We start from the raw sequence: 132,794 nt of genomic DNA, 5'->3' as shown, positions 1-132,794 counted from the left end.
GAATTTCCTTCCCTTTTAGGGTCAAATAATATTCCATTGTATATGTAGACCACAGTTTGTCTATCCATTTACCCATCGATATACATTTGGGTTGCTTGCTGTGAACATGGGTGTACAAATATCTCCTCAGGAAGCTGCTTTCAATTCTTTTGGGTGTATTCTCAGCAGTGGAATTGCTGGATCATATGGTGGTTCTATTTTTAATTTTTTCGAGGAACCACATACAGTTTTCCAGAGTGGCCACACCATTTTCCATCCCCACCTGCAGTGCATGAGGGCTGCCTTTTCTCCACATTCTCGTCAACACTTGTTACTTTCCATATGTTTGTTTTTTTAATAACAGCCATCATGATGGGTATGAAGTGGTTTTAATCTGCATTTCCCTAATGACTAGAGATGTTGAACATCTTTTCATGTGTTTATTAGCCATTCATATGTCTTCTTTGGAGAAATATCTATTCAAGTCCTTTGTCCATTTTTTAATCAGGTTGTTTGGTTGTTGTGGTTAAGTTGTGGGAGTTCTTTTTTTTTTTTTAAAGCGAGAGTAGGAACTCTCTTTTTTTTTTAAATTTTATTTATTTTATTTATTTATGGCTGTGTTGGGTCTTCGTTTCTGTGCGAGGGCTTTCTCTAGTTGTGGCAAGCGGGGACCGCTCTTCATCGCGGTGCGCGGGCCTCTCGCTGTCGCGGCCTCTCTTGTTGCGGAGCACAGGCTCCAGACGCGCAGGCTCAGTAATTGTGGCTCACGGGCCCAGTAGCTCTGTGGCATGTGGGATCTTCCCAGACCAGGGCTCGAACCCGTGTCCCCTGTATTGGCAGGCAGATTCTCAACCACTGCGCCACCAGGGAAGCCCGGGAGTTCTTTATATATTCTGGGTATTAATCCCTTATCAGACATATGATTTGCACATATTTTCTCCCATTCTGTGGGTTGCCTTTTCATTCTGTTGATGGTGCCCTTTAATGCGCAAAAGTTTTTCATTTCAATCAAGTCTAGTCTAGTTTATCTCCTGTTTCTTTTGTTGCCTACACTGTAGGTGTCATAGCCAAGAAATGATTGCCAAATCCAATGTCATAAACCTTTTCCCCAATGTTTTTCTGCAAGAGTTTTATAGCTGCTGAGGCTTTTTTTTTTTCAGTTTTTTTAAAAAATTTAATTAATTAATTAATTAATTAATTTTTGGCTGCGTTGGGTCTTTGTTGCTGTGCGCAGGCTTTCTCTAGTTGCGGCGAGCGGGGGCTACTCTTCATTGCGGTGTGTGGGCTTCTCATTGTGGTGGCTTCTTTTATTGTGGAGCACGGGCTCTAGGTGCACGGGCCTCAGTAGTTGTGGCACACGGGCTTCAGTAGCTGTGGCTCGCGGGCTCTAAAGCCCATGCTCAGTAGTTGTGGTGCATGGGCTTAGTTGCTCCGCGGCATGTGGGATCTTCCCAGACCAGGGCCAGAACCCGTGTCCCCTGCATTGGGAGGCGGATTCTTAACCACTGCGCCACCAGGGAAGCCCGCTGCTGGGGCTTTTTAAAAATACAAGTTCCAAGTCTCATGCCTGGCCTACCTCTTCTACCTCAGGAAGCCGTATTTTTCTGACGCTTCTCAGTGTTTTGGGGGCTAGTCTGTCTTCCCATAAAGTTAACAAATCTTCATAGTAACCCCGACAGCATCTTTCAGCTTTGATTTGGGTGGGCACAGTACCAGGGGGGCTTATTCCACTCCAAATAGCATAAGATTACAAGAAAGCGTTTAAGTATTCATCTGAAATCTGCTTCACTTCTGCCTATTGATTCAAATGTTGTCATCTGAGAAAAACAGACTAGGTGGAAGTCTTCATCCAAACATTTCAACATGTTCTTAATGATGATTCAGACAGTCTCTTCTCTACAAAAGAAAGAGTCCCCAACTCATTTCAGTACTTCCTGAAATGACCCAGTTTTCCAGATCCCACCTGTCCTCGTTACCCTCCTCTGGAAGCTCTCAGGTTGTCAACGATCCTCTTAAAATTTGGCACCTGGACTGATCTGCCCGGTCCTGGCAGGGTGACATCCAGAGCCCGACCCTGTGGCCAACATCGGCTTGGCTGCCGGCTGTCCTAGGTGGCAGCTCAGGACATTTTTACCTCCTGAAAAGAGAAAAGGAATTTGTTTTTTCTAAAAATAGGAAGGTCTGGAATTTAATCTAAAGAAGGAGATGAGTTCCACAGCCATCTGCACACGCCTAGCCCCCAGTGTTGGGGTGGGAGGTGGGGAGGCTGCACCTACAGAGGTGAGTGTGGGCTCCGGCGGGTGGGCGTGCATACAGGGCTGCGTGTGCCCTCCAGCCCCTCCCTCCTTTGACTTGGACGTGCCTCTCACTGCCTCCACTTCCGCCTGTGTAAGTGGTGGTCTGGGTGGGCAGGAACCCCAGCCGTGTCCCCAGCGGTGCTGCTGTCACACCCTCCCGGGGGCGTCCTTCACCTGGTGCAGAGTAGTCTCTGCAGCCCTGGCAGGACCGCTGTCGGGCGACCTCGACCAAGGGCCGCAGGGCTTTAGACAGAGCCCTGCGGGTGTGCCGGGGGACAGCGGGTCTCCATCGTCGGGTGGTCCCTGCTCCGCGTGGCGGCTGGCTGCTCCTGTCCTGTCCCTCTTCGTCCCCTCCTTCCCCAGCCTGTCCTCTTAAACCGTGCTCAGGAGCTCGGGAACAGATGGGATTCGTTTCCTCCTTGGTGCTGAAGTGTCCTGACGTTGAAAAATGTCAAATAAAATAAACTGTAGGCCCCGGTCTCCTCCCAGGCTGGCTTTTTGCTCCCAGAGGCAGGAGCCCAAGCCTTAAAGAAACACTCCCGCCTTGCTGAGTGGCCTGGGCCTGGGCAGCCCCCTCCTGAGAAGGAACGTCACTCACTGGGCTCCAGGTGGCTGATCCCAAGATGCCAAACCCCACCCCATTTAGGGACAGAATCCTCCTGCGAGGAGCACTGGGTTTGTAGGGTTTGTACAGAGAGAGGAGGACTCTGGAATGTGAGTGGGCAGGGAAAGAGTCTTCCTCCCCTGCCCCTGTCTCCTCTGTTTCCTGGCAGGCATTCCACCCCGTGGGCGGCTGGACCAGGCCGGGCTTTTGCCCGTGGAACACAAGGATTGGGGCAGAGGGGTAGGGGGCCATCCTGGGGAGGACCCGGCATTCAAGTTCAGGAAGGAATCGGTTCCTGCCCTTGAAGGGCTTCACATCTAAAAGGGAGGAGGATGCCTGCTGTATCCATAGCAGCAGCAGAAGTGAGGTGTAGTTGATGCAGACAGTGGCTGTTGCCTCTTTGGGGGTAACATCTAACGATGACCTGCAGCTTCATGCACGTGGCCTCGGCTGCCCTTCTCTGGGTGCAGGGGAAGGAGCATCTGAGCATCCGGGGCTCCCTCCTGAGCCCCCCTCTAGCTCGCTGTGTGGCACTAAGCAAGTCCCCAGCCCCTCTGAGTCTCAGTTTGCTCATTTGTAAAAAGGTCATCATTTGTGCCTTGGGAGGATCAAGTGGAAAAGAGTAAGAGTGCTCTAAAAAGTATGAGGAACTGTCGGTTTGAAATATTTATTCTGGTTTCAACTTACGGTTCTGTTCATTTAACTGATGGCCTCTGTCTTAATTAGGGGCTGTTAGAGTATCCACATAAGATTTCTTCAACTTGACAGATGAGTTCACAGAGTTTGGGCTTTGACTCTGTTGAGGGGGGTGATCTTGTTTTGCTTTTTTACAGCGTCTTGATGTTCTTTCTGTCCTGTGGTGCAGAGTTAAATGAACCGGCCTTTGCGCACAGGCTTGCCAACATGGCATGCCAGGACTGGCGGGGTTGCAGAGTGGTGTGGAGTACAGCTCACGGCTAGACAGAGCCCTGGCTCTTCACCTGAGCTCTGTGTGTCACTGTGGGTGCCTGCTCTCCCTCTGCCTGAGTTCCCTTGTCTAGAAAAAGCAGAGAGTGGTGGTACCCTAGTCTGTAAGGCTGGTGCGAGCACCGAATTAGTGAACATGTTTACTTTGTATATAAGAAGTGTTAGATGTTAGCCCTTTGGTGACTGACGGTAGCAAGCTGGTGGCCCTAAGCTGTCACACGCACCTTCTGAAAGATAAGACAGTATTTGGAAAAGTGCGTGTTAACCTTCATGCTTGAACGTGATGTTTCTGAGCCTCACTGGGAGGGTGACAAACTAAGTGGTTTACCAAGCAGGATGGCGGCGTCCTGACCCACTTCTGCCTGTTCATGCAGTGCTATCGTGTGGCAAAGGGTGCCCCTGTGTGGCTTGGAGACCCCCGGCCACGGGTCCAGCATGTGGCTGTGCAGTGTAGCCAAACTAATTGCACACAGGACCGCACAAGTGACCATGGTTCCTTTCCCGCCGTGACTAACGGGGCTGCCTGTACCTCACTCACACACGTGTGTTGTACATGAAGTGTGTCCTGGGATGGAGTCCCCAGAAGCAGACCTCGAGACGAGGATTTGTGTGCAAGTGGTTTATTTGGGAGGTGATTCCAGAAAGCACTGATGGGGGTGGGGAAGTGGGTCGGGGAGAGAAGGAAGCCAGTGCAGGATGCGTTCCGTGCGGGTCACTGTTGAGGTCAGCTGGGCTTGGGGGTTCTGGGGGATTATATGCCCACCCAGAGGGCCAGGAAGCCTGGATATTTATCTTTCGACTCCCAGTCGTTATTGGCTGAGGGCGGCTCCCAGGGGCATTGCATCCTGGTGTTTTCTCCTGCTCCACACAGGCTGGGAGTCACAGGTGCCTGCAGAGCGGCTGTGTCTGTGTTTACGGAAACAGTAACTGCAGAGGGGACATAGGTGGGATACAAGGGGCATCAATTATAAAGAGGGAAGATGGGAAGGGAGGAGGCCGTGGAGTCAGATTCCTGGTCTGTTGGGAGGGAGGGGTGGCTTCGGAGAGCCAATGGCTGTCGAAACACCCTTAACTCCTAAAACAGAATAGTGAAAGCATTGCTGAGAGTGTGTGGGGTTAATCGGGATCACAGGGTCTGTTCAAACCCAACAGGGTCACTGGAAGGTTGGAGTAAGCCAGGTATTCCAGAGGCGCAGCTGGATGTGTGCTGGTTGCCAAGGCAACGGATGCAGGCAGAGGAGGGGCCCCTCTGGTGTGTCCTAGTAACCTACAATTGAGCTGCCGGGTTTTCCCCGAGTTTGATGATATACAAGCTGGTTGACAGTCAAGACGGATAAGGGCTGCGGAAGCCGTTGAGACGGGTCTGGCACTTCCCCACCAGTCCTGCCCGCCCGCCTGCCTGTCCACTTGTCTCTTCTCCGTCATCATCGGCCTTCTCCTTTCCCTGCACACCTTATGTTCTGGGATGAGCCAGCTGGGCTCGTGGAGTGCTGGAAATTCCATGCAATCTGATATTACAGGAAGAGCCCAAGTTTGGAGTGGGCTCAGATCCCAGCTCTGAGGCTTTGGGGAGGCTGTGTGTCCATTCTGGCGAGGCTGGTCAAACGGGAATAGGGTCGTCGTGAGGATGTTATGGAGTATATTGTAATAACGTGCTAGGTATACAGCAGGTGCTTAGCAAATGTTACCTCCCTCCCTTTTCTCGGTCGGCGCCTAGAAAACCAATGCTCTGAAGGTCTGAAGGCCGTCTGCAGAGGGGGACTTTCCCAGCTGGGGGGTTGGGGGGTGATACCTAGTCGCTCACTTGTCCGTGCCCGGTTCCTCCCGCCACCCCTGCTGGAAGTCTCCCCAAATTCACCCCATTGCAGTGTGACTGCTACCGGACTCGGGGTCGTCCTGGAACTTGTGTGTATAATTTGTGCTGTAGTAACTTGTGCTTTTATAATTCTCTAACAATTGCACGGCACATGTGGTTTACAAAACACTTATGTGGCACTGTCTTATTTAATCTTAACAGGTCTGTGAATCAGGTATTCTTTTCCCCAGTTTACAAGCGAGGAGAGTGGAACTCGGCTTCACTGGCTGGCCGGGAGCTCATAACTTAAAAGCGGCAGCACGGGAGCAGAGCCAGGCGTCTCCGACACCTGCCCTCCCCACGCCCTCCCCATCCCGTGCTCACTCCAGCTCGCTCGCTGCCTCCATTTGTGTGTAGCATGTGTGCCCCTATGCTTGGGGGCGGGGGTCACAGGCCTTACTGCCGCTGCAGAAGGAGCTCCCCTCAGCACCCAGCAGGCCATGCTGTTGGAGGCCCGCTCTCCGAAGGCCCCTAAGTGACTGTTCGGTCCTCAAGGATAGGGTCCTGCTTTGCAGCCCACAGAGCAGCCACAGCCGGGAGCTCGGGGCAAGGGCAGGAGGAGCAACGCGCGCCCCATGAATACAGGCTCTGTTGACTGTGGCTCAAAGGCTGAGCTGTCCCAGGATGCTCGCGAGGGCCAGCTCTGGCCTCTGGGCTATCACGTGTCTCTGGCCAGGCAGCAAAGGACCATTCACTGTGGCTGAAGAAAGGCCAGCAGGCCAGGCTGGGCACCCACCCGCTGAGCTGTGCACGGGCTGCCCCAGAGAGGCTGCGGGACTGAGTTGCTATTGCCCGTACGCTGGGGCCGTGATGGAGCTAGCACAGGCAGATGCATTAAGGTCTGGCTTTGGAAAGCAGGCAGAGCGAGTCAGGCCCTGAGAGGCTGCAGGCAGGCGCTATGGTAGAGGCAGACCAGGGCTCACGGATCCGCAGGTCAGGGTCACGGAGAGACGGGTGGACAAGCCGATGCCGGGGCTGGTGCGGGCGGTAAACAGAGCCAGTGCGCGGGACGTGCTGCCAAGGGGGGGGGGCGGGGAGAGCCACCCAGACACATGTGTGACGGGCGGGATACAAAGAGGCTGTGTGCACACCGGCTTCCCTGGCAGAGGGCAGGGCGTGCGCCAGCCAGCCAGGCCGGAGAGCGTCCGAGAGGCGGAGGGACCAGTGTCTCACCAGCCCGCCTGCTCTGCCCGCCTCGGCCGGCTCGTATTAGGAGGGGTCCAGGGAGTTCCCTGGTGGTCCAGTGGGGAAGATTCTGCGCTCCCAGTGCAGGAGGCACGGGTTCGATCCCTGGTCGGGGAACTAGACCCCCCCATGCATTCCGCAGCTAAGAGTCAGCATGCCACAACTAAGACCCGGCGCAGCCAAATAAGTAAATAAATATTAGGAGGGGTCTGCCCTGTGCCCTGTCCCTTCCCCTTCCCTCTTGTGGGGCGTCTCCAGCCAGACCCGGGGACACATCTCCACCGTGGCTGCTGCCCTCTGCTCCTGACCGCTCAGCCCCGTCCAGCCCCTTTCCTGTCCCCTCTTCTCACTGGCCACCCCTCTCAGTCTCTCAGCCTCCTCTTCCTCGTCTGGCTTCTGTCTCGGCCCCTGTGGGTCTGATGACAAGGGGCAGTTCAGGAGCGATGCCGTCTCCGTGGACAGAGCCCGGCGGTGGCACTTCCGGCAGCAGGGGCTCCCAGGACGCAGCTTTCTGCCACATATCATTAGAGGAGGAGGCAGAGCTATCACCTGCCCATCACCGTCGCCCTCTAAGCGGCAAGCCCCTGCAGCTGCCCTATGCCTGTGCTCACCTTTCCTCGCACGGTCCCCGTGTGAGGTCCTGCCCTTCCCAGCTCCGAGCGCTCGCCCCTGGGGTCTGGGTGGCAGCAGCCGTCCCGTCCCTTGTGGCTCCTCAAGTCCCTGTGCTTAGTTTCCTGTTCTTGAGAGACAGGCCGGCACCATCGATGGGGCACTCCAGAGTCCAACTGCCCCGGATTTATCCTCGGTTTGCCGCTATTGCCTGCATGACCCTGGATAAGTGACTTAGCCTCACCGTGTGAAAGGAAAGGGGATGACAGTGCCCACGCCATGCTGCTTATTCACATGGTCAGTAAGTACTTCTAGACACCTGCTGTACAGACACTTGGGGGTCCAGCAGGAGAAAAAGTCATCATTCTTAAACTCATATACAAAAGAGAGAAGGCAGACAAGTCAACAGGTAAATACGTGGTAGATCAGGTGGTGCTGTGCTCCATAAAGGAAGATGAAGCAGGCTGAGGGACAGAGTGGTGGGCGGGGGCTGTTGGGGAGCGTGGTCAGGGAACACTCTCCAGTAATTGATGCCCAGAAGAGCATGTGCAAAGACCCTGGGGCAAGAATGGGCACGTGTTCAGGGAAATGCAGGGAGGTCCGTGTGGCTGAAGCAGAATAAACAAGACAGATGGTGATCAGAAATGAGGTCAGGGTGTAGCCAGGGGCCAGGTAGTACAGGTGAGGGGCAGCTACAGGCAGCTTCCAGGCAGAGGAGCAATGAGATCTGACGCGTGTTGCAAAGGGTGTGCCTGGCTGCTGTGAGGGGGCAGCGAAAGGAAGCTGCTGGGATCGTCTGGGCGTCTGGGTGGGGCGGGGTGGGGCGGGAGGCAGAGATTGGAGCTCCAGCTCAGGAACAGGGAACCTGGGTCAGCGGGCGCTTCGGCCAACCTGAAATCACTGCGCTGCCCTCGGGGGTCTCACACTCATACACACACTCACACACACACTCGCGTCTGCCCAGGGGCAGCTAAGGGTCCAGCAGGCCCTGTGGAGGGCGGGCAGCCTCCTGCTGTCTCCATTCCCACCGCCCCATCTGTCCTGCGCTCTCAGAACCACACAGAGACGCTGAGGTTTGGGAGGATGTGAAACAGTTGCCCACTGTGTGCGATCTGGCGGGACGCCGCCTCTCCCAGCTGCGGGGTGGCAGGGAAGGCAGGCCTCCTCAGAGGTTGTGTAAATATTTGGGAAGCAGGCGCACAGCTGGGAGTGGGACCCCCTCCTCCAGCTGGCTCGTTTGCTGCCCCAGGGACATCTCAGCAGGACCTGGGGCTGGGCTTTGGGACACCCCACCACGCATGCATCTGCCCTCCAGGCCCGACCCACACTCTCCCACCCACCCTCCACCTTTCCCTCTCTCCCACCCACCCCCCACCTTTCCCTCAGAGCCCAGGCTGCCCTGGGGAGGGAGTTGGAAAGAAGTGGCAGCACCGCCCTGGAGTCAGGCGGCCTGGGTCTGCAGAAGGGCTGCCCTTCCTCAGCCCACCTTCCCTCCCCATGAACACCTGGGCGCCGAGCCAGAGGAGCTCTAAGGCTGTTCTGGCTCTGACATTCCAGATCTCCAGCCATGAGAAGTGCGTCTGTGCGGGGCTCAGGCACAGCCCTGATGGGTCCAGAGCGGAGAGAGCTCGCCAGGGTCACGCACAGGGAGCCCTTGAAGGCCCGGGCCTCCCTGAGAGGCCAAGAAGTCCACCGGGGATCCGACAGCCCCTGGCCTGGGACCCACGTCGTCACGGCTCCCATGCCTGTGGCCAGAATACCTAAGGCCACGCTCTCAGCCTTCCTGAGCCTGAATGTCCTAAAGCAAGTGGAGAGTGGACCAACACCTGCCTCACCCTAGATCACTAGGTTGTCTGAGAATGAAATCCTATTTTATGATGTGAACGTGCTACCCAGAGGCCGGGAATGATTTTTATAGGTTTCTTCTATCAAGGTCACAACAGATGATCCCCCAGAATTCAGTGGGGTCATCGGGGGACCCGGGGGTAGGTTTGTAAAAGCTGGGATTAGAGATGTGGTGAGGTCATTCCCCACGGACAGTGTGAGGCCCCACCAGTGTGGACACCGGCCAACTCACCGCCCCCTGCCCCCCCCGCATTCTGGTCTGATTCTCTCTCATCACCCCTCTCTGTGTGGTGAAATGCTCTTTGTTCTGTCTGCCCAGATGCTACCAGCTCGGTGCATGCGGCCAGGACACTCAGGAGTCTCCGGGCCCAGCTTCCCCCGTGGGCCGAGGGGGCTCGTCTGCTGGCCGAGACTTGTGCAGGGGCAGAGGCTTTCCTACCTAAGGGAGGGAACAGCCTCGTAACTGAGGGGAAAGAGGGGAGTAGGCATCGGTCCAGAGACAGAGCCTGCCCTGGTACCTAGTCTTCCGAGGGGTCTCACTTCCCCGGCTCAGCAGGAATCAGGGGTGCGGTCAGGCCCCAGACAGGTGAAACGGGAACTCAGACCACATGGCACTTCCTGGCAAGTCTTTCTCTTCCTTTCTTGCCTCTAATCAGCCTCGTCTGCCTTGAGACTGTTGTTAGGGAGACGACCAGGGCCTCCCACAGTCTCCTCAGATGTCTCTGTTGGAAACGGAACACTGGTCCAGAGCCCTGGGGACTGAGATCCAAGGTGTGTGTGGCGAGGGGTAGGGGAGGGAATCAGGCTGAGAGATGCATGCGTGTTACTCTGGGCCCCACCCTGTGCTTTGGACATTTCCTGGCCTCCCTGTGCCTCAGTTTCCCCCTTGTAAAGAGCCACTCTGCTGGGCCTGGCACAGGGGACACACACGATCTTGGCTCCCGAGGGCTCTGTGAAGAGGAGCACAGAGGAGGCTGTCTGAGATGGCCGGGCCTTTTTCCTCTCTGGCTGGGTTTTCTTTCTGGAAAAGAGCCTACCTCTCAGCTCCCTCTCAGCAGGTGTCTCCCCCTTCACCCTGCCGCAGGCTACAACTCTGCAGCCTGGGACCCAGAAAGTAGAGCTCAGTCACCCCTGTGTGCCCCTCCCTGTGGTCAAAACAGCTGGGCCACCGCCCCCCATACTTGGCCACACCCCCGTGATGGGCGAGGTCGGGGCTGCTGACCCGAGAGGCTGAGGTTTCCTGTCTTCACAGAAGCTCCCACACGGCCCTGCTGTCCAGTTACCCACACGTGCCTTGACCTGGTGGCTGAGAAGAGCAGGTGCTAATTTGCATGCTATTTATTTAAGGAGCAGAGTCTCCAGCGACCCTGTCCTTACCCTGTGGAAGCCTCTACCAAGCAGGAGAGTGGGTCCCAAGGTGGAGGAAGGTAGGGTCTCCGTGCAGCCCAGCTTCCTCCTTGAGAAGGAAAGAGGAACTTACAGAGGGAAACCTCAGACTCTTTTGGGTTCTGACAGGAACCAGTTCCAAGGAGGAGGGGGTTTACAGATCCTCCAGCCCAGAATCCTCTCAGCAGGGGACTCAGAAATCTGGGACCCCTCCCCTGGGCTGCGCTGCTGGCTGACTTGCTCTCTTTCTGGCCAGGTCCCCCATCGCTGTTGGGGGTGAAATGCAGGGAGGGGAGGGCTGCAGGGAGGGTGGGCGGCGGCTGGGTGTGACGCGGGGGGGGGGGGGAGGTGCACAGCTCAGCAGGGCTGTGAAGGCGCGTCATGGTGTGTGTGTGTGGCTGGCGGGGGGGAGGGGGGAGCGGACGTCTCAGTTCCCTGCACAAAAGTCTCTAGTCCTCCGAGTAAACCCCTGTGCCTTACCCCCTTCAGGCCTCCCCTCCCTCCCTCCAGGCTCTGCCCAGAAAGCCACAAAGGAGGAAACCTGATGGAAAGCGCACAGCTAGATCTAGAGAAAAACATCCCCTGCTGGTGACATTCCTCTGGCTGAGACAAAGTCATTTTACCCGGGATTCCATGCTGGCTGAGGCTAAAGAGAATCCCTCACGGTGCACGTCCCATGTAAGCTGTTCCCCAGATGACCCAGGCGGGCCCCAGCACAGAGAATCCATCCCGCTCACCCTCCATTTAGGCTGGTGGTGAGGATGGGGTGCAGGGAAGTTACAGAAGAGCCCGGGTGGGGCCTGGCCGGGGCCGTGAGGTGGGAGGTGCTGCTGCAGAGCCTGCCTCGCTCGGATTCCCCCCAGAGCTGCTCAGCCTGGACCCCGGTGCACCTTTCCTGAATCTCACCACCCAAACCACTCAGAGAGAGGAAAGGGAATGGAAATCGATTCCCCCCCATGCTAGGGGGTCGCCTGACGGCTCGGTGCTGGGATCACTGCAGCTCTTTACTCCCCTTTGGGCTGAAAGCATATCTGGAAAACTTGGCCGCAGTATATGCACCCCCAGAAACAGACCTCTCCCCAATTCAGACTGTTCAGGGATCCGGGACAGAGCGCCCTCTGAGAGGTCTCCCACCCTCCAGAGCGGCGGTTCACCCCTTAGAGCTGCAGCCCCAGGTCGGTGGCCCTGGGCACTCAGAGGACTAGAGCCAGGCGGGCTCTTAGGGAGAAGGGCCATCCTCGGGACTCAGAGCAGCGTCCACACCTCCCTGAAGGCGGGGAGTGCGGAGGGGCTCTGCAGAAGTGTGACTCTCCTCTGCCTTAACAAGCGGGCCGCCGAAGTTCGGAGATGAGAGGCCTAGGGGAACACGCTGGTCTGGGTCTCCGCGTGGGGCTGTCACACCCGCTGCCCAAGCCCAGAGATACTGCTGCTCTGTGGTTCAACATCATCGCAGCTCAGGCCTTTGGGCCTTTAAAAAAATACCATCGCTGGCGTTGTTTCTGTTGCTTTAAGAAATTGCGGATGTAATCTGTCCATATCTAAGACACAGTCTTTCCCCTTTGCCCGGGTCACTTTGGGGTTGGGAGCGACCTTACACACTCAGCCCCTCCCAGGAGCAGGGATGGTCTGGAAGAAGGTGGGGGCAGCAGTGCAGCCCCCGTGCAGCCCCTTCCTCCGCAACAGGGAGGTTAAGTTACCAGGAATTCCCTGAGGGGAGAGGCGCTCTGTGGGAGAGCCCTCCCACTGATCCCACTTTTTTTCTTACTCTGCACTAAAATCTTTACATCTTGGGATCCTTTTCTTCCTGATCAGTCAACTGAAAATGCCTCCTAGATGCAGGCACAGACCTTTGCGTGGTGTGACCTGTTCTTTCTCCCCACAATCAGCCCCAACGTGCACGCCTCCCTGCCCACCCCCCCGCTGGAGGAAGGTTAGCCCCGCCCCCGTCAGTGGTCAGCACTTTTCAGGAGGTCGCCCACCCTGTAAGGAGGACAGCTCCTGAGCAGCCTCTGGCTCTTGCACCCCGTCTGCCCTTCACCCCTCGGCACCCCCCGCCGACCTTGTTGCAGGCGCTGTACTGCTCCCGGGCTCTTGGTCTGATTTAAAAGCCTGGAAAGGGTCCAGGAGGGAGCTGGGAGGAAGCCCTCCGGGGAGGGTCCAGCTTCCCCGACCCGTGCCCACCAGCGCACGCGGGCCCCCTGTCCCCAGAGACCTGGGATGCCCACACGCGTCTGCCCGCGTAGCCCGAGGAAGAGCCCGGGTCGACCCGCGGCGGGGGGTGGGGGGGTGGTGGCCCGCAGCCGGCGTCGGGTTGGGGGCGGGGGGGGGATGTGGCCCGCAGCCGGCGCCCTGGGGGGGTTAACCCGCAGCCGGCGTCGGGGAGGGGGGGAGGGGGATGTGACCCGCAGCCTGCGTCCGGGTCTAGACCCGCAGCCGCCCGGCGGAGACCGAGGCCCCGGCCGCCGCGCACCTCCCGGCCCCCGGGCCCCGGAACGGCCGCGCCGCGGCGGCTCTTTGTCTACCTGCTCCGGGCGTTAAAGGGCCCGCTCGCAGTCGGGGCTCGGGACCCGAGGCGGCGACGGGAAGTGGGGCTCTGTCGCTTTAAGTGCAGCTGGAGCGGTGAGTCAGGCGGGCGGGGGGAGGAGGGAGCGAGGGGCGAGGGCTGGTCCCGGGTCTCCGGCCGTCCGCGTGGCCGCGCTCAGACCTCCGCGGGTCGGCCGGGCGGGCGCGGCGTCGGCGCGGGGTTCCCGGCGGCCGAGGGCCGCTGCGCCGGGAGGATGTTGCATCTGCCCCTGCCCAGGGCGGGAAGGACGAGTTTCTCCCGCAGGTAAGCGTCCCGCCGCGCGCCGGCCCTTCGCTGCCGCAGCCTTGCGGGGGTGGGGTGGCGTCCGCACGCAGGAGGGTCTTGGCCGCCCTAGAGTCGCGGACCTAGAGGACGGCAGCGCCACCTGAGCCTCTGACTCCCGAGCGTTTGGCCTGTTGGCCTTGGGGTTGGAGGTCGGGGTGCGGAGGGGTCTCGGGAGGGGGAGGAAAGCAGGGCGCGTGCGGTCCCCGGGGACCGGGACGGACCTGGGACAATAGCACGACTGGACAGAACTTCCCTGGTTCCCTGCAGTGCGGTGGGGCCGGGGGTCTTGGGGACCTGGGGAGTGGAAGGCGAGAGGGCTTCGACCCCAGCCGGGTTCCTCCAGCCCCGGAAGCTCTGGGGGTCTTTTGGGGTGAAGGGAGGTGGTGGAGGTGTAGGCTGAGACCTGAGTGGGCGCCGGGCTGAATTTATGACGCCGCAGCCGACTGGATCCCTCAGAGAAGAGTGAAGCCCGGGACCCTGCTCTGGGAGGGGATGAGAGCCGGCTGATGGGGGAACAGACAGCGGCCCTGTAAGGTGAGGGTCGGGCACTCAGGCTCCCCACTAAGGGGCAGTGACTATGACCGTGGCCAGCCCTGGGACCCCGCCAGCCGACTTAGGAACCACGCTTCCAGGAGAGGATTAGGGAATTCCAGCCACCTGAGGAAGAGGGCTGCTGCTGTCTGGCGTTTCTGGGAGCTTCCCACCCCGGTGTGCACCCTCCCTCCCCTCAGCCTCCCTTCTGACCTGTGGGGCTGAGGAAGCTGGGGACTGGGGAGTTGAATGGGAGGCCGGATGCCCCTTGCCGTGACCGCTCCACCCCCCAGCCCCTAGACCCCTGACTCGCACCGTTTGCTCCTCCTCCCCCGAGGTTCCTCGGAGGGAACTCATTGCAGTTCTGCCCACGCAGGCTCAGGGTCAGAGCAGACCAGTGGGTAAGGCCTGGTGAAGGGGGGGGCATCCCCAGCACCTGGAGCCCCTCGGAAGCCTGTCCTGCTGGCCTCCAACTTGGGACCCTTGGAGTCACTTTGCTAAGCTGACTGGTGGGGCTGGGGGTGTTGTAAGAGGAACCAATTCATGAACAGAGAATATTCTAGAGAACAGAGGTCTATTCAGGGACCTGTGGGAATTCCTGTTTCTGGTGGGATCCCGGGCGGAGTCCTGAGTCCCTGGCCCTGGAGAAGGCAGAGGGGAGGGTGCCTTCCTAACCTCTCCTACCCCCCACTTCCACCACTGCCACCCCAGCTCAGAACCCACTCCGGATCCACACGGGGTGTGTCTGAGGACCGTTATAGTTGCACTGGTTCTACTATTAAGTTCTCCCCCCAGCGCCCCCCAGCCCCACGGCAGAAGAGGTGAAAATCTCTTAGTTGATCCCGGCGCCCTTCCCTGAACGCACCACGCCTTTCTTCCTCCACCAGCCCTTGCTAGGTGACCCCATCACGCCTTGACATGGAATCCTCCCTGCTCCCTTCCTCTGCTACACCCCACCCCACCCCAGGAGACCCAGGCTGTGTACAGTGAGCTCAGCATCCGGTCCTGAATCCACAGCCGTTGGGTACTCACTCACCTAGCTTCTTACCAGAATCCGACTTCTGGGCAGGTGTGCCAGGTGTGCCCTAGCCTGAGGACAGAGCAGGTCGAGTTACACCTACTCAGCCTGCCAGCTGCCTGCTGGGGTATGGCTGGGTTGGGCCTGTGGTTTCCTTTTCACGAAAGCCCAAAACTTTCAGGGGGATTGTAGTTAGTAGGCAGAGAGAGAGGGGATGTCATAAACTGGAGGTCAGACCGAGAATTGCCAGAGTTCAAATGTAAACGTTAACTGCCCTGGCTCTCATCCACGGAGGGAGGGCTTAGCCCAAGCCTTCACTCTGGGGACAGCTCAGAACCTAACTTGTAAATGATGTTTGATTGGGGCCAACCGGGATCAAACAGACGCTTTCCCTGCAGGCTCAGGTCCCCCGCACTCTGCAGGAGACAGCTGGGGAGTGAGGTCTCAGGGTGAATGGCTTAATTGGCCCTCCAGTATCTCCAGGACCAGCTTTTGATGAGCTGAGCTGTGATCAGCCATGGGCCTTTCCTCCCCAGATGCCTGGGGTTATTGCATCTATGGGGGAGGCGGTTTCCATTGGTGACATTCTCGCACATCTCAAGTGTTAGGGTCTGTCCTGGAGACCCCTGTCTTCTCCTGCCCCAGCAAACCCCGTCCTCAGTGTCTCCCAAGCAGGAAACCTGGAGTGCAGGCATCTGTCCCATTCAGCCCTCCTGGACTCCCTCCTGTGAAAGGCCCTGAGCTAGAGCCTGGGGACCCTTGGGAATGGGACCTGCTCACAGAGACCCTGGAGCAGAGGGTGTGGACCTGGCACAGAACCAGCCCCTGTGAGGGGACAGAACGCCTCGGGACAGCAGAGCCAGTGGCTGCTTCTGGTTAGAGGGTTTTACAGAGCTAGGCTTGCATGCCAAGGGCAGGCTGCACTTGCTGGCTGGACCTCTCCCTGCAGAGCCCTGCCCTCTGATTGGGAGGCAGGAGGAGAGAGGGCAGAGGAAGTCTGGGTGTGGCGGCAGCCTGTGCCCACATCTGAGCCAGTCACTTCTAACCACTATAACAAGACGCTCCAGGCAACGCCTGTGCCGAGGGCTTTGTAAACACTTGCTTGTTTAATCCCACAGCAAGCACAGGATGTGCATTTTACTGTCATCCCATTTCACAGATGAAGAAACTGAGCCACAGGGCGGTTCAGTGAACCTACTTGAGATCCCAGTGGTGGGATCTGCCTGACTCTAAAGTCAACCTTTAAACCCTGCCCCAAGGAACCTGTTCTCACTGACACTAATCTGGGCCCAGGGGGTGCTCCACGCTGAAACCGCAGAAGCTGCGGGTAGTAGCAGCCTCACAGAGGTCGAGTGAGAGCTGCCCTGACCGCTGGTGGGTGTCGTGGGAAGAGCCCTGGACTCAGAGTCCACCAACCCGATCCGGACTCTGGCTCCACTGCTGATTCACTTCGTGACCTTAGTTGCTTGGCTTCTTGTCTCAGTTTCCTTCTCGAGCTCCTGACCCGTCCGCCTCGTGGGACGTGGGAATGACAGTGAGATGATGTGACAAGCAGAGTGCTTTCAACACCTGAGCCTTCCCGGGTGATATCGCACAGCCAAGGTCCCTCCCAGGCAGCAGGGCTCCCTCCTCGATTCTCCAGGCCGCTCTTTTCCTCAGCATCCTTCCCTGCCATCTTGCTAGGACCCTAACGAAGGTGCCCATCAGTGTAATAGACTAAACAGGTCTCGGCTTAGAATATATCTTGGATTTTTATGTAAATTCTTAATTGTTCATCTTCAGATTTCTATTCAGTCCGAGTTCTCTGCTAACTAGGATAGCATATTTATACATCCTATTCTTTTTTTTTTTTTTTTTTTTTAAACAATTGGTTTTTTTTTGTTTTTTTTTTTTTTAAATTTTATTTATTTATTTATGGCTGTGTTGGGTCTTCGTTTCTGTGCGAGGGCTTTCTCTAGTCGCGGCAAGTGGGGGCCACTCTTCATCGCGGTGCGCGGGCCTCTCACTATCGCGGCCTCTCTTGTTGCAGAGCACAGGCTCCAGACGCGCAGGCTCAGTAATTGTGGCTCACGGGCCTAGTTGCTCCGCGGCATGTGGGATCTTCCCAGACCAGGGCTCGAACCCGTGTCCCCTGCATTGGCAGGCAGATTCTCAACCACTGCGCCACCAGGGAAGCCCCTATACATCCTATTCTTGATGGCAAACTTGAAAAAAACTTAATCATTAAAAAAACCCAGCCGTTATTTATTCAGCCTTTACTGTGTGATAACTTTGGGCCCGCCACCGTGCTGGGTGCTGGAGGAACAGTGGACCCCTGAGGAGCTCACATCTATTCATTTATTTAACAAAGTGTCATGAGTGCCCCCCAGATGCAGGCACAGTGCTGGGAACAGGGGACACAGTGGTGCACAGCCCCTGCCATCAGGGAGCTTGGAGTCTTACAGTGAAAACAGACTAACAAAAGCAGCAGACACATACATACGGTATTTGGAATCGTGAGACACGTGAGAAGCAATCATGCAGGAGGAAGCAGTCTGTGTAGGAGCCGGGGAGGCGTGTCACTGTGGTACCTGCTCATACGTGCGGTAGCTGGAAGCAGGCAAGGCAGGAGGGCTTCATGGAGAAGGTGGCATTTTCCTTGAGTCTTGAAGGTAAAGTAAGAGTTTTCCAGAGGAACATGAGCTCCTTTGAGAAGAGAGGGAGGAGCGTTCCTCGGTAGAGCGGTTCTGTGTCATCTTCCAGCTTCTCTGCCCAGACCCGCCATCACCGGGGTACCTCCCATCACACAGACTCCTGGTCTGAGATGGAATCCTCTGAGACAGACAACTGTATACATTCTCACCTGTTCAGCCCCACCAGGAATCTTGCCTGAAAACCTTTGATCCGATAGCACAACTGGCTTGTTTCCTCTGGACCTGGATCCAGTGTCATCTCACATTAAGTTCATGGCCAGAGTAACAGACTGCCCTCGCCCTTGCCCTTAAAGCAGAGTCAAATAATGCTACCCGGGCTTCCCTGGTGGCGCAGTGGTTGAGAATCTGCCTGCTAATGCAGGAGACACGGGTTCGAGCCCTGGTCTGGGAAGATCCCACATGCCGCAGAGCGGCTGGGCCCATGAGCCACGGCTGCTGAGCCTGCGCGTCTGGAGCCTGTGCCCCGCGACGGGAGGGGCCGCGATAGTGAAAGGCCCGCGCACCGCGATGAAGAGCGGTCCCCGCACCGCGATGAAGAGTGGCCCCCACTTGCCGCAACTGGAGAAAGCCCTCGCACGAACCAAAGACCCAGCACAGCCAAAAATAAATAAATAAATAAATAAATAAATAAATAAAAATTAAAGTGTGATTGTTTTAAAAAAAATAAATAAATAATGCTACCCCCATGGAGAATGCATAGCTTGTGAGAATTCATCCTTGGCCTAACTGTCTTGGGATGCCTCAGGAATTTCCCAGAAAGAGTAAATTCCTGGACATTCCTGGCCATGTGAAGCCTCTATTGAAGACTGACACATCGTTGGGGGGAAAGTGTTGAGAAGGAAGGGACATCATGACCCCTTCACCCCCCTACCACCCCACCCCCGCCGTGCACGTGTGCACACGCATGGCAGCCCAGCCGCTGGTCCTGTTAGCACAGTCAGGAGATGGTCGGTGTGACCTGTGTGCTGACAGAGGGTGGAGCAAATGTGAGTTGCCTCATAAGCTAGTTTTCCTCCTTACTGTGTTGCTACCGGGGCCATTTGAGTAGCAGGTAGGTTATTCAAAAGAGGAGATCGGAGGGAAGCCGTGTACCTGCCTTCCCTGCTGGGTGTCAAGCTGGGTGTTGTCTTTTTACCTTGTTTACTCCGAACGATGATCTTGAAAGGCTGGTGGTGACGTGACCATTTGGGGGCTGTGGGTGTGTTTCGGGGAGGGCAGTGCCTGTCCCAGGTCACAGACGGTAAGTAGTGAAGCAGAAATTCGTACACAGCCTTCCTAGCTCCTCTGCCCGTCCCACTCTGGGCTGGATGTCGGGCTAAGGGGCTCGGTGCTTTCGGTAAGCTCGAGAACACTGGGGGTCCCTCAGGGACGGTCGCTTTCTGTAAACAAGAGCTGCTGATATATCAGCTTCTCCAACCTCCAGGGAAGCTGCTTTCCAACTTACCTATTTATGCTTTTCCCCCATTGTCGTTCATAACATGACGGTGGTTTTGTCCAATCACAGATTCCTGGGGGCAGGGACTCTTATGCAAGCGATGCAGATATGGAATTAATAATGGTCTCTTGATGATGGCAACAAATAGCCAACAGGGTCCCATCAAGACGGCTTATATAGCAGGTCAGATGTGGATACACCGTATGTTTTAAACTTTTATTTTATTGAAGTATAGTTGATTTACAATGTTGTATTAATTTCTGCTGTACAGCAAAGTGATTCAGTTATACATATATACATTTTTTAAAATTTATTTATTTATATATGGCTGTGTTGGGTCTTCGTTTCTGTGCGAGGGCTTTCTCTAGTTGCGGCAAGCGGGGGCCACTCTTCATCGCGGTGCGCGGGCCTTTCACCATCGCGGCCTCTCCTGTTGCGGAGCACAGGCTCCAGACGCGCAGGCTCAGTAGTTGTGGCTCACGGGCCTAGTCGCTCCGCGGCATATGGGATCTTCCCAGACCAGGGCTCGAACCCGTGTCCCCTGCATTGGCAGGCAGACTCTCAACCACTGCGCCACCAGGGAAGCCCTATATACATTCTTTTTCATATTTTTTTCCATTATGGTTTATCACAGGATATTGAATATAGTTCTGAAGGGTGGGTAGGGGAGGGATGGATTGGGAGTTTGGGATTAGCAGATATACCATATTTATCCTGTGCCTTGTCACGCTAGCTCTTTAGGGTCAAACGGCTACGTAAAATAAACGCAAATCAATTCTCCACCAGCACGTACTGATTAATTGCCTACTGTGTGCCAAGAATCGTTCTGATCACTGCAAGGGGAACAACAGACAACTTATTTCAATCCACATGGTGGTACGATTAACTCGTAACAGAGTGGGTTGTTGGCTTCTGACACTAGGAATAACAGTAGCTGGAAATAGGAAGCAAGCAAGTCAGAAACAGAAGAGATTTACACCCAGGTCAGGGAGCAGCAGTTAGGAGGGCAGTGAGTGTGGCGAAGTCACGGAAAGTTCAAATGCAGACTGCAAGGACATTTGGGGGAAGGATTTCAGTTATGAAGGAAGAGGGAGGGGGCCCTGGGCCCAAGAGGCACCTTGGAAAGACTTCACGGGGCAGGGGGATCAGTGGGGGACGTGGGAAAAGATTGGAACCAGGGCGCATCCCCCGCCATCTCTGATGTCCAGCCAGGCCCGTTCTTGAGGCTGTGTGGGCAGGTGTCCGGTGCATGCATGCTCATGCAGGGGTGTGTGTACTCGTGTGTGTGCGTGCGTGCATGAAAATGTTGTTTTTCAGCTTGGAGCATTCTCCCACGGCTTATTTGAAATTCTTCTATAAGGCTATACCAGACGACCAGGTTTTGATCCTGGTGACCTGCCAACTGTGTGATTTTAAGACTAGGTTTTTAACAGCTTTAAAACAGGAGTAGTATTTCTGCCAGTGGGTAGAATTATGGCTCAGAGGCCCAAAAGGAAAACAAATCCTTGGGATTTATTCTTGGGTGTCCTGGGTTTCTGGAGTTTGAGCCCCTGTACACAGGGACTGAGGCGTACATCCTGGAACCGATTCCTCAATTCTCTCTGAAGGGAGGCTGAAAAGCATGGTTGGTTCATCAGATCTGGGAACGGAGGAAAGAGCTCCCGACCGAAATCCTTGTTTACGTCGAGGTGTCTTTCCACATTCTGGATATCTGTGCCATTTCTTCCTATTTACTCTGTTAAGTATGTGTTCCATTCCCATAATTTGTACTGGTTCTCCCATTTAAGCTTCTCTCTCATAAACTCTAGGCAAATATCCTTGTAATTTCCAGGCCCGGGTTCCCAACCCAGATTTCCATACCTGCTGCTCCTGAGAGCTTCTCTTTGGGGCGTTGCTTTTCCAGAACTCACCTCCCACAGCAGCCCCTCGGGGGTGGGCCCCTCATACATGGGCTTCGCGCTTAACAACTTTGCCTTTCAGGCTCGCATCGAGCTGCTCTTGGGGAAGACTTCTGAATCACCTTTTCCTGCAAAGGTGGCTCCTCTGAACGAGGAAAACCCATAAAGGCCACTATTCTTAGTGCTATAATGCATTTTAGAATTACCTTCAAAGTACAATGAGCTATATGTTAATTGATTAGTTTCCCTCCGTTTTCCTCGGCCCACTGTTAACGGGTCCAGCTCTTTTTTTTTTTTTTTTTTTTTTTTTTTTACATGGATGACCACAACAAAAGCAACAATGATTGCAATTACCAAACATGAAACACACTTATACTATGTCATAATATTGACATTCAGTCCAGTAATCCTCCACTGTAACAGCTCCTTTACTTTGCAGTGAAAATTGATTTGTATATTCTTTTCCTCTGAGTCCTTGTGGGATTTTTTTTTTTAAATTCAGACAGAAAGTCACAAAAATTATACTCATCCTCATCAGTTCACTCAGTCCCATGTAATTAATTTCTTTTTTTTTTTCATCTTGATCTTTTGTTAGCAGTTTTATGAGTTCATCCGTTTTTCATTAGAGTTCTGAAAATGCTTATTCATTCAGTTCAGCAGTACAGTCAGTTACCAGAAACCTGTACTTGTCAGAGTCTTTTCCATGAATTTCTTGAAGATGAAACTCTTTTATAGGAACATATTTGCAAAATCATCAGAGTACACCCAGAACTGTCTGTAAATGACAAAAGACTTAAAAATGACCATGGTTAAAGATTTGATGAAAGTTCATAATAATGCAGTTGACAAGAAAATTAGTTATTTCTGAGATATACATTTTAAAGTAATAACTAGGATTATTACTTATAACATTATACCAGAACATATAAGATTTTTAGACGTTTCCTGTAATGTCTGAAACATTTATATTAACATATTTCCATACATATTTCCATACAAATACAAATATAAGATTTTTAGAAATTTCATGTAATGTCTGAAACATTTATATTAACATATTTCCATACATATTTCCATACAAATACAAATATAAGATTTTTAGAAATTTCATGTAATGTCTGAAACATTTATATTAACATATTTCCATACATATTTCCATACAAATACAAATATAAGATTTTTAGAAATTTCATGTAATGTCTGAAACATTTATATTAACATATTTCCATACATATTTCCATACAAATACAAGATTTTTAGAAATTTCTTGTAATGTCTGAAACATTTATATTAACATATTTCCATACATATTTCCATACAAATACAAGATTTTTAGAAATTTCATGTAATGTCTGAAACATTTATATTAACATATTTCCATACATATTTCCATACAAATACAAATATAAGATTTTTAGAAATTTCATGTAATGTCTGAAACATTTATATTAACATATTTCCATACAAATAACCCAATGAAAGTTTAGTATTAGTTGTTTTGTTTGTTTTTTTATACTGCAGGTTCTTATTAGGCATCAGTTTTATACACATCAGTGTATACATGTCAATCCCAATCGCCCAATTCAGCACATCACCATCCCCACCTCATCGCAGTTTTCCCCCCTTGGTGTCCATATGTCCATTCTCTACATCTGTGTCTCAACTTCTGCCCTGCAAACTGGCTCATCTGTACCATTTTTCTACGTTCCACATACATGCATTAACATACGATATTTGTTTTTCTCTTTCTGACTTACTTCACTCTGTATGACAGTCTCTAGATCCATCCACTTCTCAACAAATGACTCAATTTCGTTCCTTTTTATGGCTGAATAATATTCCATCGTATATATGTACCACATCTTCTTTATCCATTCGTCTGTTGATGGGCATTTAGGTTGCTTCCATGACCTGGCTATTGTAAATAGTGCTGCAATGAACATTCGGGTGCACGTGTCTTTTTGAATTACGGTTTTCTCTGGGTATATGCCCAGTAGTGGGATTGCTGGGTCATATGGTAATTCTATTTTTAGTTTTTTAAGGAACCTCCATATTGTTCTCCATAGTGGCTGTATCAATTTACATTCCCACCAACAGTGCAAGAGGGTTCCCTTTTCTCCACACCCTCTCCAGCATTTGTTGTTTGTAGATTTTCTGATGATGCCCATTCTAACAGGAGTGAGGTGATACCTCATTGTAGTTTTGATTTGCATTTCTCTACTAATTAGTGATGTTGAGCATCTTTTCATGTGCTTCGTGGCCGTCTGTATGTCTTCTTTGGAGACATGTCTATTTAGGTCTTCTGCCCATTTTTGGATTGGGGTGTTTGTTTCTTTGATATTGAGCTGAATGAGCTGTTTATATATTTTGGAGATTAATCCTTTGTCCGTTGATTCATTTGCAAATATTTTCTCCCATTCTGAGGGTTGTCTTTTCGTCTTGTTTATGGTTTCCTTTGCTGTGCAAAAGCTTTGAAGTTTCATTAGGTCCCACTTGTTTATTTTTGTTTTTATTTCCATTACTCTAGGAGGTGGATCAAAAAAGATCTTGCTGTGATTTATGTCAAAGAGTGTTCTTCCTATGTTTTCCTCTAAGAGTTTTATAGTGTCCAGTCTTATATTTAGGTCTCTAATCCATTTTGAGTTTATTTTTGTGTATGGTGTTAGGGAGTATTCTAATTTCATTCTTTTACATGTGGCTGTCCAGTTTTCCCAGCACCACTTATTGAAGAGACTGTCTTTTCTCCATTGTATATCTTTGCCTCCTTTGTCATAGATTAGTTGACCATAGGTGCGTGGGTTAATCTCTGGGCTTTCTATCTTGTTCCATTGATCTATGTTTCTGTTTTTGTGCCAGTACCATATTGTCTTGATTACTGTAGCTTTGTAGTATAGTCTGAAGTCAGGGAGTCTGATTCCTCCAGCTCCATTTTTTTGCCTCAAGACTGCTTTGGCTATTCGGGGTCTTTTGTGTCTCCATACAAATTTTAAGATGATTTGTTCTAGCTCCGTAAAAAATGCCATTGGTAATTTGATAGGGATTGCATTGAATCTGTAGATTGCTTTGGGTAGTATACTCATTTTCACAATGTTGATTCTTCCAATCCAAGAACATGGTATATCTCTCCATCTGTTGGTATCATCTTTAATTTCTTTCATCAGTGTCTTATAGTTTTCTGCATACAGGTCTTTTGTCTCCCTAGGTAGGTTTATTCCTAGGTATTTTATTCTTTTTGTTGCAATGGTAAATGGGAGTGTTTCCATAATTTCTCTTTCAGATTTTTCATCATTAGTGTATAGGAATGCAAGAGATTTCTGTGCATTAATTTTGTAACCTGCAACTTTACCATATTCATTAATTAGCTCTAGCAGTTTTCTGGTGGCAGTTTTAGGATTCTCTATGTATAGTATCATGTCATCCGCAAACAGTGACAGTTTTACTTCTTCTTTTCCAATTTGTATTCCTTTTATTTCTTTTTCTTCTCTGATTGCCGTGGCTAGGACTTCCAGAACTATGTTGAATAATAGTGGTGAGAGTGGACATCCTTGTCTCGTTCCTGATCTTAGAGGAAATGCTTTCAGTTTTTCACCATTGAGAATGATGTTTGCTGTGGGTTTGTCATATATGGCCTTTATTATGTTGAGGTAGGTTCCCTCTATGCCCACTTTCTGGAGAGTTTTTATCATAAATGGGTGTTGAATTTTGTCAAAAGCTTTTTCTGCATCTATTGAGATGATCATATGGTTTTTATTCTTCAATTTGTTAATATGGTGTATCACATTGATTGATTTGCGTATATTGAAGAATCCTTGCATCCCTGGGATAAATCCCACTTGATCGTGGTGTATGATCCTTTTAATGTGTTGTTGGATTCTGTTTGCTAGTATTTTGTTGAGGATTTTTGCATCTATATTCATCAGTGATATTGGTCTGTAATTTTCTTTTTTTGTAGTGTCTTTGTCTGGTTTTGGTATCAGGGTGATGGTGGCCTCATAGAATGAGTTTGGGAGAGTTCCTTCCTCTGCAATTTTTTGGAAGAGTTTGAGAAGGATGGGTGTTAGCTCTTCTCTAAATGTTTGATAGAATTCACCTGTGAAGCCATCTGGTCCTGGACTTTTGTTTGTTGGAAGATTTTTAATCACAGTTTCAATTTCATTACTTGTGATTGGTCTGTTGATATTTTCTGTTTCTTCCTGATTCAGTCTTGGAAGGTTATACCTTTCTAAGAATTTGTCCATTTCTTCCAGGTTGTCCATTTTATTGGCATAAAGTTGCTTGTAGTAGTCTCTTAGGATGTTTTGTATTTCTGCGGTGTCTGTTGTAACTTCTCCTTTTTCCTTTCTGATTTTATTGATTTGAGTCCTCTCCCTCTTTTTCTTGATGAGTCTGGCTAATGGCTTATCAATTTTGTTTATCTTCTCAAAGAACCAACTTTTAGTTTTATTGATCTTTGCTATTGTTTTCTTTGTTTCTATTTCATTTATTTCTGCTCTGATCTTTATGATTTCTTTCCTTCTGCTAACTTTGGGTTTTGTTTGTTCTTCTTTCTCTAGTTTCTTTAGGTGTAAAGTTAGATTGTTTACTTGAGAGTTTTCTTGTTTCTTTAGGTAGGCTTGTATAGCTATAAACTTCCCTCTTAGAACCGCTTTTGCTGCATCCCATAGGTTTTGGGTCGTCGTGTTTTCATTGTCATTTGTCTCTAGGTATTTTTTTATTTCCTGTTTGATTCCTTCAGTGATCTCTTGGTTATTTAGTAACGTATTGTTTAGCCTCCATGTGTTTGTCTTTTTTACGTTTTTTTCCCTGTAATTCATTTCTAATCTCATAGCGTTGTGGTCAGAAAAGATGCTTGATATGATTTCAATTTTCTTAAATTTACTGAGGCTTGATTTGTGACCCAAGATGTGATCTATCCTGGAGAATGTTCCGTGTGCACTTGAGAAGAACGTGTAATCTGCCGTTCTTGGATGGAATGTCCTATATATATCAATTAAATCTATCTGGTCTATTGTGTCATTTAAAGCTTCTGTTTCCTTATTTATTTTCATTTTGGATGATCTGTCCATTGGTGTAAGTGAGGTGTTAAAGTCCCCCACTATGATTGTGTTACTGTCGATTTCCTCTTTTATAGCTGTTAGCAGTTGCCTTATGTATTGAGGTGCTCCTATGTTGGGTGCATATATATTTATAATTGTTATATCTTCTTCTTGGATTGATCCCTGGATCATTATGTAGTGTCCTTCCTTGTCTCTTGTAACATTCTTTATTTTAAAGTCTATTTTATCTGATATGAGTATAGCTACTCCAGCTTTCTTTTGATTTCCATTTGCATGGAATATCTTTTTCCATCCCCTCACTTTCAGTCTGTATGTGTCCCTAGGTCTGAAGTGGGTCTCTTGTAGACAGCATATATATGGGTCTTGTTTTTGTATCCATTCAGCCAGTCTATGTCTTTTGGTTGGGGCATTTAATCCATTCACGTTTAAGGTAATTATCGATATGTATGTTCCTATGACCATTTTCTTAATTGTTTTGGGTTTGTTTTTGTAGGTCCTATTCTTCTCTTGTGTTTCCCACTTAGAGAAGTTCCTTTAGCATTTGTTGTAGAGCTGGTTTGGTGGTGCTGAATTCTCTTAGCTTTTGCTTGTCTGTAAAGCTTTTGATTTCTCCATCAAATCTAAATGAGATCCTTGCTGGGTAGAGTAATCTTGGTTGTAGGTTCTTCCCTTTCATCACTTTAAGTATTTCATGCCACTCCCTTCTGGCTTGCAGAGTTTCTGCTGAGAAATCAGCTGTTAACCTTATGGGGGTTCCCTTGTATGTTATTTGTCGTTTTTCCCTTGCTGCTTTCAATAATTTTTCTTTGTCTTTAATTTTTGCCACTTTGATTACTATGTGTCTCGGCGTGTTTCTCCTTGGGTTTATTCTGTATGGGACTCTCTGCGCTTCCTGGACTTGGGTGGCTATTTCCTTTCCCATGTTAGGGAAGTTTTCGATTATAATCTCTTCAAATATTTTCTCTGGTCCTTTCTCTCTCTCTTCTCCTTCTGGGACCCCTATAATGCGAATGTTGTTGCGTTCAATGTTGTCCCAGAGGTCTCTTAGGCTGTCTTCATTTCTTTTTATTCTTTTTTCTTTAGTCTGTTCCGCAGCAGTGAATTCCACCATTCTGTCTTCCAGGTCACTTATCCGTTCTTCTGCCTCAGTTATTCTGCTATTGATTCCTTCTAGTGTAGTTTTCATTTCAGTTATTGTATTGGTCATCTCTGTTTGTTTGTTCTTTAATTCTTCTAGGTCTTTGTTAATCATTTCTTGCATCTTCTCAATCTTTGCCTCCATTCTTATTCCGAGGTCCTGGATCATCTTCACTATCATTATTCTGAATTCTTTTTCTGGAAGGTTGCCTATCTCCACTTCATTTAGTTGTTTTTCTGGGGTTTTTTCTTGTTCCTTCATCTGGTACATAGCCCTCTGCCTTTTCATCTTCTCTGTCTTTCTGTAACTGTGGTTTTTGGTCCACAGGCTGCAGGATTGTAGTTTTTCTTGCTTCTGTTGTCTGCCCTCTGGTGGTTGAGGCTATCTAAGAGGCTTGATGGGAGGCTCTGGTGGTGGGTAGAGCTGACTGTTGCTGTGGCGGTCAGAGCTCAGTAAAACCTTAATCCACTTGACTGTTGATGGGTGGGGCTGGGTTCCCTCCCTGTTGCTGTGGCGATCAGAGCCCAGTAAAACCTTAATCCACTTGACTGTTGATGGGTGGGGCTGGGTTCCCTCCCTGTTGGTTGTTTTGCCTGAGGCAACCCAACACTGGAGCCTACCCGTGCTCTTTGGTGGGGTTAATGGCAGACTCTGGGAGGGCTCACGCCAAGGAGAACTTCCCAGGACCTCTGCTGCCAGTGTCCTTATCCCCACGGTGAAACAGAGCCACCACTCGCCTCTGCAGGAGACCCCCCAACACCAGCAGGTACGTCTGGTTCAGTCTCCCCCAGGGTCACTGCTCCTTCCCCTGGGTCCCGATGCACACATTACTTTGTGTGTGCCCTCCAAGAGTGGGGTCTCTGTTTCCCCCAGTCCTGTCACAGTCCTGCAATCAATTCCCACTAGACTTCAAAGTCTGATTCTCTAGGAATTCCTCCTCCCGTTGCCGGACCCCCAGGTTGGGAAGCCTGAGGTGGGGCTCAGAACCTTCACTCCAGTGGGTGGACTTCTGTGGTATAAGTGTTCGCCAGTCTGTGAGTCACCCACCCAGCAGTTATGGGATTTGATTTTACTCTGATTGCGCCCCTCCTACCGTCTCACTGTGGCTTCTCCTCTGTCCTTGGACGTGGGGTGTCCTCCTTGGTGAAGTCCAGGGTCTTCCTGTCAATGATTGTCCAGCAGCCAGTTGTGATTCTGGTGCTCTCGCAAGAGGGAGTGAGAGCACGTCCTTCTACTCCGCCATCTTGGTTCGGGGCCAGCTCTTATAAATTAACTGTGAAGGAGGGGATATATATAATAAGACCAGTCTTCTCCTGTGCGCTATAGAAATTGCTTTCATCCTCCGTAGATGCACCTCGTATCTGCATTATCTTTCAAGTGCTTTTGTCCTAGAGGCTGTATGGAAAGCCCAGGCAAAGCTGTGGTCCCGGAGGATGGGGGGTGTATAGAAAGGGAGACGAATCTAGGCCCCTAGACTTCGGTGACCTCAGCAGGGACCCTCAGAGCCTCCACCGATCCGCCCGCCCAGGCCTCAGAACCAGCGGGGGGAGGACCAGTCCCTCCTCGCTCCCAGAAACCCTTGCGGGGGGAGGAGAGCATCGCTTGCTCAGGAGCCTTCCTGCTCTCGAGAAACCACGTCTGGGAATTTGCACAGAGCAGTTCGTGGTGGGAGCAGCTCTGATCCCCAGAGAGTCCAAAGCCCCTTGGGAGAAGCCTTGCTGCTCCTGCAGGACCCCCGGGCTCGGTGACGGTCTGCTCTGGCGAGCCCCCGGCCACTCCATGTCTCTTACAAAGTCGAAGCAGGACTCTCTAAGTCACCACGATTCTACCAGTAAAATAATGCTGTCGTGTGCTGTGAGCCCAGAGATGCAGAAATGACCTGAATTTTGATTTCTGTCATCCCCACCTCTGGTCTTCACGTTCAGCAAAGAAATCCAGAGGCAAAACAAGGGGGAATATTTGGGAAGCAGGGAAGGTCAGAACCTTCCTGAAGTGGTTCTGGGCACCAGACATGGCAGGGCCCTGCCCCTGACTTGCTCCTGTGCCCCCTGCCCCCGTGCCCTCCTCCACCTGGCATGTCGAAGGCCTACAGAGAGTTGTTTGTTCCCAAACCTGTTTGTGCCCGTTGAAATCGTGTCATCTAATTATTACATAAGTTGATGAAGTGTGAGTGTAAAAAGAAAGTTGTTTCTATAAAAACTGCATCACTGAAACTTCCCTGGTGGCCCAGTGGTTAAAAATCCACCTGCCAATGCAGAGGGTGTGGGTTCGATCCTTGGTCCGGGAACTCGGATCCCACGTGCCGCGACTACTGAGCCTGCACGTCACAACTAGAGAGAAGCCCGCATGCTGCAACTAAGACCCGACGCAGCCAAATAAATAAATATTAAAAATAAAAAAACTACATCACTGAAGGCTTTAGGGGGCTTGAAAAGGCAAATTGTTAGGAAAACGGTGGTGGAACTGGGGGTAGGACTTGAAAGGTTAGGGGGAGAAGATTGCTCTGTGCCCTGAGAATCTCGCCCCACTTCAAAGACTGATGCAGGATGGCCTCCTGCGTGTGGGTCCGGCCGTGAGGAGCGGGGGTGGAAAACACACGTGTGTCGGGAAAGCCCTGCCGGTTCTGGGACCTTGACCAGCACTGAGCTTCGCTGGCGCCCTTCTGGGGAGTCTTCTGTAACAAGGCTGAGTCTGCGAGGATTTTACCGGAGCGAGCCCTCAGGAAGGTGGGGAGGGGCCTTCCCTGGACGTCCTGCAGTGCAGAAGAACGCCCACCCGCCAGGGCCTGGGTGACCCGTGCGTTGGCAGGGGGGCCGCCAGAGCAGCCCTCTGGTTCCCTGCCTTATACATGGGGGCTTCTGCTAAAGATGTCAGCAGAAAGCTTTCCTCTCCTTAAAAGGGGGCTTGCAGACTACCAGCTTCGTTCTTTTCTGTCTCTCTTCCTTCAGATCCGTGTGAGACGGAGCTGAGCTCGCCCCACGTGAGGCCCGGGGCGTGTATCTTGGGTGCCCAAGTCACCTCGTCTGTCCGTTCGTTTTCAGCTCCTTCCGGTGGTGACTGATGCACTTTATATTTACTCAGACCTAACGGTTGTCACCTCCAAGGGGGACCCCATTAGGGCTTTGTTCTTCCAGGTCTCTGAAAGGCAGGCGGGACTTTGGGCACAGCCCCCTCGGGACAGCAGCGGAGTTGCAGTGGCTCTGGATCTGTCCTGCATCGGATAAGAATGGAAGAAATAACAGGATGTTTTCATTCCCATCTGTTGCCTGAAGGCTCCTTCCCCAGAAATAAAACCAGTTGGATTTTGATTAACTTTCTCTTCTTTTAATTTCGGTCTTCCTTCTTTGGACTTCTTTAAGGATTATGCCAGAAGCCCCAGACTGATCAGAAAGCCTCAGAACAGAGATTCCAACTTATAGTTGCCCAAGAAAAGCATGTTAATACCCCAAGTAATTTCCTAGCTGGTCATTTCCTGTGTTCTCAAGATTGTTATTTTTTCCTAAGATAGGTATCTGTAGGTAACAAAAACTGTTCTCCCTCTTGACCTTGGGGAGGTGATGTGACAGGAGACACCATGAGGGAAGCATTAGCGGAGGGGCCGGGGGGAAAAGGCTAAGTGTACGACCTGTATGTAGCCAGTCTTGGGGTACGTTTTCGATGCTGAAGTGAAGAGATGAAGCGCCGGAAATCTAATATTGACTTTGCCACTGATTTGTTCCGGGACCCAGGGCGAAACTCCCAGCCTTAGTTTCCCCTTCTTTGAAGGAAAACTAGGGCCACCGCAGTGGAGAGGCACACGTGAGATGGTTCGGAGAGAATGGAATGTCTGGGTGGAGAGTGATGGGTTCAGGATTTGCTACAGAATGATGGCAATCCACTCTCAAGGGGTGTTGGAAGCAATGACCAGTTCCCAAAGTGGCTGGGGACGTATGTTTGCAAAGCACTACAGATACTTCACTACCTGATCTGTAAAAACTGCATAGGACATCTGCCTCTCAAAACTGTTTGCTATCTCTGGCATTTGCAGGTGAGGGTTTGAGAAGTTTAAATCTTTTCCGTTCCCTGTTAGTTTTTCCTCCATTCATCCTTCATCCTTAAGCGGGCAGAATGTCATGCCTGGGGCAGGGAATGAGTGTCCCTTTACCGTGCCTGAACACCTGTGTGTAGTTTGTTTCTCTGGTCTAAGATCTTTGCTTCATCTCCTTATCGGTTGAGAATTAAGATTCCTTTTCTTTTCATTCTTTTTGTTCAAGGCTTTGTAGTAGGTGAGAGATGGGCTTACTTTCACATACACAGAAAACTCACCCATAAAAACGCGGCTCTTTCCCATGCACTAGCTGGGCTTTCCTCTGATGCTGACCTTTGACCCCCACGCACAATGTGGTATTCAGCCGTCCTGCTCTCTGAAGTGAAAATCTTCAGAGCCCTCAACAAAGATATTTCACCGAGAGTAAGCAGTCCGTGAACTAAATGGCTCCCGATAAGAAGGCGGTTAATTTGGCGATAAAGATGAAGGCAAGAGGTCTATAAAAATTACAATGCCCACCGAGGCCAGATTACTGATCCCCCCATGGTGGGAGTGACAGCTCAGTCTTCCTTAAGACCTAGATTAAAGAGACAAGTAAAGTTTTTAGTCAGTGGGGTTTCTTAATGCTGGGATTTCTTTGGATAAACCTGCCCAGTGTTCCTTGGTAGGATTGGTAAGAGTGGAGAATCTTAGTGGGGGGAGCTATGTGGAAATCCAGAGGGCCTCTCGGGAGCACTTCTTCTGAAATCCTGAACAAGTGCTCCTATTCTCTGGTTTTCAAGGACGTAAGCATTTATAGGCTGGTTGGCAAGAAAGAAGACTTCATAAACAACATGGGATCCCAGACATCACCTTAGACAAAGCGCAGAGAAGGTAACAGATTATAGCATTGCCTTTTTTTTTTCCCGTCTTGCTCTCTGGAAATGTAAGGAAAGACTGAGACTGAGGAACAGGCCTTGGGTGTTTAATTGTAAGGTTGGTTGACGAGAGGGAGACAGAACGGCGAGGTAGGGAAAAGTCAGGGTTCGGTTTACACCAAAAATCATTTCCCAGGGCTGTGTTCAGAACCCGTGTCTGCCAGTTGTGTGCGGACATCCAGATTTCCATGGTGTGAGGAAACTTCTTTTGCTGCATCTACCTCACAGCAGTAGCTTGCAGATTTTTCCCCCATGAAGCTTTATTTTTGGAAACCACTGTAATTCACATGTTGGGACCTATTATTAACTGCTCATTTTATGCTGTTATTGGAAATCTTTATATCAGGAAAGAATGTATGGGTTGTTTTGAGGGGAAGGGAGGCTCGAATTAAAAGTTACCTTACCTAGCATCTCAGGTCTGGGGTCTGAGAACAGATTGGAAACCCATATCCCCCCAAGCAAAGAAAGCTCTCTTGGTTGTCTGCCCATGACTGTCTTCCCGAATGAAGGGCTCTAACGGATCTACGAGGTGGCTGTTTCGAGGCAGAAGATCATGTAAACACTTGTAAAATTGTCTCTTTGGGACCCACGGCGGTGTAAGTACCGCAGTCCACCCTCCAGGACAGCGTTGATGAGGAACTACACGGCGTGTTTCATAAATGGAGAGAGAAGCAATCGCACCATGTTACATTTCAGCCCATAACTGGATGGTTGGAGAAGGCCCCTGTTTAATTAAATTCCAGCACGTGGTGTCTGACAGGACGACTTGGCCTTACACTTGACCACCGGCTGGGATTGGAGAGAAACGCCCTCCACGAGCCCCTGCACACTGGCGTCAGCTCAGATGCTGTGCGTTCTTGGCAGGAAAGGGTCTCCCGCAGCCATGGCGGGGCTCCCACCTCAGGAGCTCTCAGGAGACCTCAAAGAGCTCAGCACGCAACGTCCCTGCAAATTCTGCCTCTGGCTTTCATTTTTAAGCTGTTCTGGGCAGGCTCCACATAGGACGGCTTTTCGGAAACATGAGGGACTACATAAGTGTTGGCCTCTGGTGGGTTAGCGTAGGGGATTGTTGTTGTGAAACCAACGACCCTCCCAGCTGCAGGAACCCAGGTAAGTGAGCGCCCAAGGGACACAGCCGGAAGGGAGCAGGAAGGAAGACAGACAGAAGCCAGGCAGCTGGAAGGAAGAGTGCAGGAAGGGCGGGCACAGACCTTCCCGCGAGTGGACCAATTGGCAGCTCCCGCGCCGCTGACGGACAAGGCAGGACGGGGTGGGCGGGGCGCCCGCGGTGGGCGGGGCGCTAGTGGACCCTCAGGCCGGCCTGGTCGTGGAGGGGAGGGCGTGACTGTGTCCCGGGGACATGTGGCCGTGGGAAGACCTTGCTGACCCCCGGTTAGGGGCCCGTCACCCCCGCCCCAGGGCCGTGAAGGCCCTGGCGGAGGCAGGTGTCGCCACAGTGTCCACCGGGCCTCGCCCAGCATCCTGGCCCTCGCTATCAGGGGCGTTTGAGTTTTACCCATTGTCCCGAAGAGCCCTTTGCAAAGCGCCGTCCAGGAGGTTGGACTTCACACTCGAGCCGCGTGGGTCCCGATGAATCCCCACGAGGGGAAGGTGGTGGACCGGGGTCCACAGAGCCCCCCCACCCAGGCCAAGGCACCTGAGTCGTCTCCAGCTGCCCGGCACCCTCCCACCACTCTGCGGCGGACCCGCAGGGGCACATTGTCCGCTGGCCTTTGCAAAGGGCGGGAGCCGGTGTAAGCACGTGGGAGGGCCTGTCGGGTTGGCCGCCCTGCCTTCCTGGCGCTTAAGCCCTCATCCAGTTACCGAGAAGCAAGACCCTTCTCAGGAACGTCGTGTTTGGGCTTTCAGGCCTTCTGAGGTTTAGGACTAACCCTATTCTTCACGATTCTCGATCCCAAACCTCAGTAACTTGAGGTGCGGTGTAAAAGCGGTGGAGCAGACACAGATTATTACTGACCCAGAGACCAGCTCTTTGTGCAAAGGGCCCCTGGAGGCCTGTAAGTGATCTCGCCCTCCAGCGGAGCACCATTTGGAAAGCTGCCAAATAACACACTGCAGAGTGACGCCAGACGGTTCCCTAGAGATCCAAGCAGATGCCTGATTTAGTTCTGCTAGTCTGTGACTACCCCCAACTAGAGTGGTCTCTCATGATGGGAGTATTTATAGTCTATACAGTGGTTAAAGGCAGGTCTTAACAGTCAGACAGATCTTGACATTAAACGGAGGCTGTGGGACCATGGGCAGGCGTGCAACTCTACTTGTCTTACGTTTCTCCTCTCTTATGCGTAAAATGGAAGTAATATCTAACTCCAGGCTGATATGAAGATTAAATGAGGTTGTACCTCTATGTAAGTGCCCAGCACAGTGCTTAGACACATATTTAAATACTGGACACACGGTAACTATTGTTTTCGTAACCTGGTGACGTTCACAAAGAAAAATAAGATTAGAATATATGCTTGGATCAGCACAAGTCTGGCATCTCCACTGGAAGATAATGTAAAAGGCGTGCCCTTCTGGCAAAAGCAGGTGCCATGGATCCGTTTAAAAGGCAGCGTCTTAAAGATGCCTTTTAATAGTGAGCATTTCAGAATCACTGTTTGGATTTCCACACTGCATTAGGCGGTGGAAAAGTGGAGAAACTGCTGTGATTTGAGCGAGCTTATAGACAGACAACCAAATGAGTGAGCTTGGTAATTTCTCTGACTCCACAGACTGAAGGGAACCATCACCTGGCTCCAGCGTTTCTGATGTTGGGGGTGGTATGACCTTCATTAGCATCACTTAAGGGTGTCTTCCGGAAAGGCTTGAGTCTTCAGTAGAGCTGCACACGTTGCTTTGGTCAAGTGCAGGGCGTTGCCACGTGTGTGTCCAGCAGTGTAGAGTCCTGTTGGTCGTGTCTGACCAGGTGGGTGCAAATCACGGCTCCCGTTGGGTCAGACCCCAGCTGCCTGCTGGTTAAGTGAACAGCAACTTTGCACAAAGCAGCCTCAGCCAACTTACACTCGGATTGCTTTGCTACAACAGAAACCTTTACTCTTAAAACCACACAGCTTAACAAATGTTCAGTTATGAAGTGTGCCCTTAAATTCTCCTACCTTAGCACAGTGGTTGAGAATCTGCCTGCTAATGCAGGGGACACGGGTTCGAGCCCTGGTCTGGGAAGATCCCACATCCCACATGCCAGGGAGCAACCGGGCCCGTGAGCCACAACTACTGAGCCTGCTCGTCTGGAGCCTGTGCTCCACAACAAGAGAGGCCGCGACAGTGAGAGGCCCACGCACCGCGATGAAGAGTGGCCCCCGTTTGCCGCAACTAGAGAAAGCCCTCGCACAGAAACGAAGACCCAACACAGCCATAAATAAATAAATTAATTAATTAATTAAAAAAAAATTCTCCTACCTTCTCACGACCATTTGTTTTGAAAGAATATCAGGGTGCCAACGGCGGCATCAGATAAGCTTGCCCAGTAAGAAATTGAAAAGCCTCCCTGGCAATACACTGACGCTCCTTTGAGGCCTCAGCTTCTGATTCTTTGCGGAGAGAAAACTTATCACCCTGGACTCCTACACCTATGGCCACTGCCATTCTATATGATCGACATTTTTAGATTGGAATTTAAATGAGGATACGACATAAAGAGGAATTACAGCTGTTACGGGAATGAAGAAATCCAGCCGAAGTCACTAAACTCAAAACTCCAAAGGGACCTAAGTAGGCCGTATCAAAATTTTCTGGAACCTGGAAACCAGCTTCATCTTGTATCTTATTTATGACTCTCCACCCAGCCCGGGATGTTTCTTTTTCTTTATATTCAGTGAAGGTACAACGGTTTTTGTGCGACCCTGCAGCTGACTTGCATTAGAGTAACCGTCCTCGTCCAAGGTTGTTGGCTGAACTTCTCCCCAGGGATCTCAGGAGGGTGTGAGCTCCTGCAAGAGGTGCTTGCATTCTGCTATGGATTGCTTTCTCAGTGTTATTCGTGGAAAGGAAAACAAATTAAGGATTCGGATGACATTCCCTGTGTGTGCACTGCAGGTGTCGTGCTGTCACGAACTTTGCGTTTATCCTGAGCTGATCCTCTTGGTGGACGTAAAGGGCACTTGGGTCTCTGACCGCGTGTTGCCAGGATGGGGGTGGGGTGAGGGGGCCAGCGTGCCGGCAGGCAGGCTGACGCTGGGAAGGACGTTTCTCTTTAGGTCTTAGGATTTGGAATGTGTGTTTGTCTCTGTTTTGCTGGCTTTCCCTTTGAACGTTCCTTGTTTTGTTTGTCTTTGGTGGATTACACGTGGACAGCATTAGGATAATTACAGACAGGAAACTTGGGTGGCGCGTTGCCCTCTGTTTTGAGTCAGGATTTTTGACTGGACCAGGAGTCTCAGCGAATAGAAAAAAGACGATTGTCTCAGTTTATGTAGAAACACTAGGAAGAAGTTGGAAAGTGGACTTTTAGTTTTAACAGAGTAAGAGAGAAAAAAGGTGATAACGGAATGCCAGGGACTCTGGGGTGAGAAGACTGAATGTGATACAAAGAATTCAGCAGAGGGGAGTGGTGTATTCAAAGGGAAGGCCTGGCAGCGGTGGGGTTTGTGGCGGAAGCCTCGTCCCGCCAAGAGAGTAGCTTACAGGCTGGGGGTGTTTACTGCCAGCTCAGCATCTCACACCAGCAGTCTGGCCCAGACCCTCCGGAGCCGCCAGAAACTGCTCAGAGAGTGCAGCTCCTTAGCCCGGAGTGTGGACCGGGGCCCGCTTCCCATCCCCTTTCACCTCTTCGGAGGCCCGCTGTATGCTCCCAGGGTAGTCTGCCATCTGAAGATGAACATCAGGACCTCTTTGTTGCCGTGACCATGACAGAAACGCCAGGGCGTAGGCACTCCGCTTGACTCCTTCCATCCTGTCCCTGGGGCAGGCTCTGTGCTTCTCACTGAAAAAGGCTTTCGCTTCTGTCAACTGTGCATAAATCATTCTGAGAGCTACAAATATGTTTGATTCCCATCCTACTTTAAGGCATTGCCCGATTGCAGTGGGGGATTGGCAGTGAGGGGCAAGCAATCCTAGCGCTTCCTTTTTCTCCTTCTCTTTTCCCCTCCCTCCCCAGCCCCCAACCTTTTATTTTCCTGAGTCAAGAGGAGCCAGTAATATTGCTGGGAGAAAAATCGTGTTTTGACTTGTAAACTGAGCAGCTTAGATCAGAAAGGCACGAAAAGGGGATAAAAGCAGAGGTCTTTCTTAGTCCAGAGTTGCTTTTTGGTCCGAGACTTGTCAGTTGAGGAACTGTTATTTTCCTTTTCGCTTTAGTTTGGTCTAGCCCAGCGGTCAGCAAACTTTGGCCTTCTGGGCCGTACCTGGTCCACCGCCTGTTTTTGTTTGGCCCACAAAGCAAAGAATGGTTTTCACATTTTTTAGTGAGTGGGGGAAGAATTAAAAGAAGAAGAATATTTTGTGACACATGAAAATTATATGAAACTCAAATTTCATTGTCCATTTAAATAAAGCCACATCCATTCATTTACGTGTTGTCTCTGGCTGCCTTCCTGCTACAAGGGCAGAGGGGAGTGGCTGCAACAGAACGTGTGGCCATCAAAGGCTAACGTAGTAACTGTCTGGTTCTTTACAGGGAAAATTTGTCCAGCCCTGCTCTAGGCACTTAACCTGAACCTGTCCTGCTTTTCAGAGTATCGTCAATCGTCTCTTAATTCCTGATTGGTTTAAAGAAAATGCAAAGGTGCAAACACTGCTGTGTTGTGTCCTTTCTATCAGCCGGGGATTTGGGAATTGGGTGACAGACCCCTGAGGAAGAGTAGGTGGGAAGCGGGGAGGAAGCAGGAAGTATCTTCCGAAATGTTAAACCAAACAGCATTTTCACCCCTTTCCAGAAATCTACAGAACGGGACGTCTGTGTTGGTTTAGGAAGAGAAGGGAATGTTGGTTCCAAACAGCACCCTATTGACTGTTCTTAGAGCCTCTTTCTGATGGAAACTCAAATCAGGATCACTTTTCACCAGTTGACACCTTAATTTTGTGACTTTTTAGTTCTTGTCAGGATTTTCTTTGCCCAAGGTAAGAATCAGAATTACCTTCCCAGATGTTCGACTTCCCAAACATTTCACTTTGTAGGTGTGGAATGACCTATTTACACCTGGGGAAATTGAGGCCAAGACAAGCAGGCGAATTCAAGTCTGGGAGTTAAGCGCAGTGGGGACATTCCAGAGTCTGCCCCCAAGGGCTGCCCTTCATCCCTTCTGAGGTGAATTGAATGGCATCCCGTAGGATTTTCCCTTTTCTTCAGATTCCCAGTTATTTTTGACTCTGTGAAGGATTTACATTTCCTCACTTGGAAACGTCTGAAAAAGAGAAAGTTGCCCTTTTTTTTCATTCCTGCCCCTGTGAAAGTAGGAGAGGAGGGGGAAGGCTTGGGGCAGGCGAAAAGGGAAATCTCTGAAACAGGAGAGAACTCAAACAACCTTCGGCCAGCCGAGTCAGCATTCTCACCCGCAGTTGGTCCTCATTAGGGAGACTCCCGTTAAACAGCTCGACTTTCTGCTCTGCTTTCCAGTGCTGGGCCCTGCCAGCTGACACGGCAAAGCTTAAAAACCCACACCTCGGAAACGGTCTCTCATTACCCCCTGTCTTCTCACTTCTCTTGTCTCGCCCACCACCCTGCAATTACCCTTTCCCACATTAAGATCCCAATAAAATATATTGATTCCTCTAATCCAGTTGCATCCATTTTGTCCCACAAAGTGCTAGCCAAGCTGTTTGCAGGACTGAATAGTTACGTAGCGTGTCATTAGGGGAGCACACGTAGAGCCTGGTTTCATCGTAAAAAGATGGCATTTCTCCAGGATTGTACCCCTGCCAAGTCAAGGCAGCAATGATCATTCCTTCCACTCTGCTTGCCTCCTTGCTTTTCTCAACCCGTAGCTTCTACTGAGCCCGGCTGATGGATTTGGGTATTTTATTTCAGCTGTAATGACCTGCGGTATCACGATCAAAAACCTCATGTTAGTAAATCCCTGAATGGAAAACTGCCTGAATCATGGAGGTGGTCAGGGTCCAGTGTTTTAATGTATAAATAAAAAATAAGCTAATTATACCCAAATACCAAAGGCTGGGTGGCTTAAACAATAGAAATTAATTCTCTCACAGTCCTGGAGGCTAAAATTCCAAGATCGAGGTGCCGTCAGGGTTGGTTCCTGGTCAGACCTGTCTTCTGGCTTCTCTCCGTGTCCTCCCGTGGAGAGAAAGAGCTCGGGTGTCTCCTCCTCTTCTCAGGACACCAGTCCTATTGGATTAGGGCCCCACCCCTTTGACCTCATTTAACCTTGATTACCTCCCTAAAGGTCCTATCTCCAAATATAATCACTGGGGGTTATGGCCTCAAAATAAGGATCTGGGGGGACACATTTCAGTCTATAACGATGGTCTAAGTGTGAGAAACTGTCTTAACCTTAGGGCAGAGATTAAATGCCAGAACCAAGAAGGCAATGCTTGAAGCAGGGTGTTAGAAGCCAAGATGATAATTTAAAAAAATTTTTTTCTGGGTCATAGACATTTGAGAATTCAAAGGTATGATCAGACAACAGAACATTGCACATATGCCTAGAATTTTGTATATTAACTACAGGAGCACCCAGTTCTCCAGAACAATTAAGTACTCCAAGCTAGCAGGCTGACTCTCTCTAAATCATTCTTTTGCCGCTGCTGAGATGGCATCTCTTCAGATTCAGACACAGGCTTTAGCTTGACTGAACGGGGTTCTGCTGAGGACGGGCCTGTGATCCCACTGCCCCACTGAAAACACGTCGACCTTCTAGGAGAGGAGAGTGGCTACACTGGCCGTGTTGACAGTGGTTGACTTGGCAAGGAAGGGGTGAGGGGAACCGCAACTGGGACCCAGTGGATAGAAGTCCCCTCCCAGTAAAGCACAGGAGGAGCCATTCCACATTCTCGGTGGCAGAGCAGCCTGTGTGTATTTACACCAGACCCTGTCTAGATGGCACGGGGAACTTTGGCCCTCACTGAGTGACTTAACAGACAAGGGCAACAGTGGAAATGGGTGATTTCACAATTTGGTAGGATGATCAAGGTACAGTAGGGCATGGGGTCTAATTTTCTCGGCTTTCACTTGAGCTGGGTTTGATCTCCAGGAAATATTTTCTGAGTTTGTGATGCTTCTCTTTGTAATCTTCCCTGCTGGGTCTGAGTAAGAATTCATCACTGAAGTGTTGCACCAGATCTCCTAGAGTGATGGGCTCCTAAACGGTGGTGCGTGTTTTCTCTCATTTTTCGTCTGTGCCTGTAGTGCCGGGTAATCCGTCTGTAGAGATTAAATCTGAATTTTACGGTCCCCAGCCATCATCATTCACAAAGTTAGCCTCAGCATTCGAGAGTGGAACAGAATTCCTCAGATCTGTGACTCAAACTGGAGTTCAGGAAGTGTCTTTAACAGGTTGCTGAAACCATCAGTTTTCATAGGGACTGGGGTAGAGGTATGAGCTAAACTGCCAAAATATCAAGGGGGCCAAATAAATTTCCCTAATCGTGCACATCCTCCAGTTTCCTATCAGACCCTGGTTACCTGGTGCTGTAGAGTTCCTTCTGCCTGGTGATCTTTACCCTTAAGGCTCGGCAGACCGTTAGCTCAAGACGTTTACATTGGCTTCTTCTCTGCCCCACCCCCTCTTCTTCTAAATCTCTCTGTGTGCAGTTCTTCCTTGTTGGCCAGACCAGGCTGGCTTGCCGTGGCCTCGGCCAAACCACAGACATGTAATGAAGCAGGCGCTGTGCTGCGCTCGCCCTGGAGAGCTGAGGCCACGCGGGCGGGTGAGAGCTTTGCCGGTGCCTGAGCAGAACGTCGGTCTCTCTACGTGGCCTTGGTTCATTTTCAAAACTGAACATCACACTGTTGCTCAATTTCACTCTGACTCCTCCATGATCTTGTCTTCTTTTTCTTCCGTTTTAAATCACTTATCCTCTTTAGCCTTTTGAATGCTCAGGACTGTGGCGAGTAACTCAGTCTACGTGCCCAGCAGTTCTGCCGCATCTGGTACCATTGAGAGAAGCACCATTGACGTTTAACTGCAAACCACAGCTCTTTCAGGTCATGGACCAACTGTAACCACGGTAGCAGCTAATGAACCCCAGCTCTTCGAAGCTGACTTTCCATTGACCAAGAGTTTCCTCCAGGACAGCGCTTTCCAGTAGAAACATGGTGCAAGTCACATACATAATTTTAAATTTCCTGGTAAACACATTTTTAAAAAGTAAAACAGGTGGAATTAATTACAATAACATGATTTATTTAATCCAATATACCTAAAACGTTATCATTTAAGTATGTAATATAAAATTAGTAATAAGATATAGTGCATTCTTTTGTCACACTGAGTCTTTGGAATCTGGTACTAAGTCTTTGAAATCGTACTGCACACCTCAGTTTGGACTGGCTACATTTCAGGTGCTCAGTGTGTATCTGTACGTGGCCAGTAGCTACCATATTACACAGGCCTAGGAGGTGACCACCTGGTAACCAAAGGGGCAGGAGGGTCACTTGCTGCAGGGGCCCGAGAGGAGCATCAGCAACCAGATGCCTTGTTCGGAGCCGTCGCCGTGGCTGTGAATGAGCTCTGGGGAGGCCCTGGGCGGGCTGGCACCTGAGTGGCTCGCCTCCAGGAAAATGCCTGGAGGAGAAAGGATCAAAGACAGTGAAGAGTGGGGTCTCTTTGGAACTTAGGATTGAAGGGAGTCCAAGATGTGTTCCCTTGTTTTCAGAGGCACCGAACTAGGCCTCAACCAGGACAGGTTGTCACCTCTGTCGTTTGATCCCAGAACTCAGCGTCTTCCTGTTGTTAAGAGTTCAGAACCCACTACCGCACTTCTGTAGCAAACAAGTGCTGAAGCCCAGGCCAGACTCAAAAGGAAACACATGTGATGTTGAACCAGATGGAAGTGCCCCTGGTCAACCATCTTCTACCTACAAACTTGGCAGTGTCACGTGGCTTAGCTCGTTACCTTCCATCCTAGATGGTGAGCGGGGAAAGCTGTATCCTAACTCTAAGTGCTGTCCTCCCAGGGAAGCTGTGGATGTTTTCAAAACTAGAGCAAGAATCAGGATGTCCACTTCCAGCCCTCCAGGAAGCCTCCCCAAGAGGACAGAGTAATTGGGAGTCTCTTTACGTATTTAGTTCCGACAGGCTGGTCCTGGACCAAGCTCCGGGTCCTCCTTTCCGGTCCCCTGAAGTAGAGCAGTTTGAGTCGCGGGGCTGCAGAGCCGTCCAGGCGGCATCACCTAAGGCACTTGCGTTAGTAACATGTTCCTTTTGTCTTGAGCCGCAGCCGTGCGGGCCCCGGGGCCCTGGAGCCAGATCATCACACTCGCACACCTTGGCTGTCGGGCTGGCTCCACCCTGGGCTGACTTCTGCTGACTCACCACCACTCACTGCTGCCTGTTTAACTGCCGGGCCTCGGCAGCCGACTACCAGCCCCAGCCAGGGGGACGTGTCAAGGGTCGTGCGTTGGTGACTCTTGGCCCGCCCGATGTTTGTAGGTTTCATGGAATAGAGTCGCCCTCGTTGGTTCAGCGATGGGCACTGAAAGCCTCCCAGGTCTGACTCCGGCTTCTTTTTACGAGCAGCTGGGAATTCAGTTTCTGGAAATTGGGTCCACTGTGTGGTCAGAGAGCCTCCTGCTGTCCTGGGGCGTGCTTCCGTTCAGACGGCAGTGATACCAAGATGGAGAGCAGGAAGGCCTCGGTGTCTGCTGGGGCTGTAACATTAGGCTCCCAATTCTGTAAACTTTACCTGGGAGTAAAAAATGATTCCAAAAGAAAAAAACAAAAACAAAAAAACAGCCCAACTCTTATAACCAGCCTATTGTATGGCGGATATTTCTCAGAGGAGAAAATAAGGTTTCAGAGCTCTGAAACCTTAAAGTAGTAAAGGAGCCGTAAAGTGGTAAATAACCAGAGAGATGTGTTTGCTGCTTCGCCAGGCACATATGTTCTGGACCAGAGGAATGCCGATTCAGTGTTCGGGTCTGCCTTCCTAGGACCGTGCTGGGCTGGGGAGAGCTAAGGAATTTTCCTGTGCATCACGAGCCGGCCCGCCCTTCCCATCCGCTAGCCCACACCCTTGGCCCTCTGACTCCCTTGGCCACTTGAGTTCTGCGGGGAGACGTCTGGGAGGGGCGGCCAAGAGCTACACGAGTGCTGGTGCTGTTCCCGGGGGAGGGTGCGCCCCACCGTGTGCACTGCCCTGGGCCTGCACAGACACAAACAGGGAGCGTCCAGTTGAGCTGCCCTCCCCCGCCACGGTCCTTCTTCTCGTCCCACAGAGGAGATGGGTGCACCCGTGTACCCCGGTGCTAGGAAGTGGGCAAGGGAACAGCGTAGGGATCAACTGGCTCGCTCACAGCCCTAGGCGGAGGGCTTAGAAATTTACTGAAGGAATGGTGCAAGGTCACCACACACTGCCACTCCCACCCGACAGCGAGAAGGAGCTGGAGAAGTGACAAACATAACTTAGGAAAGAAAAAAATAAGTATCTAAAGATGCAAAGTATTCTAACTGAACTAAATTCCAGAGAGGATGAACCCTTCCTGGGACAGGAAGAATGCTCGGCTGCTTTCATCGGAGGGGCCCGGCCCGGCGGGAGGCAGAGGGTTAACCCGCCAGAGATGAGGATAAGGAGAAAACAGCTGGACTTTGTACAAACTTTCAAAGTCTACATGCAAACTGGCTACAAGGAGACTTAGTCACAGAACAAGTACGTCCCCACCCACCCTTAATTCTTTCCCACAGGGCTTTCCCTGAGAGCACACAGTGGACATGAGCCAATGACCGAGGGCAGGGCAGAAAGATGGGACAGACACCCCTTCCCCATCTGGGGTGCACAGGGCATTCACGGAGTAGCCGGAAGCAGCACAGCACAGAGGAAGCTAAGAGCAGGGCAGGAGCGTGGAGGAGACCCCCTACAAGGCACAGGGCCCTTCTCTGAGTGCACGGAGGTGGTCACCACCAGCTAAGAGAACTCGGTGGCCCTGCAAGCTGGCAGCTGGGCTGTAAAGCGTGGAGAGATCTCTGGGGTCTTACCGTGGTCACATCCGAAGCCCCATAGGAAGGACAGCCTTGATCCTGCCCCCAAGACGTTTGGAACCAACTTTAACCAACGTGACAACAAAACCCGGACCTAGCTCTACCGCAGATGAGACCGACTCAGCCCTCAGGCCTAGCAGCCTGACAGAGGAAGGGGCACGTCGTTTTCTAGGTGTGTGTGCTGCCATCCACTTACACACAGCATATAATAAGCAGTTACGAGACCTGTGAAGAAATGGGAAAATACCACTGGCAGAAAAATAGTCAATAGAAGCAGACCAGCAGATGACTCTGTTGTTGCAATTAGCAGACAAGGATTGTCAATTTTTTTTTTAAAGATTTATTTATTTATTTATTTTTGGCTGCATCGGGTCTTGGTTGCGGGCTTCTCTCTAGTTGTGGCATGCAAGGTTTTTTTTTTTTCTCTTCCCTAGTTGTGGCGCACAGGCTCCAGGGCGCATGGGCTCTGTAGTTTGCAGCACGTGGGCTCTAGTTGAGGTGCACGAGCTCAGTGGCTGTGACGCACGGGCTTAGTTGCCCCGCGGCATGTGGGATCTTAGTTCCCTGACCAGGGATTGAACCTGCGTCCCCTGCATTGTAAGGCGGATTCTTTACCACTGGACCACCAGGGAAGTCCCTGTCAAATATTTCTAATAGGTATTTTTAAGGATCTGGTAGAAAAGGTGGATTACATTCTTGAATAGACGGAGAATTTAAGCAGAGATCTAAAAGTTCTACAAAGAGAAAGTTGATCAATTCCCACTGAAGTGAGGATTCTTTGGAAATGAACTACCAGTCATTCTTAGAGAACAGCTATGTCGCATTTCCAAATCGTAACCCCTCCTCTGAGTTTATGCATCCCTGCTTTCACAAGCCAGGAATTCAAGTCTGCCCGCCGTGTACAGACACTGTATGAGGGACACAGTCCTACCCCTCAGGGAAAGGTAGTCCAGCAAAGGGATGCACGGATATAACTACTTAAAGGCAGAATGCTCTAATGGAGCTAGAGATGAGTTTAAGAAGACATAAAAGAGGATGCGATTTCTCCCGATGAGGAGGATCACGGAAAGCCTCGTAGAAAACTGGGTGTTTGGTGTGGGCCTTGATTTCAAAATGCAGAGCTGGGGGGAAGCCCATGGAGACGGGTCGGGTCTGTGTGCGTCCCTGTCAAGTGCCGTGATGATGCCAGGGCTCCAGAATCTTCCGCACAGTGGTGAGGAGGGCAGCTCCTCGTCGCAGGCCTGTGCTTCCGAAAAGACACGAGGTGAGCCCGCTGGCCACCGAGGCGGAATCCGAGGGGACTAGGAGTTAGGAGCGGAGACTAGGGGGTGAGCGTCGTGCTGAGCCGCGTCCTACATGGCGGGGCCGTATTTCTGCATTGGGTCGGAGAATTAAGTCAGCCCTTGCTCTGAGTCCTCTCGTGTCTGTGGTCTGTGCCTCCGATTTCATGTTTCATTTATATCTTTTCCCCTTTTTGTTCTGGACAGTCATTGTCAAGTGTCCGTACAGCTGACGCCGCCCTGTAAATGTTAGCTCGGTGGATGTTTGCCACGTTGACAGCGAGCTTAACCCCGAGCAGAGTTTACAGGACTTGCATTCGGAGAGCCTGGCTACAACATTTATCCGCGCTCTGTCACACGCTGTGCTCACGAGGGCTCACGGACGGTCTGCAACAGCGGGGTGCAGAGTTCTGATTCGATTGTCTCAGCAGCGAGAAGCTAATGAAGGTTTGGGGAAGTGCTGGGTCGGGCTTCTCCTGATGATATTCAGTGTGTGTTGGAAGGAGGGAAACTCTGTTGACACTGGGGTGGATGGAAGCCTTTCACAGGGCTTCATCTGAGAGGTCGTTAGGCTCTGAACCAGAGCAAAAGCAGGAGAAACGTAAAGGAAGAAAAGATGGACAGGCCGGTAGCATTAGGTTGTCCAAAAAGTTCATTCAGGTTTTTCCATAAGATGTTACGGACCATCCTGAACGAACTTTTTGGCCAGCCCCATAATACAGTGGGGAGCAGGACGATGGGGGTGCTCAAGGAGGGAAGTGAAGAAAAAGGCGTTGAAGACACATCGAAGGTGTTGCTCGGATGACGGGGAAAAAAGTCATACTTCTAGCGGAAACAGGAAATGAGAAGTTTAAGATTTGGAGGGAGGATTAAGGGGTATGAGGAGATGGGGAAAGGGGGAAATAAATACGCTGCAGAGAAAATGCCTTAATTTACCTTCTACTATGTCAAGCACATTAGAAACATCCCTTGACAAGGGATGTTTTTGTCGTCTTGTTTGTATGTGACTCAGTCTCTCGTGCGCTTATTCAGACTCATTTCATCTTCTATTCCGAGGGTGGGTGAAAACGAGGAAGTGTCATTGTTCTTATAATAACCGTCCCAGAATGAAAACTTGTACACCATTCAAAGTAAATTGTGTAAAATGGTGTAAATGCTCAAGAGAACATTTCTCTTATATATCAGTTACCTGTTAGTGATTGTTGTTTGGATTTATAAATAGATTGGATTATAAAAGAATATTAAGCTCTCTGCGTTCTGTTTTTCTTATGTCCCAGTAAATTTAGACCTAGATTGTCGCTGCCCAGACCTCTTTTCTCCACCTGAGATCTATGTGAGAAACACATTCAAAGAGAAACAGAAGGAAGAGAGCAAAACCCAGTTTAGAGTGAGCAGAGATTCTTTGTGCTACATGACAGCCCTCCGGAGCTCGGGCGGGGCCTGACTCCACTTTGTCTGTTCATTTTGGCGCTGTATTTAAGCTGCTTTCCTTCCCCCCCGCTGTCCTGATTGGCCAGGAAGGTACTCCACGGTCCTCTGACTCACTAGCTGGTAGATTTTTTGAACTCTTCTAAAGACTTTCTGTTCTTACACCTTAAACAACCATGTTTCAGGAGGGACAGGGTTCACCCAGCCTCATCTCTCCCACGGCTCTTGATTCTTCAAAAACTCAGCTCAGGACTTCCGTGGTGGTCCAGCGGTTAGGACTCCGTGCTCCCACTGCAGGGGGCCTGGGTTCGATCCCTGGTCGGGGAACTAAGATCCCATATGCCACGAGGCAACTAAGTCCACATGCCACAACTAGAGAGAAGCCCGTGCGCCACAATGAAAGATCCCGAGTACCACAACTAAGACCCGACGCAGCCATAAATAAATAAATAAATACTTTTTAAAAACCCCAAACACTCATCTAGATGGTTCCTTCTGCCTCTTCCTTCTTTTTCTTTTTTTTTTGGCCACGCCGTGAGGCTTGAGGGATCGTAGTTCCCCGACCAGGGTTTGAACCCGTGCCCTCAGCAGTGGAAGCGCCAAGTCCTAACCACTGGACCGCCAGGGAATTCCCTTCTGCCTCTTCCTGATTCCAACACCAATATCTCCTCTCCTCGCTCCACTCAAAGTCTACCCGTCAGAACATCGAATCCAAAAGGACGAGCTCTTAAGCGTCATTTAGGGGAATTTTGCTGCTGTGATAAAATTCGTTTAGTATATTTCACGACTACCCCCAAGAGTAAAATGACCATAAAGGGTTTGGGATTTTTTTTTTTTTTCAATCATAAAACCACAAGGACAAAGACTAGAAGGGAGAGACAGTAGCCACAACATCTGGGGAAGCTGGAATCAGAATGGCAGGTGTGAACTGATTTATCCGTTCGAAGCTGAGTCCTAAGCCAACAGTGGGGACAACTGTGCAGCACCTCTGTTTGTATCCCAGGACCCTTAAAAAGCTTGCTGATTTGGTGACATCAGGTACCTTTAGAGCGGGAAGAGGTGAAACTAAAAACAGGAGGACTGGTTGGAAATTTATGTAAGAAACCTCAGACCCTCAGATCCCCTCCTCCTAGGAAGGCTACGGCTGTTCCCCTAGTCGACAGAAGACTGGAAACTCTGGAGAGAACAGAACAGGGATCTCTGCACTCATGGGCTCCTGGCACAGTGAAGGCTTAGATTTTGAGCCAGTATTGAGTGAAACTTGGCGTATTGAATGTTGAGACCCCCAGGACCTTTCCCAGCTCAGCTCTCAGAACACAGGTCTTATTCCCTCCAGGCAGGAGGGTGGGAGATTCATCTCTAGGAAATCTGAGCAGCCCCAGAGAAGAAACTTACATGAATCAGTCCCATTGCATCTCCCTCTACTGACACCATCGCTGACAAGTCCTACCTGTGTACACAGAGCTTCCAAAGAACTTACGATGAGGATCCCAGTCTTACAGATGAGCAAACAGCCAAGGGTCGTCAGAGGTCCGAGAAGGTCTGTAACACAGAAGTCTCACCAATACAAACAGAAAAAAGCAACTTGGAGCTAGAAACGAGACAAAGAGATTGTAAACCTGACCCTCCGAATGAATGAGTGAATGAATGTCTCTGAGAGTTAAAAGAAGAGGTTGTGTCCTTGCGAGAAAGACCGATATGGTGTTTTCAAAAGTACCCTTGGAAATGAAAAATGGTAGCAGAAAGGAGGCAGTGGAAGATAAAATTGAGGCCACTGCCCCCAAAATAGAGTTTATATGTGTGTGTGTGTGTGTGTGTGTGTGTGTGTGTGTGTGTGTAGTGCTGGGAAATAAGAGAAAATCAGAATATCAACCTCAAAATCTATCATCTAAATAACTGACAGTCTAGAAGAGAGCGCTGAAAAATGGAGAGGAGAAAACCATAAAAGAAATAATCAGAGAAAATTTGCCAGAGCTGAAGGGCCCAGGAAGGTATCCAACTCAATGAGTAAACACAGCCCCCCACACCAAGCCCCATCATTAATGATACTTCGTAACACCGGGGAACATGCTAAACGTTTCCAGAAAGGAAACAAAGAAACAGGTCACATTCTAGGGACAAGGAATCGGAATGGCAACAGTAGAGGCCAGGCAATGGAGCAGTGCTTTTGCATTCTGAAAGGATATTATTTTCAGCTAAGGATTCAATGCCTGGCCAAAATCTCACACGTAAAATAGAATAATGACATTTTATAATGTGTCAGATGTTATAAAGTTTGCTTCCCAAGCACCCTTCTCCAGGAGCCTACTGGAAGAGGTACTTCACTAAAACAATAATGTAAACCAAGGAAGAGGAGGCCTGAGGTTCCAACTTAAGAGCCTCCAGAGGGTGGGGTATGGTCCCGGATGCAGAGGGCAGACAGCTGCGGACAGGGGGCCGCATGGGGGTGCTCTTGAAGGAAGCACAAAAACCGTTACCCATGGTTACCCTAGAAGTCACAGTGGGAGGGCAGAAAAGGGGCGTTTTTCCTTTTTCCCTTTATATTTTTACATAATGTTCGAGTCTTGACTAGAGCATACATTACCTGTCTAATTTTTCTTTTAAGAAAGAAAATATGCTCCCTCCAAAGGACGTGCTTAACCCTTCAGTCATGACAACAGACTTTTCCTTTTGTTCAGGACCTGCAAAGGAATTTCTCTAGGTCAGGGGTCCCCAACCTCTGGGGCCGAGGACCGGTACTGCTAGGATAGGAACCGGGCCGCACAGCAGGAGGTGAGCGGCAGGTGAGCGAGCAAAGCCTCACCTGCCGCTCCCCACCGCTCCCCATCGCTCGCATTACTTCCTGAACCATGCCCCCGCCCTGCCCCCAGTCCGTGGAAAAATTGAAGGAAACCTTCAAATCCTGTAGCCACCCTTGCCCAGTAATTAGGCTTGAACTTTCTTACTACAGGAGAAAGTCTGTGAGTTGGGAGCGGAGGTCTTTGGGGCCAGGAGGAACTGAGTCTCTGAGAAGATAAACACCCCTCCCCCGTCTCAGCTTTGGGCTTTCCGTCAATGCAGAGCAAAGGAGGGGTTTCTTTAGGGTTGGTGGACTGCAAAGGCCTCTTTGTCCATAGGAGTTTTCTCTGCCCCAAGGCCTCGATTACCCGTAATTAATCTCTGTGCAAGGACAGGCTTCTTGTGTATTTGACCGGCTGGAAATTGTTTGTTTGCCAGAGATCTTATCTTGACCCAGGAGAGCTGATAGGATGATAGGATGGTAAAACCAGAATTGATCTTTCCTGCTCAGTATGTGTTCTCTACAATATGGGGTTGGGGGGAGGTGTTGTTTTAGCCCAGAACAAATCTGAGATTTAATATATGTCACAAGTGGGGGGAGAAGAGGTGGATTGTCATTTAATAATGGCCATATTTCATAGTAATAAAGGCTAGCTCACTCTGTAGTGTGGTCTAATCCCCATGCTTTCTTTGCTCTTTCTCAATGTATTTGGATTAATCCCTGCAGAGCAACAAGCCAAATGTCCAAACCACCCACTTTCCTATTCCCAGCAAATAAATCAGACGGAGGCCAGCTGAAATCTGGGCCAAGCACTTAGATGACTTGTGTGTCTGATTTTTGTTCCATGATATGAAACTCAAAATAAATCTAAAGGGAGAAGTTTCCCAGATACCAGCTAATTCACGGAAAACATCTTAAGCCTCTTCAGCACACACGTGAAGCTGATGAACAAACTCACTGTGGACGCAAATGCGAGGGTTTAGAGAGAATTCCCGTGGAATTACTAAAGTCCCGTGTTCAGTCTGAGGCTCTAAAACTGAACACGGAATTTCTGAAGAACTTTTTAGGGTCCAGAGGGAAGAAATAGAAATGGGGAAAGGCTTGGGAAATGGGACCTTTGAAAAAAGGTTGTAGGAGATGGAATTTGAGCTTTGAAAATAATGTGTGAACAAAAAGAAACTTGTGAGAGCAAGCACGGATGGTCCAAGAGGAGACTGGTATGAACGGTAGAGGAGGAGGCATTTCGTTCAGATGTTAAGAATAAACGTCCTGACTGTGAAACTTGTCAAACACAAAAATCAATGGCCAAGCGACTGTGGGAGAGTGACCGAGCCTGTGTCAGGCTCTCTGAATATACGGACCAGGGTTCTCGATATAAAGACATACAGACAGATGTTTAACGACAGTCTCTCCCAGGTACCACAAGTCTGGTACTCCAAGCCATTGGCAGAGAAATGAAACCACTCAGCACACATTTGGCCCCTCTGCTTGGCCACGGCACCTAAAGTGGGTTCACTTACCAGAAGAAGCGGGACCCGGTCCCAGGATGGGGTGAACCCTATAAGGAGGGGGGCAGTGAGAAATGATAGGTCTAAGCGGCTCTAGAAAAGATCAGTTTTTTTCCGGCCCTGGTTATCAGGTGTGGAAAAATTTAGAAAAGGTAGGGGAAACACCTAGAGAACACATCTAGAAATAAAGATATAGCAATTCTAAGAATGGAGGCTATTTATAGGGACGGGAAATGGGTTTGTGTGATTAGCTCGATCCAAGAATTACCTTGTGTCTATAATACACCTTTCTGTTAAGGAGATATAACATCTTCCTTGACCAGATAAAGCTAGTCCCTTCTTTTTCTTTTAATTTAAATTTAATATTTATTATATATTGGAGTATAGTGGATTTACAACGTTGTTCTTGTTTTAGCTGTAAGGCAACTTGATTCAGTGTATGTCTAACACGTGTATCTTTTCTTTTACCTGTTCTTTTCCCACGTAGGTTATTACAGAGTGTTGAGTAGAGTTCCCTGTGTAGTCCCTTCCTTTTATGAAAGAACAGCACCAAATTACAAGGAAGTTTAAATCACTCTTTGCGTTGCTGGCAAACCCAGGACTAACCCCCAAGCTTTTCCCCTTCTGGCCGGTCTGTATGCTGGAGTAGAGCCATCCTGCCTTCATTATGGGAACTTTATTACTCGCCGTGGCTTCTGTCTTGACTGCTAACCTTTCTCTCCTGTCCCGCAGCTGGGATGAGAGCAGCTCCATCAGCAGCGGGCTCAGTGATGCCTCAGACAACCTCAGCTCGGAAGAGTTCAACGCCAGCTCCTCACTCAACTCCCTGCCCACCACGCCGACGGCATCTCGCAGGAACTCGACTATAGTGGTACGTGGGCGTGCGGATGCCTAGGCCGCCTTCTGCAAGAGAACCACGGGGCAGACCGGGCCGTGCCTGTGCGCGGGGTGGCACGTCCGCTCCCCTGCTCCGTGGGGTTGGTTCCCACGTGCCCTTGGCCGAGTCCTTCTTGAGCTGGTGGAAAGAAATCCCTAGCTGCCGGGCAGTCACCTAAGGCGTGAGCTGCTGTCCTGGTGGGCGGGCCTCTATCGAGCGCCCACGCCAGTTCGGAGGGATGCCCATAAGTGCTGTCCCACCTGGAGAGGAAGAGAAGCCCGGGATCTGTGTGCCGTCCTCTCTGGCAGCCTGGAGGTGCGGGCGGAAGGCTGGTTCACTGTCTGCTCTAGAAGAGTCAGGCCGCCCGGCAGCCAAAGTCCCTCCCTCCGCCCAGTCCTCCCTTCCCCACCTGAGCATCCACTCTGCCTTCTCTCGTCTCCAGCTGCGCACGGACTCCGAGAAGCGCTCGCTGGCAGAGAGTGGGCTGAGCTGGTTCAGTGAGTCGGAGGAGAAGGCCCCCAAGAAGCTGGAGTACGACAGCGGCAGCCTGAAGATGGAGCCCGGGGCGTCCAAGTGGCGGCGGGAGCGGCCCGAGAGCTGCGACGACCCATCCAAGGTTGGGGAACTGAAGAAGCCCGTCACCCTGGGGCACCCCGGGTCCCTGAAGAAGGGCAAGACCCCGCCGGTGGCCGTCACCTCCCCCATCACTCACACGGCCCAGAGCGCCCTCAAGGTCGCAGGTGAGCCGAGTGACAAGGGGCCGGGGGGACCAGGGCCAAGTGCTGCTTCCCTGGCTTCCTCACAGCCGTTAGCCCTCGGGAGACGGCCAGCCCGCACGCTGCCTCCACGTGCCGTCCCCCCTAGTCCCCAGGCCCTCCCGAGCCAGGGAAGACGGGCAGTACGATGCCCGCCGTGCACATGTGGGCATACAAATGCCACGTGCTTAAAGCCTAGGCCCAGCTGTAGAGGAGCGGGGAGCCTGGCCTGACCTGCCTCACACTGTCCAGCGGTTCCCTCTCCTCTCCTGGGACGCGCGGGTGATGCCCTTGTCTTTCTGAGGGCTTGTTTGCCATCCCAGGGAGGTCCTGACACAGTGTCAGAATCATGCCGCTCCCAGAGCGGCCCCTTGGTGACCCTCGGCCTCGGTCAGGCTCCCTCTGGTCCCTAACCACCGGCAGACACAGCTGGGTCCAGTCCCCTTGCTTCCCCCACCTTCCCTCCCTGGACCAGTGTTAGACGTCATTCCTTCTTGACAATCTTTGTGATCGCTTTTGCTGTTTCAACCAAACTGGGACACCCTACCCTGGGAGCGGAAAACAACAAAGAACAAAACAAACAATCGGAGGCCAGTCCCGCCCAGAGTCCCCTCCCATCTGGCGACAAGGGTCCTCAGCCTGCGGGGCTCCCGCTCGCCTGCCCGCAGTTAGACCCTAAAGCCCCACGGCGCCCCTCCTCCCTGGGCCGGAGACGCTGGCCTCGGCGCTCACTCCTGTCCGCCCTCCGCAGGCAAACCCGAGGGCAAGGCTGCCGACAAGGGCAAGCTGGCGGTGAAGAGCGCCGGCCTGCAGCGCTCCTCCTCGGACGCCGGCCGCGACCGCCTGGGTGACGCCAAGAAGCCTCCCTCGGGCATCGCGCGCCCATCCACATCGGGATCCTTCGGCTACAAGAAGCCCCCTCCCGCCACAGGCACGGCCACCGTCGTGCAGACCGGGGGCTCGGCCACGCTCGGCAAGGTCCAGAAGTCCTCGGGCATCCCCGTCAAGCCGGCAAATGGACGCAAGACCAGCCTGGACGTGCCCAACAGCGCAGAGCCCGGCTTCCTGGCTCCGGGCGCCCGTTCCAACATCCAGTACCGCAGCCTGCCCCGACCGGCCAAGTCCAGCTCCATGAGCGTGACCGGCGGGCGGGCCGGCCCCTGGCCCGTGAGCAGCAGTATCGACCCCAGTCTCCTCAGCACCAGGCAGGGCAGCCTGACGCCCTCCAGGCTGAAGGAGCCCTCCAAGGGGGGCCGGCGGGCGGGCCACCCCAGCCCCCGTCAACCAGACGGACCGGGAGAAGGAGAAGGCCAAGGCCAAGGCCGTGGCCCTGGACCCAGACAGCGTGTCCCTGAAGAGCATGGGCTCCCCAGAGAGCACGCCCAAGGGCCAAGCGAGCCACTCCCCGGCCCCCAAGTTGGCAGAGCTGCCGCCAACCCCCCTCAGGTACCCAGGCTGGGCGCTTCCTCCTGTCTGCGTGCCCGGCATCCTCCCAGGGTCCTGGCGCTCCTTAGACGGGGCGGCCCGTCCCCTGCTGCCCCTGGGCCTCCCCCCTGTTCCCCGGGTGCTGGGCGCCTCTTCCGTCTTTCGGAGCTGTTCTCAGTGCCTCCCGATGTGCTCTGAGCCTCTCCGAGCTCTTGCCTGGGTGGTTTTGCTGTTCTATTTTCTCACACACACATCCATTTGTGTGTAAACCCACCCTTGTCTCCCTTATGCATGTGCTGCCCCCTCGTTAAGACTTGATGGTGCCCAGGTCAGATTTCCTCCCCCGTATTTCCCAATGGCCTTGAGAGAAGCCCCCCGTGCTTTGCAAAGAGCCCGAAAGCGAGGAAACAGGACCAGGATTTGGCTGAGATCCCACCTGCCTGTTGTGTCTCTTACTCCGTGATCCTAAATGTCCTGTTTTATCGTCACTTCTCTCAGGGCCACGGCTAAGAGCTTTGTCAAGCCGCCCTCCCTAGCCAATCTGGACAAGGTCAACTCCAACAGCCTGGATCTCCCTGCGTCCGCTGACGCCCATGCGCCGAAGGTCCCAGATCTGCACGCTCCGGGCCCGGCCGCCGGGGGCCCCCTCCCTTCTTGCTTCAGCCCCAGCCCAGCCCCCATCCTCAACATCAACTCCGCCAGCTTCTCCCAGGGCCTGGAGCTCATGAGCAGTTTCGGCGTCCCCAAAGAGACCCGCATGTACCCCAAGCTCTCAAGCCTGCACAGGAGCATGGAGTCCCTCCAGATGCCCATGAGCCTGCCCGGCGCCTTCCCCAGCAGCGCCCCCGTCCCCGCAGCCCCCGCGCCCCCCCGCCGCCCCCGCAGAGGAGAACACTGAAGAGCTGCCCTGGAGCGAAAGCCCCAGGACCGGGCAGCTGGACAGGTAGGTGGGCGGGGCCGAGCCTGAACCCGCCCCTGCCTCCGGCCGTGTTTGATTGCTGCTCGGTGACCTTCAACACTTGTGTGTCCATTAAGTAACCTCCTCTGCTTCTCAGCGACTCTTATGGAACAGGATTTCGTTTCTGTGTTTAAATTCTGATTCTCACCTGCTACACGAGGAACCAGTACACAGACGTTCAGTGACTTCCCCAAGCCCTCGTGACTGGTTCAACCTGCCCTCCGAAGCGTCTGCTTCCTAATCATTGGCCCCAGATCATCCCTATTATGTGACATCCTGGTTTTCATCTACCACAGTATGATCATTAAAAAGCTAATCAGAGGGAATTCTCTGGCGGTCCAGTGGTTAGGACTCCACGCTTTCACTGCCCAGGGCCCGGGTTCAATCCCTGGTTGCCGGGGAGCAGTGCCGGGGAGTGGGAAGCTAATCAGAGAAAAACATCGAACGTCTCAGATAAATTTCTCAAACTGTGAGCCCAGAGGCGGCTGTGGCTGACCTCCCCTTTGTTTATGGAGGCGGGGGACTCACAGTCGGATGCCCTGGGTCCCGGTGTTGCATCCGTCAAACCTCTGGTCCCAAACTCTAGTTCCTAAGATGGACCCACGTGCTTCTCTTTTTTTCCTCCGCAGTAATCAGCGGGATCGGAATACTCTTCCCAAGAAGGGGCTCAGGTAACCCTTACGTGTGTTTTTCTTTCCTATACCTGGGGCTCCTGGTCTGCATGAAAAACCGTAACTTGCCCTGTCCCAGGCTCCAGTCATGCATGCGGTGCCCCTTTCGGCCGGTCACGTGTACCTGGTTCCCGTACACCCCACCCAGGCTCACTGTGTGTGTGCGTCACCTTATAGCCAGGGCTCTGGTGACAGAGGAGAGACAGGCTTGCACATGGGACTCACGCACTTCCCTGCACCAGCCCGTGCTGTCTGCCCCAGTCCCGCCAGAACTTCCCCCCCTCCAAGCCTGAGGGAGAGCGGGCCACCTCTGGCCACTCAGGTGGGCAGTAGGTCCTGCAGTCTGGTGATTCCTGCTGCTGGGAGGTTCGAACGCCGAGCTCTGTCCTGGGCCTCCGTCATCTCGGCCCACCTCGGGCAGCCCCGCAGGGACGTCCCCAGCCCTTCCGCCCCTCCCGAGGTCTGGGAGGATGCTGACCCCCCCCCACCCCCCGTAGTCAGCCCCGACGGCTCCCACCTCCTCGTCCTGCTTTGGGAGCCCACCTCTGAGCTCAGGTGGTAGAAGCCCAGACCGAGCTGTTGGCTGCCGCCCGCAGGTACCAGCTCCAGTCCCAGGAGGAGGCCAAGGAGCGGCGACACTCGCACACCATCGGGGGGCTGCCCGAGTCCGACGACCAACCAGAGCTGCCGTCGCCCCCTGCGCTGTCCATGTCCCTGAGCGCCAAGGGCCAGCTCACCAACATAGGTCAGTGTCCGCAGTCACCGCCGTGCCGGGGGGCAGGCAGGGCAGCGGGGCCTTGGGCTTCACCTCATACTCGGTTCGCGCCCTGGCGGCCGGTTCACGGGTCTCAGTTCATCCATCCACCGTGAGACGCACGGCCGAGTGCGCCTAGACCCTGACCTGAGACGTGGCCCCTGGGCCCAGGCTGTGGGGTCCTTGCAGCATCAGAGAGTCTGCCTGTTGGCGTGGAAGAGCTGTCAGGGAGGCCCACAGCAAAACCCGGTGCAGCCGGAAGGGAGCCGCCGCACCCAGCGCCGCGACGCAGCGTTGGGCAGCTGGGGAGGCAGGGGGTGAGCGGCCGAGTGCAGAGGTGGGTCTGCCCCAAAGCCGGGACCGTCCAATCCCGGAGGCAGGACTGAGGGAGCCCCGTGCTGGCCTCACCCTTCCTGGTGTCTGAGGAGAAGGGGCAGCTTGTGAGCAGGAGGCGACTCTGCTTCAGAGACGGGAGGGGCGAAGGCCGGGGCCCACGGCCCTGCTTCCTGGGGGCCGAGTGCCAGGGGCCCTTGAGGACAGAGCCCGGGCCGGCCTGTTGCTTCCTTCCTGCGTCTCCAAATCCACTGTGGGACATCGCCTGTGGGACGACTGGGGAATCTGAGAAAACTAGGAGTCGGGGTCATCTTGCTAGAGAAGGGCGCGATGCTAAAGGGAAGGTCATCTGGTCCCTGAGAGCCATTAAAGGGAGGGCGGGGCCAGCTCGCTGTCCGTCTCCATGGAGACCACACAGGGGGATGAGGGGCCAGGCCAAGCCACGATCATCACCTCACACACGCTGAAGGGCCCCGAGAGAGGGAGGTTGTCTTCTTCCCAGGTCTTCCTGGAGACTGGACGTCCACGGAGTGTCCAAGGAGCCCCCGCACCCCAAGCATGCACGCCGAGAGGCAGGGGCCGAGGGGGCGGGGCTGCGGGCCAGCAGGGCTGCACAGCCTTCCGGACACGCTCACCGGCTCTGGCCTTCCAGCCAGGGTAATGCTGGGCACGCGCCCAGAGCGGCGTGCTTTATGGGGAGCCCCGCTCCCCTCCGTGGTGCCCGGCTGTGTGCCCCACAGCCTGACCGCTGTCTCTCTCTGGTTCTCTTCATCACTCGGATCTGAGTCTTGCTCTGAACTCTCAGGCCTCCCCGGCAGCCCGTTGTGTGTTAGAGAAACACGACACCCCGTTTTCATCGGCACATCCAAGTGATGCGAAGGTTTCAGAAAAGCTGCCAGGCCCCCAGCCTGACCTTCGAAAGCGACCTCTCCGGGGCAGACAGGCCCGAGGGAAAGGCGTTCAAACAGGCCACGCTCTTCGCCCGCCCCTGCACACCCGCCGCCCCCCCCCCCCCCCCCCCGCCCGGCCTCCTCTCCGCCCCTCCATCCGCCTCTGCTCCTGGCGCCCCGCCCCCGGGGCCGGAAGCTGACGCCCCTGCCTCTTCTCCCGCCCTCCCCTCCCTCTCCTGTCCCCCCCTCTGTCCTTCCAGTGAGTCCCACTGCGGCCACCACGCCAAGAATCACCCGCTCCAACAGCATCCCCACCCACGAGGCGGCCTTCGAGCTGTACAGCGGCTCCCAAATGGGGAGCACCCTGTCCCTGGCCGAGAGACCCAAGGGGATGATCCGGTCAGGATCCTTCCGAGACCCCACGGACGACGGTGAGACTTCATGCCAGCGCGGTTCACGCTCATTCCAGCTCTGCTGGGTCCCCTCGCCCACCGCTGCCGCCACCGCGCACGTGTCTGATTCACAGAACACCCAGTTGGGCCATTTCAGCTCTTTCTGCCCATCCCTCTGAAGGGTCTGGGGGCCCAGAAACCTTGGGTAGCACCGTCTAGCCCTGGGGCTTTGGGATGGAGCCTCTCCCGGGGGTGGGGGAGGGGAGGCAGCGTGCAAGGCTTATTTAGATGGCGCTCTCGGAGCACGCCGCCACCGTCCTCCCATCCCCCGAGTCATCAGAGGACAGGACCGCTTACGGGGACGCAGAGGTAGCTCTTAAAGCCTTAAGAGAATTAGGCATCTCATTCCTCTTTCAAGAACGTTCCGAAGACCGGCTTCAGGGCGGCCCTCTGGGCGCGGTGGCCAGAGCTGGAGCCCAGCTTTCTGGGGGTGAGACTCGGTGACATCAGGACGCGCATCCCGGGGGCTTTCCTTGCCAACATGCTCCGGTTCTGTCAGTAGGGCTGTCGTTCATGAAGAATCAGAATGAGTGTCTTGCACTTGGAGACTTTTCTCATCTGAACGGTCCCCACTGCGAAGAGGAGGCACAGGCAGAATTGCGTTTCGTTCTGAGCAGCTCTGATGGGAACTGCCTCTTCCTCAGCAGCGATGGTGCTTTCCTGATGGGGGAGGCGGTGACACGTGCCCGGGAGCATCTTCTCTCCCGGACCCCTGCGCCCTCGGAGGAGCAGGCCGGGCACAGGGCCCTCGCCCCGGCTGTCAGAGAGCACGGGCCGGAGGGGGCAGGCCAGCCCTGCCCGGAACTCGAGTCCTTGGCGGGGCAGACAGCCGCGTGCTCTGTTCTGTTCTCCCTCTCTGCTCCAGGATCAGAACCCAAACCCTGGCCTTAGCGCTCCTCCCGGGAACCCTCCCCGGGTTCCCCGGCCGAGCGCTTTGCTAACCCTTTGCGTTCTGCTTCTCTTGCAGTTCACGGCTCAGTGCTGTCCTTGGCCTCCAGTGCCTCTTCCACCTACTCCTCAGTAAGAGCCTCGCTTCTCCCCCCCCACACCCCCAGCACCAAATTGCGCCCTGGACCCTCCTGGGGGCGGGGCGGGGCGGGGTGGGGGCCCCTGGAGCTTAGGGCACGAAGTGGGCGCTTCTAGACCTCGGTGGTCCTTCCGGCCTCACCTCCAATCCCTGAGCGACCCTGGCGCCTTTTGTGCCTCCTTTGAAATACGGAGAATCCCTTGGTCGTGGAGGCGTTCTGTGCCCGGGAGGGTGGGCCGCGCTCAGGGACCCCAGAACCCTCGCTGTGTGCAGAATCTGCCGCATGTTCCTCGTGGGCCCTGGGCCCGCGTCTGCCCGTGAGGCGTAAGCTGGTCCTTAGGTTCGTTCTGCCCCTAACGCTTTACTCCTTCAAGTTGGTGGCGATAGGGTTAGCCTTCAGATCAGCAGTTTCATTTCCTGGCCTTCTTGGCAATGGCAGAGGTGGCTGTGACCTCTGCTCCAGAGGTGTGTTTTACTGAACCGTGGTCTGGGGTCTGAGCCCACCCCGTGAGGAGCCAGGCCCGGCCCCAGGGCTTCAGCCTCTTGGTGCTTCTGCATCTCGCTTCCTCGAGTTCTGCGCGCTGCCTTTGCCTCTGTAGTAACCGCCTTCTCTCTCTCTCTCTCTCTCTCTCTCCCTCCTCCCCCCACCCCCCTTCTGTGCTCCTTCTCCAGGCTGAGGAGAGGATGCAGTCTGAGGTAGGGTCCCCAGCCTTCGCCCCAGCCTCCTAACACCCCTGCACCCCATCTCCTTGCAAGCCTTACACCTCTTCTGCCACTGTAAGTGCGTCTCCCTCTCCTTTGCAGCAAATCCGGAAGCTTCGCAGGGCACTGGAGTCATCCCAGGAGAAAGTAGCCACCTTGACGTCGCAGCTCTCCGCCAACGTGAGTGCCGGGGAGGGGACAGCCGGGCAGCTGTCTGGGCCCAAACTACATGAGTTCAGCCCCAGGAGAACTGTCTCATGAGGTGTCCCGTGGGCTTTGATTCCAGGCAGCGGAGGATCTGGGGACTGGTCTCCTCCTCCGAGTCGGGATGTCTCTAAGGAGACATTTTCACCCCCACCCTAATTAATAGGTACGGATGAGCGCCCGTCCGATGGTCTGTGAACCCCCTAGAGAAAGAGAAAAGGGTTTATATCAGTGGTTCTGCGCGGAGGTGGGAACAGCCTTGCCATCGGCCGTGGACAGAAATAGTCAACGGATCAGAATTATAGATCCCTGGGAACCCTCGGCCTCTGCCCTGGGGCGCATCCGTGTCTTTGTTCACCCCGTCGCTGGGCAGGCACACAGCTGGGTAGTGGGGCTGCATCTGGGAACCGCAACACTGTTAGGAGGCCAGCCCGGGCTCCGGCTCCTCGCCCACAGCTGCCTTGTCTTCTTGGGCCCCTGAGCTTAGCTGGGGGGCCCGCGTGCTTGTCACCGCCCTCAGCCTGCCCAGAGTACATCCGCTCAGAATACGTTTCTTGTGGCCTCGGTTTTTCCACCCTGTGAGATGGGGAGAAACGAAGCTGCCCCACAAACTAGGCCGCAGAAGCCTCTCCCTGGCGACTGAGCTGCAAAGAGAACATAAGAGCCATTTTCCCCCAAAGCTGTAAACAACAGCTGAGCCGGATCTGCGGAGCTTTCCAAGTGTTTGCACAAAGTAACCATGTCTGCAATTTCCGCAGTCCTTGCTGGTTTTTTTCTCTTCCCTTCCTCTCTGGGGAGCCCAGCTGTCAGGCCTGGGTCTCACTGGAATCAGGTAGAAGACCCTGCACCGCGGTTTTGCGTGTTTCCAATGCATTCTGGCAGCGGTGTCTTCACCACACTGGTTGTTCTCTGTGTTCTCTTTATTCTCTTTCCCAAACTCTCAGTTGGTCAGTTGTATTCTTACTGGCTTGCACGAAGCTCCTATCAAGCCTTTTCCCCACAGCTGGGGACCCGTAAGAATCGTAATAGAAACAAGACCCATCTCTTCTGTCCCTGGCGCCTCACCCAAGGCCATCACGTCCGGCAGAGCCCAGGAAGTTCATGTCTGGGAGACGGCGGCCGGGGAGGGGTGTCAGAGAGCATGAGCCTGTCTGACTCATTTACACCCTGTCAGTGTCGTGCTGTCGAGTCTGGGCCAGAGCCAAGGGAATGAGTTTAGAAGGTGACTCTCTTAGAACAGGAAGTTCCTTTTGGCTAAGAGAGGACAAAATAAATGCTCAGACATGACGGTCCTGAATTTTGGAGACAGGCTTTCACTGAGGGTCAGAGTCCTGGATTCTGGAAGGTTCTCTGCTGTTCTCAGGGTCCCCCGATTCCAGACCTTGTGTCCTATTCACCGGGACTCCCCAGCTGCCCACGCTGGGCACAGCCTAGACGCCTTCCCCCTCCCACATGCCAGCCTTTCTCCAGACCCCCGGCTGAGCCCCGAGGGCATACAGGCTCCCTAGTGGGGCTGGGGGTGAGGGGGGCTCAGAGGAGGGACAGGATGCGGGGCGGCAGCCCCCCCAGAGGAGAGGGAGCCCCAGACGGGAAGAGGCCGGCACAGAAAAGCCCCGAGGAGCCGGGATCTCAGGGCCTCTCACGAGGAGCCATGCACTCACAGACGGGCAGGGACGTAGGGACCAAACAAGAGGTGACCCAAGGCCAGGAAGGCAGGAGCTCCCGGTCCAGCAGGTGGAGGTAACCCCATCGTGGCACAGACCTGCCAAGGAGCCCGGCCTGCACTAGAGAGGCCTCCAGCCTGTGTCAAGGACAGGGGGCGAACACTAGGGTCGACCCCCAGGGAGGCAGAGCCACTGGCCGAGGGGAAGCAGGGGTTACAGGCCCCCAGAGCTCTGTGTGGCGTGCGCCCCTCCCTCGAAGGGCCACAGTTTACTCCCCCCCAGCCACGGCCTTTCCTCTCCCGGAGCGAGCGTCCCCCTCTCTGGTCCCAGCCTCAGCACGCCCCCCTTCCCTGCAGGCCTTCCTGCTGGCAGAGCCGGAGTTCCTGCCGCTCCCCCTGCTGCCCCCCACCAGGTCCTTGGGGGCCCCTCGCGGAGCCGGCCCGACACCTAGTGGCCAGACTGTGGAATTGCCGCGAGGTGGCCCAAGCTACCGCTCCAGCCCCAGGATCAGGGAAAGAGCAGCCAGAACCTAAGAATGGAGGCCCCCCTGGGCGCGGGGCTGGGAAGCTGTCCCAAAGCCGTTCTCTGGGAGTGATGGGGCCCTGGGGGAGGAGTTACACCAGGATAAAGCGACGCCCCCCTGGAAACAGGGGACACTCCCACCTCTGCAAACAGTAGGTGTCGCATCTCTAGACGCCTCCAAAGACCTGCCCCACCCTGGTGCTGTCTGTGCCGCTTCATCATTCAAGGAGCTGGGCCCCCCAGGAATGTTCTTCGGGCCAGAAAGGGAACCAAGGTGTAAGAGCCTCTACGCCGTTGGTCAGCTCAGCCATCTCCCACAGACGTCCCCTCCTTTCCCCAAACCCAGGCACCTGGGGAACCCCCGTACGTGTTTGTTTCAGGCCAACCTGGTGGCGGCTTTTGAGCAGAGCCTGGTGAGCATGACATGCCGCCTGCGGCACCTGGCAGAGACAGCCGAGGAGAAGGTGAGAGCCCGGGTGGGGGGACGGACAGGCCAGGCCAGCCCCCTCCCTCCTGCCGCCCTGGGCCTCCACCTGCCCCGATTCCCTGCCCTCCCCTGGGTCTGGAGAGTCCCGAGCCCAGCCCCTGGCCGGGCACAGAGCAGGTGTCCCCCAGCCACACCCGTGACACCACTTCGTTTCTCTCTCAGGACACTGAGCTACTGGACTTACGGGAAACCATAGACTTTCTGAAGAAGAAGAACTCTGAGGCCCAGGCCGTCATTCAGGGGGCCCTCAATGCCTCAGAAGCCACACTCAAAGGTAGGCCTTCCGGCCACAGGGCTGGGCTGGAAAAAGGCTTACTGCAGGGTTTCTCTCCACGTCAGGTTTCTAGAAGGTGAGGGCCCTCGGACGGTCAGCAAGGAGCAGCAGGGTCATGACCCCACCACCCCAGAGGGTGAGGGAGAGGAGAGGGTCCTCACCTCCGACCTCAAATGACTGTCGAAGACGGTCGTTAACATAGCACTTTCCTCTTACAAACGCAAGGTACCCCTGCTCTACAGCCCAGCGGTCACGCTCCTTGGTATCTGCCCAAAGGAGCTGAAGTGTTATGTCCCCACAGAAACCTACACATGGGTGTTTACAGCAGCTTTATTCACAGTCAGCAAAACTCGGACGCAACCCCGATGTCCTGCGGTAGGCGAACGGATGAATAAACTGCCATAGCCAGACCACGAAATGTCACTCAGCATTGCAAAGAAACGAGTTATCAAACGGCGAGAAGATGCCGACCGTGTTAAGGGTACACTGCTGAGCGCAAGAGCCAGTCAGGAAAGGCTGCGTGTTGTGTGATTCCGACTGTATGACATTCCGGGAGAGACGGGACTCTGGGAACAGTGACCGGGTCGTGGCTTTCGGGGCTGGGGGCGGGGAACGGAGGTGGGCAGGCAGAGGGTTTGCAGGGCGGTGACAGCACTCTGTAGCATACGGTGATGGGGGATATGTGTCCTCATCCGTTTGTCCAGACCCACAGAAGGTACCACCAAGAGCGAATCCCAGTGTAAACTCTGGGCTCCAGGGGACGGTGACGTGTCAGTGCAGATCCATCGATTGTAGCCAATGTAGCTTCTGGTGGGGATGTTGATAGTGGGGGGGCCGTGCATGTAGGGGGGCAGGGGGTAGTGGGGCATCTCTGTACCTTCCGCTCAAATTTGCCATGAAACTAAAAGTGCCCTAGAAAGTAGTCTAAAACACTAGCACTTTCCGCTTTGACATAAACGTGTGCGTGCGCAGACGTGTGTATAACCCCACTTGATCCTCACTTCGGTTCTCCGAGGGGAATGAATCGACTCTTCAAATGAGACAGAGATCACGTGGATTCCATGGGGCTCAAGTGACAGGTTAGCCTGGGATTTAACAGCCAGTCAAGCTTTGCTAGAGAAAGTCAGGATGAGGGGTGATCTGGGCGGGGGGCTGGGGGTGGATGAAGGTGGTCACAAGGTGCAGCCTTCCGGTATGAGATAAATAAGTACTAAGAATGCAAGGTGCCACGTGATTAATACAATTAACCCAGACAGCTGCATGAAAGCGGTTGAGAGTAAATCCTAAGAGTTTTCTCATCACAAGGAAAACATCTTGTCCAGGGCTCCAGCGTCAGCTTTTTCTTCTGACTGTGCATACTCTCTCTAGTGTTCACGTCTATCCGGTAGCTTCTGTAATCTCTTTTTCTTTTAAACTGAGATATAATTCACATGCCATACAATTCACCTTTTTAACACATGCAATTCAGTGGGTTTTAGCATATTTATAAGGTTGTATTTACAACCATCACCACTATCTAAATCCAGAACATTTTGATCACCCCACAAAGAAACCCTGAACCCCTTAGCCATCACTCCCTCTTCCTCCCTCCTCTCAGCCCCGGCATCCACTAATCCGTTTTCTGTCTCCGTGCATTTGCCTATTCTGGACATTTCATGTAAATGGAATCATGCAGTATGTGGTGTTTTGTGGCTGGCTTCTTTCATTTAGTTTAATGTTTTCAAGCTCCACCCATGTTGTACCATGTGTCAGGACTTCATTCCTTTTTATGGATGAATAATACTCCATTGTATGGATGGACCACACGTTGTTTATCCATCATCGGTTGGTGGACACTGGGTTGTTTTCACTTTTTGCCTGTTACGAATAACACGACAATGAACATTCACGCACAAGTTTTTGTGTGAACATATGTTTTCAGTTCTCTTAGTGTATACCCAGCAGTGGAATTGCTGGGTCATGTGGTAACGCTGTTAACTTTTTGAGTAACTGCCAAACTTTGTCAAAACAGCTGCACCATTGTCCTTCTTCCCAGCAACTTGAGGTTCCAGTGTCTCCACATCCTTGCCAACATTTGCTGTTGTCCTTTTTTGTTATAGCCATCCTAGTGGAGGTGAAGTGGTATCTCATTATGATTTGGGTTATAATTTCCTCAGTGGCTAAGGATATAATGGGCAATTTTTCATGTGCTTATTGGCCATTTGTATCTCTTTATGGAGAAATGTCTATTTAAATCCTTGGCCTATTCTTCAATCAGGTTTTCTTTTTACTGTTGAGTTTTTTGGGTTTTTTTTAATAAATTTACTTGTTTTATTTATTTATTTTTGGCTGCGTTGGATCTTCGATTGCTGCATGCGGGCTTTCTCTAGTTGCGACGAGCGGGGGCTACTCTTTGTTGTGGTGCGCGGGCTTCTTATTGCGGTGGCTTCTCTTGTTGCAGAGCACGGGTTCCAGGAATGCAAGCTCAGTAGTTGTGGCTCACGGGCTTTGTTGCTCCGCGGCATGTGGGATCTTCCCCGACCAGGGCTTGAACCCATGTCCCCTGCATAGGCAGGCAGATTCTCAACCACTGCGCCACCAGGGAAGTCCTTACTGTTGAGTTTTAAGAGTTTTTAATATATTCTGAATGCTAGCCCTTTATCAGATATACGATTTGCAAATATTTTCTCCAAGTTGTTTGAGTTGTTTCTCCAAGTTCTGTGAGTTGTCTTTACTTTCTTATACTGTCCCTTTGTAACCGAAAGTGGGGTCCGGCTACTCGCTGCTCAAAAGCCAATAAAGGGGCCAGGTTGGTGGAAAGGAAAGTTTATTTTGGATGCCGGCAATCCGGTGGGGAGGACAGACACCTGTCCAAAGGCCGACTCCCCCCACTGACAATCAGTGGGCAACAGCTTTTATAGACAGAGGGAGGGGGCAACATGCAGAAATAGCAGAGTCAGCTCTGACAGTCATCTTAAAATTGGTCATCAGTGGTCTGACCAGTGTCATCTTGATTCTTTTAGGTACAGTTAATCTTCAGTTCCAGGGTCTGTTTGTTCCCATTTCCCTGATGCCAGTTCTCGGAATTGTGGCAGCTTATGTCATGGCTACAGCCTGGTCATCATGTAGTTAAATTCTTCCACCTGGTGGGGGTCTCATTGTCTATAAGACAGCTCACAGGGTACGGCTCAGAATATTATCTGTAGCCCTTAAGGAGGAACTAAAGGTCCTTGACTATGCTTAATGACTAACCTATTATTATTTGGTCTCCTTTGACTGTTTTCCTTTGTTTCTGCATTTTCTCACTTCTCTGATTAAACTTATTCTTTGGCTAAAGTTTTTCCACACACAAAAGGCAGGCTGAGGACATGGGGGTGGCAAGGACCACAGGGTCCTGCTCCGCTTCACCTTGAAGAACCAAAGCTTTCCATTTTGATGAAGTGTAATTGATCTGTTTTTTTCTTCGATTTGTGTGTGTGTGTGCTTTAGGTGTTGTATCTAAAAAACTGTTGCCTGATCCAAGGTCATGAAGATTTATTCCTACGTTAGCTTCTAAAAGTTTTATATAGTTTTATCTGTTGCATTTAGATCTTTGGTCCATTTTGAGTTACTTTTCCTATATGGTGTGAGGTAGGGGTCCAACTTCATTCTTTTATAAGTGGCTGTCCTGCTGTCCCAGCACCATTCGTTGAAACGACTATTGTCCCCATTCACTTATCTTGGCAGTCTTGCAGGAAATCAATCAGCCGTAAATATATGGGTTTATTTCTGGATTCTCAGTTTTATGCCATTAATTCATTCATATGTCTATCCTTAGCAGGTACCACCCTGCCTTGATTACTATAGCTTTGTAGTAGGTTTTGAAATCAGAAGTGTGGGTCCTCCAAATTTGATCTTTTCCAAGATGGTTTTGGCTACTCTGTGCCCTTTGTTTTCCCATGTGAATCTTAGGGTCACTTTGTCAATCTCTGCAAATTATCTGGCTGGGATTTTGGTGTAGAGATTGTATTGGCTCAGTACGTGAATTTGGAAAGTATTGTCGTCTTCACAGTGCTGTCTTCCATGACCATGGCATGCCTTTCCATTTATTTAGATATACTTTAATTTCTTTCAGTAGTGTTTTGCAGCCTTCAGTATACGTCTTGCATTTCTTCTGCTGAATTTAATTTTTGATCCTATGGTAAATAGAATTGTTTCCTTAATTTCATTTTCAGATTAGTCATCACTAGTATAGAGAAATACAATTGATTTTCTTGTATGTTCATCTTGAATCCTGCAAACTTGCTGAGTTCATTTATTAACTCAATGGGTTTTACAACTTCTTCGTCTGTATGTCCCTTTTCTTAATCTGTGTAACGCTCCTGAATCCCATACCTCTATTTCCAACTGCTTACCGCTCTCCCTTCTGCAGTTTTGCCCACTTCAGGTATAAACACCTGCCTGGTCACTGAACCCACCGATAGGAGTGTTATCCTTTACATCTCCCTGTTCACCCTGTGTGGTCAGTTAGCTTCTACACGTAACTCACACATAGATCTGTATGTCTGTCCTCCGCTGTCTTGTCACCCCCCTGGCTTAGGCTGTCACTCTTCTTCTGGGTTATCACAGTAATTTCCTAACTAGTCTTGTGTTGCTACAGTCCTCCTGTCACTCTGCCCCCAGAGTGATCCAGCCACATCATTTAAGATCAGAAATCATTGCAATTTGAATTTGCTTAGGTGTAATACTGATGCTGTGAGATAATGCTCTTATTCTTAGAAGTGTTTAGTGGTAAAGTGTCAAGTCTGCAACTTGCTTTCAAATTGTTCAGGAAAATGTTCTGTGTGTGGGTGTGTGTATGTGTGTGCACATGTCTGTATGCAGAGAGAGTGTGCACTGGTGCAAATATAACAAAATATCACAGTTATATGGTGGGGAGGGCCTGTGGGTGTCCTCCCTTGTGCTGTGCTTTAAGTGTTTCTGTGAGTTTGAAACGTTTCAGAAAAGCAAGTTAAAGGGAAAGAGAACACATGCAAACCCTGCAGCAGGAGCACCGCCCTCCTCCTGGTCTAGGATGCGCTTTCTCTCTGCCTGCATCCACATCTCCCATCACTTCTCCTGCGGGCTCTGCCCCAGCTTCCACCACAGGAACAGCCAGCCGTTTTTGAGCACCTCCAGTATGCCAGGCACTGTTCTGAGCATTGTACTTATGTTAACTCGTTTATCGCAGGTAGCAACCCTATAAAATATATTTTACAGTTGAGAATAAGATCAGAGAAGACAAGTAACTGCTCAAACATAGCTCCTAAGCGATGGGTCTGGGACATTGAGCTATTTCTAGTTTCCTGAGTACACCTGATTCTTCAGCTATATTTGTGTTGAATGGATAAGTGAATCCTGTCCTTTTGCTTTCATGTTTTCCTCATTCTTCTTGACCCAGGTTCAACTTGGCCGTCAAAGAACTAATGCTTAAAGCAATGATGGCTACTTTACTTTGCTTGTAAATAGGTAATACATGTACATGGCACAAAATTTTAAATGCACAAAAGATTTCTTAACTTTTTGAAGACTGTTTGATTCTAAAGCACGTCCTTTGCTCTTAAAAGTACCATATAGCATATTTGAAAAATTTAATTGACAGGCTCACAGCTAATTGGACCCCCAAGTAACTGATGATAGATACTTGTTTTGCTGCCTTTCATTTTGTTGTTAAGTAACTAATTGTAAATTAAATTTATCACAAAAGCAATACACGTTCTGGAGGAAAATGTGAACTAGGGGTTGGCAAACCCTGGCCCATTGGCCAAATCTGGCTCACCACCTGTTTTTTTTTTTTTTTTTTTTTAAATTAATTAATTAATTTATTTATTTATGGCTGTGTTGGGTCTTCGTTTCTGTGCGAGGGCTTTCTCTAGTTGTGGCAAGCGGGGGCCACTCTTCATCGCGGTGCGCGGGCCTCTCACTATCGCGGCCTCTCTTGTTGCGGAGCACAGGCTCCAGACGCACAGGCTCAGTAATTGTGGCTCACGGGCCTAGCTGCTCTGCGGCATGTGGGATCTTCCCAGACCAGGGCTCGAACCCGTGTCCCCTGCATTGGCAGGCGGATTCCCAATCACTGCGCCACCCTGGAAGCCCTCACCACCTGTTTTTAAATAAAGTTTTACTGGCACACAGCCATGCTCATTAATGTACATACTGTCTGCGGCTGCTTTAATGCCACCCAGCCTTGCCGAGTAGTTGTAAGAGAGATCAGATGGCCACAGAGCCTAAGATATTTACTGTCTGGCCTTTACAGTAAAAGCTCGCCAGCCCCTGATGTAAAGTATACAAAAGGGTGTGTGGTAAAAGATAAAAAATCCCTCTCCCCGAACCCCCCTCCAAATCCCACTCCTCAGGGGTAATTACTGCTAATAGTTTCTTGTAAACCTTCCAGAAATAATTTTCTATGCAGATATAAACAAATGTATGGATTCATAGCTCCATTTTTATACAAACGAAAAATTCTTTACTTCAGTTAAGCATATTCCCTTGAGAAGTTTGCATACCTTTTAAAATAACTGGAGGCATGCTGGGTTGCAGCAAACCTTGGTTTGATGGTCATGGAGCGAAGCGTTTTCCATGTGCTTTGGGAGCGTGGTGATTCCTTCATCGGATCCTAGGATCGTTTTCCCTGTGGTATGAAGGGAAAACTAGAGTTGAAAGATCCATTGCTGGTCAAGGAGAGACGAGAAAAGAACCAGCCACGTCTCCTGCACTGAACAGGGGAACAGCTGCAGAGAGGCACCTCTAGCCCCCTCCTTCTGGGCTAGCTCCTGCCACTTCGCCTTTCTCCTTGTTCTTGTGAGACGTTGTGCATAGTCACCCAAGATGCTAAGCCTGGAGGAGGCTGGGTCAAAGGTGCACGCAGGGGACCTCCCCGCCCATTTCTCTCCAACTTCCTGTGAACCTCTAATGATTTCATAGTAAGGTTTTAAAAATCCAGTCCTCTCGGCACAAGGCAGACTTCCTTCGAGGGGCCCCCAGGGCTCGCCCCGCCGGGCTTGTCCTCCAGCATCCCCCTCGCTGTTCCCCCCCTCCCCGGCCCTGCTACCCAGCCTGAGGAGCCCCAGTGCACAACCGGCTCCCTGCGCAGCCTTTGCAGGGGCTGTTTTTCAGCCCTAAAATCATTTTCCAATGTTCCTGCCTGAAGAGCTTCGGTTCTTTCAACACTCAAAGGCCTTCTCCTTTATTAACCCTTTCCTTCTCTGTAGTAGAAAAGGGCATCATTTTGGTGCCATTGCAGACCTTCTCAGAGAGCTGAAAAGATTTTCTGCCCATCAGATGAGGAAACTAAAGCTTTTTGGGGTTAAATGCGGGGCACTTGGCCTTGGACCCCCCAGCCAATATTCCTGGAGAAAGTCCTGAGGGCGTCAGGTCACTGTCTCCATAGGACTGTGGACGCCTGGCCTGGACTGCCCCTTGTCACACCTGCTCAAGCCGAGGGCACTGGATTCTGTGCTGCTTTTTCTCCTACTAGACTGGGAGCCTCTTGAGGATGGGGATCATTTCCTACTTGCTTTTTTTATCCCTTAACCTTTGTTTATGTTGAAACGTGACTGGCACTCAGTAAAGGCTTGTTGAGAGGATGATCCAAAAAAAGGAAGAATGTGGACGAGGAGGTGGGTGGTTCCTCCTCCTTCTCCTGCAGCGAGACTTGCCCTAAGCCTCACGCCGTCTCCTTTAAACCCACCGTGTCTGTGATCGCCCCCTGTGCTTGGCCCCTAGGTCTCCGGATCAAGAGGCAGAACTCCTCGGACAGCATCTCGAGCCTCAACAGCATTACCAGTCACTCCAGCATCGGCAGCAGCAAGGAGGCCGATGCCAAAAAGAAGAAGAAGAAGAGCTGGGTAGGTGAAGGTTTGGGGGAGCCGCATGGGCCGCTGGGGGACCACACCACCTCAGCACGAGAGCCAGCCTTCCGGAACTCACCACGATGAGTCCCATCTGGTAGGAGCCCCTGGTGGCGTCTGCCCAGAGCAAGGTCTGCCGCAGCTACCCGCCCACTTACCCCCCCGCCAGCCATCCCCTCCAGCCCTGCAGACATCTGATGGGCAACAGAAGGAGACATTCAGAAGGGAACGCCCCATCTGTCTCCACCCACTCCCATACTGTGGAGAGAAGATTTTATGAACAAAGCCACTCATTCTAGATGCTCCTGGAGGTCATTTCAACTTTTTGGAGAGGTATTTGTGGAACTTTCCAGATTACCTCAAAAGGAACCTTTGTATTACCTGACCGGTCCAGAGAGCGTTGTTTTGGTTGTTTGTTTGTTTCCCAGATAACCCAAAACTGACTTGGGATGCCCTTTCTGACACTATCGAGGCAGATGGAAAACACCGCCAGCCCCTCTGCTGCCCGTGTGGAGGAGGGGGCCCCCACGAGGGCATGTGCCACCCGCTGTCCCCGTGTGATGAGCCCCCCACAGACCTTTGTGTAGTCCAGACAGGGGCCACCGTGTGAAATGAGTGATTAAGTGTTGCTTCCTTTTTTTTTTTTCCCCTTCAAAATGCTGACTTCAAATCCCTATTTTTTTCCAGGTCTACGAGGTAAGACACTCACTCCTCTCCGTTTTCTCTTTGCCTTTGCTGTACCCTTCCCATCTCCAGAGCAACCCCCTCCCCCTAAACAGAGACGGCCACTCACGAGACTAACTGTGACCACCTCCGCCAAGCCCCTAACGCCCTCCCCTGCATGTCCATCCACGGCCGCCCCACGAGGACAGAGGAGAGGTCTGCCCGGGCGCCGAGCGGGAGGGCTCTGCCTCCTCCTGCCCGCCCTGACCCCGGTCCAAAGTCCACCTGTTATAAAAGCAGTCAGACCACGCTCCCCCTGTCTGGAAAGCGAGCGCCCTGATCTTTTGATCCATCAAACCCTAGAAGCCCCAAATGGAAGAGATTGCCAGAGGCCAGTTCAGTTTGGGGGTAGCCTCAAGATTTAGCTCTGGAGTGAGATGAACCAGAGAGAGGTGAGCGCTGGACCTCAGGTTACTCTAAAGCCTGAAGCCCTCTGAGCAGCCATGGGGTTTCCAAAGACCTTTCGGGGATTAGGGTATAAAAGTCTAAGACAAACAGAAAGTGAACCCACAATATCCATGACAAACCAGACACGTTAAGGTCCACTCAAACCCTATCCCAACATTGTGCTGGGTGTTGTGAGGACAGGAAACACGGAGTCTGTGAGCTCAAGGAGTCTGCAGAATTGCCAGGGACACAAAAATACTGTCCATATAAAACTGATAACAATCCAGCAGTGTCAAATGCTTAATTCAGTGAGTGAGGCTCAGGGAGCTCACAGACGAGAGACCCATTCCGGAAGGCAGGCCCCAGGGGACTAAAGCTACGGAGGTGGGATCGTGATGGGCAGAGAGAGGTATGCAGAGCTTCCTGCAGACCCTGGTCAGAAGGGGCGGCGGGCAGGGAGCAGGTCCCTCCCCCAGAGCCTGACCGAGGGGCACAGGGAGGAAGGACCTGAATGCAGGGGATTACTGAGACTTGAGTCTTAGTGCAGCATCGCCCCAGGTGAGTTCCACACCAGCCCTTCAAGATGCTCGGATCTGAGGAACGCTGCCTTCTACACGCACATATCTCAGGACAGAGTCCCGGTTCATTTTGCTGGATCCACTGTTTCCAGAACTCATTTGACCACGGACTCCCTCACCACATCACACCACACAGTGCACTGCCCAGCAGTTCTGCTTTGGGGACACGGAACCACAAAGAGCACTGTTCCCACTTAGGATCTCGGTGATCTTAGAGGGCGGGTGCTCCCGGCAGACGGGTGTCACAGGACCTGTTCCTGCATGTGCACACACACGTACACGCACACACAACACACACATAAACACATTCATACACACTGGTACACACATACACACACACACACACACACACGGCTTCCCGGGAGGCAGGGGCTAGAGAAGTCTTCATCGGGTTGAAAATCAGGACGCCCGAGTCCTAGTCCCAGGTCTCCATCTCTGCAGAGAACGGTGCTTCCTGACACTCTGAGCCACGTGATGGCATGTCCCCCGCACACACACTCCCTCCCTCACATCCCCATCACCAGATGGGTCTTCCTATGTCCCGCCTGGTAGAGACCCTGACACGCCCCGCCCGCAGCGCCAGCCACCACCTGCAGCTTTCCCAGGCTCCAGGAGACACACATGGAAAGAGTGCCCTCAGATTTGCACTCTCTTCTCTTGCTGTCCCAGCGATCTGGTTTGCTTTGACCCCTCCTTTACTCTCTGTGTCTGGCTGCCTCTCCGTCTCCCCGTGTGTGTGCGCATGCTAAATGGATGCATGTGACGGGTGTGGGACAGAACCCTGGTCTCCCTCCCTCATGCCTAACAGCCAGCTCATCAACACCCAAGACCAAGCCAGTTACGGTCAGATTATAATCCCCTGCGTACCTGGAGGAAATGCTGGGAGGTGTCCCTTATTCTGGGACATTTGAGTGGAAATAGTCGAAGGCACTTGTATCTGGTTGTTTTCACCATCCTGTAATGTGCGGAGCACAGGAGGCACTAAAAGAAGCTTGGTTCCACTCCCTTCTGTTGATTCCACAGAATCGTAGTGTAAGTTTCTGGTGGGTAGATTCTGATCCGATGAGCCCTGCTCAGAGGTGGGTCCTGAGGCCCAGGTGAGCCAGGCTGCAGACGGAGCAGTTGCTGGTCTGCGGGAGAAGGTGGGATGGGGTCGCCGAGAGGCACGCCTTGTGTCCCGGGGCCTCCCCTCCGTCCCTTCACGGGTGCGGCTCCCTCACGGGGGAGGGAAGACCCAGAAAGTTCCCATAGCACAGCAGCAAGTCCCACTCTCTCAGCCCGAATTCCTAGGCCAGTCTCCCGTCCATATTCCATGAAACCAGTGAAGCCTTTGGGGGAGGCCTGCTTACCGACACATCCCTGCTTCTGGCCTCTGTCCCAGAAGCCCCTCCGCCCTCACCGTCTCCAGCGCGGAGCCCTGACTGCTCTCTCCCCGGATCTGCTTTGTTCTAGCTCCGAAGTTCCTTCAACAAAGCCTTCAGCATAAAGAAGGGGCCCAAGTCCGCTTCCTCCTACTCTGACATCGAGGAGATCGCCACGCCCGACTCCTCGGCCCCCTCGTCCCCCAAACTGCAGCACCAGGCTACGGAGACTGCCTCGCCCTCCATCAAGTCCTCCGCCTCGTCCTCCGCCGGCACCGACGCCCCCGAGTGAGTGCCCCCCACTGCAGCCCCCTCCCCGGGCAGTGGGACCGGTTACCGCCACCCGCGGGCTCAGCGTCTAACGCCCGCCGCTCCCTGCCTCCTTCCAGGGGCCCCGCTTCCCCGGCCCCCCACGCCCGCCTGTTCCAGGGCAGCGAGGAGGAGGAGCCCGAGAAGAAGGAGGTGTCCGAGCTGCGCTCCGAGCTGTGGGAGAAGGAGATGAAGCTCACGGACATCCGCCTGGAAGCCCTCAACTCGGCCCACCAGCTGGACCAGCTGCGGGAGACCATGCACAACATGCAGGTCAGTCCCAGGCGGGGCCGCGGGGCCGCGGGGCGGGGCTGCAGGGAGGGGGCGGGGCGGGGCTCCTGGACGGGGCGGGGCCGCGGGACCTGGCGGCCGAGGCTCCAGACCCCCGCGTTCTTGCCGCAGTTGGAGGTGGACCTGCTGAAAGCTGAGAACGACCGGCTGAAGGTGGCCCCGGGGCCCTCGGCGAGCTCCGCTCCAGGGCAGGCCCCGGGATCTTCGGCTCTGCCTTCCCCTCGCCGTTCCCTGGGCCTGGCGCTCACCCATCCCTTCAGCCCGAGCCTCGCAGATACAGGTACCTGTTGGGGAGAAGGCCCTGGGCGGGTGGAGAGAAGGAAAGGGTTCGCCCCCGCTCGCTCTGGTGCGGCTTCTTTGGGTCAGGGGTGTACCAGTGCTGCCGCCAAGCCGATGCTGGTGTCCTGAGACACCGAGGGTTGTTGTGGTCCTAAGACCTTAATCACTGTTCAGGCTTGGTCTCCAGTTTCACTTTTGGGTTAGATAAAAACGTATTTGGAAAGGCTAGTGGCAGGAAGATGTAGGAAAACCTGTGGATGCCGCCAAACCAACAGTCCTCTTTCTCACTTCCAGACCTGTCTCCCATGGATGGTATCAGCACCTCTGGTCCAAAGGAGGAAGTGACTCTTCGGGTGGTGGTGAGGATGCCCCCACAGCACATCATCAAAGGGGTAAGGAACTTCGGGGGGGGGTGGCACTGTCATTTCTACCCAAGGAAGTCTGGGCTCCAAGGACCCCCGAACCCACAGTACTCAGCTCCCAAGGCCTTTTACGTTCTCCCCTTCTTGGAGCCGTCTGCCCTGGGCTCACGTGCGTCTACCTTGGCCTCACAGGACTTGAAGCAGCAGGAGTTCTTCCTGGGGTGCAGCAAGGTCAGCGGGAAAGTTGACTGGAAGCTGCTGGATGACGCTGTTTTCCAGGTGTTCTTGGACTGTACTGTACTGAGGACCCTGGGGCGCCAGGAACTCAGTGAGAGTAAGAGGCCAGAGACAGCCCAGAAGACACCCCTTCAGTCTGCAGTGGTTTTCCTTGCAGTCACTTGGCTAAATACAGGGAATTTGCTGATTAATTCATGCAAGGGCTTGCCGATCACAGATTGCAGGGAAGCACCTTCTTCTCCAGAGACGGTGAGAGACAGCGTGGAAAACCATCTTCTGGACTGGACTGAAATTGTGCCTGGGGTGGGCAGATGGGCCTTCAGGGGCTCAAGTTCAGGGTCCTGCAGACCCTTCGTCTCTGGTCCACGGCCCCGGAATTCTCTCTCTGCCTGGCTGGGAGGCTTGAACTGAATGGGCTATAATTTGAGTTTGGGCATGTTGGAAAAAAGTAAAGAAACTGTCCTCTTCTTCACCTTCCTGGGGGGTGGAAGGAAGTGGGCAGGGTGGGTGGGGCATTTGTAGGCCGGGGAGGGACAAAATGAAAGCACAGGTGGAAGAAAGAGCCCCAGCAAAGGTAGCATGCTTGGTGATTGTAGTTAATATCGAGCCATCCTGCATGATTAAAACACAGTGATGACACTGGGGTGGAGTCTGGAAAGATGGCTTGGGACCCATCCAAGGAGGCTCTTGGACACCGTGCTAAGAGTTTGACTATCATTCTGCTGGCAACAGGACACCACTGAGAGCTTTGAGAAGGAGCCAGAGTGATGCACTGTTGCTTTAGGAAGCAATTCCCGATGCAGGGGACAGAGAGGCAAGAGCTTGAAAGGAGAAGAATTAATTAGAGACCTCTGTACCGGGACAGGCCAGGCGACACAAGGGAATAGCCTGAATTCAAGCAGTGGGAAGGAAAGGGGGAAACAAGGAGGGAGTGAAAAGAGAACTGACAGGAATCAGTGATGGATCAGCTATGAGGATGAGTGAGAGGCAGGCGTCAAAGATGACTGAGCTTGGAGCCAGAATGGCTAGGTGATGACATTAAGTGACATCAAGGATTTGGGAGGGGGGGTGCAAATTAGGTATAAAGGGAGAAGAATGAGTTCATTTGGCAACATGGAGAACCTCAGGTGTCTTCAGGACAACCTTGTGGAGATCCCCAGAAGGCAGTTGGAAACTCAAGACCAAGTCAGAGGTAGTTGGGCTGGAGAAAGGATGGGGATCTGGGGGTTGACCTCATTAAAGGAGCCAGAGAAGGAGACTGAGAAGGAAAACAGGAGACATTGAGAAGGAAACCCTGAAGAATTCTGAGCAGGTAAAGGTGAGGACAGACAAATCCTCAGTAGCTAGCAATGGGGGGGGTGGAGGGGGGAGTGGGGGGTACCAATGGGTAGGTAGCAGGAGTCAAAAAGGCAAAAACAAAAAAACTCTAGAAGATTTTTTGTGAGAAAGTAAAGTCCCAGAGTGTACAAGGCCACTTCCACTCCCAGGGCCTGTCTGGGAAAATAATAATTTCATAAGAGTAGTGAACAGGAAACATGCAAATATCCTGGATTATTCAAAATGGTTTATACATCTCAGGTTATTAAGACTGCATTCTTCAGATTAATTTACTCAGTGAATTCAAATGGAATCTTTTCATAACTTTATAATCATCGATGGCGTAAATATTTTAAAAAACCCACAGTTACCGTCAGCTCCATCCTTCAATGGCTCCAGCCAAAAATATTGTAATCATTCTCGACTCTTCCCTCCCAGTCATACCCCATACCTAACCCGACAGCAGATCCTATAAACTTTCCTCACCACCTCCACAGCTGCAAGGCTGGTCCAAGCCACAAAATGCCTGATATTTTGCGGGTACTCAAAAATCGAGGCTGAATGAACGAACCTCCAGCTTATGGGACCACCCTCCCCACCTTCTGAATCTCTGTCCACTGGCTCTATATTCAGCTCTGCCAACAAGGGGCGCCCCCAGCAGGTGAACCCGCTCCGCAATTATTCCTACAATTGTAAAACCTGCCCCCTTGTGGTACAGCCTCCCCTTCCAGAGACACCAGCTTCTCAGAGGTCTGAGTTTCAGCTTGATGGGGTCTCTCTAAATTTCTGTGTTTTAATAATTCCAACCTCTTCCCTTTGTTCACTCAGCCCGACGCAGTAGCTTCCCACAGCTGTTACCTCCACGGTACCTTTAAGTACTCTTTTTATCCATTCAATTACTAGTTATAACTTTTTACCTAGATAACAATTTGCTGCGTTTCATTCTTTCTGTTCAAATAAATGTTATGGTTTCTGTCCCCCGATGGACCGTGGCAGATACAACTCACCCTTCAGGAGAACCACCCATAGCCTACAGCCTTCATACCTGGCCTTCGACCTGTAAATCAGGTGCTGAGAGTTGGGAAGGGCTCCAGCCCTCATGATCTAGGTAAGAGTGGAGGAAAGTCCTTGTTCACACTCTCTTCTGTTCCACAGACTTGCCTGAACTCCAAGATGCAGCTAGTGCCCTCATGGTTCCCTGTGCCTGTCTCCACCGCATGCTGAAGCCACTTGTTTTTACACGTCTCTCTCCTCAGACTATAGAGGCTTACCCACAGGAGGGATCCTACCTTATTCATGTAGCCCACTGGCCAGCATACCTCCCTGCACACAGTAGGAGCTCAATAAGCTTGATGAGCCTAATAAACCTTTGATAATCCGATATTCCAACATGATATGAAAGCCACTTACTTGTTTTAATGTGCTATCCAATCTACTATAAATACACACACACACACAAAATTCTATGTGGCAGTAAAAACAAAATAGAAAAGAGAGAGAGAAAAAAATTAGTCTGCTTTAATCACCACAATGCAAAATGGGACTTACAGACAGGAAAACATGGCCAGTCCCCAGTGAGTCTCTCTCCTCATAATGTTTGGCTATAATTATGTTTGCATCATGTCTGCGTGTTATTATTTACATTTCCGTGTTGGTTGGTGTTTGTACAGTTGGCAGGGTTCCTGAGGAAGCTTTCCTTCTGAGGCCAGAGACGGCTGCATGTCTCCTGGAAGGGTTGCTGTGGTCCCCAAACAGCTGATCTCCTCCTCTGAGACCAGGAGGACCTGCCAGCCAGGCTTTCCTTCTGTCTCAATCCAAAATCTCCCCCTCTCTCTCTTTCCTCCTCCACCGCCCCCCACCCCCACCCCTGCTCCTCCGTCCCTCTCATTTCTGGGAGAGCATCTATTAGAATCACTTGTGAAATAGATAACGACCCCTTTATAGCTGCTAGTGCTTCCCCTGTGTAATTAGGAAGTGCATTGTTGTGTAATTCAGAAATTAATTAGTAGTAAATGTTTCAAGAACGCAGGTGGAAGCGGGAGGCCAGCTGCACTTCCTCGGCCAATCATCTGGATTGCTTTCAGCTCCAGGGGAATGTTTCTGGCCTCTCCCAGGGGCTTTCCGCGAGTTGGCCTTTTCTTCTTCACCCTGGGTGGTGGGGACACAGCTGCAGAAGCTACAGCTGGCTGCACATCAAGGTGCTTTGACCCAGTGCCGGGCAGCAGCCACAGAACATGGCTCTCAGCTGCCCAAAGAGCTCTGGGGGCGCTTCCAGCCCAGGGAGTGCAGGAAGTGGACGTTACCCAGCAACCTGAACCTCAGGACGCCAAGGATACTGCCCTCTCTGGGGAATAGCCTGAAATTCTTTCCCTCTGATATAGAAGGGCAAAGCACCCCAGGCAGGATCCTGGCACAGAAGACAGGAAGAAGCAAGGAAGGCAGTTGGCTGCTTCCTGGTCCAGCAGGTCCTGGGGGGATGCAGCGACGGCCTCAAAGTCACAGCCCAGGCTTTTCCAAACAGGCTGTTGTCTTTTCCTATGCTCTTCCCTCCTCTCATGCTGTTCCCTCCATCTGGAACACTTTTCCCTCTCACTTACTGGTGCCCGCACAATCCCTAGAATATAGCTGATGCATAATTAATATTTACCAAATGACTGAATGAAGTCCCAGCTGCCCAATCCCTACCCATCTTGCAGGAAACCTGCTCCCTTTCCTGAGACAGCATTAACCTCTCTCTCTTCTTGTGGCCTGTCTTTTCTGTACCTCTCTTCCAGCACTGATGTTACACTGTTTCAAATTGTGTTACTTGTGTAGGAGTCTGTCTCCCCCATTCGCCTGGAAGGTTCTGGGAGGCAGAGACCTCTGTTATTCATCCCTGCGCCACCCACCATCCCATCATCCCACCTCACCCCCCCCCCCCCACACCTCCCAGGGCGAGCCCTGAGCCTGGCTTGTAGTCGGTGCTTAAGACGTTTCCTGATCGAATTACTGAGTAGAATTGAAGAGCATGGCTCCACGCCCTGAGAACCCGCCCCACTGCCCTCAGGAGGCTGAGGGCATTCCACTCCAGGTCTCCAGGAGTAGCTTAGGGGCCAAACAGAAGCCCCTCGTGCCCACTGGGTAAGCCCACTGTGCAAATCCACACATGGGTGTCTGTGAGGTTCTGGAACGGGCTCCCTGCCAATCCCTCCCAGAGCATAAGTAGAATAACTGTGACTACAGGAACATTTGGGCTTGAATTCCATCACCAGATAATGTCTCTCATCTCCTAATCTTCTCTTCCTTGCTGAATTCAATTCGATTCAACAAGCCGAAATTGAAGGCTTACACTATGCACAGAACCACAATACCTTCTAAATCCCAGAGAATTCCCATGTGCTTTCCTGTGTTTTTACTAACTGAGCCGTTCCCCTCTGTGAATATTCAGAGGCAGATCGCTGGTCTGCAGGCCTCCCCGGGGGGCTGGCGTCCTCAGGGCCAGGATGAGTACTGCCCCACCCCACTGGCTGAAAGGAGCCTTGAACCTCAGGGTCAGAGAACAAGGTGACCTGAACAAAAACCAGGTGTGGCCCAGAAGGGGAGGCTCCAGCTCAGATGGTTCTGGAGCCAACGGGCCACCAGCAGGCGATGCCACCGGCAAGGACGGGCGGGCTTGGATGGCAACCACAGTGGAGGGAAAACTAGACGCCCTTTTCCCAGATTCCCGTCCCTACAGACCATCCTGCCTGGTCCTGGGGAGAGGGAGGAAACCGTAGGGGATGGGCGCTCTGCATGAGATTTAATTAGACTGAGAAGCAGATAGAGCAGATTCATATCACCAATACTCTTTCTTAAAGCTGCAATTATGCATCAATCATTCAATACCCCCCAAAAATGGAAGAAGGCTGTAGATTAAAACCGGAAAAATGAGGACCCTGGTTGAATCCTCACTCAAATAAACCAACTGTAAAAGTATATTTTTAAGTCAATCAAGGAGATTTGAATATAGACTGGTTATTAGATGTGATTAAAGAATTATTGCTAATTTTGTTAAGTTGGATAATAGTATTGTGGCTGCGTAATAAAATGTCCTTTGCTGGAGATGCACAGTATAGGGTAAAATGTCATGATATCTGCAATGTACTTTCACAAAAACTTCTTCAGGAAAATTCTTCAGCAAAAATGATCAAACAGATATGGTAAAATATTAAAAATCATTCACTGTAATGGATAATACATGGGACTTCAGTATACAGTCCTTTTATTTATATGTTGTTGATATTTATTGATATATATATTGATTTTATATATTATTATTATATATCTTGATATTTATATATTGATAATGTATAAATATGTAAATGTGTACATAAACATATAAATGTATAACAATAAATAAATAATACATAAAATCATTTTAATAGAAATAAATTTATAAAATATAAGAATGTAGATATAACAAATATGAAAAAAGAAAAAGCAAGTTTCAGCAGATGGCAGTAAATTGCTGGGTCTCCACATGCCTGCACCCCTGGCTCTGCTCCAGAGTACAGCAGGGAGCTGGGAGAAGGACCATCAGCCTTCACAAGACCTTCATAACTCAGTGGCTGGGACAATATCCCCTGCCTCATTTCCATCCCCCATGAAGCCCTATGTTTAATCAACGGGTGAAGCAGACACAGGCCTCCCAAAATTGTAAGGAGTCAACATGTGTATTTACAGCTTGCAAACTCCAAATCATCACCCTCTCCCCCACTAGAAGATGGGCCCTCCTTCTCCACACAGCTGCCACTAGTAAGTGACTACTGCTATCCTTCCCAAAGACTGCAGCTCAGATATGACAGGTACGCGTCAGATAGGATCGAAGGCAGGTGGGATTCAGGACGCTTCTCTCCATCCTTGTCTGTATCACACAGATGGGCTCCACAGTCACCCTGTCTATAACATGGAGCTGAGGAGCAGGGCAAAGGTGGCAGGTAGGTGTCCCCGCACTAGGTCCTTCCTGACACTGTCTGTTCTGCAGTGCAGAGAGAGGTTGTCAGGGTGGGGGGGTGTCTTGGTTGTCCCCTGTCCAATTACGTGAACTCTCGAGGTCAACCCAGCCCATCAAAGGGAAGGGTTCATGTATGAAGGGAGATGTCGACCGGGGGGCTGGGATCCCCCGTGGAAGAAGAGCGGAGAAGCGTGGGCTGGGGGGTGGGGTTTGGCCGTGTCCTGGAGCCACAGAGGAAGCAATGACAGGATCAGGGCCTGCGGGAAACTGGAACATCGAAAGCTGAAAAGATGCTGGGCATCTGAGAGGCTGCGCAGCGTGAGGCTTGGAGTGAGAGGCAAGAAGTCAGCCTAGGTGGCAGAGTGAGAACAGCTGATGCAGGACTTTGTACTGTGCCCCGCTGCCCCAGCCCGGAGGAGCGGCTGGCTTCAGGGAGGCGGTGAGGAATGGAGGGGAGCCCCGAGCAGGGCGGGGGCCTCCGCCAGCTGCGCCCCGGGCAGGACGCACAGGATGCCATGCGACCCGGTGCTGTCGGGACCTTGGTGGGAAGAGACCCCTGCTGCGTGTGGCAGGGCCACCGGCTTCTCCCAGCCCTGCTCAATGCTGCTTCTGAGATTGTGCATAACTACCGAGACCCCTGCTTGGGCCGGTGACGTGAGCAGAAAGCTAATAATGCGTGACTCGAAGCTCTCACGGGAAAGGGGACTTGCTAGAGGTGGCCTTGCTGGTGTGGAATTACCCAGAATATTCGATACCCCCTGACCACCTCCTGCCGTGGTGTCAGGTTCCATGCTCCCGGAGGTCTCAGTTGAGTCTGGGGGCGGCATGGTGGCGTGTGTGTCCTTACGTTGACTAGTGAGGAAACAAGCTCGGCCTTTAAGAGAAGTGGCGGGGCTCTGCAGGCGAGGGAGGATGGCGAGGAACAGAAGGAGGCTCACCCTGACCCCCACCGCTGCCTCAAGCCTCCTGCCGAGCTGCTTCACTCTCCTTCCGGAAAGTGGGGAACCCGAGAGCCGCCACAGACTCTCTGCACGAATCAAAGACCCGCCGACACGGGAGGCGGCCCTCTGGAGGCAATAACTCCCTGTGCTCCTGGCATGGGGGTGGGGAGGAGCCTGGGGAGGGAGCGGCTCAGCAGGGGACCCCGCAGGGGACACAGCTTCTCCTTCTCACCATCCCCCGCTCCAGCCCTTCACCCGCCCACGGAGGCTGGCTGTAACGCATCCAAACATCAGCACTTCCCCTCTGGGGCTGCCGGGAATTGCAGTGAGGGACCACTGCAAACCCATCCTCTCTACTGGGAAAACAAAGTGGGGCCCAAATGCTACAGTACCTCCTCATTTGCAAAGGAAAGGACACGGGTTTCGTTCATTGAGCACCTGCTCTGTGCCAGGCACTGTTCCAGGCTCTGGGGGAATTAGGAACACTCTGCATTCACAGACTGTCCACAGGAACAGGGAAGACGTGAAACACGTGAACGCAATAACGTGGGGAGGGCTCGGCCGGGGAAGCGCAGGAGCCTCCCTGGGGGATCCGCGCCGAGGCGCCACCGTCCAGCAGGGGCTGATCTTGCCTGAGATGCAGCCACATAGAGGGGCGATGAAGAGGCCACACCAAAAAGCAGCACCTCTGCTGCCTTAATTCAGGGGGCAGAAAGGAGCATACTGCAAACTCTCAGGTGTTTAAGAGGAAAACTATGCAGTGTTAAGATCCTTAGCTGGCCTCACACGCTGTACTGGTAAGAAGTCCCCAGAACAACACTTCCCTGAGACTGGGACCCCCAAAGCAAATCCATTTTGTAACTAAGCTGTTTTTTGTTTTTTTTTTTTTGTTTGGTTTGGTTTTTTTGCTTACCAGACTATTCCCTGAAGTAGCTTGTAGGCCTGAAAAATAAAACTACCTGTTGCCAGCTGATTATAACACAGTCCTTTCAATTTAGGCAGCCACGCTATATTCGAAATGTAAAGGAGAACTGCTTTGTAGTACTTTATTTTTAAACAATGGTGTGGGTCAGGGACTTGTACCCGGCTAGTGAGCATCAGACTAACACCACCTGGGCCGACAGGGGCAGGCTGGGTGGTATCCCCAGGCAGCCTGAGGGCAGCTGGACATACACCTGCTGGGTCCTGCTGATGACCCAGGTGATGAAAGCTCCCTCATACTTCTGACTACATGTGGAAGGACCTCTTTACTTCTGGGACCCACAGGCTGCCAAACAAATATAGCTCCTTCTCCACCCTCCAATGACTGAACTTTCCCTGCAGGGGCGCCGTCCCAGAGCCTCTCCCTGAGGGGTGAGATCCCAGAGCTCCCACAGCCCCCTTCAGTTAAGGGCCTACCCCTTCCCCCCGCTGGGCCTTGGGAGAGTTGAAGACAGCATTAAAGCTGACTGGTGTTCAGTCAGAATGGCCATCAACAAAAAGTCTACAAATAATAAATGCTAGAGAGGGTGTGGAGAAAAGGGAATCTTTTTACACTGGGAATGTAAATTGGTGCAGCCACTATGGAAAACAGTATGAAAGATCCTTTAAAAACTAAAAATAGAGCCACCATATGATCCAGCAACCCCACTCCCGGATATATATCCAGGGAAAAAAAAGAAAACACTAATTCAAAAAGATCCATGCACCCCAATGTTCATAGCAGCACTGTTTACAATAGCCAAGACATGGAAACAAACTAAGTGTCCACCAACAGATGAATGGATAAAGAAGATGTGGTTTATATATATATATATATACACAATGGAATACTGCTCAGCCATAAAAAGAACAAAATAATGCCATTTGCAGCCACATGGATACAATCAGAGATTATCATACTGAGTGAAGTAAGTCAGAAAGAGAAAGACAAATACCATATGATATCACTTACATTTGGAGTCTAAAATATGACACAAATGAACCTATTTACAAAGCAGATACAGACTCCCAGACATAGAGAACAGACTTGAGGTTGCCAAGGGGGAGGAAGGGGGGAGCAATGGATTGGGAGATTGAAGTTAGCAGATGCAAACTATTATATATAGAATGGATAAACAAAAAGGTCCTACTGTTTAGCACAGGGAACTATATTCAATATCTTGTAATAACCTATAATGGAAAATAATCTGAAAAAATATATATATATAACTAAATCACTTTGCTCTACACATGAAACTAACACAATATTGTAAATCAACTATACTTCAAAAAAAAAAAGCTGATGGCTGTTATACCATACTTATAAATCATGTTCCTATAAGGAACATTATTCCAGCTCTACTTCTGGAGGTCAAAAATTAATCCTTAATCAGACTAATAGAGAGGCCAAGGCATAAATGTGTGTTTTCTCTCCAGTAGGTCACAGCTATGGGCTGAATGGTTGTATCCCCTTCAAATTCATACGTTGAAACCCCACCCCCTAACGTGGTAGTATCAGGAGGTGGGACCTGGGGGGCTAATTAGGGTTAGATAAGGTCATGAGGGTGGGCCCCTCATGAATGGGATTAGCGTTCTTCCAAGAATCATGAGAGAGCTTGCTTCCCCTCTGCTCTCCACCCTGTGAGGACACAATGAGAAGTCTATAGTCTGAGAGAGATCTCCAGAACCCAACTATGCTGCTCTGATCTCGGACTTCTAGCCTCCAGAACTGTGAGAAAATGTGTCTGTTTTTTATAAGCCACCTGGTCTCTGGTATTTGCTCAGACAGCCCAAACTGACTAAGACACTCATCTTCCTGTACACTTCATTTCCAACATCTGCGTATGAGAGTCAGCTCTGTCTCCAACTACCCATTAGGACACTAGGCTATGGCACCTATTTTCTTACCAACAACAAAGATCGCTGTGTTCCGCCATGAGCAAAACTAACCTGAACTGCATTTCCCCTCAAGCTATTTGTCAGGTAAGAATTCCCCTCAGCAAGAATTTTCCTATCCTTTCCTTTCCTTTAGCCCATGCTGACCTGCAGTATAGCAATTTCTCCCGTCTGCGTGTGAGGAAGAAAGGCCTCTCCCCCCAGCAGACCCTCCCTGCGCCCTCCTCGGAAGGGCGGGAGCAGCTCCTTTCCTGAAGGCAGTCCCCGGAGGCAGTTTAATCTATAGCAGGCCTTTCCTCCAAGAAATTCACCCACATTTCCCATCTTTCAGCAGCTTTGGGCTGCATCATTGCTCAAGAACATCTTTTCTAAAGCAGGAACACCCCAGGGCACCCCCCAGATTACATATCACTAGAGGAAGGCAGAAACCATTTTGGCCCACAACTTTAATTAATTTCTGTCTCTCCATTGTGCTCTGGGATCAGCTTAAATGCTGCTGAAAGAGATCTCGGGCTCCCGGGACTGCTCCAGTGGGACAGGCCAGGATCTCAGGGAACAACAAACGGCAAGGAAGAGGTGAATAACCAGTGAATGCTCCCCTGAGGATAAATGTTCACAAAACTGTAAAGAAAGGGAGAAAAGAGGCAGGCAGGCTGGCAGGGAGCGTCACTGATGTCCAGAACCCTGGGTCAGACCAACACACAGCACAGCCACTGCAAAAGAAGGAGATCGGGGTGAGCTCAGGGGTCCTCAGGAGCTGGTGTGACTGCGCCAGAGGCACTCTCCTGCCTCACGTGGTATGACTTGCTCTAGCTGTGTCCTCCAGTAAGTGCCTTGCTCAGCAGGAGGAAGCAAGGAAGGCCTTAACTAGGTCACTACCCTCTGAGCCAGAGCCCCATGGAAAAGTGACTTAGGAAAAGCTTAGCCCCAAAGGGACTTCCAAAAGTTTCAGGTTCAACACTATTGAGCGGGTGTTTGTAGACATCCACAGACATGCTTCCAGGAAGGTCTTCCCTAGATCACTGAAAGGGGTCAATGACATTCCCATTCTAGAGAAGAAAAGAAGTGGTTGTACCCAGACAGTTAGGCAGGGCCAGGAATAACCTGATGCTCTAGTTCCTCTGCCTGAGAAGCAGGTCAAGGGCAATGCCTCCTGGCCTGGCCCCTCAGGACATGCCCACACCTGCATCCCCACAGGTCAATAAAGGCCCTGCTGCATAGGCTGCAGCCCTCCACAGGGGAAGGGCACGACGTTGTCAGCGTAAGACATTATGGGCTTTGTACACAGTGATTTACACCCATTTATTTTGCATCTGCACTCTACCTTGTTGCAATTTAATTCTTTGTTTCTGATATCCTTCTATACGTCAATCAAAGATGCCTGGTCCTAAAAGTTAGGCACTTTAAATTGTACCTACCACCCACAATTCCATCCAAATTAATAAGAGCTTGCATCCTTGAAATGATTTGAAATGTAACTGTCGCTTTACCTTTAAAACAACAACAATAATAATAATTATAAATAAAAATATTTGAAAGATTGATGACAATCACACTCCTCCTGGCAACGCCTGCCATAGAACATGCGTTGTATCCGCGTGGAAATAAGACAAGTCAGTGTGAATTAACAGCGCTCGGCATCAATACCATCCAAGAATGTTCAAGTACCATCAGCAAGCAGTTTATCAAAACCATTTACCTCTGCCAGAGAGAGCCGGACAATGCCATTCTGGTCCTTGTCCAGAAGGCTGAACAGTTCTAGAATGCCAGAGAAGGAATGAAATCAGATGGGGATGTTCCTGGACTTTGGAACAGCCAGGGAGCCGTCTCTGTACACCCCACCTGGTACCTTCCCCTGGCCCCTGCACCCTTCCCAGCTCCCACTCAGCTTCAGGTACCCCGAAAAGCTAGATCTGGATCCAGAGCCCAGGGTGAGGGTTTTAGACAGCAGATGTCCCCCTGCCGAATTAGACAAACTTCCAGATGTGAGCAGAGAAGGTCCTTTTGCCATCTCCCCCCTCAGAAGCTGTAGAAACTTGCAATTCTTTCAACAGAGGTAGGGGATGGGGTCGTGGAACAGAGGTGGTTGCCCCATTTGTGGGTAATCCAGTCACTGAGCTTTCCCCGTTAGAATTTACACTTCCCAGCCCTCACTGGAAGGAAAACTCCCTCCCTTAATATGATACCTTAGCATGAGCCCAAGGGGGCACTAGACCATCTATAGGTTTCCAGAAGGGGACCCCTCTTCCCTCCCTGGGAGGTGACACACGCTCTCAATATGATCCCCATGGAGGCATAGATGTTAAAAGCCATTTAAGGACCGTTGCTGGGACTCATTCATTTGGCCCAGTGACTGCATGTAGTAGGTGCACAACAATCTTTTTAAATCTCCCAGAGGAGGCAGCACCTTAGGCGTGGCCAGCTTGGGCTTCCTCAGCCTCTTTAGTTTCTGCTTCCCCTCCCCCAAGGATACCACAATTTCTGAAGCCTGTCTGGTTCCGCTTGCTGGCCCTGCCCCCTGCCCCTCTCCGCACCTCAGGAGAAATGAGATAGGGTTAAAGGAGAGAGTGACTCACTGAAGAGGGTCTCCAGGCGGATCATACAAGCAAGGAAGCTGTCAAAGTCGATGCCAAGTTTGCTGCATGCATACTGCATGGTGATGGTCTGCTGTACCTGGTTGTTGAGGGTGAAACCTACGGGCAGAGGGGGGCCAAGGTTATAGGTGCAGTGGGGGGCTCGGCCCTGTCTACAGCAGAAGTCAGGGCTGATTCAGGCCTGACTCTGCCCCCTACAAAAGATACCAGAAGGGTCTGGTCATCCAATCAGTCTCCTTATAGATAATCCTCAACAGGATGAGCCTTCTCCCTGATCCAAGAATAAGACCTGTAGCTCCAGCACTAACTCAGCTGTGCATCACATTGGCCACAGCAAGAAAAAACAGGGAAGGTGAGGGGACGGCCTCTCCTGCCCATCCCGTTCACAGCCCCGTCCACTGTGATTGCTGTCACCTTCCCAGTAACAGGCAAAGTCCTTGGAAAAAGTCTAAAGAATCCAGCAACATTCCCTCCTCCCCCCGCCTGAGTGAGCCAGAGCCCCCGAAGCAGCTGCTCCTTTAACCCCGTCCTGTGTGAGCGAAGAACAGATGCCCTCAGGCCACCTACATGCAGAGGTGGGTCCAAATCCAAAGCTGAACCCCGGGAGCTGTGCAAACAAAGAAGAGAAAGGGAAATCTCTCCCAGCAGCCTCAGGAGCAGCGGATTAAAGTTCCACAAACAACTTGATGTACCTGCATCTGTGGAATACCTGAATAGACAACAAATCATCCCAAATTGAGGAGGTGGACTTTGGGAGCAACGATATATATATATTTTTTTACCGTCTTCTCTTTTTGTGAGTGTGTATGTGTATGCTTCTGTGTGTGATTTTGTCTGTATAGCTTTGCTTTTACCATTTGTCCTAGGGGTTCTGTCTGTTTGGTTTTTTTTTTTTTTGTTTTTTGTTTTTTTTTAGTATAGTTTTCAGCACTTGTTATCATTGGTGGATTGTTTTTTGGTTTGGTTGTTCTCTTATTTCTTTCTTTCTTTTTTTTTAATTACTTAAAAATTTTTTTTTACTTATTTTTGTTTCTAATTTTAATTATTTTATTTTATCTTTTTCTTTCCTTCTTTCTTTTTTTCCCCCTTTTATTCTGAGCTGTGTGGACGACAGGCTCCTGGTGCTCCAACCAGGTGTCAGGGCTGTGCCTCTGAGGTGGGAGAGCCAAGTTCAGGACATTGGTCCACCAGAGACCTCCCAGCTCCATGTAATATCAAACGGCAAAAATCTCCCAGAGATCTCCATCTCAACGTCAAGACCCAACTCCACTCAACGACCAGCAAGCTACAGTGCAGCACACCCTATGCCAAACAACTAGCAAGACAGGAACACAACCCCACCCATTAGCAGAGAGGCTGCCTAAAATCATAATAAGGTCACAGACACCCCAAAACACACCACCAGATGTGGACCTGCCCACCAGAAAGACAAGATTCAGCCTCATCCACCAGAACACAAGCACTAGTCCCCTCCACCAGGAAGCCTACACAACCCACTGAACCAACTTTAGCCACTGGGGCCAGACACCAAAAACAACAGGAACTACGAACCTGCAGCCTGCAAAAAGGAGACCCCAAACACAGTAACTTAAGCAAAATGAGAAGACAAAGAAATACACAGCAGATGAAGGAGCAAGGTAAAAACCCACCAGACCTAATAAATGAAGAGGAAATAGGCAGCTTACCTGAAAAATAATTCAGAATAATGACAGTAAAGATGATCCAAAATCTTGAGTCCTCAGATAAATTAATCTTTTCACTGTTCCTGGAACACAAGTTTGTCCTCGATCTGGGGCCTTTGTCCTTGATGCAACCTCTCCTCAGAATGTTCTTTGTCAAGTTCAGGTGGCAGCCCCTTTCTCATTCTCTAGCCTTTGAGCCAATGTCACCTCCCCAGGGAAGCCTTCATGGACTACTTCGTCTGAAACAGCACCCAACTGTCCCTCTCTATCCCATTACCTTGTTTCACTTTGTTCAAGCACTTACCTGCTATTTGAAAATACCTGTTTAAATTCTGTGTTTCCTGCCTCTCTCCCTCGCCAGAATGTCGGATCCAGGAGAGCAAGGTTGGTTACATTTGTCACTGGACCTCAATGCATTGTACATAGTAGATACTCAAAAATACTTGTTGAAAGAATAGTAAATGTATCTCAACAAGAGCAACTGAGATTCAAGCAGAGGTTCTGGTCCTCAAAACCACGCTGATGTGGGCAGGGCACATGTGACTCCCATTTGACAGATGAATAAGCTGAAGCTCAAAGAGAGTTATGGGAGTTGCCTGAGCACCAGCAGGGAGAAATGCACCAGTCCCCGGTGGGTTTCTCCTGCGCTCCCTCAGTCCTGCATTCTGGAGGGGACAAACGGGAGTGTCCCCGGTCTGAACAGCTGCTGCCAGGGGTTGAGGTAGACCCTCACTCCCTGGCCCCGGTTACGAGGGAGCCTGAGCTGTACCCTTGTCCAAAGCTGTGCTGTGGCTCTTGGGGGGGTGTGGTGGTTGGGCTGAGGAAGGCCAATCCGTAGGAGAATATAACAGGACTCCAGAGAGAGCGGCCTGTCTGCAGAGATGTGCGTTCTGGAGCAGGGGTGTGGCTGGGAAGGGCGTGTGGCAAGAAAGCTGGAGTCCACGAGGGAATCGTGACTCCTCTGGGGTTTGGCTGTGGCATCCGGGGTTTCATCCAGGCTCAAGGGCCCAGCCCTGGCCTCTCTACACTCAGCCTGAGGCAGGGCCGCCCTCTGGTTCTGGGTCCCGCGCAGATGTGAGGGATTCAGGGCTCTGGCCGCAGAGCCTGGACTGCCATCTGAGCTTCGGCGGGCAGTGGGGCTGTTGGGGGCCCAGGATGACCAGGCCTTGCGCATGCTCTGTCCCTGGGTGTGCAGAGCGGGAGTCTGGAAGGTCAGCAGCAGCTGCTCTTGGACTGGCCTTCTGGTGAGAGCTTGATGGAGTCTGTGAGGTAATTCTCTAAGACGCTTCGATACTGGAGAAGGAAAAGAGCAGTCAGCGTTTGCATCCTGGCAGGCAGAGCCCCACCTGCCCTCTATTTCTTAATGGCCAATGGTGGTCGGGCTTTCTGTTCCCCCACCTTGTGCAGCTGGGAAACTGAGGCCCAGGGGAGGAAGTCTTCCCTGCCCCCTCCTTCCTCACCTCCTCCTCCAGCTCCTTCCCAGGAGCCCAGAGCAGGTGGGCGGCTGCATTAGAGGCCCAGGTCTCCTGACCTCCAGCCAGGTCCCGTAAATTGCCATTCTCCAGAGGGGACAACTGAGGTGACGTTTGCCCTCAGGCAGAGATGATGACGGCCCACTCCTCATTTCTGCAGGAAACCTCTCCCTGCAAACGTCCCCACACCCCAACCTTCTCTCACCATGCCCACCTCTCAACCTCCCACCATTCTCTGAACTTCCCATGTCCAGGGAGCCCTCCCTAAAATAGACTCGATGTTTCTACTGGGCCTTTTTGCTTCTTTGCCCACCCTCCCAAAGTCTCCTGTCCCAATGATGTCCAGAGAAAGCCCCTTCTCAATCTAGCAAGCCACTCCCCACCCCGCTGGCCACTCCTCACCTATGACCCACCCAGCTTGGTTCAAGGGTGAGGGCGGGGGAGGGCATCCTTCCTCAAGGAGATGGGTTCTACACACTGAAGGGTCTCTTCTTCGAGGGATCACTTTCCTTGGCCAAGGCTCCCCCCAGTCTCCGAGCTCCCAGCCTTCATGTTCTCCCGGCAGCTGGTGGTGTGTGTGAGGGTGAGTGGGTAAGTGGACACGCTGGTGTAGACCTGAGCTGGACAGAGCCCCCTGTGGGGCTGCCTGTCTCAAGTGCCCCTCTGAGGGGACAACTTCCAGAAGAGCGGTTGTGCCTGCACTGATTTTTTTCTCCTCCATGGCTCCTGGGCTCCGGCCATGGTGCCCAGCTGGTGAATGTCAACCAAACCCTTAGTGCCGGTGACTCTGGACCCCAGGAGGCTGTGTCAGACCTGCCTGTGTCACCCTCATGATGGTCACCCCCCAAGACACATGAGAAGGTCCCCTGATGGCCCATCACTCGCTGCCACCACCAGACAGTGAGCAGTAGGTTAGCCTGACAGCACAGAGCTCAGGGCACCGGGCCTGGGACCCAGCCCTTCTTCCCACTGTTTGCTTCTTGAAGAGCCCCCATTTCTCACCCACTGCCTGGTAGGGTGTCCGGGCCAGCAGAGCACCAGCTACCCTTAGTCAGCCTGGATGATGGGCCTTGAGTAGCCCTCAGCAAATTCTTTGGCGCTATTAGAATTTTATTTGTTATATATATATATATATATATAAATATATATATATATATATATATTTGCATTAGGAAAGATTAGTGTTGGGGAGTGGGGGGCAGTGTCTCCCAATGAAAGCCTGGCCCTCTGGGGATGTCTCCACACCCCAGTTCCATCTTCCCCTGCGCTGGGGAGGATCCTAGCCCACTGTTTGGCGACCTGGCCCCACGCACCACAGGCCTTCCCCAGCCCTTCACCCTGAAGGAGCAGAGTCCTTCCCTGAGGTGCCTGAGGCTCCTTCCCCCAGCACTGCCCAGGTCTGCTGTGCGGGCTCGGGGCTGCACCGCCCGGGACACCATCCAGTCCTCCAGTTGGCCCCATCTGCAGGGCCCGCTCACTCCCCTGAGCTGGTTGTAGTTAAAATCCTGACCCTTCTGAGCCTCACAGGGAGGGACAAGGAGAAGCAGAGCATTACTGTTTAAGTCCCGTTTTAAGCTGACTGATCCACTTCTCCCAGAAAGACAGGCTTTTGAAAAGATTCTCTGATTTTTGTACTTTCCTGGTCCCCGTCTCACCATAAACATCAAAGAGACCTTGCCTGGGATCAGGAACTTTCCTAGCTGGGTCTTTTGGACCCAGGGGGCAGGGCCTGTTGATTCATCACCCCTGGGTATGCCTCACCCTCACATCCACAGAAGGCCCAGCTGGGATCATGAACAGAGCCCGTGACTTGTCCTCGATGCCAGCCTTTGGGAGGGAGAGTCTAAGCTGAGGGCTTTCTGAGTTGCTTTGCACTTTATCCGAGGAACAAACAGTGCTGCCTTTGAAGGTGTGAGAAATGCCCTCGTTCATTACACCGGCAAAGCCTGAGGTCTTCATGCCAGCTCTCTTCACCCAATAATAGTCACATCCTCCCCAGGTCCAAGTCAGCTCTGAGCTCTTCCCATTTACGACATCATTTCACTCGATAATGGCATCATCTCGCTCCTCAGGTTTCCTGCAAACCTTCCAAGTCACTGGCAGTCCATAATTAGATTTCCTGTGTAATTCTTTTCTCCAGACCCCAGTCGTCTTAGCAAGTATGTGCATGTCTAACTGTAAAGTAACACCATAGTATCCTAATGCATCATTTCAGTGGGGATGTGACTGTGGGAGTCTGTCTCTCCAAGCCTGGTCACCTCATAGCCCTGACTTTAGATCCTACATCCTGACGACTTCATAAAAGTCCTATAATTTCACTAAGCTTACCTGCCTGTCAGCCTGCTTCCCTCCCGGATATGGCAAGTTTGTCTTTCTCTAATTAATCCAAAAGGAACTGGGCTTCCATGCTGCAGCTCATGCCGGGCCTGACCAGCCCCAGCAGGGTTGGTATTGCCAACTTGGTAGAGCAAAATCCCGTCATCCCAAATCCCCCAAAGCAGGTGGGTGTCCCTTCTTTGATTATGAGGGCATTCTTAGTCATATTTTGGAATAACTAAATACCCTAATCCTTGAAGGTGGCCAGATTGGGAAACTAAAGTAACTAACTACCTTCTCTCCTTTCAAAATGTAAACCGAGTATCTCTTCTGGTGGTCTACCTGTAAGCTGCTGTTTCCATCCAGAGCTCACGGCAGAACTCAGACATTCCAAGGAACCTCAAGGAACCCCAAATGCCATGTGCTCCATTGCCTCCTCCTCTTGGGACGCTTTTGCTTTCCCCTCTTTTCTATCTTGGTCTATAGCATCACTAATCAATCATCCCTCCGTTTGCCAAGCTAGAAACCTCGGTATCAATCTCAACAGCTCCTGATTCCTTCTCTCCTACATTTGATAATCATCAACCCCTGATGGTTCTCCCTCCAAAGTCTCTTTAATCTATACCGTCCTTGCCATCTTCATCTTCTCATGTCCGGACCTTCTGAACCACACATCAAGCCCATCCTCCCTGCAGCATGAAACTTCCCTGCTGAAAGCCCTTAGCCATAGCTTTCATTTAAAAATAGCTACCTTTTATTTAATGCCTTCTCTGTGCTACCATGTTATTTTATTTAGCCCTGGCAACAACCCTATGAAGAAGATACTATTACTTGTACTTTAAAGGGAAGGAAGTGATGGCTTAGGGGAGGCTGTATGACTTGTCAGGGACACAGTGAGTAAGAGGTAGAGCCAGGATTTAAGCCAGACTCACCCGGCTTCAGAGCCCAGCTCTTCCCACCCCAGGCTGCGGCTCCCTCCTTATTCTAGCAGCACCTCTCACGTCTTCCTCTCCAAATACTCTGGGCTGGTGTGAATGAGCACATGACCTTCCTGGGAAGGAGGGGAGAGGTACTTGTAGGAAATGTCCCTGAAAACTGTATAGATTTGGAAACTCCAGTTTCACCTTAAAAATCCATGTGAGAATTTACATTCTGTGCTCTAGTAATTATGTTTATTTTAGGGTGACATGTTTCTCTTCCAGATTTCTGAATAATAGAGACCTTGCTGGAAGATGCGCCCTGCCGGCCTCCAGGTCCCGACTGGGCCCCTGTGTGCCCTGGGAGTCTGGCAGCGGGTCTAGAGGTCATGGGCCTACAGCATGAAGTCCAAGGTCTGGTTGGGGCTCACCAGGCCTTCATGGTCTGGTGCTGTTGGCCTTGAGAGCCCCATCGCTCACCTCGGCCCAGCGGCCCCACTTCCCTCCATGCCACGGTTCTTCCTCTTACAGACGGAGCCCACAGTGGTCCCTCACATGAGCACTGTGGACTCACGCCTGGGCCTCTGCGACGCCCTTCTCTCCGCCCTTCTGCGGCTCTTGCTCATGCCTTCAACGGCCTACCATGTCCCCCATGCAAACTGCATATGACCTTTCAACCTCCAACTCACACGCCACCTCTCTGGGCAGGCATCCTTGCCCACCCTCGCCACCAGCACCTCTGAGCCACCTCGATGCCTTGGCCATGTCCCTTCCCCGCCCCGGCCCATGGCACTTACCTCACTCCATGACAGTCTATTTGTTTTCTTTTTTGTTTTGTAAATCTGTATTTTTTGTCTTTTCCATTATGGCCTATTACAGGATATTGAATATAGTTCCCTGTGCCAGACAATAAGACCTTGGTGTTTCTCCATTCTATACATACTAGTTTGCATCTGCTAACCCCGAACTCCCAGTCCTTCCCCCCCCTCCCCCCTCCCCCCGCTTGGCAACCACAAGTCTGTTCTCTCTGCATGACCTCCTATTTCGGATGCCTTACTCCTTTACCTGACCGTGGGGCCACTGAGGTCCACATCTCCAGCCCTAGCCTGACAACTCAAGAATGTTTATGGGATGGCATTATTTCCATCTTATGAGGAAATTGAGGCTCAGAAAAGTCATATGTCTTGCCCAGGGGTCCACTTGAAAGCATGTGGGCGGGATCAAACCCAGGTCAGTCTGACTGCAGGTATCACACCCGTGACCGCCAAACTTCTCATCAGTAAATTTCCCCCATCATTGTGAGGGACTGACATGGGGTCGCCAATCCATTCTTTTGCCAAGTAAGGACAATGGAAAAAAAAACAAGCAGACAAACTACCATCCACTAACATCACTGTGTCATAAAAGTGACACAGCAGGAAGGACATAGTTTCAAGAATGAAGGACACTCCTTCTCCAGAAAGGACAGAGGCTAACTACGCACAGACACTGGCTGGCTGTGGGCTGACGGAGCTTCCCTGCGACTAAGCACTTGGCAATCACTGCACTGTGTTCGTGGAGGCTCAGTGATCACGCGTCACGCTACGAGGTCAAACAGCATCCCTCACCTTCCAGGGGACGGCATGAGCAGGCACGTCTGTGTTACTGACTGTGTGATAGAGCAGCACTTCTTGACCATGTGCTGGAGAGAGCCGCCCCTCTGCTTCCTTTTAACATGACACAGTGAGGGCTGGGGGCCAGGAGGGGAAGCATTAATAATAGCGCATGGGGGCAAACTCTGAGATTAAGGCAATGGGGTGTAAGGATGGCAAGCTCGAGCCCTCTCCCTGGGCAGCTGCTAGGGGTGGCTGCTGTCCCTCTCCGTTGTGGACAACCCGCAGGGCAGGGCCAGGCAGACCCTGTGACAGCAGGCCCTTCCACAGAGGGGAGCCCTCCGATTGCCCATCCTCATTCGCTCCTTTCCTCAATTCAGAATCACTGCCGTGATGACCTTCTCCCCATTTCTAAGAAGCCCACCTTGATTGCATATGGCAGAATAATGAAACTTGCTGAGCCCCTCCCCGTGCCAATCTCTCACGGACACTCTTCAGAGTTTCTGAACTCTATATCAGAATGGCATTAAAACCCTGCTAATACTTCCAGGTGGCCTTCCCTGGTCTTCCTCTTCTCTCTCTCCCCTGCAGTGTGGGCTGTGTGTCCCTCCTCTGGGGCCCCATCACCAGTCCTTGCCCACCATACAGAGCCTGCCCTGCAGCCACTCCTGGGCCGATCTGTCTCCCTTACGAGAGCAAGGGACCCCGGAGCCCTGGACGGGACCTGACACACGTGACATACTCAACACATGCTTGTTGAGAGACTACACCAAGTGGTCTACATCTATCCATCATTTTGATTGGAGGATGACAGCAACTCCCGCAGGCTTCATTATTCCACTTGGACCAATACTTGGCACCTTGGGGCTTCTCTCCCATCAGTGGGGACTGAACTAGAGCATTACTTCTCAAACTCTTACTAAATTAGAGTCTCCAGGGGTGAGGTATAGAACTGTTATTTTTTAGAAACTCCACAAATGATAATTAGCCGGATTGAGGGACCACTGATGATGGATTCTAAGAAAGCTTTATGCCTCTGGCATTCTGTGGTTCCAGAATTGGAGTACCGTTGAGCCCATTCAACAACTAATTAATTAAGATGATGAGCAATCCTGTCCCACCCACGTCCCTCCCGATATATACTTTTCTGGACGCTCCTGAGTTCCCCCATCCTAGGGGGCAGCCCTGGCAGGTGCCACTCACCCTTGACAGAGCCCGACTGGCCAGCATCTCGAAGGCTTGTACCACATTGATGTCATTCTTGGCACTGACTTCAAAATAGGGAATATCCTTCTCTTTACACCAGTCTTGGGCTACCTCCTGTGGCACCTGCATGAGGGGAAGAAATGATCACTGTTCCTGTGTCCCCATCCCCACCATGATTATCACCATCACCACAGCCCCACCTTCCCCACCACCACTCTCATTTATTGAGAACCTTCCATGTGTCTGTAAGTTTACAGGTGTTATTATTATTTTTAAAATTAATTAATTAATTAATTTATTTATTTTTGGCTGTGTTGGGTCTTCGTTGCTGCGCACGGGCTTTTCTCTAGTTGCGGCAAATGGGGGCTACTCCTCGTTGCGGTGTGTGGGCTTCTCACTGCAGTGGCTTCTCTCGTTGCGGAGCACGGGCTCTAGGCACACGGGCTTCAGTAGTTGCGGCTCACGGGCTCAGTAGTTGTGGCGCACGGGCTTAGTTGCTCCACGGCATGTGGGATCTTCCCGGACCAGGGCTTGAACCCGTGTCCCCTGCACTGGCAGGCGGATTCTTAACCACTGCGCCACCAGGGAAGCCCCACGTGTTATTTTTTAACATAAGCCAATGAAGTGGCTATTGTTAGCTAAATTTTACACACGAGGAGACCGAGGACTGGAGTGTGTGGGGCTGAGCAGGGCTTGAATACAGCCTTGGCAGAATTAGAGCCCTCTGCACTATCCCATCTTCTTAAGGTCTACACTAGGAGCTTCCTACTGCCATTGACTCCTTCCTCAGTCCCTTCAAAGGGAGGTGGACATAACAGACACTAGCCAGGGAGGGAGGGCTTCCTTCTCCTGAGCTGGCTGACCAGGCCCACGCTGCTGGGCAGAGACTCAGGTCCCTGTTAACCCTTCTTCCCCAGGGTAGAGTCTTTGGAACAGTTGGTAAGCTCCCACTCTGGGCCAGATACTAGGTTAGACATCTGATCATATTTACTCACTTAATCCTCTAACAACCTTGTGAAATGGGTCTTTTTAGCTTCACTTTATAGATAAGAACACTGAGCCTCAGGGAGTTTCCGCAGCTTGCCTCAGATCACACAGCTAAGAAAGGCTGCAGCCAGCCACAGCTCAGTGCTCCCATGGCACCTGCGCTGCCCTCTTCAGGGCACTGCACAAGAATTGTGCTGCTGTTCTGTCTCTCCCACCGGACTGCAGGTTTCTTGAACTCAGGGTCAGGACTTTTAGCTCTTGGCCTGGCACCATGAGCCACTCAGTACAGGCTGAATGAATACGTCTCTACCCAAATGCAAACACCAGTCACAGTTTGAGGATGTTAGATTGGAGAATGTTCTGGCAGCCCTGTGGGTTACTTCCAAAGACAATTGGTTCAACTGAGTTTAGTCTAATCAATTATTTTGGGGAAGAGGGAATGACCATATATTGATATTTGCTGTGCCTGATACTTTATAACCATTATTTCACTTTAAGGGAGCCAAGGTTTTTCTCCTGGAGAAAGAATCATTCTGCCCCTTTCCCTGAACCCAGGGCAGCCAGGGGGAGATCTGAGACTGTTCCTTGTCAAATTGTCTCCTGCAGGTTCTGGGAAGTCTAGCTTACTGGGATTAAAGGAACCATCACTGTCCCCTGTCTCTTTGGCCTTTGCTGTCCCGGCCTCAGGAGTGGCAGCAGGGCCCAGGGGCTCATGGCTCTCTTTCACAAAGCCTCTGTTGTCCAGTGGCATTGCTCTGGTATTGTGAGGCTCGCTTCCTAAGACTGGAGGGGAGAAACTGGGGTCAGCTAAGCAGTCTGCCCTTTGGGGAGCCCGGATGACACCTCTGGCCCCCCACGCTCAGTCTCCCCGGAGCTGCTGCACTTGAGCAGAGCAGGGAGAGAGTCCAGGCCCTGGTCTTGGCCTCTGATCTCTAAGGTCCTCCTGCCTTTTGGGGCGAGGGGCCCCCGAACTGGCCACGACTGCTCTCTTCTGTGGAGCATAGATGTCCCTGGTCTGGTGAGCATCCAAGAAGCCTCACAGCTCCGGGAAAATCCTGAACTATTTGGATGAAGAATCAAGGATGGCCACATGGCTGATTATTATTTTCCTCACTAGTAACACACAAATAAATAATCATTAGGAATTAACAGGTTGTCATAATACCTTGATGGCATCTTTGGAATCCCAAAGGTTTTGCATCTTTTAAAGTTCTTTAAAAGACCTTAGGGTGGGCTTCCCTGGTCGTGCAGTGGTTAAGAATCCACCTGCCAATGCAGGGGACACGGGTTCGAGCCCTGGTCCGGGAAGATCCCACATGCTGCGGAGCAGCTAAGCCCGTGCGCCACAACTACTGAAGCAGGTGTGCCTAGAGCCCACGCTCCGCAACAAGAGAAGCCATGGCAATGAGAAGCCCGCGCACCTCAACGAAGAGTAGCCCCCACTCGCCGCAACTAGAGAAAGCCCACACGCAGCAATGAAGACCCAATGCAGCCAAAAATAAATAAATAAAAGAAAGAAAGAAAGAAAAGAAAAGAAAAAAAGTTAAAAAAAAAAGACTTTAGGGCAAGGACTGGACTTACCCTTCTCATTGCTCCCCCTTCTTTATATCCTGCCGCCGCCCCGCGGCCACCAGCTAATGAGCATTTTTCCGGGCACATCATCGGTGCTCAGGAGTTGCAGGAAAAATGGTAGTAAATTGCAATGAAGTCAAGTGCCTCTGATTCTCCAAGAGGCAGGGAGAGTCTTCATATGCTATGGCATGAGAAGCTGAAGCCCAGACTGGTGCCCAAGGTCACCCGGAGACAAAGCTAGGAAGACAAGCCCACACCTACAGCCCGATGACCTCTCTGTCCCTTCTCTACCACTGACAGTGACTGGGCCTGCCCAGAGTCCGGTTATGACAGACATTTTCTCTCACTTCTCCCGGCTCATTCTCTGTCTGGTTTTTATGGAGTAGTGATTAAATACACACTCTAGAATGTCAGTTGAGATTGTGTTGCAAATTAACATTCCTTTTATATCCCCTCACCTCTCCCACTCAACCTCAGAATGTCGCCCTGCGAAGAAAATGACCCACACAGCACTTTTCCCTTCCAATTCTAGTTACAGCTTCATGATGTTAAAAATCATCTTGTCTTCTTTTATTTATAAAATAACAGCTATTTATAATTTAGGCTCTGACTGTGGAAATAAACTCAGGGTGTCAGCCGTGGGGACATGGGAAGTATGAAAATTTTGAAGTGTTACTTCCATTGATTTTGTTTTGGCTGACAACATACTATTAACATTTTACTTTCCCTGTTACAATTTGGCTTGTTCATCAGAGGTCAAATGTTTGACAAAATTAGTCCACTTTGCAGACTTTTATTTATGATGCTTTTCCATCTCACATGCATTTTTTTTTAATCAATAAAAATGTAATAGTATTTATTTATTAGAAGAGTAATACATGGTAAAAGTACAAAAAGTATAAAAGCATAAAATGTGAGGGCTGGTCCCTGTTCCCAGAGGTAATTACTGTTAATAGCTTCTTATGTACATTCCAAAAGTTTTATATTACGCAGCTTCTTAAATAATAATTTTTAAAAGTCTTGAACTATGGAAACATAAGTAAAAGAAAGCAAAATATAAAATTTATTCTTCTTAAGAGCAATTATATAAAATATGTATGTCTGTGCTTAAGGATTAAAAAATGTTTTCTATGATTTAAAAATTACAAACCTATTAAAGAAACCTTGGGAAATATATAAACCTGGAAGGGAAAAAAGGAATTACTGATATTCCCATGTGAATATCAACCATGTTAGTCTATTTCTGGCTAATCCTTTTTTTTTAAATAAATTTATATACTTTTAAATTTATTTATTTTTGGCTGCATTGGGTCTTTGTTGCTGCGCGAGGGCTTTCTCTAGTTGTGGTGAGCGGGGGCTACTCTTCATTGTGGTGCACGGGCTTCTCATTGCAGTGGCTTCTCTTGTTGCGGAGCACAGGCTCTAGGCGCACGGGATTCAGTAGCTGTGGCATGCAGGCTTCAGTAGTTGTGGCTCATGGGCTCTAGAGTGCAGGCTCAGTAGTAGTGGCGCACGGGCTTAGTTGCTCCGTGGCATGTGGGATCTTCCCGGACCAGGGCTCGAACCTGTGTCCCTGCATCGGCAGGCGGATTCTTAACCACTGCGCCACCAGGGAAGTCCTTCTTACAATTCTTTACAGGACAGTTCAACCACTCTGGCTGACAAAATCTTTCCACTGAGAACAATGTGACACAGTAGAGAGAGACTCAGATTTGGAGTCAAAAGTCCAAAGTTACTAGGTCAGCTGTAACTATGTGAGCTGAGATTATAAGAGTCAAGGTAACCAATCCCCCAAAAACTTTCTACGGGGTTTCATCAGTCATTGACATATAATGCAGATCAATTCCCCTATTTCATATGAAGAAACTTTTAAAACCACAGATGTTAAATAAGGAAATATGAAATATGCCCTGAAATATCAAAAAGGAGAACCCACCAACTCCCTGGAAAAGGGAAAAATCAACTTCATTAAATATGAAAAATACTTCAATTATTCATTTGGTCAAAAGGTAGTAATCAGCCCCATAAAGTCATAATATATGTTCAGTTGGATTCAGTAAACTTTGCAGACTAATGTTCTGAGTTCATTTTTAGATCAAAAATCATTCACTTGGACCACAGAGCCCCTGGGCCCTCAGGTAGAGAGAAGAAAAGGACAGCCTAGAGAGAAGGGAGCCCCTTTTCCAGGAGTTCAATCTAATCAACAAATGACTGACCTGCTTTTGCCCAAACCCATGGTATCCATATCACTTGAAGGAAATTGCTGGGTGAAACCATAGGTTGCAGTGCCTTAGGATCCGCCAGGTCCGAGGCCTGGGTAACACAAAGGAAATGACAAAATGGCTATTTCTGGAGGGTGATTTAGGTTCATTTGGTTGCTCTCCGTGTGGATATGAATCCTCTCCCCTGTTTCAGTAACGCAGACAAAGTAACTAAGCTACAGTAGTAATTCTCAACTGAGGGTGATTTTCTCCCCCAGGAGACATTTGGCAATGTCTCCAGATATTTTTGGTCACAACCAGGAGGAGGGGTGTTGCTGGCATCTAGTGGGTAGAGGCCAAAGATGCAGCTAAATATCCTACAATACCCAGGACAGTCCCCCACAACAGGAAATTTCCCAGCCTAAAATGTCAGTAGTGCCAAGGTTAAGAAATCCTGAGTTAAAGCATCCTCTGGGTACCCAGTCCTGAAACAGGACTTGGATAAACAAAAGAAGACAATACTTAAAACACAGAACAGAATATAACAAGTGAGCTGTGTCACATAAACACTGCAGTGAAGTTTTGAAAAGGAGACAAATGTGGGCAACAGAGAATCTGAAACTATGTGGAGGAGGTACAATTATGCTGTTTTTAAAAGCATGGAATGAGGAAAAATGCTTTAGGAAGAAGAATAGCTTGAGTAAGAGTACAGAAGTGGGAAGGAGCTGGGTTATGGAAGAAACAGCGAGGAGGCGAGGGTGGATGATGCAGGTGAGTTACAGACGAGGGCAAATTAACTGCAGGGAAATGGACTGGCCAGTTTGCTCATGCATGAAAGTACAGAAATGACCTAGATACCTAAGGTCTCTTTCACCATCAACATTCTATGATTCTAGAACAGCGGGTCCCAACTTTTTGTGCATCCAAGTAGCCTTAAGTTATTTCTAAAACTACAGATGCCTGAAGCCCACTCCCCAAGATTCTGATTCAGTAGGACTGAGGAAGAACCAGAACATCCGTATTTTTAAAGCCTTTTGCAACATGATAAATACAATGAACACTGTTGCATTAATATATATGAAACTTGTTGAGAGTAAACACTGAGTTCTCATCACAAGGAAAACGTTTTTTTCTACTTCTATAATTTTTTATCTATATGAGATGATGGATATCACTAAACCAACTATGGTCATCATTTCATGATGCATGTAAGTCAAATCATTATGCTGTACACCTTAAACTTACACAGGGCTGTATGCCAATTATATCTCAAAACTGAAAGAAAAAAAGGAAAATCTGACACAGGCCAGAAAATCATCATTCTGACTCTTTACCCATTACAGTATTATCTGTATTACGTATTCAATGCTTCAGCTGAAGTAAAGTAATTCAACCTATTAACTCCCAACTCATGACTTTCTACTTTAACAATTATCTATGCCCTCTAACTCAATAATTCTGGGAGCCTATCCTAAATAACCAGAAAATAAAACAATGTTTTATTATATATTATACAACAAAGATATGTTATTTTTAACTTTTATTAAAATATAATTACAGTATCACTTTTAATGTCTAAAAATTGAATACAATATAAACGTTCCATCACAGTGAACAATTAAATAACGGCAAACTTATGACAGAATACTAATTAGCCACTAAAAATGACAATTACCTTTTAACAAAATAAAACACTTATAGTAACACTAAGGGAAAATATCAGGATACAAAACTACATATAAGGGTGTGTGTAGGACTCCATTTCTGTTAAAAATAGAGCTTAGAAACAAAACTAGAAGATTTGATTCAAACTGTTAACATTAGTTATCTTTAGGTTTGGGGATTATGGGTAACTTTATTTTCTTGTTTATAATTTTCCATGCTTTCCAAATTTCCTATAAAACATGTATTACTTTTCTAATTGGGGAGAAAAGTTGGCCTATTCTGCTGATATAGGCTGGACAGAAACAACAGTTTGTTCCAAGGCTAAAGAGATTTAAGTTTCAAAAATATATCTATGAATTAATTCTTATGAATACTTATTGAAGGCCAAAAATTTTTTAAATAGATCAAGACCACTAAATTCCTAAATAGTGATGAATGTAACACAGCATCCACATTTTAGAGCTACTGTAAGGAAGCAATCCTATAAACTCATTAGGTGGGGAGTGTTTCCTATAAACTCATTAGGTGGAGATTTGAAGGCACTGTGGACAATTTCCATCAAAGCTGACTGAGCACAGGGCAGGCAGGATCTACCTGGGATTTGGTGACATAACTAACTCATCTCCTGCCATGAAGGGAGCTCATCAGGGCCAAGAGACTACCTACTTTATGGTAAAAGAAATAATGGCAGGATCTGTTGAAATTAACATGCTTTGAAAGACGGGGCAAATATAATCTAGAAAAGTAGTTACTAAAATGGAAAGGTGGGGCTTCCCTGGTGGCGCAGTGGTTGAGAATCTGCCTGCCAATGCAGGGGACACGGGTTCGAGCCCTGGTCTGGGAAGATCCCACATGCCACGGAGCAACTGGGCCCGTGAGCCACAATTGCTGAGCCTGTGTGTCTGGAGCCTGTGCTCCGCAACGAGAGGCCGCGATAGTGAGGGACCCGCGCACGGCGATGAAGAGTGGTCCCCGCTTGCCACAACTAGAGAAAGCCCTCGCACAGAAATGAAGACCCAACACAGCCATAAATAAATAAAATAAAATAAATAATAATAATAATAAAAAAATTAAAAAAAAAAAAGATATCCTTTAAAAAAAAAAAAAATGGAAAGGTGGGACATTTGAAATTATTGCAAACTCTTCAATATTTCCTGCAAGGATTAGCCAGTAGTGGGGTACTAGGCATCCAGGATTTTCAAAGATTTCGAATATTCTATCCTTTTGCCCCCAGAAGCACACTCAAACTCGTAGACCAGGTGCCTCTATTTTAAAATAATGAAAGTAGGGATGTGGTTAGAGCTATGAACTACCACAATCACAATGTTCAGACGGCAACTGAAAGCAGAGGTTCAAGTAATCCTAACTACATACGTCCAAGTATGCATAATCCCACTGCACATTCCCAGCACACCTCAGAGGTGGTCCGAGCAACGGAGACGCTGGAAGAACCTTCATCTTATTAACCTATCCCGCTGGTGGGACACAGGGCTCAGTCTCTGTTAACCTACAGGGGCTCCACAAACCAAGTCTGCCTCTCCTTCTGGAGGCCCAGGCCACAGCCGTGCAGGCACCTGGAGATCATTGGTAGGAAAAACACTCTTTAAAAATGAAACAAAACAAAACCCAAAAAGACAAACAAACCCGACTTCTCAAAAGCTTTTCCAACCTGGAGTGAGAAATAGTTGAACGCAGTGGCAGAATATCAGGATGTCTGAAAGCCCAGTTTCACCGAGTAAAAGACCTGGAATGCGGCAAGTTAACTCAAAGGCCCGGGGCTGCACTAGACGTGGTGTGGTTGCAAAGACCGCCCAGACCGGCCCACAGTCTGGCCTCTGAACCGGTCGGCGGCCCGGGGAAAGCAGCCCGCGTCCCGCCGCCGGGAGAGGCCTGAGCGGCCGCTGCGCCCCTAATAGACCTGGGGCCCGGCCGACCGCAGACTGCCCACCAGGTGCCCCGACTCGGGGCCGGGAAGCTCGTCCGGGGCAGGCGCGTTACCTGCAGCAGATGCAGCTGGGCCACGAGGCGCCGCGGCAAATGGAGGAAGCAGTCGCGAGCGTTGGTGAAGGCCACGGTCACGGCCGCCCCGTCACCCCCAGCACCCGCCAGGCGACCCCTGCCCCACATCATCCGCAAGCGCTGTTCCCGCGGCCGCACCCTAGCCGACCGGGGCTAACCCGGCAGGCTGAGGACGTCGGAGCCGGAGAAGATCGATCGGCCCCGCCCCTAGCCCCGCCCCCTGCCCTGCCGCGCATCTGTAGCGGGCGGGTGGGGGCATGGAAGCCTGCTCCGGCTCTCCGGGCCTCTCCGCCGCGCCGCCTCACATGCATTTAATTAATTAATTTGTTTGTTTGTTTGCCTTTGGCTGCGCCGCATAGCATGTGAGATCTTAGTTCCCCAACCAGGGATCGAACCTGTGCCCCCTGCAGTGGAAGCGCGGAGTACTAACAACTGGACCGCCAGGGAATTCCCTAATATGCATTTATTTATTCTTTTTTCTTTTTTTTTTTTAACATCTTTATTGGAATATAATTGCTTTACAATGGTGTGTTAGTTTCTGCTTTATAACAAAGTGAATCAGCTATACATATACATATATCCCCATACCTCATATGCATTTAAAATGATCAATTGTGTGTGTTGAGATTAGTATGTCAGATACATCTTAAACCAATCAAAAATAATGAAGAAAACATAATCCCAATGTTATGAATCAGCAGTAAGTCAGAAACTGCCTGAGTGTAGAGAAAGAATGCACATCCTAGTGAATAAATTCTTCATAGCATAGATGCTAGCAGAACTGTTCTTTCTAATAAACTAATTTTTTTTCACTTTTACCTTGTGTAGAAGGAGTAGGGGTTTTAAGAAAAATCTAAGTCAGCAATTTCTTTAAAATTATCCTGGTGAGGTATTGATTGATTGATTGTGGTAAAATATACGTAAACATAAAATTTACCATTTTAACTATATTTAAGTGTACAGTTCGGTGGCATTAGTACATTCACATCATTGTGTAACCATCACCACTGCTCATTTCCACAGGTTTTTCATCATCCCACATCTAACATATATGTTTTAAATATTCATTTTCTCTTTGTTAAGTAGGAAGAGCTTCCCTATCTTCCCAGCCCACACCTCGGAGGTATTAAATTAAGGAGGGGAACAGTCACTTCCACGTATTAAGATTGCCATGTGCTTTATAGGCATCATTGCCTATAATCCTCAAACAACCTCATGAAATCTGAGTCTGGTCTCTATTTCACAAAGAAGCTGGAACTGGCCAAGGACACACACGAATTTGAGCCCAGAGAAGGTGCTCCTTCCGGTGGCCCTCAGCTCTTATCCACTCAAGCCTGTGCGAGCGGGGACTGTCTCCAGACTGGCTCTCCAAGCCCAGGGTGTGCCTCTCAACGACTGGCGGCATCCCCTGCTGGGTCTGTGCCGTTTGCGGGCAGCCGCTTCCCAGCCTCACCTCTGGCTCCACGATCCTGGGTCTCTGGATTGAAGTCCCTCTGTTCTCCCCACTTCCAGTTCCTCCTCTCCACTTCCCTGTGCTCATCTCATGGCTGCGAGCACTTCTTCACCTCTGTTCCTCCTGCTCTGCCTTCCTTCAAGCCCTTCCCTTGTCACCCTCTCCAGTGCGGGTTATTTCCACACCCTACTCAGTACAGACCCCAGAGACCTGGTTGGGCTTGCCTGGGTCTTTGCTACTTCTTTCAAACTTTTATTCTTCCTCTCTCTGCAGAACAAAGCTCATCATCCTGCAGCTGGGATTGGACCCCCTCTACCCCTCTGAGTCATCACCTATGCCTCCCATCCTGCCAGGTACCCCCTGATTCACTGAACACTTGCAATCTCGTGAAACTTCCTCTGCACGCAGCCCCCAACGCTCACGAGAGCCTCACACTTCCTTCCCCTGCAGCCGTCTTCACCTTCTCTCCACTCAGCCTCTCCTTCCCAGGCCCAGACCCAGGGCCTCCATTGTCTGCTCTCCTTTCCCCTCCCTCCTTCTGCCCTGTTCCTCAACCTCTGACAGCCTCCTGGCTCTTCAGCCTCTTCTTGTCTCTCCTCTTTCCTCCATGGGTTCTCAGCGAGTGCCCTTGCAGCTCTGTTCTTCAGCTACTCTTGTCTGGAAAAACCTTCCATCAGGTCCCTGGCTTTTACCCCATGTACCACTGTTGAAGAAAAACACAACATAGACTCCACTTCAAACTCCTGGTCTCCCTGAGCCCTTGGTGTTACCCATCAGTTCTGGTCTTTGTCCTTGACTAGCTCCTTCACCTGTTTCTCTGCAGAGTAACTGGCACAGCTTCACCATGATTCTTGAGATTCCTCCTGGGCTCCCTTCCTCCTCTCTCTCAGCAGAAGATGGTGCCTCTTATTTCACTGAGGAAACATCGCACTCTCAGTCTTGAACTCCCTCGACTGCCCACCCCACGACTTGCAGGTATATGAAGCAAGATGTGAAATGGAAGTTTTGGCAGAGACACTACAGTGTGATTGATGCCAGGTATCAAGTTGGTTGGGAGACAGACCACCCCTGGGACTGTGCACATTTCCAAAGGTTCATGACCAAGAATCTGCTAGACGACTCTAACACCCCTGGCATGGATATAAAAGGATTGAAAAGGAGGTTAGAAAGGATTTTTTGGGGGGGTACACCCCTCCTAAGAGGGAGACCATGTAAGACCTCACCTCTGGACAAAAGAGGGTTTCAAGGAGGCCACTTGGAAAGGTTAACATATGACCCCTGGAGTTTGGTGGCTACAGTGGATTGGTATCTGATTGCATCTGAGGGATTTAAGGCAAAAGGCAACAGGGCAGAGAGAGGACAGACTGCACTGAGAATGAATTACCCTTGGCCCTACAATGGAGCTAGAATGCACGGTGTGTCTTATGAAAGAGAGGCGGGCTCCACAGAGAGCTAGGCAGCCTGGAGCTGTTGTAAACCCCATCAGGAAGAGTGTCTGCAGGAGGAGGGGACCCCATGGAGTGGAGGATGGCTCTTAAGCTCCTAAATTAGGAGTTGAGGAAGAATATGCAAGACCCTTGTCAGGGGAGGTACAGTTAAATGTTCCCAGTGGAGGCTTCTTAGGACCCAAAAGAGTAATCCACCAAGAGACAGCTTGAAATACCGGACCGGGAGAGCACAAACTATCTTAAGACAGTACCAGTCAAATAAGGATCTTTCCGCTTCTCCTGACCTCTTATCCCTCTTTTTGCTTCATTCCTGATGGGCTCTGAAACCAAAATTATCCTGAGAAGGGGAGGAAGTGTAGACACATAAAGTTGGCAATGAGATGCCCCTCCTAGACCACAGTGTTCTCACTTGCAGCTGGCCCCAGTGGGAAAAAGAGAGACCCCTTGGCTGTGAATGAACTTAGGACTTTGATTCTTATTTGAGATTGGATATTTGTAATTAGAGAATTGACACTAAATTTGCAACCTGAAGTTACCATAGAATTGATGACTTCTAGATTTCTATTTCCAGCACAGACTTCTCCTTTGAAGTTTCATTCTTATGCGTTCTAAAGCCTACTGGTCATCCCCAATTAGTTGTTCTCCAAGCTCCTCCAACTCAGCATGTCAGAACCAAACTCATCTCTCTCTCTGAACAAGAGGCTCTTCTTTATGGAGGTAATAGCTTAGTTGGAAGCACCACCATCCATTCATCCACCCACCCATCCATCATTCCAAGTGATGCCTCAGTTCTCCTATCACTTTTCTCCATTTGAACACTTGTGAAAATGTGGTTCAAATATGAACCCCATTTATTTTCTCTATTTGAAACACTAAGACAACTTGTTCAGACACTCTTTTTGGTGTCCTTTGGGCTTTGTTTGGCACAAGAGCATCTTTTATAAATTGTCTACTTTTATTCTCTTCTCATTAGTAGGCAACGATGAACAGAGCTCTACTCAATGCCACTGCCATGGTAAACACCTACATAAGTGTGGTCACTGCAGCCATGGAGCAAGCAGATCATTTGTCAAGTGGTTGGCCAGATGATATAGAATATGCTTAAGCTAATAAGAAATAAATACTGTATTACTACTTTCCCAGAAAATTTGTAGTTTCAAGAATTCATAACTGCAGACCCCCTATCTGACCCTGGGTAGAAATACTGTTCTACAGGTTAATTCAAATCCCACCTGCCTACTTCTGGTGCCTTCATTCTTCCATTCCCTGTCTCTAGACAAAATTGCCTTCAAAATTGCTCACATCATGCTATTTCTTACCTTTGTTCTTGCTGTCTCTTCAGCCTGGAACCCACTTCCTTATAGGAAGCCCTTTCTATACTCTGGGCTTGAGTAGATAGATGCCCTTTCACTATGGTCCCCAAATATCCAAGGTGTATCTCTATGATTGCTTATGATTTATCTTATTGTATCATAATTGTCTTTTAAATTATCTGCATCCATTACTAGACTGTAAAATTCTTAAGGTAAGGACTATGCCTGATTCAACTCTGTATGTGTGGGACTTAACTCAGTGCCTGGCATATAGCCAGTCCTCACATGTTTGGTGAATGAATGGATGAATGAGTCAGCGGTACCTGCCGGTCTGCCAGATCGATCTTGTTCCCCAGCACCACCATGGGGTAGGACTGCTCCATTGGAATGGTTTTGGCTAGAACATCACCCCTCCAGGTTTCCAGGGCTTCAAAGGTCTCCACGTCAGTGACATCAAAAGCCAGGACGCAGCCATCAGAGCCTTTGTAGACTGTAGACACCATGGAGCGGAATCGCTCCTGTCCTCCTGTGTCCCAGATCTGGAGGGGAAGAACAGAGGCTCCATGGGGCTGTGATGAGTGGCTGAAGGTAGGCCCAAACAGGTCACATCATGTCAAAGCTTCCTTTTCTGGGTAGGGGGCAGATAGCCCTGGCACAGGTGCATGAGGTCCTTTCACACACGGGCATCACACACCCTGTCACCCATGTACACTACAGAATCTCTGCACTAATATTTAACATCCCAAGAGTACTTTCACATCTGAGTCCTCATTTTCCACCTGGGGCATCAGGACAGGCATTGTTCTTCCACCTGATAGATTTGGACCTTGGGAGCGACTTGCCCAAGTCCACTTGGCAATTTTTCCAGGGAACCTGAGCCTTAGGGGGCCTCTTAATTCTGGATTGGTGCTCTCCCTTCTAGATCAGGGATCAGTAAATTTTTCCATAAAGGGACATATAGTAAATAACAAGCTTTGCAGACTATATACCTTCTGTTGCCACTACTCAATTCTGCTGTTGTACTGTGAAAGCAGCCATAAGACCGTGAGTAAACAAACGGGCAGGGCTGTGTTCCAATAAAACTTTATTTTCAAAAGCAAATGGTGGACCAGATTTGGCCCATGAATTAAAGTTTACTGATCTATGCTCTAGACTCTTCTAGCTCCTGGTGCACATTGCTGTGTGAGTGGCCGTCCAGGGAATGTGGGGTGATATTCAGGTGTGTATGTTGAAGAGGGGATGAGAGGGCGGCTCACCTGTAGCTTCAAAGTTGTGTCATCCAGTATGATAATCTTGGAGAGGATGCTGGCTCCCAGTGTGGTCTGATAGTCCTCGTAAAATGTCTTGTGCACGAATCGGTGGAGGAGGGAAGTCTTTCCAACACTAAGGAAAAAAACCCAGACACATGTGGACACACTACAAACACACACACACACACACACACACACACACTCACACACATATCCATACCTTTCTCAACATCTTACCATGACCCTCTCACCACTGTCTCTCTCTGAGATTTTGAATTTCTAACATTTGCAGTTTGAGTAGCTTGCTAATACTAGGGAATGGACACTAGAAGCAGGGACCAAAGTGAGCAGAGAAGTTTGCAGAGAGCCGAGTGCCTCACAGCAAAATGGTCAGGTCTTTCCTGTATGTGGCAGGAGGTAGGAGGGCAGAGAGATGCTAAATGGCTTGCCTAATTCACATACCTAGTTACTGCAGAGTTAACTGCAGAGCCGGGGTCAGAAACCAGGTAGCCTGACTCCCAGTCTCTTTCTCCCATCTCAGCTCCCTTCCCTGGGGTGGAATGCCCTCCCTGGTGCCACTCTGAATCAGAAAGGGACCCATGCAAGGTGGGAGCAAATATAGGACGTCTCACTGTTCTTGGGTAGGGGCTTCTTCCCAACCCCCAGACCCCCAGCTGAACTTGGCTTACCCCAGGGCTCCGATGATGATGAGCTTGAGGTCCACCTTCTTCCGAGGATTCATGGAGGGGCTTCAGAGCCTGTAGGGAAACAGAAGTCATCTACATGCTGGCCAGAGTAACCCTGTGGCCATTGTCACTGGGGCTGGTGTCTACTTTCCCCTCGTCATGTGCAGAACTCTGCCCTGGGCTCGGATGGGGTTGTTCTCCAAGTGAGGCGGATGACTCAGCAACCCTTACACACCCACCTCCTCACTTCCCCTGGGGGTCTCCCTGAGGCTGGAAGGATGGTGGCCCCACCCCATCCTAGGACAGGCACACCTCTTACGTTTCAGCTCTACCGACCCCGCAGGGCACCAAGGCTGGACTGGACTGAACAGAGGCCTCGCAGACAGCCTCTGTTCCAAGCCTGGAGCCAGGGATGCAGGGCAGTGCGGGAAGAGGAGATGGGGGTGGGACAAGGGGTCCATTGTTAGGACCGCTGAGAGGCTTTGGATGGAAGAGTGGCCTTCCTTCAGCCCGAGGTGTTGCTGCATTGGCAGAATCAAAAGGCTCTTCTCTAATGCAGCTGGTGGGGGTGTAACTGGTACATGTTTCTGGAAAGCTGCTTGGCAGCAAGTATTGAGAGCCTTAAAAATGTCCCTGCCCTCCACTTCTAGGAATTTGTCCTAAAAAAATAATCTGAAACGCAGGCAAAGACTCTTGTTCAAGAATGTTCTTTCCCAGCGTCATTTATAAACACCCAACAATAAAGAAGTGGTTAAAAAAAATCATGGCACACGATGAACTATTAAGCAGTCATTAAAATGGAGTTTGTGAGCATATTATAATAACGTGGGAAAATGCTTATGCCATAGGATCTAAATGAAAAACAGAAGACACTAAACTGTACATACCATACCGCCCCCCCAAGTATTGAAATGAATTCCTACTTGCATGGAAAAAGATCTAGAAAGAAATATATAAAAAACGTAAGTCGTTAATTCTGGGTGGTAGGAAACTATGATTTTAACTTTGTTCTCTATACTTTTTAGTATGTTCCAATTTTTTTTTAACAACAAACATGTCAAACATGTATTGTTCCTATAAGAGAAAAATACTTGTATGTATGTTTTATATATATAAATTATATATGTATATATATTGTGATTACTAACAAGATAAAGCAAAACTGTCTCAGGGAATTATGCTTAAATGGCTCTTTGGTTCTACCCTTACGTGCACACACATATATACTATTCCCAACTCCTGGGTCTTCTGACCTTGGATGCAGTAGATGTATTGTGTTAACACTGATCTGACTCTGCCTGGTTGAGGTAGCAAAAGTTGGCCAGCTTGAACTTGCCTGGTACTGGGGAAAAGCTCTCAACTGGATGTCCTGAGGTTTGGGTTCTAGTTCTCACTTTGCCACTGTGTGACCTTGGGCCAGTTACTTCCCCTCTTTGAGCCTTGGCTTTCCAACTAGAGGATGAGCCATCTGGGCCCCAAAGACCCAAGGCCCCTTCTGGTTGACAAATGCTTTATCTGCTGGAGTGTAACTCACTGGGCCACGAGAGCCTTGCACTGGACACTGGGAGGAGCAAAAGACAAAGCAAATAGGAGCCCACTCCAGGGAGTCATCAGGGGAGAAGGGAAAGGGGTGAGTGATTACAGCAGAGAGAAAATGTAAAGTGTCCCGACAGAGGCCCCGAGAAACTGCTGTGAGAATTCAGGGCTGGGGGAGAAGCTGCCAATCCAACTGGGCCCTGAGGAAATGACACATGTAGTTGGGAGTGATATTTCCCAGGAGGAAATGAAATATCAAAGCTCTGTGAACAGGGGAGTGGAGAAGGTGGATGGTTTGCTTCAGGGAAGGGTGAGGTGAAGGGTGTGGAGAGAGAAAAGCCTAGAAAGGAAGCAAGATTAAGATGGGTCATGAATACAGACCAAGGATTCTGTCATTCATTTATTCATTCGTCAAACATTTCCCACACTTCAGACAGGCAGAGGAAGAGAATTCAAAGTATTAACAGGGGCTGGTATTTTGTAATGGGTGTCACCGCCTACAAGGAAACCAGCCAAGGGAGAAGTGACTCAGAAGCTTCTGAAAGGCATGTGTCTCTAAGCATCAGTTACCACTCGGGAAGGGGAGCAAGGGTGAGCTCTTTCCTAAAGGCTTTGGTACAACCCGCTAACTTGGCCTCAAAAGCCAACAGAGTGCCCTGGAAAGGGGGTCAGAACAAAAGAGAGGCAGGGGAAGTGGGAAGGGAACCAGCATTGGTTGAGCACCTGCAGGGGCTGCTCTGTAGAGCTTAGGAAATCATGAGCTATGAGATGAGTACAATGGGGGCTCAGAGAAGCCAAGTCACTCATAACTCATCTAAGGCCCCACAGGTAGTATATGGATGAGCTAATGTGTGAATCAAAGGCCAGAGAAGGCTGCTCTGTGCCATGTTGCCCGCTGACGTCCTGAGTTTGAATCGGTAGAATCTGTGTGCACAGGATCTAGGGCGCTGGGCTCAGGTTTGGTGAACCCCAACAAAACCTTGGTAGAGCTGTAGGGGATCGAGAGAAGGGCAGCCAAAGTGACAAGAGCCACAGTGGAAGCCAAGGGAATGGGCTGCTGAACAGGAGCTGTCGTGTGTGGACTAACCACAGGGGTCAAAAGAGCATCTTGAGGCAGAGGGGAGCAGATTCACACGTTGCCATGCGGAGTTGTCAACGCTCACACTATAAGCTAAGGTTTACTCGCCTGGTGGTGTTGTAGAGCACTTTGTGAATATGCAAATAAACATATCATCGTGAGGTTAATAAATGAATACATTATTATACTACATTTAACACACATAGTACATTATTATAATGCATTTATGGCAGAAATTAAGGGTTCAAGAAATGTTAGCACACAGAAATATCTTGTGGGATTGATACTACTCTTATCTCTGTTCTACCACTGAAGAAACAGGTGTTTAGAGAAGTTAAGTATGTAGTTCATCTCTAAAAGCATGGTCTGTAAGTGGCAGAACTGGGACTTGAATACAGACAGGCCTGACTCCAGAGATCACACTCTTAGCTGCTAGGTCCTACTTACTGCCTTCTGTGAAACTAGAATGAGGATCACACACCCTGCCACTTGGTGCCCCTGTCGGAGAGTCTGGGGGGCTGGATGGTTTGGGTTTGACATGGTGCAGCAGAGCTGGTGTGCATATGAAGGGAAAGCTGGGGTTGAGGGCAGGGTAGGTGGAAAGTGTATGTGTATAACAGAGGATCAATATCCACTATGTGTAAAGCACTCTACAGACAATCAAAGACAACACAGAACATAAAAGCGGGCAAAGAATACGAATAAGTAACCAGTAGAGATCTTATAAATGATAAGTAGTAAGCTTTGGGAGATACTTAAACTTACTAATTTTTAAGGCCATGCAAAGTTAAAAAATACCACTTTTTAACCCACCAGAGTGGCAAAAATTAAAAAGGTCGATGATAATATTTAGTGTTGACAAGCGGGTGGGGGAAAACTCTTGTTTATTGCTGATAGACTATGAATTGGCACCGTCTCTTTTGGAGAGCAGTTTGACATTATCAAAATTTAATATGCATACACCCTAGATTCTAATTCTAGAAGTCTATCCAACCGAAATACACATATGCTCAAACATGCATTTTTACAAAGATAATTGCTGAAGAACATTGTAACCTAAATGTCCATCAATAAAAGACCCTTGGCATAAATTATGATCCATACATACTCTGGAATACTAGGCAGTTTTTAAATGAGTGAAGTAATGAAGTGGAAAAATATGACAATTTAAGTGAAAAAAAAATCACTGAACATTTTGTATAGTATGATCCCAATTGTATAAAAACAACCCTATGTGTGTGACTATATGTTTAATATTATATTTATGCTTGTCCTGCAGTACATAGAAAGCTATGGATAGATACATACTAAATGATTAATAGGAGATGGGGAAAGGTAGATTAGAGGCAAGGAGCTATTGTTTTATTTTATATATGTCTTGTGTTAAAATTTGTTACACAAGTCTAAGTTGTTATTGTAATTAAAATATCAAATAGGGCTTCCTTGGTGGTGCAGTGGTTAAGAATCCGCCTGCCAATGCAGGGGACATGGGTTTGATTCCTGGTCCAGGAAGATCCCACATGCTGTGGAGCAACTAAGCCCGTGAGCCACAACTACTGAAGCCCACGCACCCAGAGCCCGTGCTCCGCAACAAGAGAGGTCACCACAATGAGAAGCCCGCACACCGCAACGAAGAGTAGCCCCCACTCCCCGCAACTAGAGAAAGCCCGCGCGCAGCAACAAAGACCCAACATAGCCAAAAATAAATAAATAAATTTTTAAAAAATTAAAAAAATGAAAAAAGCCTGGTGAGGACTTTTCAGTGTATGTGACATGAAGTCCAGTTTCCTGGCTTAAATTCCTGGAATTCCTCACTACGTCTAAAAATATATATATATATCAAATAAAGACAACATTTCTTTATAAAGAGCAGGTGGAAGGATGGCAGCCCAAAGTCATCTGAGTGTGACTTCCTGACAGGACAAGTCACTTTTGTGTCTGGGGCAGGAGAGAGAGGCCTCCTGGGACTCCGGAGTGATCATGAGTTTTGGAGTCAGAGTTTTCATCCCACCTCCATATATTTGTGACCTTGGGAGAGTTTCTTAACCTTGGTGAGTCTGTTCCCTTGTGGGTAAAATAGACATCGCTCATGGCTGTGGCTGATTCTGCAGTGTGGCATGTGTCATGTTCTTAGAGCAAATTGGAAAGACCTGGTTAAACGGTTAAACACGGTAGGGGGCAAGATACCTGATTTGTAGTGCCTGCCACTTTCAGTGGTGTAAATACTCCCACCATGGCTGATTTCAAGCTACCAGTGTGGATCATTCTCCAGTTCACTACAGAAGGACCCCAAAGTTCATCTAGTCTAACCTCCTACCCAGTGCTTGAGCCACCTGCACCATATTCATGGAAAGATGGCCAGACTTGCCCCACAGAACTTGCCTCCACTAGGGGTGGGTTTCTCCTGGAAGCCACAGAAAGAATGCTCAGTTCCTCTGCTACATGCCAGCCCTCCTGAGATTTAAAGTCTTGGAGTTTTACTTGAGTCTTTTCTTCTCCAGATTCTTATAACTCACCTCAGCCTTTACTCTGAGCCCCCTTCACTCACCACTGCCCTAGTCCTTCCTCTGCATGAGCCCTCAAAGCCTGCTATAATGCAGATTCCCCTACACCTGCCAGAAGGGCAGGGATTTGCTGAGACTGCTCTTTATAATAGCCTGTCTCTCTCTTCCCTTCTCCACCACCTTGGTGTGTGTGGTTGACTCTGTTCCTTGCCATGCCTTCTCACAAGACATTCAGGATCAAGCAATTCCTGGCCAGGAAACAAAAGCAGAATTGTCCCACTCTCCCAACGGATTTGCATGAAAACTGGTCACAAAATCAGGTACAACTCCAAGAGGAGACATTGGAGAAGAGCCAAGCTGGGTCTGTAAGGAATCACACACGAGATGGCCCACATATCGATGCTGTATCAAGGTCACTGGCATCTTACCATATGTAGCTGAAAACATCGCCACCGTCTGGACAGCAGGACATGTTCTATTGGGAAAAATGATTTTTCTCTTTGTCTCTATGCTTCTGCACTAGCAGGTTGGTTCAGTAGTAAATACGTGAGCCCTTTTGTTTGAAAAATAAAATAATATAAAACAGCCTGGTCGTTGGTCCCAGGATAACTAGCAGCAAGAGGGTGACCAGGACTACATCACTGGCAGTGGAGGGTGGCTTGAGGGTAGACACTGGATGGGCTCACCAGGGAACCACGTGCAGATTTCAGACTGTGGCTGAAGGTCCTTCTTGTATCCTTTGGGCTCTGCCCTTGGCTGGGCTTTGGCAATGTCTGTCCTTTTAAGCCTCCTTCCTCCCACTCAGCTGACTCAGATACTTTAAACCAGTGCATCCTCCTAGAGGCCAGACTGAGTCATCACCTTCCACTGTTAAATAACAGTGAAAAGCAGGTTTGCAATGCAGGGCCCCCCTTCAGCCAGCTCAGGTCCGAACAGAGCAGAGTCTGCCGGGGACTGTTCTCCACTGCATGTGGCTAACTGTTCTCCCCATCTTGCCTGGCAGGACTTCTAAGCCCTAGCCTTGCCCATCTGCCAAAGCTCAGTGTAGCTCAGTGCCTAGGGAGTGAGAAAGATGGAGTTGATGCCTCCCCAGTGCCCCCACCCCATGCAACACATTTTTTTTAAAGTCAGTCTTCTAAGAACTCTTGGACCTGCTCTGCTTTTACCTTCCCACTTTGCTTCTCTCTCTACCCTCCTGGCCCCAGCCGGGACCCAGACACAAGCTTCAGCCTAAAAGAGGTGTTGGGTGAGGTGTCATTTCTGCTGACAGGGAGGAGGGATGAGAGGCAGTGAGCAGGGGCAGCTGAGATTCCTGAAGCAGGCAAAGCCTCCCCCTCCTCATATCATCTTACCCCACGTCACAGCCTCCCCTCTGTGCTCCCACGCCTTGGAAAATGACAAATGTATCCACCCTAAAACATAAATGGGATTTACAATCTTGAAGTAAGTTTGCATTTGAAAAGAGGCTATCGGGGAGCATAAGTCTTTATTGCCTCTCAGGAAGGCTTACAAGTCTGCCTCACCCACCCAAATCATAGCAGGTTTAGACCTGCTCTCTCCGGGAAGTGTACCCACAGCCCTGGTTTCAGGAGGCTCGGCACTCCTGTTCTTTAAGTTCTTTGGGGGTATTAGTTCTATTTCCCCAAGTAGACTGTCAGGGCCCAGAGGGCAGGACAGTGCCTCACACCTCTCAGTATCCCTCCAAAGAGTCTGACCCATGCTGGGAATACTGAGTCTTCAATAAATAGTCATCTATCTATCCGTCCATCCATTCCCATCCATCCATCCATCCATCCATCCATCCATCCATCTTTCTGTCCATCCATCCATCCATCCATCCATCCATTCATCTGTCCATCCGTCCATCAATCTATCCATCCATCCAGCACATGTACTACATGCCTACCACGCACTATGTAGGTCTGAGGATATAGGTAAGTTACTATCTCCATGTGACCTGTGGTGGGGGATTGATCTGTAAGTTAAAGAAATTATTTTTATTAATATACAATGCTAGCAACTATAGGACATTTTGCAGTTAACAAAATGCCATCATAGCCCAGTGGATTTCAGAGTCAGGAACAACTAGTTTGTGACAAGCTGAGACTAAAATCCGGGCCTGTCCAACGCTGTTCATTGGCTTCCCAAGCACCACAGAGCTGTGCTGAGAGGCGTATTTACAGTTTAGAACAAGAGGGACACTTTCCTACTCCAGGGGTTCCCCCTTCCCCGATGAGACCCTTGGGTTGACACGGTTCCGTCCCAGAAGGTGCCCTGTCAAAGTGGCGAGGAGACTCTGGGTGCTGGCAGGACACGGTCCTGCTGAAGGGCTCCGGTCTCTGGCTGGCCCTTCTCTGACTGTGCCGGCAGCTGCATCGCTTCGCTGCTGACAGCGGGCCGTGCAGAGCCCCGAGCCGGGCCCCAACTCCCCTGGCTGGGCAGGGAGTCCTTTCTGCCTTGGCTCGCTGCCACCCCCTGGGAGTTACTCAGGCGTGGGTGTTCTTTGGGCTGCAGCTGACAGATTCTAAGCCTCCCTTGCCTCCACTCCTCCCCGCACCCCGAAACCCAAATACCTCTGGGGCTGCTGGAATAGACAGGAACCGAGAAAAGCTTGCAGGGCCCTTTCAGCCTCTGACGGCAGGCGGGGGTTCTCTCTGAGTCGGGGGTCTCCTCTTAGAGCAGCAGTCTCAGCCGGGTCAGAGGAAAAAGGCTTTGGGAGTAAAAAAGAGTTTGTTGAGGCTAAGCCACTTCCTTCTGAGTTTTCCTCCTCTCCCTCTCATGCACAAACTTGGGAAAGTTGCAAAAGAGGCTGGGCTGGGGTGACCTCAGCCGTGTGGGTGGAGGGAGTGGGAGGATGGGAAAGCCAGGCTTCCGAGCTGACTGGATTTGGGGCCCCTTGAGAATTTAGTTTACAGGGACTCTGGTCCTGGGGGGAGTGAGGCATAGGAGGCATGAGGGTGGGCCCTTGTGGGTCAGAGGGTCTGCAAGGTAACGTACCAGTTTGTGGGCACCATAAAAAACCTCTGGCTGCTTTTAGGAACTTCTGCCTCTGCTGCTGGAAGCCACCCAGTAAAGGGGCCCTTTTGTTGGTTGAATTATCAGACTCACATGTGTAATAGATTCCCTCCTGCCACCGGCCTGGTTGGGAGACGTTCTAGTCCTCATGCCTTGCCCTCACTTTAATACTGCACACCACATCTCCACACACACACACAAACACACCGCATCAACACACACACACACACACACACACACACAGAACCAGACTTGTGAGATGGGAGGCAAGTCCTGACATCTCCCTGTGCCTCTCGGATGAGAATGTGTGGCCCAACCTGAAGTTCTTCGGAGACTACAGGAAGTTAAAATGTTAGCATGAGGCAGGTTTGAGCTGCCTGGAACTATGCCTTGGGTAACTATGGTTGGCAGATTGAACGGGAATAAAGTGAGTTTAGACACGCCCAAATGGATCCCTTTAAGGCTTATAATACATTCGATGCACCCCTCCATTCCCACATTCCTCCTGAGATGGGGTTTTTCCTCCTTGGAGTTCCATCCTTTGTTTAATAATCCTCACTCTCAAAAAGTTCTTCCTTTTCTCCAGTCTGAGTCTCTGACGCTGCTTCATTTCTACTGTCTAGGTCTGTCTGGTCAGGTAGACTCTACATTCCTCAAGGGTGGACTTAATATCCCTGAACCCACACTAGGCCACATGCAGTGCTAGATACAGGCCCTGGAGAGGAGTTTTTGGTGGAACAAAAGCTCCGGTTGAAGCTCATTTCTTTGTTTCACTAGCAAACATGCCTGGAGGGAGGGTGCAGTGATTTCCATGAAGTGTAGTATTGGACAGGATACATTACATTTGGAAAAATTCTAGGGCATATTCCACTTGGTTTACTTCGGAAAGGGTGCATCAATTTGCCCTCAGGACAACCACTGGTTTATGACAGCCAATTTGCCCTTAATTTGGTGCCCTTTGGAATCCCCTGCCCCCCCATTCTTCTGCTTTTCTGAGATCAGGTTTTAAATGAATGTGTGTGTGTGTGTGAGAGAGAGAGAGAGAGAGAGAGAGAGAGAGACAGAGACAGAGAGAGAGAGAAAGAGAGAGAGAGACGGGTATCTGTAGAGGTATAGAGGCACATTTGAGCCTCTTTCAGAGAACATGTAAAAGTTACCATGGGCCCGACGGCTGCTGTGGGTGCTTTTGGGTAGGGGAAGTGAACTGTCCTCAGCTAGTCATTACAGCCTCTGAATATGGGACTGAAATTTATACTTTTAGGGGATGTTTGCAAACTACCCTTAACACCTTTGGAAGCCAAGTCACTAAGCACCTTCAGGCTCTAGTCCCCACTTCCTCTGTCTGCACGGATCGAAAGTCAGCAACTTCCCTTCTCTTCCTCTGACACATGCTCCACTGGAAAATGGCGTCCAGCTTCTACTCTGCAGGGGAGGCCCTGACACTGCGTTCATTGAAGTTCCTTCCTTTCTTCCCTCTTGCACACATTCATTCAATAATCTGAGTGTGTCAGACCCTTTGGGGGACACACAATGGATACTTGTATTTTATCAGAGGAAGTAAGACATGGTTCAAACTCACCTCTGGCCCTCACCACCGCCCTGCCAATGGTCTATTCTGAGCTGCCCTCAGTCCACGGCCTTGCTGGAGGTGCCTGTGTTTGCTGCAAATCTGTAGTGAGCTTGGAAACTCACCTCCTTGTATCTATTCCCCTTCTCTTTCTTCTTCACTTCCCTTTCCCCCTTTCTTACTTCCTTTGAATTGAACTTCCCAATAAAATGTTAAATATAAGCTTCTGACTCAGGCATTTAAAAAAAATTTCCCCTTAAGGAAACAGGCCCAAGATAGGACTCCATAAATATTTGTTGGGTAAATGAATGAATTGTAGGACAAGAGGTCAGGCTAGATAGCGCAGGACGAGAAACAGAGATACAGGAGCTAATTTGAAAAGGTCGTAGATTTACAGGTCGTCTGCGTAGAGATGTTGACACAGGGGTTGTCTCCATAGGTTGCACTCAGCAGAGACACATCATCCCCGATGTGGGAGAGGGGAAGGAGATGGAGAGAGGAGAATGAGAGAGAGAGAAGAGGGCTGAGGCAGAACTTGAGACATACTCACATTTAAGAATCAGGAGAAAGGAAAGGATCCCAGCCAGAGGCCTGGTGAGGCAGAGATGACCAGTGTTCATTCAAGCCCCCTTACACCGCCAGGCCACAGCTCACTGCCATTTCCCACCCCCTGTAGACAGGCATGGTCATGGACCACATTTTAGCTGATGGACGGAACGGTGAACAAGACAGAGCCCCTGGTCCCATAGAGCTCAAGTCAAATGGATATAGAGAAGTGTCCTGCTGGTACTGGGCCTCTTTCAAACCTGGCCTGGGAAGACTTCTTGCAGGAGCTGCCATAATCTATCCCTGTCCACAGGACAGTAGAATGACTCTGAGGTCCTAGGGGATGTGGGAACCACAAGGCAGATGGATCCCAGGGTTTTGAAGCATCGGCTCTTCAACTGGCCTCTCCATGAACGAGGAATACACTTTGATTGTGCTAAAGCACTGTGATCTGGGGGTTTCGTTGTTATAGAAACCAGTGTTATGTCATAACCTGGCAAGTGTTGAAAAGATGAGGGCAGATGTTGAAGCTGAGGAGAGGGGGCATACTATGGTCCTGAGGCCTGGACTTGTAGCTCTAAACCCTGATGTGTTTTACACACCCCAAGTGTGTGGGGTGTTGGGTAAGTTCTCACATAACTCCTCTCCCCTGACCATCCTCGTAAGCACAAGTTCTTCTTTTAAGGGCTCCCCAGCCAAAGCCACTGAGGCATGTTTTGGAACTTTCCTTAGAGAAAAGAGCAGACTTCACAGTCCTGAGGCCACCGACTCCCACACAAGACAGTCATCCCAGCCTCCCTCTTACAGTGAGTTGCATGTGCCAGAGTTCTTTAGCTGAGAACAGACACAGTAGGAAGGACAGAAGCAGGGTAGCCCTGTGACCTTGGCACTGGGAACTTGGGAGTACTCTCTGTGTGCCTGCCATGCACGACTCAGCTCCAGGCACCCCTCTGTCCTGTGGGGTCCCACTCAAGATTTCCATTCCCAGGAGAGAGAGTCTGACAGGTGTGACTTGAGGCCTGAGTCCTCCCCTGTAATGTCACTGGTGATGACGGGAACCCAGGAACCACCAGGAGAGGCTACAGGACTTAGAACAGGAGGGGAACAATTCCTCAAAGGAAGTGATGCCCGACACACGAAAATAGCAGGCTCCCGGGAATCCTTTGGCAGGGTCTTATCTCCATGTAGGAGCAGACATGAGGACGCTGTTTGGATCCTTTTGGGGGTCAGCAACCATTAACTTTTCAGCAGCTTATACATTTTTATTTTAACAAGTAAACATTATTAGGGGGACTGTTTAGAATCTACCTTTCATCCTTGCCTTTGAGATATCCTGAACTGGCAACTACCTGGGTGGGGGAGGAGGATGAATCAGAAGCAGTGGATTAGGAGCTGGGAGACATGGATTCTACCTTCATCTCTACTTTTGACAAATGGTTTCATTGTTTTATACCCCAATTTCCCCATCTACAAAACAGGGTAAGAAAACCTCCTCTGCCTAATTTACAGATTTGTTGTGAGGGAAAGAAGAGAAAAGAAGACAAGAAAAGAACAACAAAACACCGAAAACTCCTAAAAGGATTTTGAGAAGCCAAAAGTCAAATATAAGAGCAGTTAGTTAGCAGAGCATCTGTTACGGGTTAAATTGAGTTCCTCTAAAAGATAGGTTGAAGTCTGAACCCCTGTACCTCAGAATGACCTTATTTGGAAATAGGGTTGCTGGAGGTGCAATTAAAATTGAGATGAGTTCATACTAGAGTAGGGTGGGCCTTTAATCTGATGTGACTGGTCCTTATAAGAGGGAAGAGTCACAGAGACAGAGACGCACAGGGACGCATCATGGGATGACGGAGGCTGAGATTGGAGTGATGCAGCTGCAAGCCAAGCAATGCCGAGGATTCCAGCCAGAAGTCTGGAATAGGTGAGGAAAGTTTCTCCCCTACGATTTCAGAGGGAGCATGGCCTTGCTGACACATTGATCTGGGTCTTCTAGCCTCCAGAACTGTGAGACAATAAATATCTGTTGTCTTAAGCCACTAAATTTGTGGTACTTGGTTATGGCAGCCCTAGGAAATGAATACAGCATCCTTTAACAATTCCCAGGGTACAGTGAAGCTTTGGCCAAACCTCTTGGCCCATCCCTGAGAGGTGGTGACCTAGTATCAGACATGGGACATGGGACACGGTCCTGGATTTCAGAGGTAATAACCACTGATGTGAAGGTCACAAAGAGCCAAGGTCAGTTGTGGAAAACCCAAAGCAGCTATTAGGGTTAAGGAGGTTTACACAGGCAGCAGGAGTTTAGTCCACACTGACTGAAAGCATCACTTCTGCCTTGAGGGACCAGAGTGCTCAGAGCAGAACTGGGTTTGGGCAGCCTTGGGGCTGAGCATGATTTCACTTCCTACAGATGTGATTGGAGCATCACTTTCATACTCCAGCCTCCGCCACTCAGGCTCCTGGACCCTCAGGCTCCAGGCCAGCACATCAGGGTTGCTGCCCATGCAGAAATCACCCTGGAGGAGAAAGTCTGCAGGGATGCCCTCTAAAGGTTGGCGCCCCGCCCTCACAGAGCTTGTGTTGTTAACCGTTCCACTATGCTGCTTTTGACTTAATTGCTTAAATATTGCTCTGAAAGCAATAATTTAGTTTTAAAAAAAATGTATATATATATATATATATATATATATATATATATATATATATATATATACATATATATATATAGGCAAAAAAAGAGTAAAAACAAAGCAAAAAAAAGTGTGTGCATGTGTGTAGCTGTGAACTTCTTGGATCCTGATGCTTAGAGAGAAAGGACGCTAACATTATGCGCCAAGCGCTTCCATCCAGATAAGCTCAACTCTTCCCAAGAGCTCTGCAGGGAGAATATCCCAGAGACACAAAGTAATTAGCCAAGGATGGCAGATTGATGAGGGGTTGAGCACAGATGTGGATACAGGCTTAGGGTTAGGGTTAAGCCTGGTGTGTTTTCCACGACCCCTGCTGCCAGAAGTGACAGCTAGGGCCTCCCCCAGTTGTCTTGCAGGTCTTGGGGTGTCTCTCTTAGCACCTGGCACAAAACAAATATTTATTAAGAGAGGGTTTGATAAATAAATTGACACTGTGCTGAATGAGTTAGAAGAATGTACTGTTGGGAAATCTACTGTTAAATGAGAAAAGAAAAAGGTTTCCTTACCAATAGCCATCTCTGTTTACATATGCAAGGAAAAAAGTCTGCATAAGGTAACTTCAAATTGATAGTAATGCTTATCTCTGAGGAGGAGGCCCATGGGGGACTTTCGCATATTTTAGAATAAGAAAAACGCTGAAGATATTTCCATTTTGAAAAAAGAAAAATTGAAAGGAAGGAAAAGAAAGACAAGTTGTTTCTAGTGGCAAAGGATGGTCCTTAGACCCAGATTCCCCATATCAGCTCCCTTAGGATGGGCCCTGGTTCCCAAAAGTGAAAAGCGTTCGTTCAGAGCCTCTCTCTCCCTCTCTCTTTCTCTCCAACCACACCCCTCCCATGTACTATGAAATATTTTCATTTACAACAAACACATGAACACACTGCAAGGAACCAGAACTGTGGGAAAATGGGCCCAGAACATCTCTTTGTATTGAGGTCAAGTCAAAAGTTCACAGGAGCTAAATTGAAGGGGCGCCCACTGGCTAAAGGTGGGGTGATCTGAGCGTTAAAAAATGGCAGTTAAGTTGAAACATACTCTTAATTCTGAAAACTGGTAAATAAAGGGAAAAAAGCAGGTAATCTTGCCTTTCTTGTATGAGCTGCACCTCATAGTGGACAATACTTAATGAAAGGGTTGTTTTTTGTTTTTTTAATTATTTATTGATTTTTGGCTGCTTTGGTTCTTTGTTGCTATGCGCGGAGTTTCTCTAGTTGCAGCAAGTGGGGGCTACTCTTTGTTGCAGTGCGCGGGCTTCTCATTGCGGTGACTTCTCTTGTTTCAGAGCTCGGGCTCTAGGCACGTGGGCTTCAGTAGTTATGGCGCACGGACTCAGTAGTTGTGCCTTGTGGGCTCTAGAGCGCAGGCTCAGTAGTTATGGCGCATGGGCTTAGTTGCTCCACGGCACGTGGGATCTTCCTGGACCAGGGCTCGAACCCGTGTCCCCTGCACTGGCAGGCGGATTCTTAACCACTGCGCCACCAGGGAAGCCCGAAAGGGTTGTTTTTTATAGAAGAGTTCCAGCTAACAAATACAGGAGGAAAAATAGAATTAGAAAAAGCCCTGTTTTCAGCCCCTAGTGATAGTGTGGATCTAAGCGAGGATCATCAGTGGCTGCTGAAACCTTTAGGTCAAACACTGAAGGGAACGTTATCGTGGGTGGATGAGGCTGACAACTCGGGAACCCACCCATCAGTCCTAACGTTACAAATTGAGAGGCGCCCGGCATTATCTGCCCCCGATGGGATACAGTAGAGGTACCCAGCACCATTTATGAAGTGTTCTTTCCACGAAATAAGGCCTCTAGATCTAACTATCGTTTTATAGGAACAATGAACTCAGACAACCATGTTACATGACAGCTCTGGATTTCAACCAGTGAAATTCAGAATGTGAAACTATGGATGAAAAGAGACATTTCAAACAAATGTACTCTGTGAACCTTGAATCCTGACACAAACAAGTCAACTGTAAAAATGACCAAACATTTATGAGGCAATAGGAAACATCTGAACACTGACAGCACATTTAAGAATACTGGTTTCCCACACAAGGAACTGTATTCAATATTCTGTGATAAATCATAATGGAAAAGAATATATATAAGTATAACTGAATCACTTTGTTGTACAGCAGAAATTAACACAACATTGTAAATCAACTATGCTTGAATAAAATTAATCAAAAAAAAAAAAGAATACTGGTTTCCCTTGTTATCTGAAAGTAGAAGTTTCCTATGAAACTATGCTAATGGACACATCTTGTTAATGGACACACAAATTAAATCAAGATAAAGCTCAGATGCTCACAGATACAGTTCAAAGCTATGGAGGCTTGATGCCCAGATGCTGAGTGTAGTTCCCATGAAGGAGCTTGGTGGTGCGACTCTCACTGCTTGGGTATGCCCTGCCTCTATAAAAGCTTGCTGCAAAACAAACACTGACTGTTTTTTTCGATTTCCGCCTTTTTTTCATAAGTGCAAAAATCCTCTTTGGATTCCTTTAGTTTAGGGAAAACAGGTACTAATGTAGGTCTTTCATAAAAGCAAAATGGTATAAAGTGAACTTTTGGAAAGCAGGGGATACCTGTATTAGAAGGGTTTATGGATAAATATTTGATGTGATGATTTATGATGTGATGCTAAGAATTTTACTTCAAAATAATCCAGGTATGTGGGGCTGGAGAGAGGAGTAGCTGGTGATACAGATAAAACAGGCCCTGCCATGTGTGGATGGGTTGTGGAAACTGAGTGGGGCTGCACAGGGATTTATTGTACTATAATTTCTGCTTGTGCACATGTTTGGAAATTTCCATAATAAAATATTAGCAAAAAGCGATAAAAAGTATGGGCATACAACTTAATTCTTGCATTATGATGTTGGTGGATTTGGTGTGTATGTGGGTGTATGAAGTATGTGTGTGAGTGTGTATGTGTGTGTTCTCATGATCTGTTTCATTCTAATTTGGGTTGCAGCTCTGGAAAAACTGCATTCTGTTGAAAATAACTTTGACAGCTGTGGAGAATGTCCCAACCTAATAGGCCCAGGTGAATTTCCAGGGAGGCTGGCACGGACACAAGGCCCCTGCTTAGGGGACTGCTGGGGCCAGCCCCACATGGTTATTCCCATGGTCAAAGGCAGTAAAACTGTTTAATGATACATTGCTTAGGGTCTGGAAGGACCAAGCTGGAGGTTGGATGTCAGAACCTTGAAAGCCACTGATTAAGAACTTCATTCCATCCATGAATTTCTGGAATTGGAAAGAAGAATATAAATGACGTATAGGGAAAGAAGGAAGTAGTGCTGTCTACAGGCTGTACTGTGCAGGAGTGGTAGCTATACCAAATGGCCTTGGACAGCCACTTCACAATTTTGGTTGGTTGGTTCTTTCTTCCGTTTCATATACCTATACATGTTTACTCAAAAAAGTGTTTGCACAATTTCATATACATAGGTCTTGGCTTCTAAGTTCTACAATTTTGATAATTGTTCATCTGTTATACACCTCCACTCCTTACCACCAACTTAACGATTGGGAAAACTGAAACCTTGTTGCATGGCTGGAACAGCAAAAGGTTTGGCATTAGAAGATCTTGGCTTAAATTCTGGTTTCTTTAGTTTCTAGCAAAGCTCACCTTAATTTTTTAAGGGAGAGTAATTGCTCTGTAAGTGGCTAGCCACTGCTACTCTCTTGCTAAGTTCTGGGAAGAATCATTTGAGTGGCTCCTTCAAGTTATAAGGCAAGTAGGTATCCATTGATCCGTGAGAGAAGTATAACCTCTCCCAACCTTATTTGGTTTGGTAAAGACTTGGGGTCTAACAGGCAGGAGTTGTCTTTCCAACGACCACTTGAAATTTGAGGTTGCTGATGAGGGTTTGGGAAAATGCACTGAGAGCTTCGAGTCTTCTTGAGAGGAAGGGGATAAAAATGCAAAGTTATGACAGCATCCTCGATGGATTAAGGTGGCTTTGATTGAAAACTGCTAGCATAAAAGGACAATAGCACCATAATGGGTACAGGGAAGGGTGTGCGGGTGAGCAGGGACTCACGTCGGGTGAAGGGGAGAGGGTGTGAGGTGTTGGAGTGGGGACAGGTGTATAGACTAATGAAATTAGCACAGTTGAAATGTGTAGCTTGTCCTCAGCATCGTGTTCACAGTGGCAGCTCTAGAATTCCTTTGTTGGAGGAGCTTAGGAGACTTGACATGAAGCTTGTGTTTTAAAGCAAAACATTTGTTTTCACTTGCATTGTCTGTTTATATTTGGTGGCTTTGGGAAGGGGTGAATGGAGATCAAGTTATGGGGGTAGGTAAAGCCCTCTGTCTACGCCTTAGTGCTTCCATCCTGGTGCAGTCACCCTGATGCTGCAGGTGACTCTTGGGCAAAGTTGGTGTGTTAAAGTGTGTCGCCAAAGAAACGCGATATTGAAAATTCAGGATCATAGATTTCCAAAACACCTGGAAGTTCCCTTTCTACCTCACTCTCCAAACTTACCAATCGCCTGCAACAAGACATTTTCTTGTTTGAGGACAATGTTAACTTGAATGTTAGAAGAGATATAACCTTATTTCGTATCCCCCTACCTCTAGCAGCTCATATCTTGAAACATTTAACTCTCTGAGTATCCTCATCTATAAAATGGGCTAATAATATCCCAGTCTGACTTGGTGGTTGAAGAGATTAAGCTTTGTCAGTTGAAAAGTCCTACCTGACAATGTCAGAAAACCTCATGAAATGGCTTGTCCAAGGTTTGCTGCTGCTTCATGGCAGAACAGGAAGTTAGAACCAGCCCAGCGGTGTTTCCGCCATCGGCAGTACCACCCCTCCCAGAGCGAATGCTTTCAGAGCTGGATAAGATGGGAGGGAGGCAAGGGGTAAAGGCACCCTGAGTACAGGCGACTGTTTGGAAAGGAGAAGTGGCAGGCATGTGAGGATGGCCCTGTGACTTGCAGAATAAGGAAACAGTTCTCACCAGCAGGGTGTAGGCAGTTGGTTGGAGGGTGTGGGGGACCCCATTGATGGTGAAGGTGACATCCAGCAAGACACCGATGTTGACACACTCCACAGTGTACGAAAACACAGCACAGAGGATCCATTCAGAGGCCTCCCAATTCCCCATCCATGGGCTCTGCCCCAGGGATCTGTGCAGCTGCTTGCTCCTGCTTGAGGGGCCTGTGATGAGGGAGGCCCCTGGGTCCACAATGGCCTGCAGCCTTCGGAGAAGAACATCATGGTGCCTCCCACCTGGATTCTGAGGACAAAGGAAGCATCGTCAGCTACTCCTACCTGCCCCTTCCCCTTTCTCCCCCTAAGCTTCCCTGGCACCCCAGCAGCTCTCACTCTCTGCTGGGTTCTCTAATCTGCTGATGCACGTTAGTAATTTCCATTTTGGTCTCTCTCACCACATGAGTGTTTCTCAATTTTTTTTTTTTTTTGACTGAGATGCATAGCAGGAAATACATTTACTTCTTGACCCAGTACACACACACACATGCACACACACACGCAGGAAATAAAAATTTCATGAAACTGTACTTAACCTTAATATGTGAAGTGCACTCTGATTTTTTCTATTTTAGCCCATTTCATTAAAAAATGTAGGTCACGATCCCCTAAAATGATGTCATGACCCATAAATGGGTAAATCCTTGCAGTTTGAAAAACCCTCAGTAGACAGTAAACATTGGAGCCTTTATGGCTTTTGTATCTCTGTGCCTAGCACATGCCTGTCCCCTTGCAGGAACTTATCTTCAGCTGAATTGAAACTTGAATTACATTTCTTTGAATTCCTGCACTGTCTAGTACAGTGCTAGGTATGTGGCACTTTCCCTGATTGCTCCATGCCTCTGTGTGTGTGTAGACTCAATCAATGCCACCCACTCCATGAAACCCTTGAGGAGTTCTTCAGATAGAAGTGGTCTTGCCCTTTCTGCTGGGCCACTTTGGTGGTCCATCTCATGGAGTACTGACCACCTTCTACTCTACATGGCAGTAGTTTGTGTATAGGTGTCATCTTCTGCAATGATTTGTGAAGGCAAAATCTGAGTCCAATTCGCTTTTGCACCCCTGTGTCACTCAGCCCTTGCCTTACATGTTAATTCATGTTGAATGAGTAGTTGGCCGAGTGTTAGTATTTACTGTCTGTTGAATTGGAGATACACCACATGTACAAGAAAGGAAGCTGAGAGTTGGTACCGTGTGCCTGCTGCCCCGTCCTGCCCTCTGCTCAGCACCTCCATATTCTAGCCTCATGCAGCCAGCTCCCAGCACCCTCTCTCAGTGACCAGCAGTTTCATTCAGGTCAATTTAGTTAATCCAATTTCACTTGAGCCTGTTAGGAGTTCTTCCCTCATTCTGTAAATACTCTGTGGAGGATACTTACGTGTCCACTGCAATCTGCCAGTAGCCTTGTTTGGTGACTAGGACTCAATCTATGTTCCCAGAGAGATGGGAGTGGTCATAGCCTCTGAAAATCAGCTCGCTACCTGCACCACCTCCTGTGTCACTACATGGAAAGTAAGGCAGATTTTCAAGGAAGGGCCACTGGAAAACCTTAGGGGCGAGTCTCAGCCAGGCCCCTGCTTCTTGGTCTGGTCACTCACACCAAGTACCTAGATAGGCAGAAATATCTGCCTGTGCTTTGAGACCAGGGCCTCTGACTGCTGCAAGTTGATTAGTCTGAGCCTCTTGGGCAAACAATAGGAACAACTCTGCTCAATGATTTGTGACTATCCTCCTGCTTCTTGGGTAGAAGGGGTAGGGAGGTGAGAAATGGGGAGCACAGACCCGGTCAAGCAGAGCTCATGCAGCACCAAGGCCAGGACCATCGGGGGCGTGCAGTCACCATGAGACTTGAGGCGTCCCCAAAGACGCCTTTGCCCCGAGTACCTTCTCCACCATTGTGGTGGTGCCTGGAAGTTCCACAGTATTCACTCTTTCATATTAGGCAAAGACACTAATTGAACACGAAGTGACTTACTGGAGCTTGAAGATTTATTAATATTGTGTTGATTTCTCAGAATATGTTCTGCCACCTAGCAGGATCCTGCAGAAATAGGACCTAAAACTGATTTGTTTTCAGGAGGAAAAGGATCAGAGAAAGACAAAAATTGGGGCCTTGTATGCAGGGCAGTAAAGGGGAAGGGAAGTAGATATCTGTAGGAATCCAAGGAAAACAGTTTTCAAGGCACGAGGTGGGAGGAACTGATGTTTGTTGATGGCCTTTATGCAAGGCGCTGTGCTAGGAATTTTCCCTGCCTCATCTTATTAATTCTCACGTCAACCTAGTGTCCATTTGAGAAAAATGAGACTCAGGGAGATGAAGCAATGCAAGAGGGGAGATTTCCTTTTTTTTAAATTAATTAATTTATTTTTGACTGCGTTGGGTCTTTGTTGCTGCACGCAGGCTTTCTTTAGTTGCGGCGAGCAGGGGCTACTCTTTGTTGTGGTGCACGGGCTTTTCATTGCGGTAGCTTCTCTTTGTTGCGGAACATGGGCTCTAGGCACGCGGGCTTCAGTAGTTGCGGCACGTGGGCTCAGTAGTTGTGGCTCCCGTGCTCTAGAGCGCAGACTCAGTAGTGGTGGCGCACGGGCTTAGTTGCTCTGCGGCATGTGGGATCTTCCTGGACCAGGGCT

At 50.2% G+C, this 132,794-nt stretch overlaps 2 protein-coding genes and 2 pseudogenes across 9 annotated transcripts; 2 read left to right on the top strand and 2 right to left on the bottom strand.

The window, feature by feature from the left end:
- The first annotated feature begins 13,401 nt into the window (after nucleotides 1-13,401).
- Nucleotides 13,402-76,215, top strand: LOC103007795 (neuron navigator 1-like). Its single transcript, XM_057539643.1, is given in 21 exon segments — nucleotides 13,402-13,553; nucleotides 52,132-52,270; nucleotides 52,719-53,016; nucleotides 53,783-54,279; nucleotides 54,281-54,477; nucleotides 54,955-55,312; nucleotides 55,314-55,399; nucleotides 56,044-56,085; nucleotides 56,682-56,830; nucleotides 58,323-58,493; nucleotides 59,482-59,534; nucleotides 60,214-60,237; nucleotides 60,346-60,423; nucleotides 63,014-63,097; nucleotides 63,283-63,394; nucleotides 71,117-71,238; nucleotides 74,382-74,578; nucleotides 74,680-74,872; nucleotides 75,002-75,170; nucleotides 75,464-75,561; nucleotides 75,724-76,215. Coding segments are annotated over 21 exon segments (3,573 nt in total). The 5' UTR covers nucleotides 13,402-13,503; the 3' UTR covers nucleotides 76,180-76,215.
- Nucleotides 76,216-84,755: 8,540 nt separating this feature from the next.
- Nucleotides 84,756-120,167, bottom strand: LOC103004928 (ras-related protein Rab-7b-like). 8 transcript variants are annotated; one of them, XM_057539640.1, is made up of 10 exons: nucleotides 119,919-120,161; nucleotides 112,231-112,299; nucleotides 111,548-111,674; nucleotides 110,615-110,830; nucleotides 97,631-97,756; nucleotides 94,851-94,969; nucleotides 90,134-91,423; nucleotides 88,431-88,547; nucleotides 87,554-87,612; nucleotides 84,756-86,567 (listed from the first exon to the last, which is right to left on the bottom strand). In XM_057539640.1, exons 2-6 carry the CDS (start codon nucleotides 112,281-112,283, stop codon nucleotides 94,916-94,918), a joined length of 576 nt encoding a protein of 191 aa, XP_057395623.1. In that variant the 5' UTR covers nucleotides 112,284-112,299; nucleotides 119,919-120,161; the 3' UTR covers nucleotides 84,756-86,567; nucleotides 87,554-87,612; nucleotides 88,431-88,547; nucleotides 90,134-91,423; nucleotides 94,851-94,915. The 8 variants fall into 8 exon arrangements, with proteins under 8 accessions (XP_057395623.1, XP_057395624.1, XP_057395620.1 ...); XM_057539641.1 differs by lacking the exon at nucleotides 94,851-94,969 and adding an exon at nucleotides 102,409-102,505 and having other exon boundaries at nucleotides 119,919-120,160; XM_057539637.1 differs by lacking the exon at nucleotides 94,851-94,969 and having other exon boundaries at nucleotides 119,919-120,151.
- On the top strand, nucleotides 117,558-117,714 carry LOC102997398 (60S ribosomal protein L39-like; annotated as a pseudogene).
- Nucleotides 120,168-124,797: 4,630 nt separating the features above from the next.
- LOC130706988 (cathepsin E-like) overlaps nucleotides 124,798-132,794 on the bottom strand; it is a 9,524-nt pseudogene continuing 1,527 nt past the window's right edge.

This window comes from Balaenoptera acutorostrata, unplaced genomic scaffold (genome assembly GCF_949987535.1).
Source record: "Balaenoptera acutorostrata unplaced genomic scaffold, mBalAcu1.1 scaffold_711, whole genome shotgun sequence".
Classification (NCBI taxonomy): domain Eukaryota; kingdom Metazoa; phylum Chordata; class Mammalia; order Artiodactyla; family Balaenopteridae; genus Balaenoptera; species Balaenoptera acutorostrata.
Note: the sequence above shows the minus strand (reverse complement) of the source record. Positions and strands in the feature narration are given on the sequence as shown.

What these genes read in the sequence shown, in the direction of transcription:
- LOC103004928 (XM_057539636.1), bottom strand. Translation starts at nt 112,283, where the DNA reads ATGAATCCTCGGAAGAAGGTGGACCTCAAGCTCATCATCATCGGAGCC. An exon ending in TCGATCTGGCAGACCGGCAG is followed by an intron (nt 102,506 to 110,614) that starts GTACCGCTGACT and finishes TGTGTTACCCAG; the next exon opens with GCCTCGGACCTGGCGGATCC. An exon ending in ATGGGTTTGGGCAAAAGCAG is followed by an intron (nt 101,868 to 102,408) that starts GTCAGTCATTTG and finishes CATTGTTCTCAG; the next exon opens with TGGAAAGATTTTGTCAGCCA.